Genomic DNA, 114,760 nt, shown 5'->3' with positions numbered 1-114,760 from the left:
TACCTTATATTACCCAGTACTTTTTAGGTAAGCACTGTAAGTACACGTATTGTAAAATAGAGGGTTACAATTTATTTTAAGGTGTCATTGTTACAGTGTAATTATATATTTAAGAGTAATATTAAACAATTACATATACTTACTTTAGAGTTAGGGTAGGATTAGGATTTGGTTGAGGGTTGCATGTAATTATGCATAATTTACTGTTATTACTATGGTAAGTAAATGTAACATATGTAACAAGGAAATAAAAAAAAAAAGTGTAACCAAAGTGTAATCAAAAAATAAAAAACTACAAAAAATCTCAAAAGCACATTAAATTACAAAAACTTTAACTAAAAGTTAAATGAAGACAAAACATTTTTAAAATAAAAGTTGATTCAAAATATTAATCCATGCTTTAAATAATACTAAAATAATACTGTTTAACATGATCTGCCACCTTTATTTCTTAACCCTTATATCATTGATTATTACTAAATTTTATTAATATTTCTTGTTTAAGTCCAGGGGAATATTAGAGCTCAAGCCCCTCCATAACATTGCACATTTGTTTACCTTATCTCTTTAGATATATTTAGTTAAAAATAAACATGCTCAATATTAAAAATATAGTATTTGTCCTTGATTTACCTTTGATGTGCAACAGAGAATGTGAACAGTGAGCACAAACTGGAGGGCAGCAGTTGTAAGGGCACATTTCATCTGTTATTAAGAGCCTTTTTCGGGTTACATCAAGGTCAGACACCAGTGCTGTTCCCACAGGGTCACTTTTGAGTCATGGGAAACCAAACACACTGACACACACAACCTTTGCTGAAAAAACAAACAAACAAAAAAACAAAACAAAAAACAAGAATAAATACATGCATACATAATTTTGTTTAAACCCGTAAGACTTTCATTCATCTTTGAAACATAAATGAAGATATTTTAAATTAAATTAGTCCAAATTTTCTGAAGGGACTTGATCGCTGTATATGATGAACAGATTGAATTTAGGCTTTTATTCACATATAAACATTGACCTGTGAAACAGAAGCTCAGCTGTAGACCTACTTGCTTGATGTGTAAGAATAAACCTCATTGGTTCTCGCGGAAGCTCAAACGTGCTGCGTAACACGAGAATGAACCTCATTGGTTCTTGCGGAAGCTCAAACGTGCTGCGTAACACGAGAATGAACCTCATTGGTTCTTGCTGAAGCTCAAACGTGCTGCGTAACACGAGAATGAACCTCATTGGTTCTTGCTGAAGCTCAAACGTGCTGCGTAACACGAGAATGAACCTCATTAGTTCTTGCTGAAGCTCAAACGTGCTGCGTAACACGAGAATGAACCTCATTGGTTCTTGAGGAAGCTCAAACGTGCTGCGTAACACGAGAATGAACCTCATTGGTTCTTGAAGAAGCTCAAATGTGCTGCGTAACACGAGAATGAACCTCATTGGTTCTTGCGGAAGCTCAAACGTGATGTGAAACACGAGAATGAACCTCATTGGTTCTTGAGGAAGCTCAAACGTGCTGCGTAACACGAGAATGAACCTCATTGGTTCTTTCTGAAGCTCAAACGTGCTGCGTAACATGAGAATAAACCTCATTGGTTCTTACAGGAGCTCAAACGTGCTGCGTAACACGAGAATGAACCTCATTGGTTCTTGCGGAAGCTCAAACGTGCTGCGAAACATGAGAATGAACCTCATTGGTTCTCGAAGAAGCTCAAACGTGCTGCGTAACACGAGAATGAACCTCATTGGTTCTTTCTGAAGCTCAAACGTGCTGCGTAACATGAGAATGAACCTCATTGGTTCTTGAGGAAGCTCAAACGTGCTGCGTAACACGAGAATGAACCTCATTGGTTCTTGCTGAAGCTCAAACGTGCTGCGTAACACGAGAATGAACCTCATTGGTTCTTGCAGAAGCTCAAACATGCTGCGTAACACGAGAATGAACCTCATTGGTTCTCGAAGAAGCTCAAACGTGCTGCGTAACACGAGAATGAACCTCATTGGTTCTTTCTGAAGCTCAAACGTGATGTGAAACACGAGAATGAACCTCATTGGTTCTCGAAGAAGCTCAAACATGCTGCGTAACACGAGAATGAACCTCATTGGTTCTCGAAGAAGCTCAAACATGCTGCGTAACACGAGAATGAACCTCATTGGTTCTTGCGGAAGCTCAAACGTGCTGCGTAACACGAGAATGAACCTCATTGGTTCTCGAAGAAGCTCAAACATGCTGCGTAACACGAGAATGAACCTCACTGGTTCTCGAAGAAGCTCAAACGTGCTGCGTAACACGAGAATGAACCTCATTGGTTCTCGCAGAAGCTCAAACATGCTGCGTAACTCGAGAATGAACCTCATTGGTTCTTGCGGAAGCTCAAACGTGCTGCGTAACACGAGAATGAACCTCATTGGTTCTTGCGGAAGCTCAAACGTGCTGTGTAACACGAGAATGAACCTCATTGGTTCTTGCGGAAGCTCAAACGTGCTGCGTAACACGAGAATGAACCTCATTGGTTCTTGCGGAAGCTCAAACGTGCTGCGTAACACGAGAATGAACCTCATTGGTTCTTGCGGAAGCTCAAACGTGCTGCGTAACACGAGAATGAACCTCATTGGTTTTTGAAGAAGCTCAAATGTGCTGCGTAACATGAGAATGAACCTCATTGGTTCTTGCTGAAGCTCAAACGTGCTGCGTAACATGAGAATGAACCTCATTGGTTCTCGAAGAAGCTCAAACATGCTGCGTAACACGAGAATGAACCTCATTGGTTCTTGCGGAAGCTCAAACATGCTGCGTAACACGAGAATGAACCTCATTGGTTCTTGCTGAAGCTCAAACGTGCTGCGTAACATGAGAATGAACCTCATTGGTTCTTGCGGAAGCTCAAACGTGCTGCGTAACACGAGAATGAACCTCATTGGTTCTTGCGGAAGCTCAAACGTGCTGCGTAACACGAGAATGAACCTCACTGGTTCTCGAAGAAGCTCAAATGTGCTGCGTAACACGAGAATGAACCTCATTGGTTCTTGCTGAAGCTCAAACGTGCTGCGTAACATGAGAATGAACCTCATTGGTTCTCGAAGAAGCTCAAATGTGCTGCGTAACACGAGAATGAACCTCATTGGTTCTTGCGGAAGCTCAAACGTGCTGCGTAACACGAGAATGAACCTCATTGGTTCTTGCGGAAGCTCAAACGTGCTGCGTAACACGAGAATGAACCTCATTGGTTCTTGCTGAAGCTCAAACGTGCTGCGTAACATGAGAATGAACCTCATTGGTTCTTGCGGAAGCTCAAACGTTCTGCGTAACACGAGAATGAACCTCATTGGTTCTTGCGGAAGCTCAAACGTGCTGCGTAACACGAGAATGAACCTCATTGGTTCTCGCGGAAGCTCAAACGTGCTGCGTAACACGAGAATGAACCTCATTGGTTCTTGCGGAAGCTCAAACGTGCTGCGTAACACGAGAATGAACCTCATTGGTTCTTGCGGAAGCTCAAACGTGCTGCGAAACACGAGAATGAACCTCATTGGTTCTTGCGGAAGCTCAAACGTGCTGCGTAACACGAGAATGAACTTCATTGGTTCTTGCGGAAGCTCAAACTTGCTGCGTAACACGAGAATGAACCTCATTGGTTCTCGCGGAAGCTCAAACGTGCTGCTTAACACGAGAATGAACCTCATTGGTTCTTGCGGAAGCTCAAACGTGCTGCGTAACACGAGAATGAACCTCATTGGTTCTTGCTGAAGCTCAAACGTGCTGCGTAACACGAGAATGAACCTCATTGGTTCTTGCTGAAGCTCAAACGTGCTGCGTAACATGAGAATGAACCTCATTGGTTCTCGCGGAAGCTCAAACTTGCTGCGTAACACGAGAATGAACCTCATTGGTTCTCGCGGAAGCTCAAACGAGCTGCGTAACACGAGAATGAACCTCATTGGTTCTTGCTGAAGCTCAAACGTGCTGCGTAACATGAGAATGAACCTCATTGGTTCTTGAGGAAGCTCAAACGTGCTGCGTAACACGAGAATGAACCTCATTGGTTCTTGCTGAAGCTCAAACGTGCTGCGTAACACGAGAATGAACCTCATTGGTTCTTGCAGAAGCTCAAACATGCTGCGTAACACGAGAATGAACCTCATTGGTTCTCGAAGAAGCTCAAACGTGCTGCGTAACACGAGAATGAACCTCATTGGTTCTTGCGGAAGCTCAAACGTGCTGCGAAACACGAGAATGAACCTCATTGGTTCTTGCGGAAGCTCAAACGTGCTGCGTAACACGAGAATGAACTTCATTGGTTCTTGCGGAAGCTCAAACTTGCTGCGTAACACGAGAATGAACCTCATTGGTTCTCGCGGAAGCTCAAACGTGCTGCTTAACACGAGAATGAACCTCATTGGTTCTTGCGGAAGCTCAAACGTGCTGCGTAACACGAGAATGAACCTCATTGGTTCTTGCTGAAGCTCAAACGTGCTGCGTAACACGAGAATGAACCTCATTGGTTCTTGCTGAAGCTCAAACGTGCTGCGTAACATGAGAATGAACCTCATTGGTTCTCGCGGAAGCTCAAACTTGCTGCGTAACACGAGAATGAACCTCATTGGTTCTCGCGGAAGCTCAAACGAGCTGCGTAACACGAGAATGAACCTCATTGGTTCTTGCTGAAGCTCAAACGTGCTGCGTAACATGAGAATGAACCTCATTGGTTCTTGAGGAAGCTCAAACGTGCTGCGTAACACGAGAATGAACCTCATTGGTTCTTGCTGAAGCTCAAACGTGCTGCGTAACACGAGAATGAACCTCATTGGTTCTTGCAGAAGCTCAAACATGCTGCGTAACACGAGAATGAACCTCATTGGTTCTCGAAGAAGCTCAAACGTGCTGCGTAACACGAGAATGAACCTCATTGGTTCTTTCTGAAGCTCAAACGTGATGTGAAACACGAGAATGAACCTCATTGGTTCTCGAAGAAGCTCAAACATGCTGCGTAACACGAGAATGAACCTCATTGGTTCTCGAAGAAGCTCAAACATGCTGCGTAACACGAGAATGAACCTCATTGGTTCTTGCGGAAGCTCAAACGTGCTGCGTAACACGAGAATGAACCTCATTGGTTCTCGAAGAAGCTCAAACATGCTGCGTAACACGAGAATGAACCTCACTGGTTCTCGAAGAAGCTCAAACGTGCTGCGTAACACGAGAATGAACCTCATTGGTTCTTGCGGAAGCTCAAACGTGCTGCGTAACTCGAGAATGAACCTCATTGGTTCTTGCGGAAGCTCAAACGTGCTGCGTAACACGAGAATGAACCTCATTGGTTCTTGCGGAAGCTCAAACGTGCTGTGTAACACGAGAATGAACCTCATTGGTTCTTGCGGAAGCTCAAACGTGCTGCGTAACACGAGAATGAACCTCATTGGTTCTTGCGGAAGCTCAAACGTGCTGCGTAACACGAGAATGAACCTCATTGGTTCTTGCGGAAGCTCAAACGTGCTGCGTAACACGAGAATGAACCTCATTGGTTCTTGCGGAAGCTCAAACGTGCTGCGTAACACGAGAATGAACCTCATTGGTTCTTGCGGAAGCTCAAACGTGCTGCGTAACACGAGAATGAACCTCATTGGTTCTTGCGGAAGCTCAAACGTGCTGCGTAACACGAGAATGAACCTCATTGGTTCTTGAAGAAGCTCAAATGTGCTGCGTAACATGAGAATGAACCTCATTGGTTCTTGCAGAAGCTCAAACGTGCTGCGTAACATGAGAATGAACCTCATTGGTTCTCGAAGAAGCTCAAACATGCTGCGTAACACGAGAATGAACCTCATTGGTTCTTGCGGAAGCTCAAACGTGCTGCGTAACACGAGAATGAACCTCATTGGTTCTTGCGGAAGCTCAAACGTGCTGTGTAACACGAGAATGAACCTCATTGATTCTTGCGGAAGCTCAAACGTGCTGCGTAACACGAGAATGAACCTCATTGGTTCTTGCGGAAGCTCAAACGTGCTGCGTAACACGAGAATGAACCTCACTGGTTCTCGAAGAAGCTCAAATGTGCTGCGTAACACGAGAATGAACCTCATTGGTTCTTGCTGAAGCTCAAACGTGCTGCGTAACATGAGAATGAACCTCATTGGTTCTCGAAGAAGCTCAAATGTGCTGCGTAACACGAGAATGAACCTCATTGGTTCTTGCGGAAGCTCAAACGTGCTGCGTAACACGAGAATGAACCTCATTGGTTCTTGCGGAAGCTCAAACGTGCTGCGTAACACGAGAATGAACCTCATTGGTTCTTGCTGAAGCTCAAACGTGCTGCGTAACATGAGAATGAACCTCATTGGTTCTTGCGGAAGCTCAAACGTGCTGCGTAACACGAGAATGAACCTCATTGGTTCTTGCGGAAGCTCAAACGTGCTGCGTAACACGAGAATGAACCTCATTGGTTCTCGCGGAAGCTCAAACGTGCTGCGTAACACGAGAATGAACCTCATTGGTTCTTGCGGAAGCTCAAACGTGCTGCGTAACACGAGAATGAACCTCATTGGTTCTTGCGGAAGCTCAAACGTGCTGCGAAACACGAGAATGAACCTCATTGGTTCTTGCGGAAGCTCAAACGTGCTGCGTAACACGAGAATGAACTTCATTGGTTCTTGCGGAAGCTCAAACTTGCTGCGTAACACGAGAATGAACCTCATTGGTTCTCGCGGAAGCTCAAACGTGCTGCGTAACACGAGAATGAACCTCATTGGTTCTTGCGGAAGCTCAAACGTGCTGCGTAACACGAGAATGAACCTCATTGGTTCTCGCGGAAGCTCAAACGTGCTGCGTAACACGAGAATGAACCTCATTGGTTCTTGCTGAAGCTCAAACGTGCTGCGTAACATGAGAATGAACCTCATTGGTTCTCGCGGAAGCTCAAACTTGCTGCGTAACATGAGAATGAACCTCATTGGTTCTCGCGGAAGCTCAAACGAGCTGCGTAACACGAGAATGAACCTCATTGGTTCTTGCTGAAGCTCAAACGTGCTGCGTAACATGAGAATGAACCTCATTGGTTCTCGCGGAAGCTCAAACTTGCTGCGTAACACGAGAATGAACCTCATTGGTTCTCGCGGAAGCTCAAACGAGCTGCGTAACACGAGAATGAACCTCATTGGTTCTTGCTGAAGCTCAAACGTGCTGCGTAACATGAGAATGAACCTCATTGGTTCTTGCGGAAGCTCAAACGTGCTGCGTAACACGAGAATGAACCTCATTGGTTCTCGCGGAAGCTCAAACGTGCTGCGTAACACGAGAATGAACCTCATTGGTTCTCGCGGAAGCTCAAACGTGCTGCGTAACACGAGAATGAACCTCATTGGTTCTCGCGGAAGCTCAAACGTGCTGCGTAACACGAGAATGAACCTCATTGGTTCTCGCGGAAGCTCAAACGTGCTGCGTAACACGAGAATGAACCTCATTGGTTCTTGCGGAAGCTCAAACGTGCTGCGTAACGAGAATGAACCTCATTGGTTCTTGCGGAAGCTCAAACGTGCTGCGAAACACGAGAATGAACCTCATTGGTTCTTGCGGAAGCTGAAACGTGCTGCGAAACACGAGAATGAACCTCATTGGTTCTTGCGGAAGCTCAAACGTGCTGCGTAACATGAGAATGAACCTCATTGGTTCTTGCGGAAGCTCAAACGTGCTGCGAAACACGAGAATGAACCTCATTGGTTCTTGCGGAAGCTCAAACGTGCTGCGTAACACGAGAATGAACCTCATTGGTTCTTGCGGAAGCTCAAACTTGCTGCGTAACACGAGAATGAACCTCATTGGTTCTTGCGGAAGCTCAAACGTGCTGCGTAACACGAGAATGAACCTCATTGGTTCTTGCGGAAGCTCAAACGTGCTGCGTAACACGAGAATGAACCTCATTGGTTCTTGCAGAAGCTCAAACGTGCTGCGTAACATGAGAATGAACCTCATTGGTTCTTGCGGAAGCTCAAACGTGCTGCGAAACACGAGAATGAACCTCATTGTTTCTCGCACGTCAGGTGAACTTGCTTGAGCTTCTAATCACCACAGTCCATTGGACTAAACCGCTCAATTCATATGGATTAGTTTTACAATCTCTTTATGAACTTTTTGAAGCGTCAAAGTGTAGTTGCGTGGACTGGCAATGGAGGGACAGAAACCTCTCGTATTACGTAAAGTTGGCTTGATGTTGGACGTTCACAAATTTAGGAACCGTCTCTGAAGTTAGATACGACATTGGTATACACGTTTCTAACTTCAATAGCATTTAACGAGAATGACTTACAGTCACAAAACCAACTGTAAAGTGTTCATGTAGGTGTCAGCTATAATGCACATTGCACACCTTTTAGATTTTTGATATTTTTTTTAAATAATTGTCAAATCATGTGTAAAATGGCTGTTTATTTCACTATAAAATGGGCTCAAACACAAAATAATTTAAAGCACAATAGCATTTGAGGAGAATGACTTACCCTATTCATACAGCAAACTGTAAAGTGTTCATGTAGGTGTCTGGTGTCAGCTATAATGCACATTGCACACCTTTTAGCTTTCTGATATATATTAAAGTAAACTGTCAAATCATGACTGTAAGCCATTCTCTTTAAATGTTATTAAGCTTCAATTATGGTAGGCTATATTTTGTGTATAAGTCTTTTGGTATAGTGAAATAAATAAATATTTTTTTACACATGATTTGACTGTATATTTTAATAAATATCAAAAATCTAAAGTGTGTATCACACCTGACACCTACAGGAATACTTTACAGTTGGTTTTATGACTGTAAGTCATCCTCTTCATATGCTATTTAAGTTAGAAACGTGTTTACCGATGTCGTTTACCTTAAGACACGGACCCTAAAGGATGAACGAAACTATCACCGGTTTGTAAACGACAGAATGACATTTTTGAGTGAACTAACCATTTAATGTGCTTAATTTAACCCTTTATTTAATTATGTTATCAACTAGGGTGATAAGCGGGGCACAACCTAACACGGGGCTAGTGGTAACACACATGGTTTGTAACTTTCCACACATGCCACAAGATGAAACTTAGTGTATTTAGGCTACTAGTTGCCATATCAACACTATAGAGAGAGAAACTGCGCCAAAATTAATTAAATCTTTGGAAGATATCACTGAAGATTTATTTAACCATAGCAAAAGTAAATTTCTTATTGAAGTTAATTTTTCATCTCTGCTTTAAAATTAGACACTGCGTTACAATAAACCACTATTAGAACTAAGCTATTCTATTATGAATTCTATCGAGGAACCATGAGAAAAAGGTGAATAAAGACTAAGTTCAGAAATTATTAATTATTATGTTTTGAACTGCTGTATAGTTGTGTTAGCAAAATGAGTTTATTTTTAATTATTAAAAAAATGCCATTATTTTATATGAAAAAGTTAATAATTGTAATTCATTGACAAAATATTTTAGTTTATCATGCATAGATTTTTTTTATTAGATCAGATAACATTTTAAGCTGTCATATGGTCATGTTACAATGTGTCTCTCACATGTTACAATGTGCCCCACCTATGGGGCATGTTGTCACATTTCACTTTCATTCTTTCAAGGTATATCAAGAAAATAAAGTGTATACTGTATTTTTGAAACAAAACCACAAATTGTACTGAACATGTGGGAAATGAATGTGGGAAAAACTAAATTCTCTGAACCCCAAGTGAATTTACACAAACTCAGAAAGTCAAAAAGTGTTAGGTTGTGCGCCGCTCTCCCCTACTCCAAATGTTGCTAAATTTGGATCTACTAATCTTTCTTATCTGTAATGCTAACAGTCACGGGGAGTGAAAAACAGAGAGGAGTTATAAAGGAGAGCTCTGTTATAAGACGTGTCAGCTTGTATTTAGCCTGCCCTGTTGCATTATGGAGGTTTCTTTCATTCTGTGTATCCTCACTGCCGTGTTCTTGGGTCCAGCAGATGGACATGTGGTGGCTAATTTCTGGGATTCACCAGATTGCATCAAGTTCTTCTACAAGGAAAAAGTTCCAGAGCTGGGAGCTTCCCGGCCAAATGTTGTCCGTTTATGTCAGCGCTTTCTAAACACATATCACTTCACCACACTTTACGACACATACTACCGTATAGCTGTCTATTCTGCATACATCTTTCAGCCAAGTAATGGTGGAGGCAGAGAGACACGCTGGTTTGTAGAGCCACAGGTGAGTAACATCTATTATTCTAGTGCATAGTGCATAAAAACATATTTTTACATTGCAAATGTAAGCAATTTTCAACATTTTTTAAAGTAATTTTAAGTTGTAATTTAAGTTGAAATGACTTCAACATCCTAGTTGATTGTACTTAAAAATTTAAGGCAGCAACTTTTTTTTTACAGTGACTTGAACCTGGGTTACTTTATATATATATATATATATATATATATATATATAAATATAAATGTCAGATCACATCTTTTTTTTATTGTAAAAAAATACTACAATATAATGAAGTAATTACAATATTTGTTGTCCAAAATATGTTTGTTTTTTTAAACAAGTTATTGTTTAAATTCTGTTTTACTCTTTAAATTTAGCTGAAAAGTAATAAAATGCGGTTTAATGGCAGGTTTCACTGACGACTTCTCATTATATATCTCATTATTGGGGCATGTTGTCACAAAAGATTGAGTTTAGTGAGCTGAGTGCTTTTCCTGTACACACTAATGGTAAAAATGTTCAATAGCATGTGCTTATACAGAAACTGATTTTAAAATATAATAAATGTAATTTAATAAAAATACTAAAATAATAAAGCAAAAGAAAATATTAAAATATAATAAAATATTACCCTGGGAAATATTTACTGGAGTTTTTTGATTTAAAATTAATAATCAATAACTTTTATACTTGAATATTTGTGTAATTTTGGCGTTTCATTAAGCCATCAAAACGATGATGTTTTACTAGTTGGTGAATCCCACATGGTCAAGTGAAATGGAAGATGGATATAAGCTGTCACAGCAGAACCCCGACATCTATCTGGGAGAGAAACAAGCTTTAAATGAAGACTACACAAACTCTGGATTTGACCGTGGTCACCTAAATCCCAACGGACATCATGCAGGTATAACCACTAATGAACATTTAATATTATTACATTTATTGCCAATCTTAAACGTTACTCTTTGATATACATAATATAATATTTATTAAAAAACGCTTTTCCTTGACGAAAACATCCTAAAATCAAAAGTTGATGAATTTGTTTTCAATTTTTTCTTTCTTTTCTCTCTCTTTTATCGTACCTGCTTCCTGTTAGTTCCAAGTCGCAATGCCACCTTTACCCTGACCAATGTGGTGCCTCAAAACCCAACGCTGAACCAGAACGCTTGGAACAAACATGAGTCTAAACTGACCACCTTGTTTAATGCAAACTGTCATCAGGCTTATGTGCTGGTTGGTGCCATCCCTTCTTCTAACAACTGGATCATCAAAAACAATGTCAAACGGGTGAACATCCCAGAGTACATCTGGAACGCTTACTGCTGCGTCGATCAAAACGGCCGCCCCATCCTAAGCGGTGCTGCGACTGCCCTCAACACAGAGCAGAATGTTGTTGTGGAACGCAGCCTAGATGAGATGGTCAACTTCCTTCAGTCATTCTCTGATGCACCAGTGAATGAGCTGTTCAGCGGCCAATGCAGAGCTTAGATTAACACTTACAAATAAACTTTAGCAAGAAAGGCTTAATTCTGTATTTTCAAATCACATCAACATTACGCACCATTCAGTATCTTTTAAAATAATATGTATGATTAATTCTCTTGCATAAGAAAGGAAAGTACACCAATACAAAATGCTTTGCCATATTGACAGTTTTTTAATTGTAGTACATACATGTAGTTTTTGGTATATATGTATATGTTGTGTTTTTAACATGCATGTTCAGGATATAAAACCTTAGCCCACTTACCCAATAGCCATTCAGAATATTTCAATTATATGTATAAGTTTGTGCCTTATACTGATATCAATCAATTGCTCATCTACACACTTCACTACACACAATTCATTCAAATGAGAGACATGAATACAATAATGTCCATGAAACTCCAGATAAGCATATATCATCTTGTATACTTAATCTAACCCCTCAATTGTATTAAAACTGAGACGTTCTTATGCGTACTGGCTCATAGGATGGTCATTCCACTCAGGGAGATGAGAGATCTTCTCTTCTGTGCTGGGCTGGATGGGCCAACCCCACGCTTTGAAGAAGGGGGACAAGTTCATGTTGACCACCTTGGAGAAGGTCTCAGCATACAGATTCATCTTGCCTGCATTGTCATTTGGCACTCCACTCATAGTATGGTAGGCAGTAAAAACTTTCTTAAAAGCATCCCAGCCAAATTTTTCCTGAAGCTTGAAAAAAAACAAAAAAAAAACAAACAAACAAAGATGATGGAAGATTGAACACAAAAAAGGGTATAAATATGTATATTTTTATATTTACATAATTATATTTTTATAATAATTACATAAACAATTACAATTACATTTTTATATTTATTTATTCTGCACAAGGTTTTATTGTTTTGTTTTTAAAAATCAACCTTAAAATAATGAATTATTACTTCTAGGTAATAGTGAGCACAAATAATCCATTATTGCTTTAATCTCTTTAAAAAATTACAATACTGGCAATGATGAAGTAACCAAAAATGTACATTATCAAACAATGTTTTAAAACACATGCATTTAACTGATTAAACAAACTGTTAAAACATTATACACAGTCTGTTCTTACCTGGATGTAAGTCTCGAGCGCCGTCCACATGCTCCAGCTTTTTAAATCCTTTCCGCCACTGTGATACATCTTGGCACGAGCCTGACGGTTTTCTAGAGTGATGGCTGGATGAGCATTAGCGCTACTCATTTGCAGAACTTCCTCATGTATGTACAAGGACCACAGGTTGCAGGTGCACTCAGTGGTGTGTGGAGGGAACTCCCAAACTTCACACTGCTGGTTATGACCCAACTCATGAATGGCTCCCCAAAGACCACTTTTATAGGCTTCCTTTACGTTTATTAGTGCTGGGGCAGAGATGGTTTGCATCATGATGGGATATCCAGCATGCATGAAACCTGAGGGGTGAAAGGTGGAAAGTGTTATTGTTAAGATTGTGAGAATATAATTAGCAATAATGGCATGATTCTGTTGTAATAGTGATGTTTTTTTCATCCCAGCAATAGTACCACTGACCGTGAGAGATCTGAACATCTGCAACAAACCGCTCCTTGCGGGGCAACTTGGCAGGCCTTGCTGCCAGGTCAGTTATGCTTCTCATTATGGTATCCCAGAATGTGGCCACCTCATCAGGGCAGTCCAGATTCCTTATAAATTCTGATTCTAATGTGATGATGATGTTCTCAAACTCAAGTTCTGCCCAGGGGGCAGGTGCCGAACGGATCCCGCTCACCCAGTCAGCTACACTAGTCTTTCCTGAGGGACAGAACAAGTTTTATCATGTTCCTTGAATGTTCTGAATAGAAATCTTACTGTGATGCTCACTGGATATTAATTCAGAATTCTTACCAGATTTGAAGTATGGAGCCTGCACTGAGACCTGAACGACAATGTCCACCCCATCCACTTTGCTCTGGGGAGGTGCTATTAGGTAGATGAGCCCTCCCCACAAATTCCTGACCTGGACCATTTCTGTGTTCAAAGGGAATCGCTCATGGACCACAGGAGCCCGTTTCAGGATGTTTGCTTCACCAATGTTATCTGTCTGGCAACCAAGCTGCACCTACATAGAGTATCTCATCATGTTAATAACATGCTCTCCAAGCCCTATGTGTAATATGGTTGTATCTAGAATGACAAGTATAGCTATTACATACAGCACTATTCCTTGATTGGAAACATGTATAGAGTAGACTTTATTGATTACCTGCCAATTTTTCCCAATGATCTCTGGAGGTACTGATATGTTCGTCTTCATACCAGGAGAAAGATATAAGCCTGTGCTTATCCATTCTTCACAACCTGAAACAAGTAATTGTATAGTGCTTAAAATAGTCAAACTAAATAACTAAGGAATAACATTTTTCCTCCTGCATTTGGCAAGAAACCTTTCATACCTGCAGTGTTAGCACTGATCCGAACTCTTGCATTAGACACAGTGGGCAAGTTGGGTCTGTCCTTGATGATGTATGGAAGTAGGGCATCAGGATTAGGTGACACTTTGTATATCTCAGATCCAATGTGGAGCATCAGGTGGTCTTTAGCACATTCGACAGGACAATTACTACACACCTGTGGAACACCTACCTCCTTCACTATGTCACTAAGAATTGTTACTACTGAGGTGTAGGCGGCACTGTCATGAGAACACATACGAAGGTAACTGGCACAGTCACTGCCCAGCTGCTTCAAGCAGCCCTGTTCATGAGCAGTCAATTCTTTCCCCAGGCTTACATGTTCAGCAAACCGCTGCAGCATTCTACGAAAGTGGTACCCCTCTCTACAACTATGCTCTATATCTAGGGCCTTATATAACCCTTCATCCAAGGTATTGCCTAAGAGACACAATCCCATCTTGGTAAGAATATGATTTCCTGGGTATTCGGTCATCACATTGCAGCCACAGTGGGTCTGAGCCCAATACCAGGCATGACCCCCAATCAGAAGTCCTCCACCTTCAGCAACAAATTCTTGGATCTCTGCACATTGGGCATCACTGTAGGAAGTGCAGACGTAGACACTTAGATCTTCTCTGAAGCCGGTCAACTGGCAATCTAAACCTGATTTGCTCAGTACCCCATGGGCTGCTTTGAGGCTGGGTAGGATCCCAATAACACCCTTCCGACCCTCATCAAGCCACTTGATAGCATTGATCATGAATGTGGACAGAGAGTCCTGGCCCAGGTAGCCTTCATGGGATGCCAGAATTACTCGACCTTGTCCATAATAAGCACCAGCAATGAATGCTTTTCCAGCAGGAGTGACTGCAATGGGGAATGCTAATGGTCCATGCACCATCACTTCAGATGCTATAGCCCCTCCTTGGGTGTCAAACTCAGACACACCTTGTAGCAGGAACTCTAGATCATCTTTGAAGTCTTTGCCTATTCTGAAAAAAGACAAGACAAATAGTGAATGGTTTTTTAAAGAATGGGTAAAAAGCAAAAATGTGTGCTGAACTTACGATACAGAAAGCCAACTAGAAGGGATGTTTCTTGGGACAGGAAAGTTGCCAACTTCTCCTGGGAGTTCAGAGAAATAAATTCCTGCAACACTGCACACCTTGTTTCCTGGAAAATTCTTTAAAGTGTTTTCTTGTGGATGGTCATAAGACCAACTCCATGCTTGGCCAGCAATGATCAAACCACCTCCAGCTTTGAGGAAAGCAACCAGATCCTTTGCACAGGTCTCAACACTGTAAGCATCTGTGATATATATAGCTAATTCATTACGGAAGTCTCCTAACTCGGTCTTGATAGGGCAGTAGTTCAAGTTTTCAGCTACTGAACGTAAACTCCTCTGAATTCCTACAATGCCGGCATCACCAGTACACGGCATAAGCCACATTAAAGCATTCTTGATGAGGCCAGGAAAGCGTGTTAGGTATCCCTCATGTCCAAACACCACTATACGTCCCTGACCGTAAAGAGATGCAGCCATCAACACCTGACCTCTTGGATTAATGGCAAGTGGAAAGGCATGTTCACCTATTAGTACAAGATCACTGGGCACTGCTTTTCCTTGGAAATCAAGCTCCTGCAGCCCATACATGAGACTGTAGTAGTCCTCTTCGTGTGCCATGGTGAATTAGTTCTGTTTTAGTAAGCCAATTCAAATCACACACAGGTTTAAAGGGTCTGAACACTGGGTTTGTTCAACCAGGGCTTGTGCATGCAGAAATATAACCGATTGGTTTTCAGTCCTACACAAAGACAGAAAAAAAAAAAAAATCAAGTTTCATATATTTAGAAACAAATAGAAATGTAATTTTGTACATGTTTTTTTTTAATGAATTACATTAAATATACAGTAGTATACACAAATCTACAAATCCACGACGTCCTCACAACCTTGTCATAAATATAACCGTTATATGGGCTATATACAACGTTAAATATATATATAAACGCCGTATATAATTATTATTATTGTTATTATTATTATTAAGGAGGTTGGGTGTTCGTAAAAACAACAATAAAAAAATCTTCAAACTTACAGTACCAAGTCTGCGACTGCACAGGGCCTCATGCTAAAGTGACAGTTGATGACGTAAAGCCAATTAAAAGTTCCTATTTTTGCCCTTCGAAATATTATAATAGTTAACAGACATGGCTACAAGTGAGACTGTGTATCGTGATTCTGTACTATTCTGCTGAAAGTTGAAAATGTATTATGCAGTAACGTAGTGTGACAGTGATTTGTGCATACATGTCAGTCACCCTTTTTTATATTCTTTGGTCCGTCAGCGCGGAAGTTCATAGAGAGCTTATTCAGTCCATTTTAAATTCTGATTTTGTCCGTCTCTCAAATGGGTTAAATCATAGATATATTGCCTATGAAGTTCAAGTAAATGCGCTAGAAAATCCGCGCTCATTCAAGGATGTGCATTTATTGCATGGACGGAGAAAGCGCCGACACCTGCAGGATTTCATCTGATGGTAGGCTACATAAGCATATTATAATCTGTTCCGTGAGAGCAGAACGAACGAGCCTTAAGCCTGTTTTATACTTCTGCGTCGAACTGCCGCCGTAGCTACGTCGTAGGCTTTGTGTAGCGCGCGTACCCTACGGCGTACCCTGACGTGCACCTCTCCAAAAATGTAACAACGCGTCAATTCTACGCGGACACAAGTGCGGTGATTGGTCTGCCAGAACCCCTCCCTCGGGGTTTCACATGCTCCCTAGGTGCGCGTCAACGCGGACAACGACACAGAAGTATAAATTAAAACCAACACGTTGCCTACGGCATATAGGCTCCGGCGTAGGTCCGACGCAGAAGTATAATGAGGCCTTTAATTGACGTTTTTAAATCTGAAAACTCCAAAAAGCAACGAAATTGTCAGACATCCTCCATTAGTGCATGTTCACAGGGCGAAGCAATGGGTGTATTAAATTGTATGAAATAATCCCGAAAAAAAAGCACAAAACACTGCAGAGGTGATTTGGCATTTTAACATGGGGGAGATACAGATTTGACTCACTTTTGACACCAGCCTCAAGCGGCCAGTCAACGAATTGCAGTTTAACTCACTTCCGTGTTGGTTTCAAGAGAGAGACGGGGAGGTTGCCGCTTGGTTCGCAACAATACGCAACATTTCCCGCTCGGTCAAAACCACGCCCATAGCGGTAACGCCCATCAACGTACAAATGTGGGGAGGCGTCTTGACACCACACGACAGTCAATTCATACTCTTTTCCAAAGAGAAATTGTGCCTTATATTTTGTCTCACTTGATCAATTTTGTTTCTTGATAACATGTTGTAGGCTATGTTATAATTCTTAGAAAAAAAAAAAAAAAAAAAAACACCACCCCACAGTCATGTTGCAAAAGTGGATCTGCACCTTTAGGCTAACCTAAGCTCTTGTTTACAAAAGTTTGGGCTTATAATCACATCTTTGTGTAGATGAGAGGTTGTGATAGTTTTGTAAAGGTTTTGCTGGCAGTTAAATGGGTGATTTATTTAACAAACTGATATTTAACATAAATATATGTGCTGTTAATCGATGACGTCACTTACACTGAGCTAAAATTGTCTGAAACTAGTTCAAATGCGTTTTGATATTTCACGGTAAAGAAATATTGATAAATGTTTTGTTATTTTAGCAGCGACAAAATAACCCCTGGGAAAGCTCCACGATTTCAACAATTCTTAAGGTGAGGGAAAAAATTACTTCAGTAGGTAATCTTCACATTTGTACGTGAATACTTAACGAAATATGCAGTTCCGAAAATTAAATTAACAAAATGTAGGTCTATTGTCACAATATTAACAAATTGTTGCTAACTGCTGCGTCCCTGCGGCGCATCTGAAGCGCTCGGACTGGTCTAGCCTACGGAGGATTGTTCTTGTCGCCTGGCAACTGTGACAGCTGCCGATGACGAGCGGGAAAAATGCTGGACTTTTTTATATTCAATTGGGTTTTATATTCAAACAGGGCTAAACCGAAAATACATGACCTGGCAGCGCCGGGGCTGAAACATCCTCACCATGTCCTCAAGTAAAATATAAAACATAAAAATGACAATAGCCAATTCTGGCTCCATAGCTGTTTACTCAATTATATCTTATGAATGATGAATTATCAGGATGGGAGCTGTCCTCTCGCACCGTTGCTTGGCGCTAGGAGCGGTGATCACAAACACCTGGCTGCGCAATTAGGAAATCCTACGAAGGCTACATGGTGCGTCCTTTGAAGGATGCATAGGCTGCATCCTTGAAGTCTGCGTCCTCCGAAGGATGCAGCCTTCACATTGGGACACAGCTAGTGTGTCATATAAAGGACACTTATAAAATGTGCAGAGCTGTGGGTCCCCATGCAGGACCAGGATTGAGAACCACTTATCTAAAGAGTTACTTTTCAGTTATCTGGTTAAATATCCATAATTAGCTCGCTAAATAAATACCAAATGTACAGAAGATTGGTAATTTAGCAATAGCATAGACCTACATTTGAACTATTTGAATTTTAAATCATTGTGTTTCTTACTGTAACTTCTCTCCTCCTGCAGTCCAGCTGTTCTCGTCTGTGAATGGCGATGCAGTGCGCACTAGTGAGTGTGAATGGAGCTCGGTTGGAGCTGGCTGATGGTCGAGCTCTTATGTTTGGTCGAGGCCCTGAATCCAGAATTTCAGACAAGAAGTGCTCAAGGCATCAGGTTGGGTTTTCTTATCACACCCAGCCTATTTATACAAACGGTTGAACACGTCACGTTTGTGTCTGCTCCAGTAGCGGAGATAGCGTGGGTGGGTGGGTGGATGAGTGAGGCCGCCCCAGGGCGCGATATTTTTTTCCCCAGGATGGTAGGGGAAGACTCATGAATATTAATTAGGAAAGTCATCCCTGATTGGTCTTAACCCCAGTGACGGGTAGGTTTAGGGCGGGGTTAGGGGTAGATCATCAGACCTCCAGTGGCAGGTAGGTTTAGGGGTGGGGTTAGGGGTAGGTCATCAGGCCAATCAGGGATGACTTCCCTAATTAATATTCATGAGTCTTCCCCTACCATCCTGGGGAAAAAAATATCGCCCCCAGGGCCCCTCAAACGCCGCCGATCTTGCTTCACTGGACAGGAACAGTGTTCTTCTTGATACTATCAATCTGTCTGTGTTTAAACAGCAGGCATGCAGACATGTTCTCTCGTGTCTTGCGCTTAAAGAATGCTATAAGCGCTAGACACGAGAGAACATGTCTGCATGCCCGCTGTTTTGTCTTAAATGGTTGAGAAAGAAAAACAGTAAGCCTATGTCTATTGAATCAGTGCACTGACAGCATATACTTGCTGCTACCATTAATGTTGATCAAAGAACAAAAGAAAAAGAAAATCACTCACTGAACTTTTCTAACTTTAATTAGCTTAATATTTTATTTGCCTGTTGTTCGGTGACTGCTCCAACTGTCACCGAAGTCTGAGTCTGTGCATGTGACCTTGAGATGCGTTCCCTGTCAAACATAATTTATCCTTATTTTCGTAATAATATTGTATTTATGCTTTAGAAACACTGTTATATTTTTCTGTGTGTTTTTGAAGAAACAGGCAAGAGAGCTAGGAAAAAACCAATATTAAAGAATACATTACTAAAGCTAAAAAGTTAGTTAATTAAAGGAGTGTATAAATTCATAAAAGAAACATTTATTTTTATATTAGTGGGAAATTTACATTTTTCATTTCTGTGGTACAGACATTTTCAAAAACTTTCAACCCATATTTTTTATTTTATCTTTTATATTTTTTTATTGTTAGTTATTTTATGTCATAAAATCAAATGAAATATCCCATAAAAACTTGGCTCTTTTTTCTCAGGCAACAAAACGACCTCACAGCCCAGAGAAGGTCATTTCTGATGAAGATGAACAGACCTCATCTGAGGAAAAGCTTAAGCAGTTACAAGCATTTGCTGAGAGAGAGAGTGATAAAAACCTGGACTCACCAACTATTAAACCCAGCGCTCCGTCTTCCACTTGCTCTCAGAGTCACTGGCAACAAATCGGCAGCCTTATGCTGTTCACTGCAGCAGGGGTTCCAGAAAGCTCCAAAGTAAGGCATGAACTTTCACATAGTGTTTATTCAGCATATAGTATTTATTCAGCACACATTGTTTAACCATCAAAACCATTATGCTTCTATATAATGTTTCATGCTGTTTTGTGTGGTTCAGGTCGCAGGTTTTGACATTGACGGCTGCATTATCACTACAAAGTCTGGGAAAGTATTTCCCACAAGTCCAGATGACTGGAAGTGAGTCTGGTTGAAGAACTTGCTATACCCTGCAGCTGTTTGTTGTCTCTCACTTGATGATGTTTTACTCTTGTTTAGGATTCTTTTCCCAGAGATTCAGCCCAGACTGACCAGTCTGTTGAAGAAGGGATACAAGGTGCTTCTTAATCCACTATCACTTGTTGATGTTGTCAGTATAAGATAATGTTTCATAATGGAAGTTAGAGCATCAATAAATGTCCAATTGGTTTTACTTTGCTTTGCTCTGTTTAGGTGGTATTTTTCACCAATCAGATGGGAATATCTCGAGGAAAACTCAGGCCGGAGGTGTTCAAGTCCAAAGCTGAGGATATTCTACAGACACTTTAGTTGCCCATTCAGGTTAATGACACGCTCACTACATACACTACTGTTCAGAAGTCTGGCGTCTGTAAGATTATTACCAGCAGCCATATCACCCTGTAGCCCAAGACTGGTTGCCCACTGAAGATAAGCAGGGCTGAGCCTGGTCAGTACCTGGATGGGAGACCTCCTGTGAAAACTAGGTTGCTGTGTTAGTGTTAGCCTGCAGGGGGCGCTCACCCTGTGGTCTGTGTGGGTCCTAACACCTCTGTATAGTGATGGGGACACTACATTGTCAAAAAGCACAGAAAAAGCGCTATATAAATGTAACAAATTATTTTAGTGTTTATGAAAGAAATCTCATGCTTACCAAAATCTCGAGCTGCCAACATTGTAAACTCCGAACCCGTGCATGAGATAGCCTATTCAAAGCAACGCAATTTCTCCATACGTATAACGAAATTTAAATTACAATGGTCATTTTTGTGCTTTTTGATTAGGCCTATTTATTATGTGCAACATTTAAACTAATATTCAGAATATATTCAGATAAAGTTACTTCTACCGTTTGTTTTTCTGATTAACTTTTATTAGCCTGCAAAACAAAATAAAATGGGCCTAGGCTAGGCTACTTGATTATTAGGGGCCAAGCACCGAAGGTGCGGAGGCACCTATTGTATCTGTTCCCGTTCTTATTATTCTTCTTCTTCTGCCATGGGAGTCTATGGCAGCCCATATAACCGATTGCGGGAAAGTTATGAAATTTGGCACACTGATAAAGGACAGTCTGAAAAGTCACCATAGCAAATTTGGTGTCTTTAAACCAATCCCTCTAGCGCCACCAACTGTCCAAAGTTTCACTCATGTTTATGCTAATGCTTTTGAACCGTAAGGCCTATCAACAAAATTCTTTTGTCCACTTATTCCCAGCTCAAGATGATTCGATTGCACCCTATGACGTCATTTTCCGTCATGGAAATTTTTCCGCCATTTTGAATTTTCCGAAATACCTACTTTTACGAAAGTCCTCCTAGGCCGTTGCTCCGATCGTCACGAAAATTGAACCAGATCATCTCCAGACCATGCCGACAATAAGTTATGGAATTCAAGTTGATTCGCCAAACTGTTTTCGATAAAACCACGAACAAATTTTACGTAGCGCTTGTGAAAACAGATGTAAGGCCGTATCTCCGCAACGGTTTATCGTATTCAGACCATAGACTGCAAAAAATATGGACAAAGCATCTGTGACGTCACCCATAGACTTTCTGAAGAACGGTTTTGAAGCCGTTTATGGGGGGTATGGGCGGCACCATCTTGGAAAATCTTGGGAAATCATAACCCCGCCCACCTTCTGACGCAGCGCGCGTCACTCAGCTCGCTCTGCTACTCCGGTTATCTCCGTGTATATTTTAGACAACGAAATATGTTATAAAACACCATACTAACTCTTTTCGTTTTCATTTAAAGAAATCTTAAACATTATAGCCACACAAATGTGGTTCAGGCAACGCGTATTGATTATATTCACTGCACATAACGTTTGCCTATTTATAAAAAAACAAAATATAAAACACAAACCTGCCTCTTTTCGTTTTAAATATAATATAAAAATATTAAACATTTTAATATGGTCCAGGCAATATGTGCATTTGTACTAAACAACAGATTTTGCAGTAAACAACATTACAGATCATCTTCGTTGTATTAAAATTTAAAATGACAAAACTCAACCCAGTCTCTTTTTGTTAAATTTCAGTTTTATCAATATTAGTCATTATAAAAGTATAAGTAAAAGGTATAAGAAGCTATACAAATAAAGCAAACAATTCAGTCAAACATACAAAGTCAGCGCTCTAGTCTAACCATACAACGGTAAAGTTAAATAGCTTATAAAGTTATGAAACTTCACTTAGCCCTCAGCAAAAACGATTGCCCAGGGAACAAATTATAGATTCACGAGACCAAAAATCACCCGTTAGATATACACAAGACGAATTATATCTCATGTTTAACCACTACAGAGACGCCAGAGAAAGCGGCAAACGTCAGAACGACTAGCCAAGGAAAGGCTGTTCCCGGCGGGGTACATGAGCGTCGACCGCCCGGTCATCGCTGGATCTCACAACTGGATAAAATTTTCATAAATCTTTAAATAAACCACAGATTTGAGCTTTAAACAACTACATTCTCGCCTGAAAAACTCTTAAAACTACATTTCATGATACAGAAACAGTAGTATTATATTTCAACTGTGTTAAAAAAATGGCGCTTCTTATGTTGTCATTCTCCTTGGCGCAGCCTAAGCTGTCAATCAAGCTGTCAATCAAAGTTAACCACGCCCTTATTTGTCATACATTTTATATCTAAATACGATCTAAACTAACGAGTTAGAAAAAAATTCACAGCCCTCATGGTTGTCAGGCACTCGGAACCTATCAAAAAATACAATAAAAGTCCATGGGACCAACCTGTAAAAACATGAATTTATGCTGTGAAAATTGACATTTTAACATGGGGGCTATGGACATTTGCTACCTTTTGGGACCTTCCCCTAGCGGATTTTCGATGTATTGCAGTTTTTTGCACTTCCGGGTAGGCTTCATTTTTCAGATTAGAATGTTGCTGCTTGATTCCATAGACATCATATAGGTAGACGCCCTATCGACCACTACTGCCTATTGGCACGGACGAGCCGTGGGGCCGCCATCTTAAACCGGTCAACCGCTCCGCTCAGTGTAATCTGTTTGGCAGGTGTCAGCACATTTAATTAATCATATCTCACTGAATACCGAACCGATTTTCACGCGGGTTTTTTTGCTGCAAAGGTCATACATGTAGCTATGATACAGGACACATTGCATATTTTATTCACAAAATACAATCAATAGTACGGTAATGTTAAATGTTAAATCTAACTTGTGAAAAGTAATCCCCGAGCGATGGTCCGCCGATTTGAGCAGGAATATGCTGCACAGTGCTCTGGCGTCTACTGCTGCTATGAAACGCAAATAGGAGTATGACCGGTTTAAGATGGTGGCCGCATTTCTTGCGCCCAGCGGCCAATAGGGCGTCTAGCTATATATGATGTCTATGCTTGATTCAGAACAAACTTGGTACTTGTACTCACAAGCATGACCTGAGGCTACGTGCTGCGTTCCGGCGCAGCGCCACCTACTGGTCCGGAGATATGAAAAATTGCTATTTTTGCTTATAACTTCTGAACAGTTTGTCCAAAAATCATAAAATTGGTCTTGTTAGATTCAGGGCAACATGCCGATTCGACTGATATCCAATTTGACCATATCGGCCATTTTGACTGTCGGCCATTTTGAATTTTGTGCTAAAAGGCTGTATTTTAAGAACGCATGAACGGATTATTACGAAACTTGGTATGGGTCACCAGCACGATGTCCTGAAGGAGCCTGAGAAGTTTTGAAACAGCGCCACCTAGTGGTGAATTTTTTTCCAAATGCTTATAACTTTGGGTGTGGTCGACTTATTTTCACGACACTCATCTCATTAGACTCCTGAATCGTTGCCGAGTCCTACGATACCAAACATGCTAGGTTTCGCCTTACGGTTTGTGTAGCGTTGTGATTTAGCGCTTAAAAAACATTTGGCTATATCTTCAAAACCGCTAGTCCGATCGAGAAGAAACCACCATCATAAGTTTGGAAACATAGGTTGATAGCTGAAATTAAATGCCCAAATGTGAAAATATTGATGTTTAGGGGTAGTAAATATCAATCAAAGTCATGTGTCAGTCATTTTTTATGTTTTTTTTTTTCATATAAATGTCTATAACTCCGAAGCAAATTGAGATATTTTCACCAAAACCGACACATATGTATGGGCTCACTCTGAGGACACATACAAAAAATGGTGGGACTGAGCCTCTTGGTGGCACTATAATAGAACACAACATGAAATTCCCATTGACTTCAATACAGTTTTGTGAAATAAAATGCTATACTAAACAAATGCATTGGTGTAATATTACAAAACTCAGAATGTGCCATCAGCACCATCCCTTGAAGGTACCCAAAATATTTTGAGACAGCACCACCTAGTGGTCAAAAGTAATAACAAAATTTCAAAAAAGGCTAATAACTTTTGAATAAATTGGCCTATTGAAATGACCAAGATACCAAGTTTACCTTATTTGGCCGAACTTCCTGTCCGCCATCTTGATTTTCATTCAAAACCTACTTTTTCAAACGGATTTCGTGTTGATTGACGAAACCGTTTTCGTATACCGCAGCAGCAAAGTTGAGGCATGATGCCAAAAGGACTATTCAGGCTTTATCTCTGCAATGCCTTGACATATTGACACCAAACTTTGTATGTCTCATTGTCACTTCACTCTGACCACATCACATCAGTTTTGTGACTGCGCCACCTATTGGTCAAAAGTGATAATCCATTAAATTATATTTTTAATTACTGTTTATATGATTTTTCAGCCATTTGGCCTAAAATCCTCTTTAAATGTCTTTAATTGCTGATTGCTGCAGTTGATCTGACACTTTCAGCAATGTTGGCATGTCGTCTTATTCTGCTTGGCCTCGGTAATTGCTGCTTGCAGCCATATTTATTATTATTATTATTAAATTGGATGGACTATCTCTGCTATTCTGTATTAACAGGATAGTTCATTTTATTCTTCTGCAGAACAAATTGTATAAAAACGAATAGCATACGAATAATATATATATTTTAAATATATAAAGATCAAGAAATCCAGATTTTTTTTAACAAAATTACGAAAATAAGGATAAATTATGTTTGACAGGGTACGCATCTCAAGGTCACATGCACAGACTCATGTTGCAGTTGGAGCAGTCACCGAACAACAGGCAAATAAAGTATTAAGCTAATTAAAGTTAGAAAAGTTCAGTGAGTGATTTTCTTTTGTTCTTTGATCAACATTAATGGTAGCAGCGAGTATATGCTGTCAGTGCACTGATTCAATTCATAGGCTTACTGTTTTTCTTTCTCAACCATTTAAGACAAAACAGCGGGCATGCAGACATGTTCTCTCGTGTCTTGCGCTTAAAGAATGCATTCTTTAAGCGCAAGACACGAGAGAACATGTCTGCATGCCCGCTGTTTAAACACAGATTGATAGTATAAAGAAGAACACCTTTCCTGTCCAGTGACGCAAGATCAGCAGCATTTGAGGGGCCCTGGGGTATGACGAGCGGATAATGCCTTTTCTAAGTCTACCCTGAAGAAGGCGAAGGAGCAGTCTACCCTTTCGTCGCCGTCAGTCCGTGTCTATTTTTGAATGGGATTGATAGAGACGTCAGACGACAGACCGGCGGCGACGTCACGGCGGCGTCACAGTAGTAACGTATACCTTACGGCGACGTGGCGACGGCGTACGTGAGAAATGTATAAAAAATCATAACGTCTGAACCAGGCACGTCGCCTAGCCTGATACACACGCCGTCCCTCAGTACGTCGCCTAATAAGACGCCTGATACACACGCCGTCCCTCAGTACGTCGCCTAATAAGACGCCTGATACACACGTCGTCCCTCAGTACGTCGCCTAATAAGACGCCTGATACACACGTCGTCCCTCAGTACGTCGCCTAATAAGACGCCTGATACACACGTCGTCCCAATCTAATGTTATTTTTCCGATGTTGATAACGAAAAGTGAATAGCATGAGCAAGATTGGATTTGCAATAGGCTATATCGGGAGACATGATTTTTGTTTTGTTTTGTAGGAAGCTTTTCTTTAAAGTGAATTTTTGTTTAATATTAAAGCCTCTTAATTTTAAATTTGTCATCACCCAATTGCTTAGATTTAATAAAAAAAGAAGTGAACATTCCATAAACAGGCTCTAACTTGTTGGTCTTTCTACAGCAGTGTTTCAATAAATGGTCTATCTTTTCTAGACAGAAAAGTTAACAACAAAGTAATAAAAATCTTTTATTTGCAAAATCTATCCCTGCCTCCAGATACAAATGGTCCCCCTTGTATGAAAATATTAATTGGAATAGAGCACGGAGTAACCCACAAACATTTTTAATTACAAACAAATTAAAAGAAATATAATTTATTACCCCTGTAACAAGATTATCTCTAAATTTATAGCCTACCGTAGACGAAAAATGCAGCTTTTGCTTTATGGAAACGGAAACGTTAGACCATTTATTCTATAATTGCTCACATAGCTCTTCTCTGTGGAATGATATAGCCTACGTTTCATTAATGGCAACAACAATGTTTCAACAACTTGGCTCAAACATAGCCTACATTTATCTAATTTTGATATCTTCTTTTACTTTTCTGACTCAAATTTCTCTGTACAATATATAGTCGACTTAATCATTTTGCTTGGAAAATTCTTTATTCTTAAATCGAAGTTTATGAAAAACTACGGTGACGCATTGCTGCCACATAGGCTACATATAATTTTTTCCACTCAATTATGTCGTAATAACGAGATCTTATGTCGTTTTAACGACATATTTTTCTCCTAATAACGAGATCTTATTTCATTAAAACGACACATTTTCTTGGCCTTATAAGGACGTGTGTAGTCATGTACAAAATATGCCTTTATCCACATAAAATTGATAGCCAATCATGTCTTTATCATACGTTCAAAAAGCTGAAGAAATAGCAGCCCCCAACGGACATTCATGTTAAAAGATCAAATTCTGTACACACCTTATTAATAGCAGATGAGCCCAGAATACGAACATTGTGTTAATTCATAGACTATAAAAAATAGGTTTAATTGTATATTAGGCTAAGCATAAAGAAAAAGCTTAATATGTGGCTTAATAGGCTACTTCAGTGATAAAGATCAAATGCTGTACACACCTTATTAATAAACCATACTATCCTACAGAAAAGCAGATGAGCCCAGAATATGAACGCAATGCATTTAATTATGCGTTAAGCGTTTTCCGATAGAAACCCTTTATTATAAAGAAAATAAAGGTGGCTCTTAACGTTTCTTTCTATGGGAGGATGGCATTGCGGTGCACAGCAAATCCTTTAAATGGTATTCAATGCAAAACAAAAATGAAAAATAAAAGTAGCCAATAAAATAAACAAATTATTGTGGGATTAATTAGCCCACAAACAATATTTATTTTAAAGACTAAACGAATTTGTTTAAAGAAAAAAAAACATCATTGGGCGTTTATCTGTAGAGTGTTTCAGCCGCCCTTTTCAATCTGGCGCAATAAAATGCAACATAATTTGATTTGTTAAACATGAAGGACTTATCAGTCTGGCATGGCCGCTCGCTCTAACGTTAACCTAGATAAATGTTCGCTATTATTAAGCGCATATCCGAGTGTTTGTGCGGAGTGTGGAGCGAGCACTGCATGGCACACATGGACGCGCCGGTGCCATCACTCGCATTTTCCTATCAACAGTGGAAACAACTCCATTTCTGGTCATACAGAAAAGAATAATACATCAGTCGCAACTTTATTTGTGTAAACTCTCAACAACAAGAAAACGTTGTGCTTTTGTAAAATAAAATAAAACGAACGCGCTTTCATGATCTCTGTGAATTGGAGCGCATCTAAAAAAAGGAACCGAAAAACAGTTAGCCTCACAGACATGAGAAATATAACTATCTATATAAAGTTTATAAATAAAATAAAAATGTCCACCAACGAAAAAAAATCCAATCGAAAGCAAATACGGTAGGCTGCCATCTGATTATGTGATCCTGTCCGTATGAAAGGCGCATTTATTAGCCTACTTTTGCCGGTGCTTTGCGGCAAGTTTTATGCGCTTGAGCGCGGAATAGCCATATATACACCCAGGATTGAATATAAACGTGCGATTAGTCCTAATTGCTTAAATAAATTACTACTAGTCTAGAAAAATCCTTAAGTCTATGGCAACTCTAATCAATAGCCTACATTTAATATTTGACATGAATTAGTATTTTATCCAGCTCTTTACATTAAATTAGTTGAGTTAGCATAATTAGTTCATGAACAAATAAAATAATAAAATAAAGTTTAAATTATACCGGTAACATTTCTATATAGCATTGCTTATTCCACCACACAAAGGACTGTTTATAAGGTGACAATCCGTTATACATGTGAAGATTGTATATGGCTGTATCTTGAAGATTTTTGTATTGTATCTTCTGTTATAAAGATGAAGATTGACATTTCGTTAATTAAACAAAATAAGAACACAATGTTGTAAAAAATAAACAACTTAGGCTATGTTCTGTTAGATGTGTTTTGACTACTTTTTGTTTAATTATCTCTATGTAAAGAACATATAGCCTAACAAAAATAAATCTTAGGCTATATATAATTAATATATTATATAAAAAAAACTTATAGGCCTATATAAAATATATTTTTAAAAAGGGCCTCATTGATTCATTTTGCCTGATTGGGGGCTGTTACTATTTGCATAAGCTTTTTGAACGTAGAAGTGTGAAAAAGGATAGGCTGTCAATTTTATGTGGATTATAAAGGCAAAAAAAAAGATGTCGTGACATCTCGTTTTAACTACATAAGATCACGTTATTACGAGAAAAGATGACGTTAAAACGACATAAGATCTCGTTCAGGGCCGGCGCTAGCCATTTGGGTGCCCTAAGCACAAATGCTTGGTGGTGCCCCCCCCCCACCCCCCACCCACCAAGGGAATAACAACCATTCAGAATTTCTTAGTTAGGTTCTCTTTACTTTCAAAATAACTGCTGCAAATAAATAATTTTACATTAACAATGGCACCAAACATGAAAAGAAATAAATAATATAAAGGTTAAAATTATAAATACCAAATACCACCACAATTACTAAAAACACAGATTTGGAACTGAACAATGTAAACACAGAAAGTTAAAAGTGCAAAGGTCAGGCACAATATAATAATTCTGTACATAATTTGACAACTCTGTGAATATGAAAATATACAAACACTGAGATTGTGTTTTTTTTTTTTTTCTTCTAACTGCAGTTTCAAAGTTTAAAAAAAATAAATATATATTTTAGCCATGCAGGGCTAAAGCCCCGGATCTTTTGCACTACTATAGCGACGCCCCTGGACATGCATAGGCGTAATTTGCGGGTAGGACCACTTTTGAAACATCTCGCGGCACGAATGTACCAATACAAACAAACAAAACATCTCCAGTTAACGCAGCAGAGCCTTCATTTAATTCGTTTTTTAAATAAGAGTCGATTTAGCGCTGAAATGTGTTGTTTTTTTAAATCAACTGATCAAAGTGCTCGTTGCCGAGCGATCAGTGGCGCGGATACTATGTTTGTTTCTGGCTCGCGCACAGCCTTCACTCAGACGCGCGTTTCAATCCGTTGTGGAGAGACTCTCTATTCGCTCCGGTACAATTAGAAAACAAAAAGCACAAAAAGTGTCCCTGCCTGATATACAACCACTAAAAAACATAATCGGTTTTGATGAGAAAAAAAAAAAAAAAAACTATATGAGTGCGGATTAGAACTCAGAACCTCTGACACGCTTGGCAAAATTTCTACCACTGGACCACTTAAAAACGCACATAGTTTTCGTCGGATCAACATATAATAGGCCTCATTGAACGACCACTTAAACCCAATATTAAAGGGATAGTTCACTTTGAAATTAATTTTTGATATGTTTTAGCTTACCTCAAGGGCATCCAAGATGTAGGTGTCTTTGTTTCCGCAGTAGTTTCAATTTTGATATTTTTAGGTCAAACCGTTCTTGTCTGTCAGTCATATAATGCAGGTCTATGGTCACTGTCTCAAAACACAAGCACAGAGTCCAAATTAAAACAATTCCCCATCGTCCAAATGAAACAATTCCCCATCATAAGTACACATTGATGGCCTAAGACACGAAACGAGCGGTTTGTGTGAGAAAACGAACAGTATTTATATAGTTTTTAGCTCTTGAAAACAGCACACGTCCAAATGGTCTGACGGCGCGGGCGAGTATAGATGTATACATAGATGTCGCCTTGGCTACGGTTTCGTTCCAATGAACTGCAGTAGCGAAGGCGACATCTAGTGTATACATCTATACCCGCATAGATATATACACTAGATGTCGCTTTGCTACGGTTTCGTTCCAATGAACTGCAGTAGCCAAGGCGACATCTATGTATACATCTATACTCGCCCGCGCCGTCAGACCATTTGGACGTGTGCTGTTTTCAAGAGCTAAAAACTATATAAATACTGTTCGTTTTCTCACACAAACCGCTCGTTTCGTGTCTTAGGCCATCAATGTGTACTTATGATGGGGAATTGTTTCATTTGGACGATGGGGAATTGTTTTAATTTGGACTCTGTGCTTGTGTTTTGAGACAGTGACCACAGACCTGCATTATATGACTGACAGACAAGAACGGTTTGACCTAAAAAATATCAAAATTGAAACTACTGCGGAAAAAAAGACACCTACATCTTGGATGCCCTTGAGGTAAGCTAAAACATATCAAAAATGAATTTCAAAGTGAACTATCCCTTTAACATGCTTTAGACATATTTTATTTGTTATTTATACTAGTACCCTATTGTGATGATTTTTCACGACCCAGATTTTTTGGTGCCCCCCCAAGCACTTGGTGCCCTACGCGCAGTGCGTGATGTGCGTGTGCGGAGCGCCGGCCCTGATCTCGTTATTACAACATAATTGAGGGGAAACAATAATATGTATGTGGCAGCAGCTATGCGTCACCGTAGTTCTGCTCTTGATGTAAAGTGTAACAATTATCGTCAGTTATCCTCTTGCGCCCTCTGTTGGCATTTGTACATAATATACATATTTTCATTGTTTATACATTTCTTCGTGTATTTTAATAGTGTTGTTAAATAAAATAAAATATTTATTACTTTTAATACCCTACTTTATTTGAACCAATTATATTGCCTCATTTGTAATTATGTATTTAAGTCATACTAAAGGCTATTTTTCACTTCAGATCTATCTTTATGACCAAAAAAATATATAGCCTAAATAAATAGTCGACACTGACAGCCCTAGTCTTGAACATTTGACCATGAACCTACATTGTTTTGCATTTTGTGACTAAACGACTATTTCCCTGTCTTATATTTTTTCATTGTTGATTTCTTGAAAATAATAGGCTATTAAAATACTTTCTTGTCACCTTCTCCTGTAAACAATATCGTGAATAGTTTCATTTTGTGTATTCGCCCATTATGGTCAACTGTGTAAATTAAAATTATTACCACCTTCAAAAGTAAAAAGTCAGACTGACACATTCCAGAATATTATGTTAATAGATTACAATTAATGAATTTATCTGTTCAACTTTAAAGTTGTTGTTAATAATTGTGCAAAAAGTTGTGACTTTGATGGTGTATAATTTGCATAGCCCTCATATCCAGTAGAAAGTGAGTGAATTATATATAAAAAAAAAAACCTATGTTCGTAAACCATTCAGAGATGACATTAATGACATACACAACTTTGTATACAATACAAAATTTGTATCAATGATATTTTCAATGTCACCAGAATACAAGAAAAGAATGATTGATTAGAAAGATAACAAAGGAAAGATAAGAAAAGCTAGGGGGGGAAATAGATATTATTTTATTGTGATGCGACGTTGGAGTCATGCTGTGGTGAGACGTTGGTGTCACGCGTCTGTGATGCGACGTGCTGTGGTGAGACGTTGGAGTCACGCGTTGGTTTCACCCGTCTGTGGTGCGGCGTACCCCTTCTGTCACGTAAAAGTACACTACTGTAGACTTCGGTAAGTTATCCGTGGCATTATCCACTCGCCATACTGGGGCGCCCGCACCCAAGCACCCAAGCACCCACGCACCCACACACCCACGCTATCTCCGCTACTGGTGTCACATGATCCTTCAGAAATCATTCTAATATGCTGTTGCTGCTCAAGAAACTTTTTATTTAAACTTATTATTATCAATGCTGAAAAATTTTGTGGAAACCGTGATACAGTTTTTCAGGAATAAAAAAAGTAAAAAACAACAACAACAAAAAAACACCATTTATTTGGAATAGAAATATTTTTTAACATTATAAATGTCTTTACAATTTGATCAATTGTTGCATCCTTGCTGAATACAATTTATTACCTTACTTACCCCGAACCTTTGAATGGCAACATAAGCAAGTTTGAAAATTGAGTGTAGTAGATGTATTTCTCTTAACTTATTTACGAATGTGAACACGTCGTTTCCACAGCCCCTGGTATTTACAGAAAGCCTGTTATCGGAATGTGGGAACATCTGTGTGAGAAGGTGAATCACTATTGTGGTTATTTGTAATTGTCTATTACAGGAATTACATTTTAAAGTATCATTTGCTTTACATTACGTACAAGCAGCAAGTTTAGTCCCAGTAGGCATATTAAGCCATATGTATATTAAGACACTGTTGTGTTTTGCAGGCGAATGGTGGAGTGACAATAGATGTGTCACAGAGCTTCTATGTTGGAGGTGAGCTAAATCAAGTACATTCAAGTCTAAGGCCCTGTTTACACCTGGTACTAAGATGCGTTTTGGTCGATCGGATCACAAGTGGATGCTAAATAGAGGTGTAAACGGGGTCTAAAACGTTTTGAGCTTGTCCACTTTCGACCACTTCCAGAGGTAGTCGAAAACACATTCGACTGGATTGCTTTCATTGTGTAAAACCTCATGTGGTCAAATTTGTTCGAACACCCAACAATCAATAGCCGTCATTTCAACGTCTCGGTTAAATATAGACCCGATATAGTCCAGCTATGTGTTACCCACTTTTAGCCCAAATAACATTTAATCTGGATAAATGTATTTTTTTCCAAAATAACTTGTGAGATGTATGATATTCCATCACGTAAGCAAAGTCAACTGTGAATACAAGTTGTTTGGTTTGCTTTATTTTACTTGTTATATGTGTAGGCTGTGCGTAGCCACGATTTAGCACGTATTCAGACCCGGCTATTGTAGCCCACTTTTAGTCAAAACTGATTAATTGTAGTTTTTTGCCAGGCAGTGCATGAAATGGTTGATATTCCATCATGTTCGCAGTGGTAATGATATCTACAAGGTTCAATGTGTCATTTATGCGGTCTGCTTTAGCCCACCTGGCGAAATCAAGGCAATCTGGTCTACGTACGGCTTTGCTATAGCCCTGATTCAGACCAGCGATATAGTATAAGAATATTAGTCTTAAAAATGTTTTCGCTCACACAGCTTAATGTTTGCTGTCACACATAAACATAACATTCATACACAATCTATCATTTCAAATTAAATCAAATGCAATTGCATTTCTCAACCGCTAGATGGCACAATCGAAACACTATTGAGACATGACTACTGGGACAACTGGCATTGCACGACTAGATCACTTTAGCCAGATCTCGCGATAAACATTTCCGCCATTTTCAATTTTATTTTACACAAGGCAGCTGTCGGAGAGCAACGGGCGAGCGACACTCTGTAAACCTTCAAATTTCTACTTCGATCTTGTAAGTATGCGTGTTATTTTTGTTATGTTCATTGTTTAAATTAGTTAGTTGTTATAATGTGTAGAAACATACTCGGTTACCTAATGTAACCTTGGTTCTCTCTAGAATAGGGAATGAGTATTGCGTAAGTTGCTTACGCTACGGGAAAGTTCTCTTTTCTCGAGATATGAAGCCAAAAATGATCCTTAATTTTGTATTTTTGTCAACGCAGTGCAGCAGCAGCACACAGACCTAGAGCGGGCTGACTAGCGCACTCATTGGCTGCCCTGCGGCAACTGCAGCAGCAAACCACTGAGCCTGGCGTGACGTCACGCCCAATGAGAGGATGCGCGCGCCCTCACACGTCATAGCCCGCCAGAGAGGGGGTGGCTAGGGTATAAAACAGGGGCTCAGAGGCTGCTCAAGCTGGTTTTCTTTGACTGAAGCGAAATGAGCTCGTGGCGCGAGCATGGCGGGTTACGCAATACTCGTTCCCTCTTCTAGAGAGAACCGAGGTTACATTAGGTAACCGAGTACGTTCTCTTACGAGAGGTTCTCTCGTATTGCGTAAGTTGCTTACGCTACGGGAACCCAATTGTCAATGCCGTGCGCGCCAAGCATCCATTTACATGAGTCCCAGGGGAAACCCGGGGAACACAATGAATGGGAAGTGAACGGCCAGCAACACTAGCCAGCACAAGTACATAATCACACCATAGGGGAAACAGAGCGGCGTTGCCGGTCTATATACATAACACAACCCTTACAGTGCAGCTCAACCAGGAGAGCTCAGTCACATGATAGTAGTCTGCACATTAATTTCTGGGCAGAGCATACACACAGCTTAGACTGAAAAAAGTTTAGCCTGCAAGGCGGGAACTTCCAGGTTGTAAAACCTTACAAATGTAGACCGCGAGGCCCAGCCTGCCGCCGTACAAATGTCATTAATAGAAATTCCGCTGGCCCAAGCCCACGATGAGGCCATGCCTCTGGTGGAATGAGCCCTGATGCCCAACGGGCAATGCAGGTTTTAAGACGCGTAAGCAGCTGCAATAGCGTCCACTATCCATCTGGACAGGCTGTGTTTCGAGGCGGCGAGACCTTTAGTTCACCCACCGAACGAAACAAAGAGCTGCTCCGAGCGCCTGACAGCGGCGGAGCACGTGATGTAAATTCTCAGTGCTCTAACAGGGCAGAGGAGGTTACTATCGACCTCGCTGCCGGATGTCGGCAAAGCTGAGAGAGAAATGACTTGCGCTCTGAAAGGGGTGCCGATCGCCTTGGGGACATAGCCATGCCTCGGTTTAAGGATGACTTTAGAGTCATTTGGTCCGAACTCGAGCCACGCTGCGTTAACAGATAATGCAGTAAGTCACCCACATGTTTGACTGATGACAAGGCTATCAGAAAAACGGTTTTGAGCGTGAGATATTTAAGATCCACAGTCTCTAAAGGTTCAAAGGGATGAGCTTTCAGGGCCTCTAGGACCAGGGAAAGATCCCAAATAGGAACCGAAGGGGGCCTCGGGGGATTCATCCTTTTGGCTCCCCTGAGGAAGCGGATGATGAACTTGTTCCTTCCCAATGTCTGGCTGCGCGCTGACTCAGCGAACGCTGCAATGGCCGCAACATATACTTTGAGCGTGGAAGGGGACCTGCCCATGTCCAACAGCTCTTGAAGGAAGCAAAGCACCCAAGAGACCCCACAAGTTTGTGGGTCTAACTCTTTCTCGATACACCACCTGTTAAACACAGACCATTTAGACGCGTAGAGCCGCCTCGTAGAGTCTGGTTCACCCAGCGCGGGGCTATGAGGAACACTGAGTGGCGCGTCTCCCTGATCCTCCTGATGACCTGTGGCAGCAGTGAGATCGGGGGAAAGGCATACAGCAGGCCGCTGGGCCAAGTGCGGGCCAGCACATCCTCACTCTTGGAAAAGAACTTTGGGCAGTGAGCATTGTCTTCTGACACAAAGAGGTTGACATTCGCTCTGCCGAAACGGCGCCACAGTAACTGGACTGTCTGGGGATGCAAAGACCATTCTCCCGGGGGAACGTTGTCTCTGGACAGTCTGTCCGGACCATCATTCAGGCGACAGGGCACGTGCGCGGCTCTCAGCGAGCGCAGTGAGTGCTGGGCCCAAATGAGGAGGTGTCCGACTGGGGCACAGAGAGTTTTGGATCTGACACCACCCTGACGGTTCACGTAGGACACCACTGACATGTTGTCTGTGCGGACTAGTACATGGTGGCCTTGTAAATACGGGAGGAAGTGCATGAGCGCATTCTCGACCGCCAACATCTCTAAACACAACATGACATCATGACTTTGCGTAAACATACACGCCACTTTCAAGTCAAAAGTGACGTGTTATTTATACGCATTTTGAGCTATTCGCGTGTATGTTCACGCCGAAACGAACAGTCATCTTCCGCGTGTATGTCTACACCGTTAAATGTTCGAGCGAAACGGAGCAAAATGAATGTGAAATAATCATGTTGGTCCCCTTTGGAAAACATGTCGATGTCACGGTTTAACAGCCTCAGACGTGAATCTTACACGTACCATTATCCCCGGACATTTGCTAATCCTACCATCTAATCATAACAATTTCTTAAAACTACGTAGGTTACAATTACAAAGAAAAACAACAGACAGACAAATATAATCACAATAATTTATTTAATAAGAAAATGTCAAAATCGGTACCGAAAGTTGTTCACGTGACGATGTGTCACAGTCCTCTCTGGCAGTGGTTTTGTATGAGGTAACAGAGCAGAATTTAAGTTATTAATTCAAATCTATCATGAAAATGTTAATCCGTCTTCGGTTCGGTTCGCTCTGACGGCTGCGCGGCAGTGGTGCGCGCTTCTTTTCAAATGTGAATGACGCAATCTGTGACGAAGCAGGCGAGGCGAGAGCCAATGAGCGTTTGATATTACTGCCGTAACCATAGTAACCTGTTGTAACGCTTCTTGAGGGCGCAATTTTTGAATTTGAATTCATAACAAGCGCGGAGTTTGACGTTTACGGTCAAGATGACGATTACTGGATAAAGGGCTGAGTTTGGATCTTTTTCTGGTAAATATGGATTCTGAAGGTTTGGATTACATCAAGCTAATAAAATTGGTGTATTTTGTGAATCGATGTTGTGTTGTAAGGTTAATTATTGTGATTATACTCGTCTGTCTGTTGTTTTTCTTTATAATCGTTGCCTAGGTAGTTTTAAGAAATGGTTATGGTTAGGTTTAGGGGTAGGATTCGTGGCTCAAACTATATTTTAATGCCATATTGTTCATAAAAATGCCATTTTCCTATATCTGTCCATTACGTTTTATAATTTTAATATTGTCCATAAAATGGGTATGTTTAGGTGTGGGAGTAGAGTTAAGGGATCTTACATTTATAATCTATGGAATTAACCCCAGTGACGGATAGGTTTAGGGATGGAGTTGGGGTAGGTCATATTTATAATGTAACGTTAAGTCAACGGCGTTGATAAACACGCTGAAAAGCGATTATGCGTGTTGATAGCACGCCAAAAATGGAAATCGAATTGGCGTGTCATACATACGCCATTTCATGAGATCAGTCTGCTAGACAGTTTATGTGAAGGCGTTTCTCCTGGTCTAACCAGTGGCCATAGACCGGTCTGCCCTCGAACACAGCTCCCCAACCTAGGTTGGAAGCGTCTGTCGAGACGATTTTCCGGCGTGAGACAACACCCATCGTCACTCCCGACTGGTACCATTCGGCCGCTAACCAGTGCTGCAGGGCTGAAACGCAGATTGAAACGCAGGGCTGAAACGCAGATGTTGATTAACAAACCGTCGGCAACCCAGGCTCGGTGAGGCACTCGCGCTTTCAGCCAGCGTTGAAGCGGGCGCATGCGCAGTAAGCCTAGCTGGAGCACTGCTGCAGCTGATGCCATATGTCCCAGCATTATCTGAAAAGACTTCAGCGGAACCTGACTGCCTGCCTGGAAGGACGTGGTGAGATGTCGAATACGGCGCGAGCCCTGTGTCGACAATCTGGCCGTCATAGCCACCGAGTCCAGTTCTATTCCCAGAAAAGAAATTGACTGCCAGGGCATTAATGAGATCTTGGTCCAGTTGACCGAGAGACCCAGGTTTTCCAGGTGGCTGAGAAGCACTGTCCTGTGAGATATAAGCTCCATCTCTGACTGCGCTAGAATCAGCCAGTCGTCCAAATACCCTGACCTCTCAGGGGAGCGAGGGCTGCGTCCATGCACTTCGTGAATGTACGGGGTGCTAAAGACAGACCGAACGGAAGGACGGTGTACTGATATACCCGACCGTCGAAGGCGAATCTCGAGAATGGCCTGTGACGGGGTATTATCTGAATCTGAAAGTACGCGTCTTTCAGATCTAGAGAAATAAACCAGTCCCTCAGGCGAATTTGCGCGAGGATTTGCCTGGTTGTGAGCATTTTGAACGAACATCTCATGAGAGCTCTGTTCAAATATCTCAGATCTAAGATAGGTCTGAGAGCTCCGTCCTCCTTGGGAACGAGAAAATAATGGCTGTAAAAGCCTGACTCGCTCTGAGACGGGTGCACCAGCTCTATTGCTCCCTTGCACAGCAGCTTTGCTATTTCTGCGCGAATTAGGTGAGCATCTTCCACATTCACTCTCGTCTCGGTCCGCGCTCGAAAGCGCGGAGGCCGGCGAGCGAACTGTAGCGAATAACCAAACTTTATTATGTTCAGCATCCATTCTGACATGCCCGGGATTGCTTCCCATGCTTTTGCACGCATAGCTAGGGGTTGAATGGCCTCTGGGTCCCGATTGGCGCATTGCGCGGGATCAGGGACCTGTATCAGAGGTACCGGCGCGGCGAGCGTGCTCACGGTGCTCGTGAAAGGGGGCTCGCTGAGAGCGGTGACTGGCCGGACAGCCCTCTTTGACTCGGTCGCTTGGGACGGAGAACATTTTGCGTTGAGAAACCCGTGACGTGGGGGCGGCAATGGGGGAGAAGTGTTTATTAGTAAGCGTGAGTGCTCTTGAGCGGGCACAGGACTTACATTTACGACACTTTATGTGAGTGGGCTCTGTAAGAGACACAGGGGGAATCGTGCTTGTGTGTAGGGGTGAACACTGGGACGTGGGCACATTTTCTACACTCAAAACACCATCGGCGCGAGCCGGATAACCAGATATTGTACTCTTTCTGAGATTTCTCTGGGTCGCCGTGAAAACGGCATTTATGTGCAGGTGAGCGAGTTGTGTAACTGACTCATTGGCTGCGGTGTACACTACTGCAGTAGCTTTTACTAAGGGGACTGACAGAGCTGGTCGTTTTAACGGTGGTCCGGCCGCAGCGGGACTCAGCCATCTTTTCCTCCTCGCGGTTGCTAGGAGGACTTCGTCGGCTCAGGCTTCAGCACAATCTTCTGCTGGGGTCCCCGGGGGGGAGGCGGTCTGTGACGGCTGAATGAGCGCGACCTAGGGCAGCCGCCCTGTCGCCGCTGTGAAGGCTGAGGCTGAGACGAGCGCTGTGTAGAGCTTCGTGCAGGAGGCTGAGCATGAGAGCGGCCTGCAGCTGAGCTCGAACGGCGGGGCAGGAAGAGATTCATGGCCTGCGATGCCTTCTGTACCTCCAAAAAACTATCTACAATCCCACTAACTGCCGGGCCGAAGAGGCCAGAGGGGGAGAGCGGGGCGTTGAGAAAAATGGACCGCTCAGCTTCACCCATGTCGGCGAGCATCAGCCAAAGATGTCGTTCGGTGACTGTGAGAGAGGCCATACATCTCCCGATGGCTTGGGCCGTGGATTTAGTGGCGCGAAGGGAAAGGTCCGTCGCGCTGCGTAAATCCGTCAAGACTGTCTTGTCCGAGCCTTTCTCATCCATTTTGCGGAGGAGATCTGCTTGGAGGATTTGGAGTACAGCCATCGAGTGCAGGGCGGAAGCAGCTTGTCCGGCGGCAGAGAAGGCGCGGCCGACGAGAGCTGACGTAGTCCTGCAGGCTTTGGACGGGAGGGCAGACTTTGAGCGCCATCTCACGGATGGCGGGCAAAGGTGCGCTGCGACCGCCTCTTCCACTGGGGGAATCTGCGAATAGCCCTTCTCAGCGGCTCCGTCCACTTGGGAGAGAGTCGACGAGGCGGCAGAGCGAAGTCTTGCGGAGAATGGAGCGTTCCAGGACTTCGAGAGCTTGGTGTGGAGCTCCGGCAGGAAGGGTGCTGGCCTAGAAGCAGGCGCTTGGCGGCGGCTAGGTAGAAAGCACCCGTCGAGCCTGTTAGGCGCGGGCTCTTTAGGTGGGGACCAATCGAGGCCCAGTTGCTCGACAGCCTTAGTAAGGAGGCGGAGAAGTTCGGCATCCACACTGGAGCGGGCCCGGCCAGACTCCTGGGCCAGAGAGGAGGCGGAGCGGAGAGATCCGGACCACTCTTCACTGTCCGAAGTCAGGAGAAATCAGCTTGAGCAGCCTCTGAGCCCCTGTTTTATACCCTAGCCACCCCCTCTCGGCGGGCTATGACGTGTGACGTCACGCCATGCTCAGGTGTTGGCTGCTGCAGTTGCCGCAGGGCAGCCAATGAGCGCGCTAGTCAGCCCGCTCTAGGTCTGCGGGCTGCTGCTGCACTGCGTTGACAAAAATACAAAATTAAGGATCATTTTTGGCTTCATATCTCGAGAAAAGAGAACTTTTCCGTAGCGTAAGCAACTTACGCAATACGAGAGAACCTCTCGTAAGAGAACCGTGACATTTTAACATTACCATTGCAGAGTACTATTTTTCTCCAACAAGTTAACGTTACCTGCATGTGTTATTGCAACTGTGCCCTTAATCTGAAATGTATCTAAATTCAAGGTGGTAAGCATGAAACTATGAAACTTCATCATTACTATTTTTTATTATTATTAAAGATACCAATATATTTTTGTTTTTAGATTAGAGTAAGAAACAATAGTTTTTGATTTAATGCAAATTTTCAAAGTACTTTATATAAAACTTAACAGCAACATGAAAAGAAATTATAAAAAAATATTTTTTCCTTTCCAATTAATAAAAGGTAGTGGCAAACAGTAAAGTCATTAAACTTGATTTAAAAGAATTAAAAGATGCAGCATACATTCAGTTTTCAGTGAATGTGTTTCAGATATATGGTGCATAAAAACTGAATGCTGCTTCTCCATTTTTGTTTTGACTTTGGGGATATAAAAGTAGCTGGCTACTGTCCCAGATGACCTGAGAGGTCTGCTCTGGATGGTTCATAATGCATCAGAAGATTAGAAATTTACTTTGGCCTTAAAACGTTAATTAATTTAATAACCAGCTGTAGTATTTTGATATTCTTTGACAGACAGATAGCGAGTGTAAAAACCTCAGAACTGGAGTGATGTAATCCACTTTATTTGATTTAAAGACACTGTTTATTGCAAATTATCCAGCAATCAGTCAACAAAGTACAGCAATTGAATATACAGAACACTTGTCAATGACTACCATTAAATGTCTTGTTACCAACATTCTTCAAAATATATATATTTTTTTGTGTGTGTTCAACAGAAGAAAGCCATACAGGTTTGGAACCAAGTGAAAGTGAGTAAATGATTACATGATTTTTTTTTTTTTTTAAAGTGAACTACCCCTATAAGTATCTTTTTATGTTCATTAGAGTTAGATGAGTAAGTGATAAAGAATGATTTATTGGGATAGTTCACTTTGAAATTAAATTTTGGTATGTTTTAACTTACCTTAAGGGCATCCAAGATGTAGGTGTCTTTGTTTCTGCAGTAGTTTCAATTTTGATATTTTTAGGTCAAACTGTTCTTGTCTGTCAGTCATATATATATATATATATATATATATATATAATTAGTGCGTCACCATTATGCAGGCGAAAATGTTCAGTTATTGACATTAATTTATTAATAATATTGATATAAATTATTGTCTATATTGATATAAATTATATAGTCTCAGTCTATATTCGGTTAACTCTATATTGGCCAGCTCTAGTGTGCATCCAAGCAAAAGTGAATGACTGTAATTAGTTAAAAATGATTGTCAACAATGCTTTTCTTGAGCAATAATTTTTTTCTTTTTCTCATTTGGCAGACGCAGTGATGACCAACTTTCCTTCAGCGACTGAATGGGAAATAAAAAATGCAATTTCTGGTCATTTTAAAGGAACACTTCGACTTTTTGGGAGTTTAGCTTATTCACAGTATCCCCCAGAGTTAGATAAGTCCATACATACCTTTTTCATTTCTGTGCGTTCTGTAAGTGTTATTTGACGCACCCACCGCTAGCCTAGCTTAGCACAAAGACTGGATGTAAATGGATAAGGTAGCATACTAATCCCAATAAGTGTCAAAATAATGCAAACATTTTCCTATTTACATGTTGTGATCTGTATAGTCACAGCGTGTACAAATAACAAGGCTATATGAGACAGAGACCATTTTTAATCGTATAAATACTGGGAACTATATTCTCACTAGGCGTAGGAGCAGAGCTACTTGGGCGGAGTGGCTACTTGGGCGGAGTGATTAGCGCAGCACACAAGACGCCCTGTTGATGGTTCCGTAAACAAAGTAGCCACTCCGCCCAAGTAGCTGTGCTCCTACGCCCAGTGAGAATATAGTTCCCAGTATTTATACGATTAAAAATGCTCTCTGTCTCATATAGCCTTGTTATTTGTACACGCTGTGACTATACAGATCACAACATGTAAATAGGAAAATGTTTGCATTATTTTGTCACTTATTGGGATTAGTATGTTACCTTATCCATTTACATCCAGTCTTTGTGCTAAGCTAGGCTAGCGGCGGGTGCGTCAAATAACACTTACAGAACGCACAGATATGAAAAAGGTATGTATGGACTTATCTAACTCTGGGGGATACTGTGAATAAGCTAAAGTCCCAAAAAGTCGGAGTGTTCCTTTAAACAAGCACCAGGGAGAGCAGGGGGTGGTGGTTATGGATATAAAGCTAACAATTAATTCTTAAAAATTTTAGTATCTTAAGTTGTTTTACATATTTTCCAATATTTTATTTGTTCATTTTTATGTTTGAATGTTGTCTAAGTTGTTAATATAATTGTTCTAAATAAATCCTTTATATTCAATTAGTTTGGATGGATTTTCATTTATGAGAACTTGTTATATTTGAGTGAAAAGAATCCTTATGCCTCATTTTGTTGTCTATTGCATGTATATGTAGTGTAATTGATGACTAGTCTATTCTTGGGCTATGGTTAGACATCTATTAGATTTTCACTGACAGCCCAAAATCAGCCTTGTTTTAGCCTAGACCCATATTGCCTGTCTATTAAACGTATGTAGTCATTTAATAGCTGTCTAATTGATGACTAGTCTATTCTTGGGGGGCTATGGTTAGACGTCTATTAGACCTATATATATATAGTCATTCAATAGCGGTCTAATTGTCTTTTCTTGGGCTATGGTTAGACGTCTATTAGACGTATATATGTAGTCATTCAATAGCTGTCTATGGGCTATGTTTAGACGTCTATTAGATTTTCACTGACAGCCCAAAATTAGCTTCGTTTTAGCCTAGACGTCTGGGCTGTGTTTTGACGGCTATTAGACACAAAATTGCTTGCTGGGCAGCCACAAAAGACTTCCTACTATCCGCATACTGACCTAATGTGTAAATGCTATGGGAAGCGCACTAGCTAGACAGCCTGAAGACCCAAGTTTGGTTTGAAGACTAAACACATACCAAGTCCAATGTCCTCTCACCATTCCTGATTTCTACCTTTCGGCACGCCAATTACTCTGACTGCAGATACCCACATTTGAAATAAAGTGCATCCAAAAACATTGTTTTAAATTTTTTATTTTATGTATTTTATTTCCTGCACATAGTGCAATTTGACCCAGATTTACATGCTCAGTAATGGTTTTCCCTCATTTACAGATGCAGCAGGACGTCCTGCTAAGAAAGACTTCTCCTGCAGTAACAGACTGGTAATGATGTTAACTGCAGTCTTCGTTACTCATAAGCAGATTGAATTTGTTACTGTTACTAAGAGTTGCTGCATTTTATAATAAATTATATTAATGTAAATGTAAATCACGTGTAATAGCTTTTCTCTGGTTTGGCCACAAGAGGGCATGGTAGTGTTTTTCTTGCTCCATTTTAGTATAACAAAAAAGGGAAACTTTTTTGTTATATAACTTTACAATGTTGTGGGCTTTTGACAAAATGCAGCTTTACAGGTTTGTATCCCTTATCTCTTGTGACCTCAGTTTGCCCTCAACATTGGTCTTCAGTTTCACACCCCAGAGGAATACTTCTTGGGCTGGAAACTCACTCAGTTCAGCTTGCCAGAGTTTGACACTGTAACGATTGGTCTTTTTGAATGTTTTTATTTCACTTAACTTTTTGTGTTATTTATGTATTGTGTTATTTACATGTATGGTTATTAATGTTGGGTACTTCACACTGCCATTCAAAAATTTGGGGTCAGTAAGATCATTATTATTATGTTTTTTTTTTAAAGAAACAAGTACTTTAATTCAGTAAAGATGGATTCAAATTATCAAAATTGGCACTAAATACATTTATAATGTTACAAAAAAATATATATTTCAAATAAATGCTGTTCTTTTCATTCATCGAAGAATAAAAAAAAAAAGTCTCATGGTTTCCACAAAAATATTAAGCAGCACAACTGTTTTCATTATTAATAATAAGAAATGTTTCTTGAGCAGCAAATCAGCTTTAGAATGATTTCCGAAGGATCATGTGACACTGACGAGTAATGATGCTGAAAATTCAGCTTTGCATAACAGGAATAAATTACATTTTAAAATATAGTGGATATGGAAATATGGAAAACTAAATGACTTTAAATTGTAATAATATTTCACAATATTACTGTTTTAGTGTTATTTTTGATAAAATAAATGCAGCCTTGGTGAGCATAAGAGACTTCTTTCAAAAATATTTTAAAATCTTACTGGCCCAAACTTGTTGGACATTACTGTACTAAACATCTGTAATAATGTTTTGTGTTTTTGTATCATTGTCCAGAGGAAATTAGACTCCAAAATGTGTCTTTACGATCCTCCTGATACATCCCTCACATCTACCAAACAGGAAGTCATTGTAGCAGTGGGATTCCCTGGATGTGAGCCTTTTTTCAGTGTTTGTTTTATCCTCTTACTCCTTGACCAATTTGTATGATATAACCCTTGTTTTTTGGGGGGGATTTTTTTTGCAGCGGGCAAATCCACATTCTTCCAGACACACATCATTCCAAAGGGCTATGCATATGTGAACAGGGTGAGTTGTTACATTGCTAACACAACAGAGAACCGAGAACCCAGAGACAAGAAGTAGATCTCAAGAGCAGGATCAAGCAAATTTGGTTCAGAAGATTTGGAGGATTGAAAAGTGTATAATATCTTGTTTTTACTGCCTTTGAATGCTGTGACATCTGCACATGAACTCTAGGACATGCTTGGCTCCTGGCAGCAGTGTGTGTCAGCCTGTGAACGCGCTCTAAAGGAAGGCCAGAGCGTAGCGGTGGATAACACTAACCCTGACCCCGAGTCGAGAAAAAGGTGCCTATCTCTGTTTCCAAAGCAGATGCTTATTTATCTTTGTCTTTTCAACTGAAATGGCACCATCAATGATTTTCTCCACAGATATGTAGACGTCAGTCAAAGCGCTGGAGTCCCCTGCAGGTGTTTCAACTTCTCAACCAGTCTGGAACAAGCAAAGCATAACAACAGGGTATCTGTCTTTACTGTAGTTTTTTACATTAAAGTGAAATCAAAATTAACAATAGGCCTACTTATTTATTATTGCAGTATTTACCGGTATTATAAATTATTTGTCATTAATATTATTTTTTAATTAATGTGAAAATTCACTTCTCTTCTCTGATGATGTGATAACTGGCGCTAGGGCGGGACAACCTGTTACTCACATGAGATCAACCAATAGCAAACCACAACCATCTAATCAATTCCCCATGGACAAAATCAAGTCCCGCCCAACATTTTTATTTTATTTTTTTCTCATTGGAGAAGCCCTTTCACTCTGTTTGAACTGTTTCAACTTCTGTTTCATGGTGACTTTAAATATAAAATTCTGTAAAAAAAAAATTATACCATTTTACTAACTGTAAACATGCAAAAAGTCCAGAAATGCACTGTCAGTCACTGATTTACATCATCTTGTTTTTTTTTGTTTTTTTGCTGTAGTTTCGTGAGATGATTCCTTCTGCCACAAAGCATGTTCATGTCAATGACATGGTGTTTCACAGCTACAAGTAAGTGAACCGCAGCAAGCTGAGCTTATTCCACAGTACCAGATCATTTTGCCAGGAAATCACACCTTTGAACGAGCTTCTTTATCTTTTATCCTTATTTACTAATTTATTACTAAGCAGATTGGTTTCCGACTTTTTCTTGTTCTCTGTAGGGAAAAATTTGTGGCACCCAGTTTGTCTGAGGGCTTCTCTGAAATCCTGCAGATTCGTTTTGTGCCTAGTTTCAGTGACAAAAGACCAGAGTTCTTCTTCAGGCAGTTCTCTGAGGGCTGAGTCTGACGTTTGAGCGAAAAATTAAGAAAAAAAACAAACAAAACAAAGGCTGAACAACCCAACTTAGCAGAAGAAAAATTAATTGAAATTTCAGAACATGATTGATAATACAATGCTAATTTAAATATTGTGTTAAATTGTCGTCTTCTCTCATTTTTACACTTGTCTTTCACTGTCTTTAATTTGTTACTTTTTAAATGTTGTTTGGTAAATTTACCCATAGCTGCTAAAATCTACCTGCTTGTAGGTTAGTATTTTAAAGACACTTTTAGATTTTTTAGTTTAAAGACAAGTTAATAGTTTAAAGGGATAGTTCACTTTGAAATAAAATTTTAATTTCGAGAACGAACATCCTGGTGTGTGACGTGTGCGCAGACTGATGCATAGATATATACACTAGATGTCGCCTTGGCAACGGCAGTTCATTGGAACGAATGTCTTTAATGCGACATCTAGTGTATATATCTATGCACCATGCGTACACATCACACAGCAGGAAGCGCCCGCGCCCTCAGATCACTTGGACGTGGCTGTGTTATAAGAGGTAAAAACGATATAAATACTGTTCGTTTTCTCACACAAATCGCTCGTTTCGTGTCTTAGGCCATCAATGTGTACTTACGATGGGGAATTGTTTAATTTGGACGAAGGGGAATTGTTTTAATTTGGACTCTGTGCATGCTCTTTGAGACAGTAACCATAGACCTGCATTATATGACTGACAGACAAGAACGGTTTGACCTAAAAATATCAAAATTGAAACTACTGCGGAAAAAAAGACACCTACATCTTGGATGCCCTTGCGGTAAGCTAAAACATACCAAAATTTAATTTCAAAGTGAACTATCCCTTTAACCCTCTTGCAACGTTTCTTAAACTTTGTTGAGTAATTATGGCTCAACAGCATCAGAAATGAGTTAGCATCAAGTTGAGTGAAGTTTGAAAACAGACAGAAACTATATAGGGGTGTAGGACTTTACAAAATTTTAATTGATGTATGCATTCAATTTTATCATGTCCTCAGTGCACAGTAATCAAATTCTGCAAGAAATATAAACCATGAAATGACAAAAACCTCAAAATATTTTTAATTATGTTATTGACTAGGCTAAACTGCCTCTAATCATACATATAAATCATGTGAAAATATAAGTCTTTTTCTTTAAATTTTCTTCAATTACTGCGTCCCTGAAGTTATCTTCCACCCTGTTAGTATGTACTTTTCTGCCTTCCAAATCTGACTGCAATTTCATTGAGACCATTTTCAAGAAATGACATAATTTATTTTTCCCGCTGGAATTCAACTGTACAAACTGAGGAAAGCTTCAACTCTCACTCCTAAATTTATTTTTAGTTTTTGAAATGTTATCCTGCTTGTCCCACCCTTAAAGTTCCACCCTGTTAGGCTATGTTATTATTGATAATGTTTGTCCTATCAAAAATTGTTTAAAACAAATCTGATATAGTCAAGTTCTGTTCATCTGTAGAAGGTTAGCTAGCTAAATGTTAATCACTCAAAGAGCTATGACTAACTTAGCTCAGAATTTTCCACCCTGTTAGATTCCACCCTGTTAGGTCTATAAACCTAACAGGGTGGAATGTGAAACTAACAGGGTGGAAATTCTAATATAATTTTGTATATGTTTGTTAATCTAGTTAATTCAAATTAATTATAGTATCTTTATTTTTAATAAAACATAAATAAATAAAAATGTAATTTATTATGTCTGTCTTCTCTAATTTGTAAATATTTCTCTAGCCATCTGAAGAGAGAATTGTTTTGCCACCATGATTGATTGTGATAAGGAACCACATAGTCATTTTTTGTGTCCCTCCCCCAAAGGAAATTTGGATTTTTATTTTATTTTATTGAAACAGTATTATATAGGTGCAGTTCCACTGTAAAAAATATTTTTGCAATTTAGTTATTTCAACTTATTTTTGTGAGTAGAGATAACTAGATTGTCCAGACAACAAAAAATTGTAAGTTTTCTTGTCCTCAACTAGACTGAAAGTTGAATGAACGACTTAAATTGTTATTTTAACTCAAAAATGTATGTTTAAACAACTGCACTAGATTTTCTGTTGAATTAACAAGTATAATTGTTATTTTAACTTATAAATGTAAGTTGAAACAACTGCACTAAATTTTCTGCTGGTTTTACTTCAATTATACTCTAGTGCTTTATTAGAAGTAAATTTGTAAACTAAACTTAGTAAACTAAACTTAATTTATCTATATATCTTGCTGTCTGGTAGACTGCATGAAAACCTAAACTTCAATTTTATTAGTGTGTACATTAAAAACATTACACTGTAAACCCCAATGTTGTCGTTAATAAAGAAATCAAGTTGTCATAACTTAACATTACTTACAAGTTTTTGCATCAAAAATTAAACATTTGATTTTAATGTACTCATCTGGCAGCAAAAATCTTTCAGATTAAGATTTTAAGTGTTATGCACTCAAAATGTCAAGTAATTTAAATGATTCCCTATGTGTCTGTTTAATATGATTGTGCCTGAAATTCTGCCTTGACAACACGCTGATTGGTCGATGCACAAGGCAGTAGTTTTTTTGTTAATCGTGAATTTGCTGATGCAGGCAGCAGGCCAGAGGCACTGACACTGCATAAAAACAGTAATTTCGGGGTTAAAACGGAGCCGGCCCGTCCATCACGTAGCCTACGGACATTTCAGGCTTCGCATTTGGAACTGAATCACACAAGACCATAGACAGTATATAAACACAAGACTGACGCAGGCTGTAAATGGAATCTTTTTTTGAACCGACTCTCGAGCCTCTCCTCCCCCTCCCCCGCTGACTCGCTGCAGTTCTTGCGCGCGCAGCCGCAGAGAGCGTCCGGTATTTTCTGAGAAAACGTATGGTAAGTGTGAATTCATAAAACTATTTTAAATAACATGTTTGCCAGAACATAACGTCAACATTTGTTCAATGTTCTAACGTTTTTATTTTTACTGTATTTTCTAGACCGACATTGTTTTCGAGCCGTTAATTCCCGCTCCTGCTCCATTCAAATCTTGCGCGCTGATAACGTCCGGTATTTTCTGTGAGATTTACATCAGACGAAGGTAAGTTTGAATTCATAAAATCATTGTAAATAACATGTTTACCATAAAACAACGGCAAAGTTTTTCAATGCCATATTTTATCTGAACCGTATTTTATAGCCCACTGCCTTCGTTACTGCGTACGCTGACATCGTCCAGTGTTTTCAGACGTTTAGCCTATATCAGACGAGGGTAAGTGCAAATTCATGAAACCTTTTTAAATAGAGTATTTACCAAAACATAAGATTTGGTGTTGATTTAAATTGAGTGTGTTTATGTTGTAAAATAAGTCTAGCTATCTTAGTTAGTCTAACTTAGTTAGGTAGTAGGTACGTTAACTGCTAACTGATGTTACTTAACTTAGCATCTGCAACTGTAACTACACACATTTCTAAGTTAGTCATTAGTTAAATATTCACGTTTATTAATTAATTAACTGTTAATTAATTGGCTAGTGTGCTTGAGTTGTTAACGTATTCTCCTTTGACAAATTAGTAGACACTTTCTTCTCAACTGTCCTCAGAGGCTTCAGAAACAGCACTGAAGGAAGCTGACTTTTGATTGATGTGAGGCAGACAAGGCCGAAAAGGTTTTAGCTATGTACTTAAAAATATATCATATTTGTTAAAGTGCAGTGTATCACTCCATTTGTTTGTTTTAATGTTCTAGTAAGTGTAGAAATCTACCATGTACTTAGTTTTATTATGATGTAATGTACTGTGCAAGTTATATATATGATTGTTTTCAGGCCAGTTGGTAAATGCTGCCATTCTTCTCAAATACTGCTGCTCTTCAAAGAACAGAGTCATTCATCAGGTAACACACACAAAAATAGTTTTTGTTTGAATACCATTTAGTTTCCCAAGTTATCTTGTATTTTATTTAGTTAATGAAACGGCAAGAAAGCACTTTGACTTGCTTTATTTCCATTCTTGTTGCTGTCCAACTAACAAAATTGCTTTGTATTGTTACATTTTTATTATTATATCACTCTAACCTGTTATTTACAATTATGAGCACAGATTAATTAAATTACACTAAAAAATTGTCTAGCAGTTTTTATTCATGGTCAGATTCAATCCATCATGGATGGATTTGAGCACATAGACGATTCACTGATTTTTTTACTTCCTTGTGTTCAAGCTTCAGTCAAGTTGATTAAAAGCTGCTTGTTCACCAACCGGACCAAACAGGATTTTTTCTTTTACCTCAGTTTCATCTCAGTTGCAGAGCTCTACCAGATATAGGTAAGTCTTCACCACAATCTTTGAATTAAAAAAAAGTTACTGTCAAATTGAATCGTTATGGGTGATATAAATAGCAAGTAATACGTCTGTGGTTTGAAATGTCACGGTTTTCATTATTACTATTATGTGTTTGGATTTTGCCTCGCGCCATTTCAATGCGCTTTTGTTCATGTTTTAAGAAATCTTGATAATAGGGTGAATTATTCACAATGTTGTCACAAATTTAAAGGGGTCATATAATGTCATTTTTGCACAAGCTAATATGAGTCTTTTTTTCTTTCTTTTTTACCTCAGTCACTTCAATTCAACTCAGTTGCAGAGCGCCAGATATACGTAAGTTTTGACCACAATCTTTGAATTACAAAAGTAAATGTCATATTGAATCGAAATGGGTGATGTACAATTAATACGTCTGTGGTTTGAATGTTTTCATTATTTCTATTCGTAGTTTGGATCTTGCGCCATGTCATCACGCTTTGTTCATGTTTTAAGAAATCTTGATAATAGGGTGAATTAGTCATGATATTGTCACAAATTTAAGATTATTGAGTGTATTTCAAATCAGAGTGTTTTGCACATAGAAGATTCGCTCATTGTATTTCCTCGTGTTGACTCACAGGTTCCGTCAAGTTGACTAAAAGCTTGTTCACCAACCGGATTTATTACCTCAGTCACTACATAAGTTGCAGAGCACCAGATACAGGTGAGTTTTCACTGCAATCTTTGGCAATCATTAAAATTAACTATCAATTTGAATTGATGTGTGTAAAATAAGTAACTTATTATATCTGTACTTATAAATGTTACTGTTTTTATTGATATTGGAAATGGTTGTGGCGCTCTCGCGAACTCATTTTGAGGCCCACACAGAAGAAAAAGAATAGTTGAAAAAAGTATTTTTTCTTTTCTTTTTTTTACGAAGTATTCTCGTTGCTTGATAAACTTAAGGTTGAGCCACTGTAGTCACTTGGACTATTGTAACAATGTTTTTACAATTTATTCTGGGCTGGCAGATATCGATTACCCAGCAGTCTATGAAGGAGTGAGCCAGTTCTCAGATTTCATCAAAAATATCTTAATTTGTGTTCCGAAGATGAACGAAAGTCTTACAGGGTTGGAACAACACCTTTAATGCTTTTCATAGTTTCGTTTTGAAAGGAATGTTGTGAACAGGATGTTTCATGTGTTGGTATGTTGTGGGAGTGGCATTTTAGAGTGTTTAGTTTAATTGATGAATTTGTTGAAGCTTGAGAGCATAAATAATTGGTAACTTAGTTGATATTAAAATGGCATTTAAGCCAATTCATAGGTCTTTAATGTGTTAAACAATGTTTAAACGGTATCTTTTGGAACAAAGGATGTTTCTATATTGAATGCTGTGGGTTGATCTTGTTTAATGTAACAGATTAATCCACAAGACATGCATTGAGACAGGTGTAAAACACCTTTTCACAAGGTTGTTTTCTGCAATTTCATTGCAGTTCATTGCAAAAAAAAATTGAATTGTATATAACACCTGATGTACTTGTTACATCATAAGAAGAATGGCATCTACGCTAATGTTAGTCTTTTTGTTTATTCCAAGGTTTACTGAAGTCAGCCGGATCCGGGCCGTATCCAGATCAGGTGGTGGACCTGCGCCTGGACACGTCCACAACGCATCCCTGAAGTGCCAGCCTCATCAGCCCTGTGAAGGCCTCATCGACACTACAGCCATCAGCACTGATCCTCAACAAACTCGTCTCCATACCGGCGTGACTCCGACTTCCAGTCAGATGAAACTGGATAATATTCTGAATGTTCTGATCCAATCTGACTTCTGACCTGTAATGCTGCCTGAATCATAATCATACACTGTTCGTTCTTTGCCCAGAGGTGAACTGAGTGACTGAGCCTGGGTTCTCCCAAGGGTTTTTTTCTCCATTCTGTCACCTGATGGAGTTTTGGTTCCTTGCCACTGTTGCCTTGGCTTTTGGCTTGCTTAGTTAGGGACATTTAATATTCAACAATATTATTGATTTGCCTTACTTAAGGTGAAAGATGACGCAATTTTCTCCTAGAAACAAACTTTGTTGTATTATTTTCATGTTATCACTGTGCTGCTTTGATACAATCTGTATTGTAAAAAGTGCTATATAAATAAAGGTGACTTAACTAATTAACTTATTGTAAATTGTATCAGTGATCGTCAATTTTACATATTTTTTTTAAATCAAATGTATTTTACAAATTAATGTTCTAGTAGTAATTCATTATTTGGTACTGCTGCAGTTTTTAAAACACCACTTTAGTTGGCTGAACTTATTGGGTGTAGTTTAGAAAACTAATCTTTAGTTTGCTGAACTTATTGGGTGTAGTTTAGAAAACTAATCTTTAGTTTGCTGAACTTATTGGGTGTAGTTTAGAAAACTTAACTTTAGTTGACTGAACTTATTGGGTGTAGTTTAGAAAACTAATCTTTAATTTGCTGAACTTATTGGATGTAGTTTAGAAAACTTAGCTTTAGTTGACTGAACTTAAATTCAAAGTTTACTTAACTAAATTAAATCAGTTCATTGTACTTTATAACTTGTCAGGTAAACTTATCCAAATTTGTCAGGTACACTTTTATAAATAAGTTAGTAAAACTCAAAAAAATCCATGCAAAAAGATAACAAAAAATAATGAGTTAAGTCAACAAAAGATTTTTTTACAGTGGCAAACCATCCAGGACAATGACAAAAAGCTCATCCACTGAACCTTTTATCACTGGTATTCCACCCTTTTATATTCCGTTCCACCCTGTTATGCTCCTTTCCACCCTGTTAGACAAGTCATTTTAAATAATAATTTGACCGCACTGTTAAAAGTTTGGTATACTTTTGTCTTATTTTGTGAGGCGAGGAGCACGAACGGAATATATATGTTTTTTTTTATTATTATTTACCATACTATTTGCAAAAATGGGCACAAAATGTACCTGTTTTTAATAATCAAGACATATACTATTCATCAAAAATTGTTTTGTTTGTTTCAAGAAGAAACTAAATTATAAGATGGCATAAGGGACATATACTACCCAAGAAAAGTTCATGTTTAACATTTACATTATTAACATGTTGTGATAACTATGTACTGTATATGTCCCCAACAGGGTGGAATATTTTCATGGACAGTGTCTGAACAATCTACCCATAAATATTATTATTTGAGTCCCTGAGCTTGACCAATATGTATTCCTTATAGTTAAACATGCCACTATTTTGGTAGAATGCTAAAAACATGAAAATCGTGTACTTTTTTTTCCAACACTTATGAAGCCAAAATGTCACCGCATACCAGGAATGACCCACCTGCTTCCTGTTAGTTCCAAGTCGCAATGCCACCTTTTCCCTGACCAATGTGGTGCCTCAAAACCCAACGCTGAACCAGAACGCTTGGAACAAACATGAGTCTAAACTGACCACCTTGTTTAATGCAAACTGTCATCAGGCTTATGTGCTGGTTGGTGCCATCCCTTCTTCTAACAACTGGATCATCAAAAACAGTGTCAAACGGGTGAACATCCCAGAGTACATCTGGAACGCTTACTGCTGCGTCGATCAAAACGGCCGCCCCATCCTAAGCGGTGCTGCGACTGCCCTCAACACAGAGCAGAATGTTGTTGTGGAACGCAGCCTAGATGAGATGGTCAACTTCCTTCAGTCATTCTCTGATGCACCAGTGAATGAGCTGTTCAGCGGCCAATGCAGAGCTTAGATTAACACTTACAAATAAACTTTAGCAATAAGGCTTAATTCTGTATTTTCAAATCACATCAACATTACGCACCATTCAGTATCTTTTAAAATAATATGTATGATTAATTCTCTTGCATAAGAAAGGAAAGTACACCAATACAAAATGCTTTGCCATACTGACAGTTTTTTAATTGTAGTACATACATGTAGTTTTTGGTATTTATGTATATGTTGTGTTTTTAACATGCATGTTCAGGTTATAAAACCTTAGCCCACTTACCCAATAGCCATTCAGAATATTTCAATTATATGTATAAGTTTGTGCCTTATACTGATATCAATCAATTGCTCATCTACACACTTCACTACACACAATTCATTCAAATGAGAGACATGAATACAATAATGTCCATGAAACTCCAGATAAGCATATATCATCTTGTATACTTAATCTAACCCCTCAATTGTATTAAAACTGAGACGTTCTTATGCGTACTGGCTCATAGGATGGTCATTCCACTCAGGGAGATGAGAGATCTTCTCTTCTGTGCTGGGCTGGATGGGCCAACCCCACGCTTTGAAGAAGGGGGACAAATTCATGTTGACCACCTTGGAGAAGGTCTCAGCATACAGATTCATCTTGCCTGCATTGTCATTTGGCACTCCACTCATAGTATGGTAGGCAGTAAAAACTTTCTTAAAAGCATCCCAGCCAAATTTTTCCTGAAGCTTAAAAAAAAAAAAAACACACAGAAAGATGACGGAAGATTGCACACAAAAATGGGTATAAATATATATATTTTTATATTTATATAATTATATTTTTATAATAATTACATAAACAATTACAATTACATTTTTATATTTATTTATTCTGCATAAGGTTTTGTTGTTTTGTTTTTAAAAATTAACCTTAAAAGAATGAATTATTACTTCTAGGAAATAGTGAGCACAAATAATCCATTATTGCTTTAATCTCTCTTTAAAAAATTACAATACTGGCAATGATGATGTAACCAAAAATGTACTTTATCAAACAATGTTTTAAAACACATGCATTTAACTGATTAAACAAACTGTTAAAACATTCACCTTTTTGGACCCAACTCTCACAGGACTTATCATATTTGTTGGACACTGATATTTCTTTGACCCCACATAGTTTTTTTTGAACGATTTTAGGGACCTTACTTTATCCATTCGACAAAGATATTTACTGTTAACCGCTTTCACAGCAGCAAAAAAAAAAGTTAGTTAACCGCTGGAATCCTCCTCACGCAATGGACAGAAGAACATGGATGGTATCTTGGCTGGACATTATATCAATGGAACTCTCAACCTCTCGTATGCATGGATCCAATGTTAAGACTGTGAATTTATGGCATGCTGCTTTTGATATTGTGTCAACTTTTTTAACATCTATGTAATTTATTTATTTATTTTCTATTATTTATTTTTTCTCTTTTTATTTTATTATTATAATTTTTATTATATTTTATTTTTATGATTGTTTTTTGGGTCTACATTAGAGGGCTGCATTGGGATTGAGTCCCGCCGGGTCACGCGGGACCCAACGCAAATCTCGCGGGAGCGGGCGGTTTGAACTTTGCTGCGGGCGGGAATGGGCGGCTAAAAAAAACACTGCGGGATCGGGAGGTAGCCTTGCAACATGATGGAGATGTCAATAATGGCGCTTTTCCACTATACAGTACCAGCTCGCCTCGGCTCGGCTCGGCTCGGCTCGGCTCGACTCGCCTTTGTCAGGGAAACGAAACAAACAACCCCATGAATCTCTTTAATAATAGCAATACAAATATGAGTTTTTTCCTGCGGGACGGGAGAAGACACAAAATCAATGCATCTCTATTATTGTGCGGGAATAAATTCTCAGAGTTTTGCGGGTGCGGGCGGGAGTGGACATACATATTGCGGGAGCGGGCGGGAGTGAAACACATGCGTTGCGGGAGCGGGCGGTAATGGTCAGAAATTCGGCGGGCGCGGGCGGGAGCGGGATGATGAAACCAGTCCCGCGCAGGGCTCTAGTCTACATTCTATGTTTGTATTTGATTTGTATTCTTCTTGAAGTCTACCAGGGGTCGGGTGGGATGGGTTGGGTTCTAGATTTTGCGTTGTATTTTTGTTTTTCTTGATGTTAAAAAAGAAAACTTAATAAACAGTTGTTAACAAAAAAACATTATACACGGTCTGTTCTTACCTGCATGTAAGTCTCGAGTGCCGTCCACATGCTCCAGCTTTTTAAATCCTTTCCGCCACTGTGATACATCTTGGCACGAGCCTGACGGTTTTCTAGAGTGATGGCTGGATGAGCATTAGCGCTACTCATTTGCAGAACTTCCTCATGTATGTACAAGGACCACAGGTTGCAGGTGCACTCAGTGGTGTGTGGAGGGAACTCCCAAACTCCACGCTGCTGGTTATGACCCAACTCATGAATGGCTCCCCAAAGACCACTTTTATAGGCTTCCTTTACGTTTATTAGTGCTGGGGCAGAGTTGGTTTGCATCATGATGGGATATCCAGCATGCATGAAACCTGAATGGGTGAAAGGGGGAACGTGTTATTGTCAGGATTGTGAGAATATAATAGGTAATAATGTCATGATTCTGTTGTAATAGTGATGTTTTTTTTCATCCCAGCAATAGTACCACTGACCGTGAGAGATCTGAACATCTGCAACAAACCGCTCCTTGCGGGGCAACTTGGCAGGCCTTGCTGCCAGGTCAGTTATGCTTCTCATTATGGTATCCCAGAATGTGGCCACCTCATCAGGGCAGTCCAGATTCCTTATAAATTCTGATTCTAATGTGATGATGATGTTCTCAAACTCAAGTTCTGCCCAGGGGGCAGGTGCCGAACGGATCCCGCTCACCCAGTCAGCTACACTAGTCTCTCCTGAGGGACAGAACAAGTTTTATCATGTACCTTTAAATGTTCTGAATAGAAACCTCATTGTGATGCTCACTGAATATTAATTCAGAGTTCTTACCAGATTTAAAGTATGGAGCCTGCACTGAGACCTGCACGACAATTTCCACCCCATCCACTTTGCTCTGGGGGGGTGCTATTAGGTAGATGAGCCCTCCCCACAAATTCCAGACCTGGACCATTTCTGTGTCCAAAGGGAATCGCTCATGGACCACAGGAGCCCGTTTCAGGATGTTTGCTCCACCAATGTTATCTGTCTGGCAACCAAGCTGCACCTACAGAGAGTATCTCATCATGTTAATAACATGCTCTCCAAGCCCTATGTGCAATAAGGTTGTATCTAGAATGACAAGTATAGCTATTACATACAGCACTATTCCTTGATTGGAAACATGTATAGAGTAGACTTTATTGATTACCTGCCAATTTTTCCCAACGATCTCTGGAGGTACTGATATGTACGTCTTCATACCAGGAGAAAGATATAAGCCTGTGCTTATCCATTCTTCACAACCTGAAACAAGAAATTTTATAGTGCTTAAAATAGTCAAACTTAAACAAGGAATAAAATTTTTCCTCCTGCATTTGGCAAGAAATCTTTCATACCCGCAGTGTTAGCACTGATCCGAACTCTTGCATTAGACACAGTGGGCAAGTTGGGTCTGTCCTTGATGATGTATGGAAGTAGGGCATCAGGATTAGGTGACACTTTGTATATCTCAGATCCAATGTGGAGCATCAGGTGGTCTTTAGCACATTCGACAGGACAATTACTGCACACCTGTGGAACACCTACCTCCTTCACTATGTCACTAAGAATTGCTACTACTGAGGTGTAGGCGGCACTGTCATGAGAACACATACGAAGGTAACTGGCACAGTCACTGCCCAACTGCTTCAAGCAGCCCTGTTCATGAGCAGTCAATTCTTTCCCCAGGCTTACATGTTCAGCAAACCGCTGCAGCATGCTACGAAAGTGGTACCCCTCTCTACAACTATGCTCAATATCTAGGGACTTATATAACCCTCCACCCAAGGTATTGCCTAAGAGACACAATCCCATCTTGTTGAGAATATGATTTCCTGGGTATTCGGTCATCACATTGCAGCCACAGTGGGTCTGAGCCCAATACCAGGCATGACCCCCAATCAGAAGTCCTCCACCTTCAGCAACAAATTCTTGGATCTCTGCACATTGGGCATCACTGTAGGAAGTGCAGACGTAGACACTTAGATCTTCTCTGAAGCCAGTCAACTGGCAATCTAAACCTGATTTGCTCAGTACCACGTGGGCTTCTTTGAGGCTGGGTAGGATCCCAATAACACCCTTCCGACCCTCATCAAGCCACTTGATAGCATTGGTCATGAATGTGGACAGAGAGTCCCGGCCCAGGTAGCCTTCATGGGATGCCAGAATTACTCGACCTTGTCCGTAATAAGCACCAGCAATGAATGCTTTTCCATCAGGGGTGACAGCAATGGGGAATGCTAATGGTCCATGCACCATCACTTCAGATGCTATAGCCCCTCCTTGGGTGTCAAACTCGGACACACCTTGTAGTAGGAACTCTAGATCATCTTTGAAGTCTTTGCCTATTCTGAAAAAAAGACAAGACAAATAGTGAATGGTTTTTTAAAGAATGGTTAAAAAGCAAAAATGTGTGCTGAACTTACGATACAGAAAGCCAACTAGAAGGGATGTTTCTTGGAACAGGAAAGTTGCCAACTTCTCCTGGGAGTTCAGAGAAATAAATTCCTGCAACACTGCACACCTTGTTTCCTGAAAAGTTCTTTAAAGTGTTTTCTTGTGGATGATCATGAGACCAACTCCATGCTTGGCCAGCAATGATCAAACCACCTCCAGCTTTGAGGAAAGCAACCAGATCCTTTGCACAGGTCTCGACACTGTAAGCATCTGTGATATATATAGCTAATTCATTACGGAAGTCTCCTAGCTCGGTCTTGATAGGGCAGTAGTTCAAGTTTTCAGCTACTGAACGTAAACTCCCCTGAATTCCTACAATGCCGGCATCACCAGTACATGGCATAAGCCACATTAAAGCATTCTCTATGAGGCCAGGAAAGCGTGTTAGGTATTCCTCATGTCCCAACACCACTATACGTCCCTGACCATAATGAGATGCAGCCATCAGCACCTGACCTCTTGGATTCATGGCAAGTGGAAAGGCATGTTCACCTATTAGTACAAGATCACTGGGCACTGCTTTTCCTTGGAAATCAAGCTCCTGCAGCCCAGACATGAGAGTGTAGTAGTCCTCTTCGCGTGCCATGGTGAATTAGTTCTGTTTTAGTAAGTCAATTCAAATCACACACAGTTTTACTGCGTTTGTTCAACCAGAGCTTGTGCATGCAGGAAAATGATACCGATTGGTTTTCAGTCCTACACAAAGACAAAAAAAAATCATTTGTCATATATTTAGAAACAAATAGAAATGTAATTTTGTGCATGTTTTTTTTTTTTAATGAATTACATTTAAACGTACACTGTAATTTTTTTCGCCGCTTGGGGTCGCTAACCTCTTACAATAACAAAGGCGTAGTTTGATGACGCAACACTTGCTAAGAATTATGGATCTTGTCGTCAACGTCAAGCCGACCAATCTAATAATGTTTATGGATGAGTGAATACATCGATGTTTTTATCATGACTGTAATATGAAGCAGGTCGGCATTGCTAAGAGACAGCTATCAGCTCCACACGCGACGCGAGTCCCGCGGATATAAAAGGAATATGGACATTTCATTCTACCGAACTACACGCAAGTGCAGAATTACAACTCACAGGCCAGTTTATTAGACAAATTAAACTTGTGAGGTAACGCAGCACTGTTTCACTTTGTCTAACATTACACTATCACACTAAACTGCATTTAAATGTGTTGAAATGTATGTTATTCTATGTTAGTTTGTCTGTATGAGACTAGCAGTAAGCTAGATCAACATTAGAATAACATACAGATCATATTCTAACATTTTATCATTGTAACTATATAACATTGATTAGTTTTATGTAAATGTGCTCACCTGTTTAAAAAAGTACATGTAGGAGCGGTCGAAGTCTCGGAAACTCGAAAACACCACGCTGATATTGATTCTTGTTTTAGTTCTCCTTTTTTATCCAAAGTCTGCTTGCCATGGTCCATTATGTTTGAACGAAACAACAACAGCGTGCAGATAGACATTCCGAACTAATGTTGTCCATGTCTGTCGCCTTGGTTACTATCAGAGGGCTCTGGTTGCTATGGCAGTACAAGCGGAAACCAGGGATAACGCGGATATGACACCATTGACGGCGACAAAACGGAAATAAAGAAACGTGTCTTCGAATTAAATTACAAATTTCTCCTGGTTTGAAAGATGTTGGAAACATTTGGGATAATGTAAGTACACAACTAAAAAAAATATATATAACATAGATATAGTGATTTTTGCTATTTTTAAAGCAAAAGTTACATATTGTACCTTTAATATACAGTAGTATACACAAATCTGAAATAAACACACAATTGAAACTTTACTTCCCAACCAATCCCAATTGTGACTACAGATGTAAAAATTGCAACTTGATATTGAATATGCACACTCTCACCTTTATCTGTAGATACAAACCAGCTCAAATGACTTTCCTTCTTAGCTTTGTGTAGCCTAACTACTGTGGGAATGTTTGGCTCACCGGGAGCACACCCAAGGTGCATGCCCATAAATACACCTTTTTCATTTTATTTGTTTATCTAGAAACCACCATCAACCACTCCCTACAGCATTTGTAGTTTGTATCCTGTATGAGACGAGTAGCTTCGTACAGAGCTCCCCAAATGGGGAGAAAAAACAAGATATCATGGCCACTTATTCATTTGTGTCCTTGTTGTTTTAGGTAAAGGCTGGAATACACAACACAACTTTTGTCCAGATTTTTGCCCAGATTTACAGTCAAGAGGAATCAACACTAGTTGTCGAAAGTCAAAGCCAGTCTGCAGATTTTGAGCAGTAATAATTGACAAATTTCACAAAAAAAAAAAAAACTAAGCGTATGATGGGCACAGACTCTGATTTTTAGCTTCAGACTATGAAATATTCTATGTTTATATGTATGCATATGTCATGTGTGGGGGTTCCATGGTTGTAAGAAAAAAAACACTTGCCACTTTAAAATAAACTGTTGGTACTGCATTGTGCAGAGTAAATAAACTATGTTTATCAAGCCATAATTATTAGCAGGATATCCTATCTCATGATAATACTTATGTAAACTGAAGATTTATCATCTAACAGGCGTAAACAAACTGAATAGACTCATACTATTCTTTTGTCGGTGCACTTTGTATTGTTTTTCAGGTACTACACAAACAAAGTTTTAAATCCCCCTTTCAACACAAATACTAGAAAAACAGACAGGCTACTTTTAATTGTTATCTTATTTTCTTCTTATACAAGTCTTATTTTTTAAATGAAATATAGCAGTATTTATTATAAATGTTTTATCTGTGCACATGATTTTTCTTCTTCTCTGATGACGCGTTTACTGGCGCGAGGGCGATACAACCTGTCACTAACTCAACTGAGATCACACAGCAATAGCAAAACATACATCCAGCGATTTTATAAATTCCAGATGATCTATCTATCTATCTATCTATCTATCTATCTATCTATCTATCTATCTATCTATCTATCTATCTATCTATCTATCTATCTATCTATCTATCTATCTATCTATCTATCTATCTATCTATCTATCTATCTATCTATCTATCTATCTTTTGTAGTTTCCCACTGGTTGTGAGCAATTAGAACCAAGAACAAAGCACATTCTATCATTAACTGCTTTTAAAAAACATTCAATACAGTTTGTTTTAGTGGGCTATACAATAAAATACGTGTGATAATGTTCTGAGAAAAATACAAAATTGGTTAATGAAAGCAGTGGCCAACACCATGTCACCACACTGTTATAGTAGTAACTTTACCTACATTACAGTTTTTCTCAGTCGCTTTGGTGCATTTCTCACATCACTATTTACATTTGCACAACAGTTAGTTCAACCTCCACAACATTTAGTCATTTGTGCACATCATAGTAGCAGTTTCTCATTCCTTCCAACAAATTGCAAATGCTTTTGGACATGCATCAATTGCTTTCATACAACTCTCTGCTGTTTTATAACATTATCATTGGCTTATGTCATGTCAGCCAAAATTAACTATACTTGTGAATGCTTAATAGTCATTCCATATAAAACTAATAGTCCTCATTTCATTGCTTGAGTCATTACATACAAAAATGTTGAACTAGTTGTCAAAATCTGTCAAGCAAATTTTACACATTTTTCTAAATCTTTTTTTTTTCCTGAAATACTTTCCTCGCTGCATTGCCAGAGATGATATTCACTGTGATGTCGATGAAATTATGAGGCCAGACAGAGAGGAACGTCTGGATGTGCAAGAATGATTATAGTACTATGTATGTTGTATGTTCAGTTCCAATATGTACTGCAATATTGTTTACAGTTGTGCACAGCTCTACCCAAAGGGAGTTTATGTTTGTTGTAAATAAGGGTGTATTTTTTATTTTGCACAATGCTGTGAACAAATTAGAATGGCAAAGAGCATATGCAGTAAAAATGTGAAACATACATATTCAGTGTCTTGTACTCAGTTACCTCACTAAATACAGTAATGTGTAACTTTACTGTATTTTTCAAATGGCTGTGCAAATAGTATGTAGTGCTGTCTTGAGCATTTTCAGGTAGTGTCACCAAGATCTGACTTTTTTGCATTGGAAAACATTTACAGACTAAACTGTCATAATGAAAACATGACAAAGCCATTTGACTATCTTGTTCATAAACAATGGTGTCGGGACTTTTCGTCTTGATGACACTGACACTTTCATTGACATGAATACTTGCTTTTGAGGAATGAGCTATCCATTTTGAGCAAGTGACACGCTAGGTTTTTCAGTTTGTACTAACTGTTTTGAGAACTGCATTAACTGTTGTGCAAATGTAAATAGTGATGTGAGAAATGCACCAAAGCGACTGAGAAAAACTGTAACTGTTGTGCCAGAAACTATAGATGACTAACTGCGACTCCCAATGACATGGGAACCAAACTGCGGGCGCCGTTGTTCCACATCGGAAATATTTACGAACCGGACCCGTTAAGTATGTACAACAAATGAATCGCAAGAAACGTTAAAGTTTTAGACAACAGGTAAGTGCTATTTGGATTTTGTCTTGTGTAACGTTAGCCTATTTAGTAAAATGTTGGTGGCCTGATTGAAATATAAGCTTGAGAAACTGTCTAGGTTCACACAGACTGCACAGTTTTTAAAGTTATTTTGAGCCTATTTGAACCCCTCTGGTGTCAAAGTCCGACTAAGATAATTGTTTTTACACATGAAACATTAAAAGACGTATTAAAAAGTTACGGCATGTAGCTAATGGGTCACTTTTCAGTTAACGTTATCTAGTTAAATATTAATAATTAGCTCGCTAAATAAATACCAAATGTACAGAAGATTGGTAATTTAGCATAGGCCTACATTTAGATTATTTGAATCTTAAATCATTGTATTTCTTACTGTAACTTCTTTCCTCCTGCAGTCCAGCTGTTCTCGTCTGTGAATGGCGATGCAGTGCGCACTAGTGAGTGTGAATGGAGCTCGGGTGGAGCTGGCTGATGGTCGAGCTCTTATGTTTGGTCGAGGCCCTGAATCCAGAATTTCAGACAAGAAGTGCTCGAGGCATCAGGGTGGGTTTTCTCATCACACCCAGCCTAGTTATACAAAAAGTTGAACGCGTCACGTTTGTGTCTGCTCATAAAGAATAACGTGGTGCTTCTCTTTTTGACAGTCAAACTTGTGGCCAACTATGTCAAACAGGAAGTTCTGGTTACGCAGGTAACAAAACACACACACCCAAAAAACAAAACAAAAAAAACAGCATGTTACAATTTACTAAGAGAATACATTTTATGAAACCAATTATTTTTTTAATACTTAAATCTCTAGGAAAGCATAAGTGAGTATCCATTCTGTTTTTCTACAGCTCGGGCCCAACCCATCTTCCCTGGACGGTCAGTCTTTGGGTCGTGGCGAGTCTCGATGTCTGACATCTGGTTGCACACTGTACTTGGTTGATCAGTCCCACCCGTTCACTGTGGAATTTGTTGGAAATTCAAACGAAAAGTCTTCCTCTCCTCAGAAGAATAGAAATGTAGCAGATGAAAGCAGAGATGAACAGAAAAGCTCAAATTATCCCAAAAGGAGCATCCAGGATTTCTTTTCTAAATCTTCAAAAAAGGTATCAAGATAATCCATGTTTTTAAAAAATATTTGTAAAGAAAAATGGAAAAAAAATTCAATGTAAAATATAGCTGCGAGCAGCGATTACGGGCCCAAGCCGGTGGCACCGCAACCCCGGTGCCTTTAGTTACCTAAAGGCACCGGGGTGGCGGTACCGCCGGCTTGGGCCCTCCATCGCTGCTCGCAGCTATATTTATATATATATATATATATATATATATATATATATATATATATATATATATATATATATATATATACATACATACATACATACATACATACATACACACACATACATATATATGTGTATATATATATATATATATATATTATTGTTCAAAAGTTTGGGGTCAGTAAGATTTTTAATGTTTTTAGGAGAAGTCTCTTCTGCTCACCAAGGCTGCATTTATTGATTAAAAATACAAACAAAAACAGTAATATTGTGAAATATTATTCCAATTTAAAACAGCTGTTTTCAATTTTTAAATATTTTACATAGTAATTCATTTCTGTGATCAAAGTTGAGTTTTCAGCATCATTACTCCAGTCTTCAGTGTCACATGATCCTTCAGAAATCATACTAATATGATGATTGATGCTCAATAAATATTCATTATTATTTTCAATGTTGAAAACAGTTGTGTACAGATTTTTTTTTTTCAAAATGCTTTGATGAATGTAAAGTTCAAAAGAACAGCATATATTTCAAATATATATATTTTTAACATTATAAATGTCTTTACTGTAACTGTTGATCAGTTTAACTCATCCTTCATAAATAAAAGTACTGATTTATTTTATTTATTTCCCCCAAAAATAAAATTTTAATTATTACTAACCCAAAACTTTTGAGCGGTAGTGTTTAACGTTACAAAAGCTTTAGATTTCAGATAAATGCTGTTCTTTTGAACTTTCTATTCATCAAAGACTGTACACAACTGTTTTCGACATTTAAAATAATAATGAATGTTTCTTGAGTATCAATCATCATATTAGAATAATTTCTGAAGGATCATGTGACAGTGACGACTGGAGTAATGATGCTGAAAACTCAGCTTTGATCACAGGAATAAATAACAGCTGCTTTCTATTTTAATATATTTTAAACTGTTTTAAATTGGAATAATATTTTACAATATTACTGTTTTTGTTTGTATTTTTAACCAAATAAATGCAGCCTTGGTGAGCAGAAGAAACTTCTCTGTTATGTGCGCGCCACAGACTGCACGCACGTCCGCTTAGAGTTCCGCCTTTTGCCTTCCGTCAATATTACGTTATTAGAAAAATATTTTTTTAGAGAATCGATTTTTTGACATTTGTGAATCGATTCAGAATCGTCCACGTCCGCATCGCGATGCATCTAAGAATAATTTTTTTCTCCCACCCCTAGATTTCATACAACAGGTTAATAAACAGTTACAATTAAGTCACTTACATTTTAGATGCAATGTTGACTGTTTTTGTTCTGTTTCAGCAGCGAAAATAGTTAAACAAAGATCACGGCAGAACCATCACGCATCACGTGTTTTCTCATAACTGAACGATTCAGCATTTTTAACGAATCGGTTGACTCAAAGATTGAATGATCAATCCATAAACATCTGTCTTAATCATGATCGACTCATTCGAACGAATCGTTTGAACGAATGAAGCAATGACTCGCTTATTAAGATGGATGCCTGGCGACACCTAATGGCGGTTTAGTGTTGTTTAAAAGCATCATTCTTTCCCACATGTGTGTGATTTGTGTGTGCAACATTATCATTATTTTTCTTTCACTATTATATTAGCGATTTAAAAGCACCCACTCGTGTCACACGTCGATTAACCGGTGGGAAAATATCCTCAGACACATACCTAATAAATGTATATTTAAATACAATATTGGCCTACCTGGTAAAAAGTTTTATATACTATTTTGATGTCCTTTTGGACACAAGAGGGCAGTATAGCCCTATGTTTGCTTTTTTGTTGAACCACATAGCACTAAATAGCCTGTTTTAACTTTTTCATTCTTCTTGAATTGCAAAAACAGAATAAAATGGGTTTAGTTGTGATATTTGTATTCTTTTATATAGAAATAAATGGTATATAATTACATTTTTAGAAGATTTTTAGTGTTTCCTTTTTGGACATTACTTTAATCCCTCGCCATAGCAAAACCGTTTGAGATATTTATTATCCATTCACAATTTAGCATATTTAATGTAGTTTCATCATGTTGAAAAAGTTTGGTACAAATGAAATAAATAGTTTAAGAGGAGTGGCTAAAAATTCAGAGGCTGATTTTGCAAAAAAATTCACATTCAGACCAAAATATCTGACTTCCTGATGGCCAGAGCTATTGAATGTAAATTAGAAAGTTGTCCGGCTTGATGAAAACAATATACAAACTGTTTTTTCTTTACTGTAGTTAAAACTAACCCCCCCACTTTTGTCAAAAGCATGTTGAAAGTGACACACTTCCTGCTGCCAGTTGGTGGCGCTATAACTTTGACTCACAATAGCTACATCCATCTGATCGGCCTCTTACCACGAACACACTGCTGAAGTTTCATCAAGATCAGTTAATGTATGCAGAAGTTATTCCACTTCCGTGTTTCTCTTTTCTCGCCATAAATTCGATTCCTCGCCACAGCCAAACCGTTCGAGATATCAAAAATCCGTCCGCAATTTAGCATCCTCAAAGTCTTGACTACATGCACACCGAGTTTGAAGGGGACACGGTGAATTTTCTAGGAGGAGTATTTCACATTCCACAGCAAGGGTTTTCCAAACAACCCATAATAGCCAACTTCCTGTTGGGCTGGCGTAAAACTTGACCGGGGTAAAGTTGTTCGGCCCGATGAGATCTATATGTGTACCGAGTTTCATATTAATTCATGCGAGCGTGTTTGATATATGGATCAAGTTTTAGAACCCCGTTCAAGGGGGCGCTGTTGAGCCCCCCAGCCACGCCCGGGTACCAGCTTCAGCCCGGCCCTGATGGCCGTGGGTTCTGACCTGTGTGCAAAGTTTCAAGAGTTTTTGAGCACGTTAAGGACCCCAAAAGCCCCTGAAACCTTGATTAACAATATAAAAGCAATAGTCAAATCCCCCCCTCCCCTCACACACACACAGACACAGAGAGAGGGAGAGAAAATTCGTCAGAAAATCCACATTCAAACCAAAATATCTCTCTTCCTGTTGGTCGGAGATGGTTCATGTAAATTAGAAAGTTGTCCGTCTTGATGAGAACAATACACATACCAAGTTTTGTTGCTGTTGATAAAACTAACCCCCCCACTTTTGACTAAAGGTGGCGCTACTGAGCCATTTCACCACGCCCGTTTCTGAAACTTTGCACATGTCTACGGGCTAATAAATGTGATGTGTCTGTTGAGTTTCATGCAATTTCAAGTATGTTAAGAGTCTCAAAAGCATCAAAAAATAATATTAAAGTTTGATGCGTTGCCACGGCAACAGTATCTAAGATATCAATAATCCTTTCACAGGTCTACATCTGCCGTGTGTCTACATTGTACACATAAAGTTTGAAGCAAATCGGGTAAAAATAAGACACTGATTTCAAAGCATTTTGAAAGTGATGTACTTCCTGCTGCCTGTTGGTGGTGCTATAACTTTGACTCACAATAGTCACATCAGTGCGATCGGCCTCTTACAACGAACACACTGCTGAAGTTTCATCAAGATCAGTTAATGTATGCAGAAGTTATAACACACTTCCTGTTTCATTTTTTCGCCATAAATTTGTTTCCTCGCCACGGCCAAACCGTTCGAGATATCAAAAATCCGTCCGCAATTTAGCATCCTCAATGTCTTGACTTCATGCACACCGAGTTTGGAGGCGAATCGACGAATTCCCTAGGAGGAGTACATTAAATTCCACAGCATGCGTTTCCAAACAACGCTAAATAGCCAACTTCCTGTTTGGCTGGCGTAAAACTTAGAGCACGAAAGTTGTTCGGCCCTATGAGATCTATATGTGTACCGAGTTTCATATTATTACATGCAAGCGTGTCTGATTTATGGACAAGTGTTCGGATCCCGTTCCAGGGGGCGCTGTCGAGGCCCCCTGCCACGCCCGGGTACCAGCTTCAGCCCGGCCCTGATGGCCGCGGGTTCGGACCTGTGTGCAAAATTTCAAGAGTTTTCGAGCATGTTAAGGGTCCCAAAAGTGCCCGAAAGGTTGACAAAATAATAATAATATTAATAATAAATATAGCTGCGAGCAGCGATTACGGGCCCAAGCCGGTGGCACCGCAACCCCGGTGCCTTTAGGGTGGCGGTGCCGCCGGCTTTGGCCCTTTATCACATACATATATATATTTATTTATTTATTCATTCATTCATTCATTTTTTTTATTTTTTTATTATTATTATTTTTTTATTCAGATTTTATGATACACTCAAAATATTCCACAACAAATCCTTTAAATTTAATGTAAAAGTAAAAATGAAAGTAAGCAGTGTTGGGCTCACGTAACCCTCATCAGAATCAAAATGTTTCAACATTTGCGATGTATTTGGATGCTAAACTATTCTTTATTATAGGCTTTGTTCTTCACTCGTGTTCCAATATTGATGGAAAAAATCATCCTCTTCACATGCGCAAAAATTTGCTTGGAAACATCACAGTGGAGCGAGCGGTGCTTACTGTGAATGTACGAATTGTACTACTGACTATTTAGAGCAGTGTAATTTTTATATGTTAGGTTGACTATTTTATTATTATATTTTATTAAGGCTATAATGAACAGGCTGCGATGTCAAGATTGTAATGCTGGAGTGTGTGTGTGTGTGTGTGTTCATGTTTTTCTATCCCGGTGGGGACTTTAACCTGAATGCACACAGACTCATGGGGACTCGTGTCACAGTGGGGACCTAAATAGAGGTCCCCATGGGTAAACAAGATTATAAATCATACAGAATGAGTTTTTTTGGAAATGTAAAAATGCAGAAAGTTTTATGGGATAGGTAGGTTTAGGGGTAGGGTTAGTGTGAGGAGATAGAATATACAGTTTGTACAGTATAAAAACCATTAAGTCCATGGAGAGTACCCACAAAGATAGTAAACCGTGTGTGTGTGTGTGTGTGTGTGTGTGTGTGTGTGTGTGTGTGTGTGTGTGGCGTGGGCGCGATTGAACAGTAGACACATAAAAACATACTCCATCATTATACAGGACGACATTCAAACTGCAAAGTGTTAACTTATATTTGTGTACAGTTGCAATAAAACACAAAATTGTGCTTTTGTAAAATAATTTCAAGCAATCCACCCCCCGAAAGGTGCTAATTTTAAAATGAAACTAAAATGCTCATGGCTGCACGGGCATTCATAACGGTGCACGTCCACGGCGAGGAACGAGCAGAACAGAGTGAACGTTTTTCAGTTAATTCCTACTTCCATAGGAATTCATTTGAAACGCTCGCTCAACCAATATAAATGTCAGTGCGGACGAACATATTTTACTTTAGTTTTTAAGTTAGCGATTAAAAAGCCCCCAGCGGTGTCACACGTCAGTTAACCGGTGGTAAAATATTCTCACCGTCACATACCTAGTATATTTATATATAGATATAATAGGCCCAGGGCTTGACATTAACACCCGCCAACCCGCCAAATGCGGGTGGATTTTGCTCGTGGCGGGTAACACAGTCACTCCAACTAGCCACTTTGGCGGGTTGAATAATTGTAGTCATTTCAAAAGGCATCTGAAAATAAGTGTGACACTACGACACTACAACTCCCATAGGGCTGTCAACGAATATTCTAAATTCGAATATATATTCAAATAGTTTAAAAAAAAAACAGAATTTCGAAGGTGAAAATTAATATTCGAATGTGGAAAAACGCCCGCGGTAGCAGAGGCGCGGCTGTCTGCTTTGCGAGTGGGCGCGCTGCCTGAGGGGTCATTTTATTTAACGTTAAACAGAAACATTAGTGAAGTGTAGGCTACTGTACTGACTGAATAGATATTGCATGAATAAGGTAGGTTAGATACAGCAGTTTCATGCACTGCAGGCTTCCACTGGTTTGATTATTTACCGTTTCATGTCAAGGAAAAGTTCCATGTTTACCACAGCACAGCTCGCTCGGAGCATTCAATGTCAATTATTTATACTGTAAAACTTCAATCAATGTTAATAATATTTGTTTCAATCACTGTATGAAGCCTGCTATATAAGAGTCGCGACCTTAAATTGCTTGCATAAAACTATTGATCAGCTCTCAACATTCGCTTATTGTTGTTCATTTTTAAACTGTTATGCACAGAGCGCGTGACGCCTCATTCGCACCGCAAGACCTCCAGACGCGCGTAAACGCGTCTTTACACTCGCGCCAGATGCTCTATTCGCGTTTGGTGTTGAGGGTGAGGGCGAGAGAGAGAAAGAGTGCCTGCGAGCGAGAGTGAGTGAGGTCTGCGGTCTTATTAGTTGATTTACTTGTTTTCGTGTAGGTAATACGTTGTCAAATATGTTTAAACTTAAATAAACTACCTATACAAGTAGTTATGTCTCTTTGTATTAATTTGTCCTGTTATTGACTTAATGCGCGTCATTGACAAAATGCGCAACCAGATGTTCGAATAGTTCGAATAGGCCTATAAGCTATGTTTTTTTTTTTAGAGGGAATATTCAAAGGTCATTTTTGAGCAATTTTCACAGCCCTAATGAGTATTGTCGCTAGTGACCGACAGCAAAGAACCTGCTGGAGTTATGTCGTATGCCGGTGGAGCAATGTGGCTACATAATACACAATACATGGTTTTATTTAAAAAAAGGAGCTTTACACACAACCTTATCAGAGCTAATTATAATGACCTGTATTGTTATATATTTATGTAGTCTTGATTTTGGTGTATACAGTGGTTTTACATTTAAAAGGGTTGTAAATCTAGTTCAAGTACATTTTAGCACGCCATGGTCAACTTTTATCAGGTAATTTCACAACAACAAAAATGTGGCTAGTAAAAATGCTGTGTGGCTAGTAACTTTGGAAAACCACTAGCCACATTGGCTAGTGAGCAAAAAAGTTAATGTCAAGCCCTGAATAGGCCTACCTGATTTTGAACACAAGAGGGCAGTATAGCACTATGTTTGACTTTATTTATGTATTGTTTAGACTAAACAACCATTCTGGCAGTTTTTAAACTTAAAATTCATTCTTAAATTGAAAAAAAATAATAAAATGTTTAGTTGTGATGTTTGTATACTTTTATATAGAAATAAATGGTATATAATTACATTTTTAGAAAATTTGAGGCTTTTAGTTTTTCCTTTTTGGACATTACTTTAATCCTTCGCCATAGCAAAACCGTTTGAGATATTTATTATCCGTTCACAATTTAGCATATTTAATGTATTTTCATCATGTTGAAAAAGTTTGGTGGGAATTAAATAAATAGTTTAAGAGGAGTGGCTAAAAATTCATAGGCTGATTTTGCAAAAAAATCCACATTCAGACCAAAATATCTGACTTCCTTTTGCTCTGAGCTAATGAATGTAAATTAGAAAGTTGTCCGGCTTGATGAGAACAATATAAAAACATTTTTTTTTTACTGTATTTAAAACTAACCCCCCCACTTTTGTCAAAAGCATGTTGAAAGTGACACACTTCCTGCTGCCAGTTGGTGGCGCTATAACTTTGACTCACAATAGTCACATCCATCTGATCGGCCTCTTACCACGAACACACTGCTGAAGTTTCATCAAGATCAGTTGATGTATGCAGAAGTTATAACACTTCGTGTCTCTCTTTTCTCGCCATAAATTCGTTTCCTCACCACGGCCAAACCGTTCAAGATATCAAAAATCCGTCCGCAATTTAGCATCCTCAATGTCTTTACTTCATGCTGACTGAGTTTGGAGGTGATTGAATGAATTCTCTAGGAGGAGTACATCACATTCCACAGCAAGCGTTTTCCAAACAACCCATAATAGCTGACTTCCTGTTGGGCTGGCGTGAAACTTGTCAGAGGGAAAGTTGTTCGGCCCGACGAAATCTATATGTGTACCGAGTTTCATATTATTTCATGCAAGCGTGTTTGATATATGGACCAAGTTTTCAGACCCTGTTCAAGAGGGCGCTGTTGAGCCCCCCTGCCACGCCCGTTTCTGAAACTTTTCACATGTCTACTGGCTAATAAGTGTTATGTGTCTGTCGAGTTTCATCCAATTTCAAGCATGTTAAGAGTCTCAAACGCATCCGAAAAGAATATTAAAACTTGATGCGTTGCCACGGCAACAGTATCTAAGATATCAATAATCCTTTCACAGGTCTACATCTGCCCTGTGTTTACATTATACACATAAAGTTTGAAGCAAATCGGGTGAAATTAAGAGGGTAACTTCAAAGCATTTTGAAAGTGACACACTTCCTGCTGCCAGTTGGTGGCGCTATAACTTTGACTCACAATAGTCACATCCATGTGATCGGCCTCTTACAACGAACACACTGCTGAAGTTTCATCAAGATCAGTTAATGTATGCAGAAGTTATAACACACTTCCTGTGTCCCATTATTCGCCATAAATTCGTTTCCTCGCCACGGCCAAACCGTTCGAGATATCAAAAATCCGTTCGCAAGAATTCATCCTCAATGTCTTGACTTTATTCTCACCGAGTTTGGTGGCGATCGGATGAAATCCCTAGGAGGAGTATTTCACATTCCATTGTATGCGTTTTCCAAACAACGTATAATAACCGACTTCCTGTTGGGCTTTTGTAAAACTTAGAGCACGAAAGTTGTTCGGCCCGATGAGATCTATATGTGTACTGAGTTTCATATTATTACATGCAAGCGTGTTTGATTTATGGACCAAGTTTTCGGACCCCATTCCAGGGGGCGCTGTCGAGCCCCCCTGCCACGCCCCAGTACCAGCTTCAGCCCGGCCCTGATGGCCGCAGGTTCTGACGTGTGTGCAAAATTTCAAGAGTTTTTGAGCATGTTAAGGGCCCCAAAAGTGGCAAAAAGGCAAAAAAAAAAATAATGAAGAAAAAAAAGAAAAAAAAAAAATATAGCTGCGAGCAGCGATTACGGGCCCAAGCCGGTGGCACCGCAACCCCGGTGCCTTTAGGGTGGCGGTGCCGCCGGCTTTGGCCCTTTATCGCTGCTCGCAGCTATATATATATATATATATATATATATATATATACACTGCTCAAAAAAATTAAGGGAACACTTTTTAATCAGAGAATAGCATCAAGTCAGTTAAACTCCTGGGATATTGATCTGGTCAGTTAAGTAACAGAGGGGGTTGGTAATCAGTTTCAGCAGCTTTAGTGTTAATGACAATAACAGCAGGTGCACTAGATGGGCAACAGTGAGACAACCCCCAAAACAGGAATGGTTTTACAGGTGGAGGCCACTGACATTTTTTCCCTACTCATCTTTTCAGACTGTTTTTCACCAGTTTTGCATTTGGCTAGGGTCAGTGTCACTACTGGTAGCATGAGGCGATACCTGGACCCTACAGAGGTTGCACAGGCAGTCCAGCTCCTTCAGGATGGCTTATCAATACGTGCCATTGCCAGAAGGTTTGCTGTGTCTCCCAGCACAGTCTCAAGAGCATGGAGGAGATTCCAGGAAGACAGACAGCTACTCTAGGAGAGCTGGACAAGGCCGTAGAAGGTCCTTAACCCATCAGCAGGACCGGTATCTGCTCCTATGTGCGAGGAGGAACATGATGAGCACTGCCAGAACCCTACAAAATGACCTCCAGCAGGCCACTGGTGTGAATGTCTCTGACCAAACAATCAGAAACAGACTTCATGAGGGTGGCCTGAGGGCCCGACGTCTTCTAGTGGGCCCTGTGCTCACTGCCCAGCACCAGGGAGCTCGATTGGCATTTCCCATTGAACACCAGAATTGGCAGGTCCGCTACTGGTGCCCTGTGGTTTTCACAAATGAGAGCAGGTTCACCCTGAGCACATGACAGACAGGAAAGGGTCTGGAGAAGCCGTGGAGAATGTTATGCTGCCTGTAACATCGTTCAGCATGACCGGTTTGGTGGTGGGTCAGTGATGGTCTGGGGTGGCATATCCATGGAGGGACGCACAGACCTCTGCAGGCTAGACAATGGAACCCTGACTGCCATTAGGTATCGGGATGAAATCCTTGGATCCATTGTCAGACCCTGTGCTGGTGCAGTGGGTCCTGGGTTCCTCCTGGTGCACAACAATGCCCGGCCTCATGTGGCGAGAGCATGCAGGCAGTTGCTGGAGGATGAAGGAATGATACCATGGAAGGGCCACCACGCTCACCTGACCTACATCCAATAGAACACCTCTGGGACATTGTGTTTCAGTCCATCTGACATCACCTGGTTGCACCTCAGACTGTCCAGGAGCTTTGTGATGCGCTGGTCCAGATCTGGGAGGAAATACCCCAGGACACCATCCGTCGTCTCAGTAGGAGCATGCCCCAACGTTGTTAGGCATGCATACAAGCACGTGGGGGCCATACAAACTACTGAGAACCATTTTGAGTTGCTGCAATGAAATTTCAGCAAAATTGACAAGCCTGCTGCATCATTTTTTCACTTAGATTTCCGGGGTGTCTTTGAATTCAATCCTCTGTAGGTTGATTATTTTCATTTCCATCAAACAATGTGGCATCCTTTCGTTCGTAACACATTACCCAGTCTATATTAGTATAGATATCCAGCATGATATTTTTCCCCATTGAGATCTGATGTGTTTTCAAAGTGTTCCTTTAATTTTTTTGAGCAGTGTATATATACACATACATATATATATTTATTTATTTATTCATTCATTCATTCATTTTTTTTATTTTTTTATTATTATTATTTTTTTATTCAGATTTTATGATACACTCAAAATATTCCACAACAAATCCTTTAAATTTAATGTAAAAGTAAAAATGAAAGTAAGCAGTGTTGGGCTCACGTAACCCTCATCAGAATCAAAATGTTTCAACATTTGCGATGTATTTGGATGCTAAACTATTCTTTATTATAGGCTTTGTTCTTCACTCGTGTTCCAATATTGATGGAAAAAATCATCCTCTTCACATGCGCAAAAATTTGCTTGGAAACATCACAGTGGAGCGAGCGGTGCTTACTGTGAATGTACGAATTGTACTACTGACTATTTAGAGCAGTGTAATTTTTATATGTTAGGTTGACTATTTTATTATTATATTTTATTAAGGCTATAATGAACAGGCTGCGATGTCAAGATTGTAATGCTGGAGTGTGTGTGTGTGTGTGTGTTCATGTTTTTCTATCCCGGTGGGGACTTTAACCTGAATGCACACAGACTCATGGGGACTCGTGTCACAGTGGGGACCTAAATAGAGGTCCCCATGGGTAAACAAGATTATAAATCATACAGAATGAGTTTTTTTGGAAATGTAAAAATGCAGAAAGTTTTATGGGATAGGTAGGTTTAGGGGTAGGGTTAGTGTGAGGAGATAGAATATACAGTTTGTACAGTATAAAAACCATTAAGTCCATGGAGAGTACCCACAAAGATAGTAAACCGTGTGTGTGTGTGTGTGGCGTGGGCGCGATTGAACAGTAGACACATAAAAACATACTCCATCATTATACAGGACGACATTCAAACTGCAAAGTGTTAACTTATATTTGTGTACAGTTGCAATAAAACACAAAATTGTGCTTTTGTAAAATAATTTCAAGCAATCCACCCCCCGAAAGGCGCTAATTTTAAAATGAAACTAAAATGCTCATGGCTGCACGGGCATTCATAACGGTGCACGTCCACGGCGAGGAACGAGCAGAACAGAGTGAACGTTTTTCAGTTAATTCCTACTTCCATAGGAATTCATTTGAAACGCTCGCTCAACCAATATAAATGTCAGTGCGGACGAACATATTTTACTTTAGTTTTTAAGTTAGCGATTAAAAAGCCCCCAGCGGTGTCACACGTCAGTTAACCGGTGGTAAAATATTCTAACCATCACATACCTAGTATATTTATATATAGATATAATAGGCCTACCTGATTTTGAACACAAGAGGGCAGTATAGCACTATGTTTGACTTTATTTATGTATTGTTTAGACTAAACAACCATTCTGGCAGTTTTTAAACTTAAAATTCATTCTTAAATTGAAAAAAAAGAATAAAATGTTTAGTTGTGATGTTTGTATACTTTTATATAGAAATAAATGGTATATAATTACATTTTTAGAAAATTTGAGGCTTTTAGTTTTTCCTTTTTGGACATTACTTTAATCCCTCGCCATAGCAAAACCGTTTGAGATATTTATAATCCGTTCACAATTTAGCATATTTAATGTATTTTCATCATGTTGAAAAAGTTTGGTGGGAATAAAATAAATAGTTTAAGAGGAGTGGCTAAAAATTCATAGGCTGATTTTGCAAAAAAATCCACATTCAGACCAAAATATCTGACTTCCTTTTGCTCTGAGCTAATGAATGTAAATTAGAAAGTTGTCCGGCTTGATGAGAACAATATAAATTTTTTTTTTTTTACTGTATTTAAAACTAACCCCCCCACTTTTGTCAAAAGCATGTTGAAAGTGACACACTTCCTGCTGCCAGTTGGTGGCGCTATAACTTTGACTCACAATAGTCACATCCATCTGATCGGCCTCATACCACGAACACACTGCTGAAGTTTCATCAAGATCAGTTGATGTATGCAGAAGTTATAACACTTCGTGTCTCTCTTTTCTCGCCATAAATTCGTTTCCTCACCACGGCCAAACCGTTCAAGATATCAAAAATCCGTCCGCAATTTAGCATCCTCAATGTCTTTACTTCATGCTGACTGAGTTTGGAGGTGATTGAATGAATTCTCTAGGAGGAGTACATCACATTCCACAGCAAGCGTTTTCCAAACAACCCATAATAGCTGACTTCCTGTTGGGCTGGCGTGAAACTTGTCAGAAGGAAAGTTGTTCGGCCCGACGAAATCTATATGTGTACCGAGTTTCATATTACTTCATGCAAGCGTTTTTGATATATGGACCAAGTTTTCAGACCCTGTTCAAGAGGGCGCTGTTGAGCCCCCCTGCCACGCCCGTTTCTGAAACTTTTCACATGTCTACTGGCTAATACGTGTTATGTGTCTGTCGAGTTTCATCCAATTTCAAGCATGTTAAGAGTCTCAAACGCATCCGAAAAGAATATTAAAACTTGATGCGTTGCCACGGCAACAGTATCTAAGATATCAATAATCCTTTCACAGGTCTACATCTGCCCTGTGTTTACATTATACACATAAAGTTTGAAGCAAATCGGGTAAAATTAAGAGGGTGACTTCAAAGCATTTTGAAAGTGACACACTTCCTGCTGCCAGTTGGTGGCGCTATAACTTTGACTCACAATAGTCACATCCATGTGATCGGCCTGTTACAACGAACACACTGCTGAAGTTTCATCAAGATCAGTTAATGTATGCAGAAGTTATAACACACTTCCTGTGTCCCATTATTCGCCATAAATTCGTTTCCTCGCCACGACCAAACCGTTCGAGATATCAAAAATCCGTTCGCAAGAATTCATCCTCAATGTCTTGACTTTATTCTCACCGAGTTTGGTGGCGATCGGATGAAATCCCTAGGAGGAGTATTTCACATTCCATTGTATGCGTTTTCCAAACAACGTATAATAACCGACTTCCTGTTGGGCTTTTGTAAAACTTAGAGCACGAAAGTTGTTCGGCCCGATGAGATCTATATGTGTACTGAGTTTCATATTATTACATGCAAGCGTGTTTGATTTATGGACCAAGTTTTCGGACCCCATTCCAGGGGGCGCTGTCGAGCCCCCCTGCCACGCCCCAGTACCAGCTTCAGCCCGGCCCTGATGGCCGCAGGTTCTGACGTGTGTGCAAAATTTCAAGAGTTTTTGAGCATGTTAAGGGCCCCAAAAGTGGCAAAAAGGCAAAAAAAAAAATAATGAAGAAAAAAAAGAAAAAAAAAAAAAGAATCCTTACGGAAACAATAGGGCCTTCGCCCTTTCAGGGCTTGGGCCCTAATAATCCTTACGGAAACAATAGGGCCTTCGCCCTTTCAGGGCTTGGGCCCTAAATATAGCTGCGAGCAGCGATTACGGGCCCAAGCCGGTGGCACCGCAACCCCGGTGCCTTTAGTTACCTAAAGGCACCGGGGTGGCGGTACCGCCGGCTTTGGCCCTTCATCACTGCTCGCAGCTATATTTATATATATATATATAAAAGACCAAAAATATTACTTGACTTACCTTATTCTGATTTTATGATACACTCAAAATATTCCACAACAAATCCTTTAAATTTAATGTAAAAATAAAAATGAAAGAAAGCAGTGTTGGGCTCACGTAACCCTCTTGTTTCAACATTTGCGATGTATTTGGATGCTAAACTATTCTTTATTATAGGCTTTGTTCTTCACTCATGTTCCAATATCGATGGAAAAAATCATCCTCTTCACAAGCGCAAAAATGTGCTTGGAAACATCACAGTGGAGCGGTGCTTACTGTGAATGTATGAATTGTACTACTGACTATTTAGAGCAGTGTAATTTTTATATGTTAGGTTGACTATTTTATTATTATATTTTATGAAGGCTATAATGGACAGGCTGCGATGTCAAGATTACAATGCTGGAGTGTGTGTGTGTGTGTGTGTGTGTGTGTGTGTGTGTGTGTGTGTGTGTGTGTGTGTGTGTGTTCATGTTTTTCTATCCCGGTGGGGACTTCAACCTGAATGCACACCGACTCATGGGGACTCGTGTCACAGTGGGGACCTAAATAGAGGTCCCCATGGGTAAACAAGCTTATAAATCATACAGAATGAGTTTTTTTTGGAAATGTAAAAATGCAGAAAGTTTTCTGTGATAGGTAGGTTTAGGGCTAGGGTTAGTGTGAGGAGATAGAATATACAGTTTGTACAGTATAAAACCATTAAGTCTATGGAGAGTCCCAACAAAGATAGTAAACCGTGTGTGTGTGTGTGTGTGTGTGTGGCGTGGGTGCGATTGAAAAAAAAAAAAACATACTCCGTCTTTATACAGGACGACATTCAAACTGCAAAGTGTTAACTTATATTTGTGTACAGTCGCAATAAAACACAACATTGTGCTTTTGTAAAATAATTTCAAGCAATCCTCCCCCCAAAAGGTGCTAATTTTAAAATTAAACTAAAATGCTCATATTAGCGATTTAAAACGGTGCGCATCCACGGTGAGGAACGAGCAGAACAGAGTGAACGTTTTTCAGTTAATTCCTACTTCTATAGGAATTCATTTGATACGCTCGCTCAACCACTATCAATGTCAGTGCGGACTAACATATTTTACTTTCGTTTTTAAGTTGGCAATTCAAAAGCCCCCAGCGGTGTTACACGTCGATTAACCGGTGGGAAAATATCCTCAGACACATACCTAATAAATGTATATTTAAATACAATATTGGCCTACCTGGTAAAAAGTTTTATATACTATTTTGATGTCCTTTTGGACACAAGAGGGCAGTATAGCCCTATGTTTGCTTTTTTGTTTAACCAAATAGCACTAAATAGACTGTTTTTAACTTTTTCATTCTTCTTGAATTGCAAAAACAGAATAAAATGGGTTTAGTTGTGATATTTGTATACTTTTATATAGAAATAAATGGTATATAATTACATTTTTAGAAGATTTTTAGTGTTTCATTTTTGGACATTACTTTAATCCCTCGCCATAGCAAAACCGTTTAAGATATTTATTATCCATTCACAATTTAGCATATTTAATGTATTTTCATCATGTTGAAAAAGTTTGGTGGGAATAAAATAAATAGTGTAAGAGGAGTGGCTAAAAATTCAGAGGCTGATTTAGCAAAAAAAAATCCACATTCAGACCAAAATATCTGACTTCCTGATGGCTGGAGCTAATGAATGTAAATTAGAAAGTTGTCCGGCTTGATGAGAACAATATACAAACAATTTTATTTTCTACTGTAGTTAAAACTAACCCCCCCACTTTTGTCAAAAGCATGTTGAAAGTGACACACTTCCTGCTGCCAGTTGGTGGCGCTATAACTTTGACTCACAATAGCTACATCCATCTGATCGGCCTCTTACCACGAACACACTGCTGAAGTTTCATCAAGATCAGTTAATGTATGCAGAAGTTATTCCACTTCGTGTTTCTCTTTTCTCGCCATAAATTCGATTCCTCGCCACGGCCAAACCGTTCGAGATATCAAAAATCCGTCCGCAATTTAGCATCCTCAAAGTCTTGACTACATGCTGACTGAGTTTGGAGGTGATTGAATGAATTCTCTAGGAGGAGTACATCACATTCCACAGCAAGCGTTTTCCAAACAACCCATAATAGCCGACTTCCTGTTGGGCTGGCGTGAAACTTGACAGAGGGAAAGTTGTTCGGCCCGATGACATCTATATGTGTACCGAGTTTCATATTAATTCATGCAAGCGTGTTTGATATATGGACCATGTTTTCAGACCCCGTTCAAGGGGGCGCTGTTGAGCCCCCCTGCCACGCCCGTTTCTGAAACTTTTCACATGTCTACTGGCTAATAAGTGTTATGTGTCTGTCGAGTTTCATCCAATTTCAAGCATGCTAAGAGTCTCAAACGCATCCGAAAAGAACATTAAAGTTTGATGCGTTGCCACGGCAACAGTATCTAAGATATCAATAATCCTTTCACAGGTCTACATCTGCCGTGTATCTACATTATACACATAAAGTTTGAAGCAAATCGGGTAAAACTAAGAGGGTGATTTCAAAGCATTTTGAAAGTGACAAACTTCCTGCTGCCAGTTGGTGGCGCTATAACTTTGACTCACAATAATTACATCCATCTGATCGGCCTTTTACCACGAACACATTGCTGAAGTTTCATCAAGATCAGTTAATGTATGCAGAAGTTATAACACACTTCCTGTGTCCCATTATTCGCCATAAATTCGTTTCCTCGCCACGGCCAAACCGTTCGAGATATAAAAAATCCGTTCGCAATTTAGCATCCTCAATGTCTTGACTTCATTCACACCGAGTTTGGTGGCGATCGGATGAATTCCCTAGGAGGAGTATTTCACATTCCATTGTATGCGTTTTCCAAACAACGTATAATAACCGACTTCCTGTTGGGCTGGCGTAAAACTTAGAGCACGAAAGTTGTTCGGCCCGATGAGATCTATATGTGTACCGAGTTTCATATTATTACATGCAAGCGTGTTTGATTTATGGACCAAGTTTTCCGACATAATTCCAGGGGGCGCTGTCGAGCCGCCGTGCCACGCCCGGGTACCAGCTTCAGTCCGGCCCTGATGGCCGCGGGTTCTGACGTGTGTGCAGAATTTCAAGAGTTTTTGAGCATGTTAAGGGCCCCAAAAGTGCCCGAGAAGTAGAAAAAAAAAATAATAATAATAATAATAATAAACAATAATCCTACCGAAAACAATAGGGCCTTCGCCCCTTTCAGGGCTTGGGCCCTAATAATAATAATCCTACCGAAAACAATAGGGCCTTCGCCCTTTCAGGGCTTGGGCCCTAATAAATGAACACTTTTATTCAACTAGAATGCATCAGATTGGTCAAAAGGGACAGTAAAGACATGTAAAATGTTACAAAAGATTTCTATTTCAAATGAATGAAAAAAAATATATATATATCAGCATATTATTTTCCATCTCTCAGTATGATTTTTTTAAAAGGTTAGCTACAACAAATTGCATTGTTGGGATTAAAAGGACCGTGTTTCAAAAAGCCAATAAATTATTATTATTATTATTATTATTTCTTTCTGTTTTTGGATTTTTTTTGGACAGTCATCCTCCCAAATTGCTCTTGTAAACACAGTTCTGCACATTTCTTCGTCAACAGTATTTTTGCTGCATTTTAATAAGTTAAATATATTTTGATAATAATAGATCAACTTTATCTAACATAGTTTTACAGAAGGAAATATAAATGTTGGCACATGGCAATTCTGTATCACAATTAAATAGCTATAATGCATTTCCTCATTCTGAATTTAATGTAGATGTCATCAATTGTATTACTGCAGTTATTTATTTTTTTGGAAGTGTTTATAATAATATTGTATTTATGCTTTAGAAACACTGTTATATTTAGGGCCCGAGCACCGATGGTGTGAGGACCCTCTTGGAATTGCTCTGTTTATTATTATTATTATTCTTCTCCGAATTTAATCGCATTTTTGAGGGACTAAACATGCTCGAAAACTCACGAAACTTTGCACACGCATCAGAACTGGCGAAAATTTACATCTGATATAGGTTTCAGAATTGGGCGGGGCAAAATGGCTCGATAGCGCCACCTATAAAAGTTCAACGGAGTGCGCCTCCCGCTATGTTCCACGTACGTGTACGAAATTCGGTACATACATGTAAGGACCTAATACCTACAAAAAAGTATCTTGGAGCGTAGCCCTAAACACAACAGGAAGTCAGCCATTTTCAACTTCCTCTCAGATTTTTGTGCAGTTTTTGCCATTTTCATGCCTCGTACTTTAACGAACTCCTCCTACAGTTTTAATCTGATCATCTTCAAATTTGGTGAGTGTAATCTTAAGGCCTTTGCGATGTTAAATTGCGAAGATCTTGAGTTTTCGTCGAAGGGCGGGTCCTCGGCGGCCTGACAAATTTTGATGTTTCGCCATGAAACAGGAAGTTGCTGTAACTCAGGCACAGAATGTCCAATCTGCCCCAGACTTCACACGTTTGATAAGAGTCATGGCCTGAACACATCTACATGAGAATATTCAGTTATAGTAATATCGCCACCTACTGGTAGCAGGAAGTGTCATGTTTAACACGTTGATGCCGTTCTAGCAACATGTTAAAAATGCCATTGACTTCTAAACATGCTAGAAACATGTTAAAACATGCTAGCAAAACTTAGCTGAGTGCTAAAGCATGCTAATTCAATGAAACAGGATGTTGTTGTTACTCAAGAAGGCAATGTCCAATCTGCCCCAAACTTCACACTTTTGATAAGCGTTCTGTCCTGAACACATGACCATGCTCATATTCAGTTACAGTCATAGCGCCACCTGCTGGCAACAGGAAGTGACATGTTAAACACTGTTGTGGACTCCTGATAACATATAAAAAAGTGCCAGCAAGTGCTAAACATGCTAACAACATACTAGAAACATGTTAGCAAACACTTAGCTAAGTGCTAAAGCATGCTATTGCTGCAAATAAATAGGAAGTTGCTGTAACTAAGGCATGGAATGTCCAATCTGCCCCAAACTTCACACGTTTGATAAGCGTTCTGTCCTGAACACATGACTATGCTCATATTCAGTTATAGTCATAGCGCCACCTGCTGACAACAGGAAGTGACATGTTTAACACTCTTGTGGACTCCTGATAACATATAAAAAAGTGCCAGCAAGTGCTAAACATGCTAACAACATACTAGAAACATGCTAAAACATGCTAGCAAACACTTAGCTAAGTGCTAAAGCATGCTATTACTGCAATTAAATAGAAATTTGTTGTAACTCAGGCACAGAATGTCCAATCTGCCCCAGACTTCACACGTTTGATAAGAGTCATGGCCTGAACACATCTACATGAGAATATTCAGTTATAGTAATAGCGCCACCTACTGGTAGCAGGAAGTGTCATGTTTAACACGTTGATGCCGTTCTAGCAACATGTTAAAAATGCCATTGACTTCTAAACATGCTAGAAACATGTTAAAACATGCTAGCAATACTTAGCTAATTCAATGAAACAGGATGTTGTTGTTACTCAAGAAGGCAATGTCCAATCTGCGCCAAACTTCACACTTTTGATAAGCGTTCTGTCCTGAACACATGACCATGCTCATTCAGTTACAGTCATAGCACCGCCTGCTGGCAACAGGAAGTGATATGTTAAACACTGTTGTGGACTCCTGATAACATATAAAAAAGTGCCAGCAAGTGCTAAACATGCTAACAACATACTAGAAACATATTAGCAAACACTTAGCTAAGTGCTAAAGCATGCTATTGCTGCAATTAAATATGAATTTGCTGTAACACAGGCATGGAATGTCCAATCTGCCCCAAACTTAATATGTAACATGCAAGAAACATGCTAGCAACACATAGCTAAGTTCTAAAGCATGCTAGAAATGCTAAAGGAAGTTGTTGTAACTTAGGCATACAATGTCCAATCTACCCCAAACTTCACACGTTTGATAAGCGTTCTGTCCTGAACACATGACTATGCTCATATTCAGTTATAGTCATAGCGCCACCTGCTGACAACAGGAAGTGACATGTTTAACACTCTTGTGGACTCCTGATAACATATAAAAAAGTGCCAGCAAGTGCTAAACATGCTAACAACATACTAGAAACATGCTAAAACATGCTAGCAAACACTTAGCTAAGTGCTAAAGCATGCTATTACTGCAATTAAATAGAAATTTGTTGTAACTCAGGCACAGAATGTCCAATCTGCCCCAGACTTCACACGTTTGATAAGAGTCATGGCCTGAACACATCTACATGAGAATATTCAGTTATAGTAATAGCGCCACCTACTGGTAGCAGGAAGTGTCATGTTTAACACGTTGATGCCATTCTAGCAACATGTTAAAAATGCCATTGACTTCTAAACATGCTAGAAACATGTTAAAACATGCTAGCAATACTTAGCTAATTCAATGAAACAGGATGTTGTTGTTACTCAAGAAGGCAATGTCCAATCTGCGCCAAACTTCACACTTTTGATAAGCGTTCTGTCCTGAACACATGACCATGCTCATTCAGTTACAGTCATAGCACCGCCTGCTGGCAACAGGAAGTGATATGTTAAACACTGTTGTGGACTCCTGATAACATATAAAAAAGTGCCAGCAAGTGCTAAACATGCTAACAACATACTAGAAACATATTAGCAAACACTTAGCTAAGTGCTAAAGCATGCTATTGCTGCAATTAAATATGAATTTGCTGTAACACAGGCATGGAATGTCCAATCTGCCCCAAACTTAATATGTAACATGCAAGAAACATGCTAGCAACACATAGCTAAGTTCTAAAGCATGCTAGAAATGCTAAAGGAAGTTGTTGTAACTTAGGCATACAATGTCCAATCTACCCCAAACTTCACACGTTTGATAATAGTTATCTCCTGAACACAAGTCCATGCTCATATTCAGATATAGTCATAGCGCCGCCTGCTGGCAACAGGAAGTGACGTTTAACACTATTCTGGACTCCTAATAACATATAAAAAAGTGTCACCAACTGTTAAACATGTTAGCAACATACTAGAAACATGCAATCAAATACTTAGCTAAGTGTTAAAGCATCCTATTACTGCAATTAAATATGAATTTGCTGTAACTCAGGCATTCAATGTCCAATCTACCCCAAAATTAATATGTAATATGCTAGAAACATCATAAAACATGCTAGAAATGCTAAAGGAAGTTGTTGTAACTCAAGCATACAATGTCCAATCTGCCCCAAACTCCACATGTTTGATAAAAGTCCTGCACTGAACACATCTACATAGCGATATTCAGATATAGACATAGCCCCACCTACTGGCAACAGAAACTGACATGGTTAACACAGTAATGCAGTACTAACCACATAACTATTGTGTACTAAGCATGCTAAAAACATACTAAACATGCTAGCAACTACTATATATACCTCCTTAAATGCACATTGTCCAACCATGCTCTGTCTTCCTAAAGCCACCGGCGGCGGCACGGGTGCGAGGGCCCTTTCATCGCTGCTTGCAGCTTTAATTTTCTGTGTGTTTTTGAAGAAACATGCAAGAAACAGTGAGCTAGGAAAAAAACAATATTTAAGAATACATTAATAAAGATAAAGGGTTAGTTAATTCAAGTCTGGAGTGTATAAATTCATAAAAGAAACATTTATTTTATATTAGTGGGAAATTGATATTTTTCATTTATGTGGTACAGAGATTTTCAAACACTTTCAACCCATTTTTTTCTTTAAAATTATTATTATTATTAGAGTTATTTTATGTCATAAAATCAAATGAAATATCCCATAAAACCTTGGCTCTTTTTTCTCAGGCAACAAAACGACCTCGCAGCCCAGAGAAGGACGTCCCTCGCATGAAACGAGGGCGTGACGATGAGGATGATGAAGATGAACAGACCTCATCTGAGAAAAAGCTTAAGCAGTTACAAGCATTTGCTGAGAGAGAGAGTGATAAAAACCTGGACTCACCAACTATCAAACCCAGCGCTCCGTCTTCCACTTGCTCTCAGAGTCACTGGCAACAAATCGGCAGCCTTATGCTGTTCACTGCAGCAGGGGTTCCAGAAAGCTCCAAAGTAAGACATGAACTTTCACATAGAGTTTATTCAGCACATAGTGTTTATTCAGCACATAGTGTTTATTCAGCATGTAGTGTTTATTCAGCATGTAGTGTTTATTCAGCATGTAGTGTTTATTCAGCATGTAGTGTTTATTCAGCATGTAGTGTTTATTCAGCATGTAGTGTTTGTTCAGCACATAGTGTTTATTCAGCATGTAGTGTTTGTTCAGCATATCGTGTTTATTCAGCACACAGTGTTTAACCATGAAAACCATTATGCTCCTATAATGTTTCATGCTGTTTTGTGTGGTTCAGGTCGCAGGTTTTGACATTGACGGCTGCATTATCACTACAAAGTCTGGGAAAGTATTTCCCACAAGTCCAGATGACTGGAAGTAAGTCTAGTTGAAGAACTTGCTATACCCTGCAGCTGTTTGTTGTCTCTCACTTGATGATGTTTTACTCTTGTTTAGGATTCTTTTCCCAGAGATTCAGCCCAGACTGGCCAGTCTGTTGAAGAAAGGATATAAGGTGCTTCTTAATCCACTATCACTTGTTGATGTTGTCAGTATAAGATAATGTTTCATAACGGAAGTTAGAGCATCAATAAATGTCCAGTTGGTTTTACTTTGCTTTGCTCTGTTTAGGTGGTATTTTTCACCAATCAGATGGGAATATCTCGAGGAAAACTCAGACCGGAGGTGTTCAAGTCCAAAGCTGAGGATATTCTACAGACACTTCAGTTGCCCATTCAGGTTAATGACACGCTCACTACATACACTACTGTTCAGAAGTCTGGGGTCTATAAGATTATTACCAGCAGCCATATCACCCTGTAGCCCAAGACTTGGTGCCCACTGAAGATAAGCAAGGCTGAGCCTGGTCAGTACCTGGATGGGAGACCTCCTGTGAAAACTAGATTGCTGTGTTAGTGAGGCCAGCAGGGGGCGCTTACCCTGTTGTCTGTGTGGGTCCTAATGCCCCCGGTATAGTGATGGGGACACTATACTGTCAAAAAGCACCGTCCTTCGGATGAGACGTTAAACCGAGGTCTTGACTCTCTGGTCAAGAAACTCAAATGAGATCACAGCAATAGCAAAACATACATCCAGCGATTCAATGTTGAAAAAGTTGTGGAAGTTTTGTGGAAACAGTTTTCGTGATAGTTTTTTCAGGAATAAAAAAAGTAAGAAAAAAAAAAAAACATTTATTTGGAACAGAAATATTTTGTAACATTATAAATGCCTTTACAATTTGATCAATTATTGCATCCTTGCTGAATAAAATTATTAATTTATTACCTTATTGACCCCGAACCTTTGAATGGCAGCATAAGCAAGTTTGAAAATTGAGTGTAGTAGATGTATTTCTCTTAACTTATTTACGAATGTGAATACGTTGTCTTTTTTCAGGTGTTTGTTTCCACAGCCCCTGGTATTTACAGAAAGCCTGTTATCGGAATGTGGGAACATCTGTGTGAGAAGGTGAATCACTATTGTGGTTATTTGTAATTGTCTATTACATGAATTGCATTTTAAAGTGTCATTTGCTTTACATTACATACAAGCAGCAAGTTCAGTCCCAGTAGGCTATGTGTATTAAGACACTGTTGTGTTTTGCAGGCGAATGGTGGAGTGACAATAGATGTGTCTCAGAGCTTCTATGTAGGAGGTGAGCTAAATCAAGTTCATTCAAGTCTAAGGCCCTGTTTACACCTCCTGGTATTAAGTTTTGGTAGATCGGATCACAAGTGGATGGCGCTAAATAGAGGTGTAAACGGGGTCTAAAACGTTTTGAGCTTGTCCATTTTCGACCACTTCCAGAGGTAGTCGAAAACGCATTTGACTGGATTGCTTTCATTGTGTAAACACTCATGTGGTCAAATGTGTTTGAACAGCCACAAAAGACTTCCTTCTCTCCGCATACTGACCTAACACGTAAACACTATGGGAAGCGTGCTAGCTAGACAGGCTGAAGACCCAAGTTTGGTTTGAAGACTATAATCATACCAAGCCCAATGTCTTCTCACCATTCCTGATTTCTAACATGCACTCACCGTGTTCGGCGTGATCTTCCGGCTGTCAGAGCAGAAACATAAGCTGCTGCTCTCCGTATGTTTTTCGTTTTCAAAGGTCCCGCTACCTTTCGGCACGCCAATTACTCTGACTGCAGAGACCCACACTTGAAATAAAGTGCAACCAAAAACATTGTTTTAAATTTTTTTATTTTATGTATTTTATTTCCTTTCTCTATTTTATAATGACCCAATAACATTTCAGATTTACATGCTCAGTAATGGTTTCCCCTCATTTACAGATGCAGCAGGACGTCCTGCTAACTGGGCCCCAGGGAAAAAGAAGAAAGACTTCTCCTGCAGTGACAGACTGGTAATGGTGTTAACTGCAGTCTTCATTACTCATAAGCAGATTGATGTTAATGTTACTAAGAGTTACTGCATTTTATAATAAATTATATTAATGTAAATGTAAATCACGTGTAATAGGTTTTCTCTGGTTTGGCCACAAGAGGGCATGGTAGTGTTTTTCTTGCTCCATTTTAGTATAACAAAAAAGGGAAAATTTACAATGTTGTGGGCTTTTGACATAATACAGCTTTACAGGTTTTAATCCCTTATCTCTTGTGCCCTCAGTTTGCCCTCAACATTGGTCTTCAGTTTCACACCCCAGAGGAATACTTCTTGGGCTGGAAACCCGCTCAGTTCAGCTTGCCAGAGTTTGACCCTGTAAACGATTGGTCTTTTTGAATGTTTTTATTTCACTTACATGTTTTCCACAGTCTATTGTGTTATTTATGTATTGTGTTATTTACATGTATGGTTATTAATGGTTTGTACCTTAGTTGGGTACTTCACACTGCAATTCAAAAGTTTTGGGTCAGTAAGATTTTTTTTTTTTTAAGAAACAAATACTTTAATTCAGTAAAGCTGGATTCAATTTATCAAAATTGGCACTAAATACATTTATAATGTCACAAAAAATATATATTTCAAATAAATGCTGTTTTTTCATCAAAGAATCCTAAAAAAAAATGTCTCATGGTTTCTACGAAAATATTAAGCAGTTTTCATTATTAATAATAAGAAATGTTTCTTGAGTAGCAAATCAGCATTAGAATGATTTCTGAAGGATCATGTGACACTGACGGGTAATGATGCTGAAAATTCAGCTTTGCATAACAGGAATAAATTACATTTTAAAATATAGTCAAATGGAAAGCTAAATTACTTTAAATTGTAATAATATTTCACAATATTACTGTTTTAGTGTTATTTTTGATCAAATAAATGCAGCCTTGGTGAGCATAAGAGACTTCTTTCAAAAATATTAAAAACTCTTACTGGCCCAAACTTTTTGGACATTACTGTACTAAACATCTGTAATAATGTTTTGTGTTTTTGTATCATTGTCCAGAGGAAATTAGACTCCAAAATGCGTCTTTACGATCCTCCTGATACATCCCTCACATCTACCAAACAGGAAGTCATTGTAGCAGTGGGATTCCCTGGATGTGAGCCTTTTTTCAGTGTTTGTTTTATCCTCTTACTCCTTACAGGTGACCAATTTTTATGATATAACCCTTGTTTTTTGGGGGATTTTTTTTTTGCAGCGGGCAAATCCACATTCTTCCAGACACACATCATTCCAAAGGGCTATGCATATGTGAACAGGGTGAGTTGTTACATTGCTAATAATACAGAGAACCCAGAGAGAATAAGTAGATCTCAAGAGCAGGATCAAGCAAATTTGGTTCAGAAGATTTGGAGGATCTTGTTTTAACTGCCACTGAATGCTGTGACATCTGCACATGAACTCTAGGACATGCTTGGCTCCTGGCAGCAGTGTGTGTCAGCCTGTGAACGCGCTCTAAAGGAAGGCCAGAGCGTAGCGGTGGATAACACTAACCCTGACCCCGAGTCGAGAAAAAGGTGCCTATCTCTGTTTCCAAAGCAGATGCTTATTTATCTTTGTCTTTTAAACTGAAATGGCACCATCATTGATTTTCTCCACAGATATGTAGATGTCAGTCAAAGCGCTGGAGTCCCCTGCAGGTGTTTCAACTTCTCAACCAGTCTGGAACAAGCAAAGCATAACAACAGGGTATCTGTCTTTACTGTAGTTTTTAGCGCAATTTTCCACCGGACAAAATTGCGATTGTTAACTCATGATTTCTGTTCTGTCTGTGCGCACCAATCTTGCACTTCTATCTACTCCTCAACCAGACCACCTAGAGACTTCGGGTTTTCGGCATTATGTTAAGGAAGGTCTAATCTCGGGAACGCAAAAAAAAAATTCAGGAAAAGATTTACTATCTCTTAGTGTTGTGATCCCATGACGTCAGAAAATAGCGCTAAAACACTCACTGAGTTTTTATTACTTGTTTACATTAAAGTTACCATGAAATCAAAATTAACAACACTTATTTATAATTGCAGTATTTACCGGTATTATAAATTATTTATCATCATTATTATAATTTTTTTTTTTTAATTAATGTGAAAATTCACTTCTCTTCTCTGATGATGTGATTACTGGCGCGAGGGCGGAACAACCTGTTACTCACATGAGATCAACCAATAGCAAACCACAACCATCTAATCAATTACCCATGGACAAAATCAAGTTTTTCTAATTGGAAAAGCCCTTTCACTCAGATATATACGCCACCATAGGGAAGAAAATAGTTACTGCATTTTATAATAAAAGAATCTCAACTACTGTTTCATGGTGACTTTATATATAAAATTCTGTAAAAAAAATTATACCATTTTACTAACTGTAAACAAAATGCAAAGTCAGTCACTGATAGATGTTATCTTGTTTTTTGTTTTACTTTTTTGCTGTAGTTTCGTGAGATGATTCCTTCTGCCACAAAGCATGTTCATGTCAATGACATGGTGTTTCACAGCTACAAGTGAGTGAACCGCAGCAAGCTGAGCTTATTCCACAGTACCAGATCATATTGCCAGGAAATCACACCTTTGAACAAGTTTCTTTATCTTTTATCTTTATTTACAAATTTATTACTAAGCAGATTGGTTTCTGACTTTTTCTTCTTCTCTGTAGGAAAAAATTTGTGGCACCCAGTTTGTCTGAGGGCTTCTCTGAAATCCTGCAGATTCATTTTGTGCCTAGTTTCAGTGACAAAAGATCAGAGTTCCTCTTCAGGCAGTTCTCTGAGGGCTGAGTCTGACGTTTGAGCGAAAAATGAAGAAAAAAACAAAAACAAAGGCTGACCAACCCAACTTAGCAGAAGAAAAATTCATTGAAAATTCGGAACATGATTGATAATACAATGCTAATTTAAATATTGTGTTAAATCGTTGTCTTCTCTCATTTTTACACTTGTCTTTCACTGTCAGTGTCTTTAATTTGTAACTTTTTAAATGTTGTTTGGTAAATTTACCCATAGCTGCTAAAATCAACCTGCTGTTATAAAGACACTACTAATAAAAGTGTCTTGAAAAAAAAAAAAAAAAAAAAAATATTGAGGAAAGAATTGCTTGTTTCAGTTTGATCAAAAACAATTAACTTGCTTCAATATTTTCCAGTGTTTGGGCATGATTAAATTTTTGGGGTTTTTTCTTGTCTGTAAAACAAGACTTTATTTATAGTCAAGTCAAGTCAAGTTTATTTATATTGCGCTTTTCACAACACAGGCTGTATCAAAGCAGCTTCACAGCAATAAATTAGAACAATACATCAATGTTTGTTTCTAGTGGAACGTCTACGTTTGGTAATGCTGATCAATAGTATCGTTGATTGATTAATTAAATTAAATATCCCCATTATAGCTGAGATTGTTTTCTAAATCTCAGAAAGCTTATATTCTAAATGTTGTGTTTGTGCGCTATAAATCTCTGCAGTCCCAGCTTAAGGCTGGTCCACACAAAAAGACTTTTAAAATATTACCAGATTTTCAAAATGTAAGAGACCACAAACATGTTGATTAAAAAAAACCCATAGATTTAAAAGTTTTGTTCCTATAGTGTGAGAAAAGCCAAGATGTGATGACGGACAAGCAAAAATCACAATAATAGGTTTAGAAGTAGTCGTGTTATGCTTCCGTGCTTTGTGATTGCCACAAAAAGTGTGGCAATAGAATATGCCCTTATCAGTTTAACCCTAAGAACCCTTTAACCCTTAGAATGATTTCTGAAGGATCATAAGACACCAAAGACTGGAGTACTTGCTGATGAAAATTCAGCTTTGCATCACAAAAATAAATAACATTTTAAAATATATTAAAAAAGAGAACCATTATTTTAAATTGTAACAATATTTCATAATATTACTGTTTTTTTGTTTTTTTTTAACTGCAGGCTTGATGAGCATAAGAGACTTCTTTCAAAAACATTAAAAATAGTAATGTTTCCAAACTTTTGACTGGTACTGTATATATATATATATATATATATATATATATATATATATATATATATATATATATATATATATATATATATATATATATATATATCGAACAAATCAGGATTCGTTTGATTACCTGTGGTAACAACGCATAGAGCGGGCGGCTGGGCCAGTTGTGGGCCAGCGCGTCCCTGTTCTTTGTAAAAAATATTGGGCAATGAGTGTTGTCTAACGACGCGAAGAGGTCGATTTCTGCTCTGCCGAAGGTGTCCCATAGTAATTGGACTACCTGAGGGTGAAGGGACCATTCTCCCGGGGGAACGTTGTCCCTGGACAGCATGTCTGGACTCACGTTCAGACAGCCTGGCACATGCGCCGCTCTCAGCGAGCGCAGGTTGTGCTGAGACCACACGAGGAGGCGTTCTGCCAATGTGTGAAGATTCCGTGATCTGAGACCGCCCTGGCGGTTTATGTAAGACACCACCGACATGTTGTCCGTGCGGACTAAGACATGGTAGCCCTTTAAGAGGGGAAGAAAATACCCCAAAGCGTTCTCGACCGCTTTCATCTCCAGAAAGTTTATGTGTAAGCACTTCTCTTGGCCTGACCATAGGCCAAAAGTCGGCCTGCCCTAGTAGAGGGCGCCCCAACCTGAGTTGGAGCTATTTGTCGAGATTACTTTCAGTTTCAAGACCGCTCCCAAATCCACACCTGACTGATACCAGTCGGTCACTTCCAGGGCTCCAGAGCTGTAACACAGTTCTGGGTTACATTGAGGCGCGCATGCCCGGAGGCCCATGCCCGACGTGGGATGCGCGTCTTCAGCCAGTGCTGGTGAGGGCGCATGTAAAGCAAGCCCAGCCGAAGCACTGCTGAGGCCGAGGCCATAAGGCCTAGCATCCTCTGAAAACTTTTGAGAGGAGTGATATTGCCGACCTTGAACGACTCCGTCAGGCGCTGTATTCGCAGAGCGCGCTGTGACGTAAGCCGTGCTGTCATTGACACGGAGTCTAAATCTGTTCCCAGAAAAAAGATTTTCTGGCTGGGAGACAGCGAACTCATGGTCCAATTGACTTTGAGACCCAAGCCTTCTAGATGGCTGAGTAGTAAAGCCTTGTGCATTATCAGTTCCGCCTCTGACTGCGCTAGAATTAGCCAGTCGTCCAAATAGTTCAGTACTCGCATCCCCCGTTGTCTCAGGGGGGTGAGCGCCACGTCCATGCACTTCGTAAATGTACGGGGTGCTAAAGACAGACCGAACGGAAGGACGGTGTACTGATAGGTCTGGCCCTCCAAGGCGAATCGCAAGAAAGGCCTGTGACGGGGCGTTATTTGAATCTGAAAATAAGCATCCTTTAGATCCACTGAAATAAACCAGTCCCTCGGGCGAATTTGCGCAAGGATTTGTCTGGTCGTGAGCATTCTGAACGGTCTCTTCATAAGGGCTTTGTTAAAACGCCTGAGATCCAGGATGGGTCTGAGACCGCTATCCTTTTTGGGTACTAGGAAGTACCGGCTGTAGAAGCCCGACTCGCTCTGTGTCAGAGGGATGGTTTCTATGGCCCCTTTTTTCAGCAGTTTCGCTATCTTGGCGCGAAGTAGATGAGCTACTTCGCCTTTCACCGTAGTTTCGACCCTGGCTCGAAAGCACGAGGGTCTGCGAGCGAACTGCAGCGAATAACCTCACTTTATAATGTTCAGCACTCATTCTGACACGTCCGGGATCATTTCCCATATTTTTGCATGTAAGGCTAGGGGAAGAATGGTATCTGGGCTCTGGTCGCTGTGTGACAGGGACCCAGAGACGCGATTGAGCTGATACACTGACACTGTGCTTACAGTGCTTATATGGGGCGGTGCGCTGAGAATAGCAGCTGGCCGATTCACACATGAATTTGCGCAAGGATTTGTCTGGTCGTGAGCATTCTGAACGGTATCTTCATAAGGGCTTTGTTAAAACGCCTGAGATCCAGGATGGGTCTGAGACCGCTATCCTTTTTGGGTACTAGGAAGTACCGGCTGTAGAAGCCCGACTCGCTCTGTGTCAGAGGGATGGTTTCTATGGCCCCTTTTTTCAGCAGTTTCGCTATCTTGGCGCGAAGTAGATGAGCTACTTCGCCTTTCACCGTAGTTTCGACCCTGGCTCGAAAGCACGGGGGTCTGCGAGCGAACTGCAGCGAATAACCTCACTTTATAATGTTCAGCACTCATTCTGACACGTCCGGGATCATTTCCCATATTTTTGCATGTAAGGCTAGGGGAAGAATGGTATCTGGGCTCTGGTCGCTGTGTGACAGGGACCCAGAGACGCGATTGAGCTGATACACTGACGCTGTGCTTACAGTGCTTATATGGGGCGGTGCGCTGAGAATAGCAGCTGGCCGATTCACACATAACACTCCTGTCATGGGGACTGGGCAGTGTTTCATTGAAAGGAGCCCTATATGTATGTGACACAAGGTGTGTGGTGTTTGTTAGTAAGTGCGAGCGCTGAGAAGCGGGCACACTTCTTACACTTAAAACACATTTGGTGTTTATTAATGGGAGCTCTAAGTGAGTGTGTGTCACTGAGAGGCCAGTGTTTATGAGTAGGGGTGAGCACTGAACAGCGGGCACATTTCCTACATATGAAACACACGCGGCCTGAGCCAATTTTATTGATGTGGGCCGTGAATGAGTGTGTGTCACTGAACGGGCGGTGCTTGTGTGTAGGGGTGAGCACTGGGAAGTGGGCACAATTGCTACATTTATAACACCTTCGGCGTGAGCCGGACAGACAGATAGAATGCTCTTTTTGAGATTTATCTGGGTCGCCGTAAAAACGGCGTTTGGGTACAGGTGAGCGGGTTGTATAACGGGCTCGTTGGCTGTAAAATACACTCCTCCAGTCACCTCTGTTGTGGGAACTGCGAGAGCAAAACGTGCTGTTTTCGATGGTGTTCCGGCCGCAGTGGGACTCAACCATCGTCGTCTTCTCATAGTGGTCAGGAAGACTTGGAGGGCTCAGGTTTCAGCGCAATCTTGGGCCTGGGTCCCCGGGGGGGAGGCGGCCTGTGGCGACTTGAAGAGCGCGAGCGCTGATGAGAGTCCCTGAGCTGGCGGTGGAGGCGGCGGGAGCGCTGTGTTCCGGCCTGGCGGCTGCTTTTTTGAGCAACCTGTCGCGGAACTGGAGCGCCTGGGGATGAAGTGTAGCATGGCCTGCGACGTCTTCTGCAGCTCTGAGTAGCGCTCGGCAAAGCCTTTAACAGCCGGGCCGAGGAGACTGGATGGAGACACGTGCGCGTCGAGGAAGGTAGCTCTGTCGGATTCCTTCTTGTCGGACAGCGTTAGCCACAAGTGTCTCTCAGTGACGGTAAGAGACGCCATGTTCCTCCCAATGGCCTGTGCAGTGGACTTGGTGGCTCGTAGAGCTAAGTCTGCGGCGCTTCTGAGATCCGTGAAGCTTTCAGGATCTGGGCCCACCTCGTCCATAGAACGGAGAAGGTTGGCCTGATAAATTTGAAGCACAGCCATGGAGTACCCGTAGGCGCAACCGATGAGGGCCGAAGTAGTCCGGCAGGCTTTGGAGGGCAGCCGCCCTGGGAAAGCGCGTGGTCCGCGTGGTTTCGTCCCAGGCAGGAAACGCACGGGATGTGGTGGTCCCCGTCGCTGAGAGGGGCTCGGCACGAGCCGCATTTGGAAACACGAGGCATTTGAAACAACTCCTAGGCTCTTTTAGGAAGAAAAGCACGCAAGTGTCGCAATGGTGAACACACACGTGAGCGAGTATAGAAAAGGATATGAGCACCGGATGGCGCAGCAGGAACGGCGGCGAGAAGACGGCCGGCTTCCTAGTTCTGCGATGCAGATGGCTCGTCCTGCTGCAGTGCCTTTTCAACGGCGCAGGCTTCTTCCGGAGATCCAGCGATGTGTACACTTCGCTGAAGAGATGAAAAATCAAAAAGCATCCTGTCTGGACTGGGCTTATATAGACATAAGCCACGCCCATTTTGGCGGGCCGTGACGATTGAGGGCTTACGTCACGAGCAGTCTCTCGATAGGTTGCAGCAGTTGCCACAGAGCGACCAATAGGCGCGCGAGCTGCCTCGCCTAGGTCTGCTCTGTGCAGCAAATATGTTTTAAATTAATACAAATTAAGGATAATTTTTGGCTTCAGTATTCTCGAGAAAAGGGATTTTCCCGTAGCGTAAGCTAGCTTACGCAACACGAGAGTACTCTCGTAAGAGAACTGGAGGGTGAGTGTAACAGGCCAGTAAGAGCTGCGCGTGTAAACCACACTCCCCCGGCTTCTAGAGGCGCTCTAGAGGGGAGTAGGACTGGTTACACTAAGTACATTTGCATGTTAAGACTGATTTTATAAATATGAATGTTGGCTTGGATTTTAGTGTACATGCACTCATAGTACACGTTTTATAAATGAGGCCTATGGTGCACACTGACTTCATCATGTTTCCTTTTCATAACTTGTGTTATACTACCATGAGGTTTATTGTGTCTAATGACTTAATGGCTGAAAATCTTTTGTCATTTTCCAGTAGTTGCATTTTTATTTAGACTATGATTTTCCTTGTACAGCATCATTGCCCCCTTATATAATTATATGACCGCATAGTTGCCATATAATTACCACAAAAAGAAAGCACGATAACAGTTGAATGATCACAATGAGATCTAATGACACTATAAAATCCTCATAAACAATGCCATGACTGAACCCAAAGGGCCCTTATGATTTTTCAAATGCCACAATCAGCCCATCCATAAAGCCATACAGGAAAATTCCTACAAAACCATAAAGCTCCTCAGACATGACAGTGTTAAGATGCTGTAAGGCATAGTGATGTTTATATCTAATGTACATTACATGTCTTATTAGCTCTCTCACAGGATCTCATGAAATATATTGCAGCTTTCAATGACATCAAACATGACTTGTCAAGTGGAAGTTGGTGAAACACTTCATGATTAAAAAAAGGTTAAAAAAGATAAAAATCCTTAACTGATATTTCAGACATACAGTAAATCATAATATGTTAATATGTACATACGTGCTAGTTAATAAATAGGAACACTACTGTATATATATATATATATATATATATATATATATATATATATATAATATACAGTATATATACAGTATATATATATATATATATATATATATATATATATATATATATATATATATATATATATATATATATATATATATATATATATATATATATAGTGTTCCTATTCTCTACTGAGTAATATATAACTATTGTTGCTACATTTTTTATTTTGCAAGTTTGGAGCTTCATAATTGTGCTCGTTTTCACAACAAAATTAAATCACCTGAAACCAAATATTTAAAATAATTACTTCATTCCATATGTTTGCATGCAACGCACTGATAAAACGCACTGACCAAAGATACATTTTGCATGTCTGGAAACATGTAAAATCTGTACTTACAGAATCCAGGTTTGGCATGAACATTATGGAGTTGTGTGTTTTTTTATATTTATTAGGAAAAAACTTGCACATCTTAGTCGGTAGTAAAGTTTCTGGATCAGTGTGACACGGTTGAAGTGATTCATCATAAAACTGACCTTCAATGTTGTTGCTACACCTAAAGATAAGCAGGAAATCAATGGTTGAAATAATTTCTGAGGAGATTTTAATAATACGCTTTCATTTTGTTAAAGTTTTATGACCTTGTAGCTTCAATACGGCCATTTGAGTAGTAGAATGGCTTTGTTTCACTGTATTCATCAAACACACCCCATCTCAGATGAGCCCATTCATGAACCAAGACCCTTCCTGCAAACAAACAAACAAACATTCTTGTTAATACAACAAACAGATTACTGCATTAACCTGGATGAATGTTGAAGGATAACAAATTACATTCACCTCTTGACCCATAAGACTTAATGAGTGTGTCGTCTCTGAGAAAGTTTGGGATGAAATGAATGTACTGACCCTCAGCTCCACATTCAATAAACTGATGAGTATAGGGCTCATCACCATATGCTGGTTTAGCATTATCAGTTATTATTTTTGCCTGCATTTCACATAGAAATTGCATCAGCAGTATGTTAATGAAATGATTGAATTGATTAATATTTGACACGAAATAAAAATGGCTCTGGTAAACTCCTTACTATTCCAGTGGGAATAGCTTCTTTGAAATAGACCTTTTTATCCAATGCTTGATGAAGATGAAACGACCCTTCAGTGACCATGTCCTGTCAGAAGGAAAAATGAGAAGAACTCAAAATGTGTGTACAGTATTTATAAAAAGTAATCATACATTAGTTTGTTCATTCAAATACTGTTAATGAAACTTGATTATATATTTCTAAATTTTTCTTTAAAAACTGCAAAAAATATTATCTTTCACTAAAGGCACTAAAACCATGAATGCATTTTTTGTTAAATAGACAAAAAACTATATTCACCTTGATTTCATCAATGAACGTGTTATCCTGTGGTACTTTTGAACTGATTGCAATGGTAATGTCAAAATTTCCATCTAGTTTGATTCCAGTGGAGGTGGATGACAGCAACATCCATAATAAGACAAACACCGTTCTTGAGTCCATAGCTGTAGAGTTTTAATGAACAGCAACTCCTGGAACCCCATTTTGAACAATTTCACAAATGATCTTAACGCTGATCAGAGATAAGTGGGTGTGTGCTTCAATGTCATGCAGGGGTGTGACTATTCAGATGATTCAGATTCACTTTATTAGCCATTTGCAGTGTGAAACCACATTGGAAAAAAATGTACAAGGAGCTCAAATTGCAAAGTCAACACATAAGATGACACAAGACACAACATAAAAAACAGACAAGCAAATGCCACATAAAGTCTTAAAAGTAAAATGCTGTAGGGTGAAGTCAGGTAAAGTGGGACACTTTATGGTAAATTGCATTTTAAACAACCTAAATCAGTTAGAATGTATTAAAATGGTATGTGTTTTGTTTAAATAGATTGTAATGAAGGCCACTATGGTGAAATTTTTCCAATTTATGTATTTATTAACAAACTGTTCATTTTTAAACACCATCTGACACCCTCTTCAGCAAACTGGAAGCAATCAGGTTGAGTGGGACACTTTGTTAGGGAAAGTGGGACACTATTTTATGGTTAAAATGAACATGAGAAATACAACCCCAATTCCAATAAAGTTGGGACGTTGTGTAAAACGTAAATAAAACCAGAATACATAAATGTGTGGTGTATTATGAAGTGCAAAATACAACAACGGAGACCTTCAAATGAATTAATACTTGGAAGGATTTTTTAAAAATGCATTTGTGGAACTAATGCAATAATTTTAACATTGTAAACTTCACTCTACATTCAATGAATGGAACTGTCATTAAGCCTACATCTTTTTACCACCTTTTAACAACTTCAGTGAACACATCCGAGAAAGATGAAGTCATCTGGAGGTGAGGGTGGCGCAGTTGTGAGTGTGGATGCATGGTGGGCTGAATTCAGGATAATAAGGTTGATAATTCTGTCACTTATGATGTAACAATAAAACGTTTGCTTTTACATACATTTATACTGTCTGTGTATTAGAGATTAATAACAATGAGCATCTAACTGTTTAAAATATTTGTGAAAATTAGATTCACAGCACTGTCCCACTCAACCTGAAATGCACTGTCCCACTCAACCTAACACTGTCAGGTTGAGTGGGACAGTGCTGTGAATCTAATTTTCACAAATATTTTAAACAGTTAGATGCTCATTGTTATTACAGTTTTTTTCGATTGCTAAAGGACAGTGAGCACAACTGGAGCTACATGTGCAAAACTCTAACTACAGTCTGCACTACCAACAGTCACCTGAGCTAAACAGTTCACATCACCTGCAAAACTCACTCCAAGCAACACAACTCTTAACACATGGCTCAAAACAGGCTCAGTGCAGCCAAACACTATGCACAACCCTCACTGAGATAACACACACTGTCACTCAGAACACACTGAGAGTAAAAACACTAGCATCAAACACCAATACAGAAAATACAAACGTTTCATCTTTACAGTTTGAACAATTTCAGTGACTTCATACAAAGTAATATTTTCTTCAAAGAAAAGAGTGACATTTTTTCACATGATTTATTTAATTTTTTAGAACATAACAATTCTTTAAGGTAAATGAAAATTAGCAGTTTGCTTCAATAGTCTGTAGTAATTTACGGAATTACAGTAATGAAAAAAAAAAGTAGAAACTAAAAGTACATACGAACATGTAATGTAATGTAATATAATGTAATGTAATGTTATTCGAACAAATAATTGAGGGGCTAATCCTGCCTCTCTCTAGCATCAGGCCACAGGTTTTCATCAGCATCACATCTAATATTCTCTCTTGCCATGCACCTGGGGAAGAACCTTCTGGAGTGCCTTATCCATCCCTGGCAGTCGTGTCCTCACATCCGGCACGCATGGCTTCCAAAAGAGACCTTTGGTCATGTGGGTGGTGACCAAACACTTTCCACCTCCACCCATACAGAAAAACAATATATTGAAATATATATATGTGGCATATATTCCAAATACATTGAAATATATTTGCATTGTTGGTCACTTATATTTATCATTTTGAAATATATTCTGAAATATAACAAAAAAATATGATGTTACAGTAAGTGTGAAATATATTTACATATATTTAACTGAAATATATTTATTGGGCCAATTTCGAATATTTGCATATATTCCAAAACTATATTTCAAATATATTTATTTTGTGTATGGGAGCCTTTCAGCTGAGATTGCAATCAGCAGTGTTTGAAAGGCACAAGGCTGAAATCTATTCTGTTTTGAATGTGTGGTTCACAGTTTTGACAGCAGTGTGTTAGCATTTGAACAAAGTGCTGTAAATCCACAGTGTTGTGCAGGTTGTGGTTAAAGTCATGGGATAAGTGTGTAGAGTTTTGAAAACTGTGTTCAAGCAATGAAAAACAAACTAGAGTTTGGTCCACATGAACTGCTGCTGTGCAGACTGTAGTTAGAGTTTTGCACATGTGACTCCAGTTGTGCCCACTGTCGTTTAGCAATCGAAAAAAACTGTAATCTCTAATACACAGACAGTGTAAATGTATGTAAAAGCAAAAGTTTTATTGTTACATAATAAGTGACAGAATTATCAACCTTATTATTCTAAATAGATTTACACTTGCCGGGTGGCTTACCATGAGGTCCCAGGAGTCAAGCAATTTGAAAGATAACAACTGGACCACATCTGTGATGTCACACCAATCACAACCTTTATTTCATATCCAATAGACATTCAGCTACAACACAGTAACAATTGTTGTGATTGGCTTACAAAATTAACCCAGTACAGTACCCAAAAGCTTAAGTGTCCCACTCAACCTGATGTCCCACTCTACCTGAATTCACCCTACATTAAAAGTCTATACAAAAAAATTTAAGAGCCTAGTTTAAAGTGCTTTGTTTAAAGTGATCACAGCTTGGGGAAAGAAACTATTTAAATGGCGATCAGTGGAACATTTGACAGAGCGATACCTTCTCCCTGAGGGAAGCATTTCAAAAAAGGCCCTTGCAGGATGGCCTGAGGCATCATTAGCAAGTTGTAGAGCTCTTTTCAATAGTCTAGCTTTATATGTGGCCTCCAGGAACGGCAAAGTGCAGCCAATGGTCCTGCTGGCTGAGCGACTTTGTTCAAAGCCCTCTTCTCTTTCAGAGTGAGATTACCAAACCACACATTAATACTACTGGTTAGGACACTCTCAATTACACAAAAATAAAAGTTCAAAAGAATCTTAGTATTTTGAGTAAACTCTCGAAGCCTACGTAAAAAGAAGAGGCGCTGTCTCGCATTCTTAGCAATGTTAGTCGTATTTGAGCTCCAATTCAAATCGTGAGAAAGAGTCACACCCAAAAATTTACATTTCTCAACAATCTGCACATCAGAGTCATGGATAGTAATAGGCAACTGATTCCTGTTGTGACAAAAATCAATAACAAGTTCACGCGTTTTTGAAGTGTTCAAAAGCAAGTTATTTTCTCTACTCCATTGAACAACATTCTCCACCTCCTCTCGATAAGGAGATTCATCATTTGAACTAATCAGCCCAATGATAGTTGTATCATCGGCATATTTGATTATCACATTATTATCATGAGATGCTACAAGGTCATGAGTATACAATGTGAACAAGAGGGGACTCAAAATACACCCCTGCGGTGAACCAGTGCTAATATACAGCTCATCAGAAATGCAACCATTCATTTTGACCCTTTGTGGTCGACAAGTCAAAAAGTTAAAAATCCATTTACAAATGGCATCATCAAGTCCAAGACATTTCAGTTTGTGGATGAGCTTTGTGGGGACCATTGAATTAAAAGCTGAACTGTAGTCTAAAAATAGCATTCTAGCATATGATTTATGTACATCAAGATGCTTGTAAAAAGAGTTCAAAGCAAGGGAGATGGCGTCCTCAACACTTCTGTTTTTCCTGTATGCAAATTGAAGCGGATCTACAGACACAGGGATTTGATCTCTAATAAAGTTCAACACCAACCGCTCAAAACTTTTCATCAAAACAGATGTCAGGGCCACTGGCCGATAATCATTCAAATACGTCACAGGTGTCTTCTTGGGCACTGGAATTATGATTGATCTTTTAAAGCTGACTGGAACACGGCACTTCCTAAGTGACATGTTGAAAAGATCTGTCAGAACAGGAGCAAGTTGCTCGGAGCACAGTTTAAGAACGCGGGGAGGAATACAGTCCGGTCCAGGGGCCTTCCTAACCTTCGTCCTAGACAAGACCCTCTGGACATCCTCCTGAGTGATGGTAAAGCTCTGCTCATTACAAGCTGTGAGAACAATAGGTTCAGCATTTTCAATTTCAAAACGACAATAAAACTCATTTAATTCGTTCGGCAAAAATGGGTCAACATTAGTGATAATGGATCTTCCTTTAGGTTTCCAAGCGGTGATAGAATTTAACCCTTGCCACATACGTCGTGGATCCCCCTCCATGAAATATCCCTCTAACTTAGCTCCATAGGCTTGTTTAGCGGCTTTAATGGACCGCTCCAGAGAATATCTGGACAGCTTATACGCAGCAGCGTTACCAGATTTAAAAGCCATGGCCCGCTGTTGTATTTTCCTATTTACTTCCGCATTATACCACGGGTTCTGACTAGCGTGCCGTTTTATTACCTTTTTTGGAACACAGCAATCGATACAATAGTCAATATACCCAGTCACTGCATCACAATACTCATCCAAGTTTTCTGAATGGAACACAGACCAATCAGTAGCATCAAAACATCCTTGTAGTTTCACTTCACTTTCCTTCGTCCAGCACTGAATGATGCATGATGAAGGTTTTGATCGTTTACTCCTCTGTGTATATGTAGGAAGAAGTAACACAGAGGAGTGATCTGATTTTCCAAAAGCTGGTCTAAGGCTAGATTGGTAAGCAGATTTAACGTTACTGTAGCAGTGATCCATACGGTGACCGGGAGGGGACATGTTCGGTTCACTTATTTTTTTCGTGGCCACAACATATAAACTCGTGGGAACGTGATATTAAGTCGTGGGAACGTCATAATATCTCGTGGGAACGTCATATTAAGTCGTGGCCACGAGATCATTTTGTTGAGGTAACGACATCATTATGTCGTGGCCACGCGATGCAAAGTCGTGGCCTCGAGATCATATGTTGAGGGAACGATACATTTTTCTCGTGGCCACGAGATCATTTTGTTGAGGTAACGACATCATTATGTCGTGGCCACGCGTTGAGGGAGCCACAGCGGCCAATACTGTAACCGTACCATAGACTGGGCTACAGCAGAGATGGAGATGACAGAAGAAATAACATTTTACTTTAAATTAGGAATGTCATATAAAGATATAGTGCGGTCTTTGGCATTAAGACATGGGTACGTTATAAGTGAAAGACACATGAAGCGCATTCTTAGACTTTGTCGCACGCATATTTAGGGACCGTCTCAAAATTACATGCGACATTGGCATAAACATTTCTAACTTCAATAGCATTTGAAGACAACGACTTACAGTCATAAAACCAACTGTACACTGTTCACCCAGGTCTCATGTATGATGCACACCTTTTAGATTTTTATGACAACAAACTGCTAAATCATATGCAAATATTGTAGGCATATTTCACTACTGCCACATACCTGACACCTAGATGAACAATGTACAGTTGGTTTTATGACTGTAAGTCATTGTCTTCAAATGCTATTGACCTTTAAATGTGGTCATATTCTGTATATGATCCCACACAGTAGTGAAATACATAGCATTATTTGCATATGATTTAGCAGTTTACTGTCATACATATCAAAAATATTAAAGGTGTGCATCATACATGAGACCTATATGAACAATGTACAGTTGGTTTTATGACTGTAAGTCACTGTCTTCAAATGCTATTGAGCTTTAAATATTGTCATATTCTGTATATGATCCCATACAGTAGTGAAATTCATAGCAATATTTGCATATGATTTAGCAGTTTATTGTCATAAATATCAAAAATATTAAAGGTGTGCATCATACATGAGACCTATATGAACAATATACAGTTGGTTTTATGACTAAGTCATTGTCTTCAAATGATATTGAGCTTTAAATATTGTCATATTTTGTGTATGATCCCATACAGTATGTGAAATAGGCCTACAATATTTGCATATGATTTAGCAGTTTATTGTAATAAATATTAAAAATCTAAAAGGTGTGCATCATACATGAGACCTGGGTGAACAATGTACAATTGGCTTTATGACTGTAAGTCATTGTCTTCAAATGCTATTGAAGTTAGAAACGTTTATGCCAATGTCGCATGTAATTTTGAGACGGTCCCTAAATATGCGTGCGACAAAAAAAAGTCTAAGAATGCGCTTATATTTATAACGTACCCATGTCTTAATGCCAAAGACCGCACTATATCTTTATATGACATTCCTAATTTAAAGTAAAATGTTATTTCTTCTGTCATCTCCATCTCTGCTGTAGCCCAGTCTATGGTACGGTTACAGTATTGGCCGCTGTGGCTCCCTCAACGCGTGGCCACGACATAATGATGTCGTTACCTCAACAAAATGATCTCGTGGCCACGAGAAAAATATATCGTTCCCTCAACATATGATCTCGAGGCCACGACTTTGCATCGCGTGGCCACGACATAATGATGTCGTTACCTCAACAAAATGATCTCGTGGCCACGACTTAATATGACGTTCCCACGAGATATTATGACGTTCCCACGACTTAATATCACGTTCCCACGAGTTTATATGTTGTGGCCACGACAAAAATAAGTGAACCGAACATGTCCCCCCCCGGTCACCGTAGATCCAGGATGTGTGCTCCTCTAGTTGGATGTTTAACATGCTGATAGTAGTTGGGAGAGGCAGTTTTATTCTGCCAACATCATGGCCCATTTAAAACATAAGATGGATATACTGTTGTAATATAGTAATTTACCAATAGGTGTCACTGTTGTACTTGCCATCCAGTGTGTCACTACAGTTCTGTTATTCTTCTTCGTTGTTTCTTCCTTCTCAGTTGGATATAATAAAAAGCCATGTGAAACTTCAATAGGTTATGGGCCCAGATCTTCGCTAAAGCAAAGAAGAGGTAGTTTTACACAGTTTTTTGTGTGTGTGAAATAGACAGTGTTGTGGAACTCACAATGGAGGATAAGCTGTTTATTGAAAAGCTGAGTGGGCCAGAGAACTGGGCAACGTGGAAATTTCAAATGGAGCATTTGATGAAAGCTAAAGGACTCTGGGGCATGGTAATGGAGACTGACAACTTGGCAGAAGGAGCAAATGCACAGGTGAGAGCAGAATTCGAAAAACGGAAGGAAAAAGCGTTTTCTGTGTTAGTGCTAAATGTGAGTACGCCTCAGTTGTATCTGATAACAAGCTGTAAGACCCCTAAGGAAGCGTGGGACACGCTAAAAGGACATTTTGAGAGAGATACTCTTGCAAACAAGCTGTTTCTGAAGAAAAAATACTTCAGATGTGAAATGAAGGAAGGAAAAAGCATAACTGAACATTTGAAACGAATGAAAGAGTTAACTGACCAGCTAGGGGCAATAGGTGCAGTGATTGAAGAAGAAGACCAGATTGTTACACTGCTGGGTAGCTTGCCACCAAGCTATGCTACAATTGTCACTGCACTGGAAACTAAGTTGGACAGTTTAACGCTGCAGTTTGTTCAGCAAGCATTAATAAATGAAGAACAAAAACGAATGTCTGCTGATGGTAACTATAGCGGTGCTATGTCCAGTGGTGCTTTGTCCGGTGGCTCGTCAGCAATGTCAACACAAGTTCGCAATGATATGCAGGCTAACTCCAAGGCAGTGAGAACTGACAAACCTGGCTCGTGGAGATGTTACAAGTGTGGGAAAGAAGGACATATCAAGCGTGACTGTCCAAGTAAGAAAAAATACACTAAAACTCACAAAGCTAAAAGTGTAACATTTGATCATGATGAAGACTCGTCTGAAAGTGCCTTCATCGCCAGAGAGGCAAATCAGGATAAGTTAACACAAGTTGAGTGGTTGATCGACTCTGGAGCCTCAAAGCACATGACATGTCATGAAGAAATTCTCCAAGACTACCAGCAATTTGCAAAAACACAGTCTGTGAAACTTGGTGATGGCAGAGTGGTCGATGCTCTAGGATTTGGTAATGTTAAACTGAGAATGACATTAAAAATCAGTGATGTAAAAAATGTCACAATGTTTGATGTGCTGTATGTTCCCAAGTTATCAGGGAATCTCTTCTCAGTGGGAGCTGCTGTCAAAAAAGGAAATACGGTGAAGTTCAAGAAGTCTCGCTGTTACATCTGTGATAAAAATGGAAATCTCAGAGGAATGGGAACACAAAGATCTGATGGATTGTATCAGCTTGATGTCGAGGAAAGTTTGCCCGCCTGTCACAGTGCGTCAATAGCAACCAGCTTGTGGCATCAGCGACTGGGTCACACCACTAAGTTGAAGGAACTAAAAAAACTGGTGAATGGAGTGGACTTTCCTGAAGAGAAAGAAGTTTCTTTCTGTGAAGCATGTGTGGAAGGCAAGTTGTCTAGGAAGCCACATAAGCCAGTGGGAGAAATCCGTTCCAAACGTAAGCTACAGTTGGTTCATAGTGACGTCTGTGGTCCCATGCAGACTGAATCTATTGGTGGATCAAAGTACTTTGTGACTTTTATTGATGACTTTTCAAGGTGTTGCAAAGTATACTTCATGAAACAGAAAAGTGAAGTTCTTTCCAAATTCAAGGAATTTGAGAAAATATTATCCAACGAGTGCGGACAGAAAATAGCAAGACTAAGAACGGATAATGGTGGGGAATACACATCCAAAGAATTCCAAGAATACTTGAAGGCTCAAGGTATCCACCATGAGACAACTGTACCACACACACCTCAGCAGAATGGTGTTGCTGAAAGAAAAAACAGGACATTAATTGAAGCAGCGAGAACCATGCTCTCTCACGCTAAACTACCAAAGTCGTATTGGGCAGAGGCTGTAGCAACCGCAGCTTACATACAGAACAGACTCCCCACATCTGTTCTGAAACAAGTGACGCCCTACCAGAGATGGTGCGACAAACAGCCAAATGTGAGTCACATGAAAGTGTTTGGATGCGTAGCTTATGCACATGTCCCAGACACAGAAAGAAGAAAACTGGACAAGAAGGCTGTGAAGCTTCGTTTCGTGGGATATGCCAACAATGCCAAGGGCTATCGCTTGTACGACGAAGAAAAAAAGAGGATTCTTATTCGTCGGGATGTGGTCTTCAATGAGTCAGACTTTGACTTGAAACAAGAAGTGGACATTTCTTGTTCGGAGAACGAAGTTGTCATGAACACTGACGAGAGAACACCAATTGATGCTACTGTCGATGAAACTGCAAGAGAAGGTGTCAGAATCAGAAAACCACCTAAGAGATATGGTTATGATGAGTTTGCCGACCTAGTGACTGTTGATCATTATGCTAGTGTTTGTTGTGTTGCAGAACCAAGCACACTGAAAGAGGCAATGATGAGTCCTAATGCAAAGGAATGGCAGGATGCAGCTGATTTAGAATATGAATCACTGCTTGAAAATAAGACGTGGGATTTAATGGAATTACCAAAGGATCGGAAGGCCATAGGATCGAGATGGGTGTTTAAAGTTAAGCATCATAGTGACGGACAAGTGGAGAGATACAAGTGCAGACTTGTCGCTAAGGGTTACTCACAGAAGTATGGTGCAGACTACGATGAAACTTTTTCACCCGTTGTACGTTTTAGCTCAATTCGTACATTGCTGTCCTTCGCAGTCCAGAATAACATGCATGTGCATCAGATGGATGTGGTAACAGCATTTCTAAATGGACACCTGGATGAGGAGATATATATGGAGCAACCAGAGGGATACATCAGACCAGGGGAGGAAAATTTGGTGTGCAAGCTGAAGAAGTCAATATATGGACTGAAGCAGTCTCCTCGCTGCTGGAGCAAAACTTTCACAGAGTTCATGAAGAACATTGGCTTCAAACAGAGCACATCAGACCCATGTGTGTTTGTGAGATCTCGACAGGAGCTGGAGATATTAGCTGTGTATGTTGATGATCTAATTCTGATCACAGAGTCGATGGAAAGCATGGAAGAGCTGAAACTCGCTCTTAAGAAGCGCTACAAGATGAAGGACATGAGAGAACTGTCCTACATCTTGGGAATCTCAGTCATCCAAGACAAAGAAAAAAACAGTCTGTTCCTTCATCAGAAGCATTACATTGAAGCCATTCTTCAAAAGTATAGTATGCATGATGCAAATCCTGTTGCAACTCCAGCTGATGCAAATGTAAAGCTAAAAAAGGATGATGGTGTCAGCAAGCCTGTGAACCCAAGTACTTATCAGTCAATGGTAGGTAGCCTACTGTATGCTGCAATGGCCACACGACCTGACATAGCACAAGCTGTGAGCGTTGTGTCAAAGTTTAATGCCAATCCAAATGTTTCACACCTGACTGCAGTGAAGAGAATTCTACGGTACTTGAAGGGAACACTGAGTCTCGCTCTCAAGTATGAGCGGTCTGAATCTGGAACTTTGGTCGGTTTCTCAGATGCTGACTGGGCTGGAGACCAGGACGATCGTCGCTCTACAACTGGTAATGTGTTCTTACTGGGTGGAGGAGCTGTGAGTTGGCTCAGCAAGAAACAGTCAACTGTGGCTCTTTCAACAGCGGAGGCTGAGTATGTTGCACTTAGCCAAGCAGCTCAGGAATGTGTCTGGCTAAGACGACTTCTGAGTGATCTTGGAATGGATGCAACTCCTGTGGTGATCCTGGAGGACAACCAAGGAGCCATTGCAATCGCAAAGAATCCAGTTGATCATTCAAGAACCAAGCACATTGACATTCGCTACCATTACATTCGTGAATGTGTGCAGAATGGACAAATACAACTGAAATTTTGTCCCACAGATGACATGAAGGCAGATATCTTTACCAAGCCATTGGTGAGACAGAAGTTTGAGTATTTTAGGAGTGAGATTGGACTTTGTTTCATTTAACTTTGTTTAGTCTGATCTTAAATGGACTAGACTGTTAACTGTGTTACAGTGAGAGAAAAGAGAAAAAAAGGGACTACAAAACATATATTTTTTGTTTGTTTTGTTAATATCATTTACTAAGAAATGGCAGACCCATTGTTAAATTAAGTGGGAGTGTTGTAATATAGTAATTTACCAATAGGTGTCACTGTTGTACTTGCCATCCAGTGTGTCACTACAGTTCTGTTATTCTTCTTCGTTGTTTCTTCCTTCTCAGTTGGATATAATAAAAAGCCATGTGAAACTTCAATATATACTTCATATATTAAATTTGCTCTCAAGGCTGGTACATTTGTAAAATGTTGGCTGACTCTTAATTAGTTTACTTGGTGCAATATAATGTTGTAGTGCATTGATATTGTAGGGAAATTTACAGTTAAATGGATAGTTCACTTTGAAATTAAATTTTGGTATGTTTTAGCTTACCTCAAGGGCATCCAAGATGTAGGTGTCTTTGTTTCCACAGTAGTTTCAATTTTGATATTTTTAGGTCAAACCGTTCTTGTCTGTCAATCATATAATGCAGGTCTATGGTCACCACCTCAAAGAGCATGCACAGAGAAGTCCAAATTAAACAATTCCCCATCGTTTGATGACACATTGATGGCCTAAGACACGAAACAAGTGGTTTGTGTGAGAAAACGAACAGTATTTATATCGTTTTTACCTCTTAAACAGGTAAACAGAAGCTCAAGCATGTTTGCTTGACGTGCAAGAACCAGTGAGGTTCATTCTCGTGTGTTATCCAGCACGTTTGAACTTCCACAGGAACCAATGAGGTTTGAATCGAAGAATAATACATTAAGTTGAAAAGTCTGCATGTGTTGGTGAATGACAGTCTACCTTTAATGAATGATCCAGGTTGTATAATGTTATAGTCCAGTTTTGTAACGGGAGAAAATGTGAAATGGGGAAAAAAGTGAGCGAAAAGAGAGAGAAAATGATATCTGAAAACTTGATCTTGGAGCTGTTTACAGTGTTGCAGTCTAGCAGCCAGGAGCCACCATATTGGATCACGCACAGAGTCTGTTTTCAAAAGGAGAGGCTTCATATAAACAGAAACTTAACTGAGTCTTACTGACAGTCTGGGAAGAGAGGTTCTGCAAAAATGTCAAATAATATGGAAAAATAAAGTGTTTTTTGAGCATTCAAGCATGACAACAGTCTAGTAGAGCCCAAAAACAAGTTCACTTTGAAAAATAGCATAATAGGTCGCCATTTAAAATTCAAAGAATGAATTAAAAATGTGCTTTAAATCATCATGATGAAAGTTTAATACAAGCCTTTTATTGTACAGACATTTTTTTGTTCATTTGTATTTAAAGGTGCTCACATTTCAGAGTAAGATAAATCAACTGAGAATCAACTATAAATGAGAATTCTAAATGAGATAGCAATACATGTACTTGCAAAAAATATTCAGAAAGTTAGAAAGTCTGTTTGATAGAGATGATTATTGTAAGAAATGTTCTAAAGTTGCTGGATGTACATAGTTATGTTAAATTTACACATAAGGATTGATTTGATTGTGTGCATCAGATTCGAAGGCGTTTTCTGCATCTTACTGCCCATGTAGTGACAGCAACAACAAAGCATATGACCATAGTTACCACACACAAAGAAATGACAAGAACTGTCAAATTCATGCCTGGGTTTGATATTCCTTGGGGTTTGGGATCAGGGAGGATCTTTGAAGCTTGAGCAATGTTGGAGATTTCAGATTTCGCATTTTCTTTGTCTTCAGACTGAACTGCAAAGAACATGGTGGTGCCATTTTGGATTATGAAACTGAAATTGAATGAATGCTGTTCAACTGATCCAGCCTCGTGCGGTGAGACGGCAGTTGTGTTGACTGCATGGCCATTGCTGAAGCTTTCTCAAAGCATTTGAAGGTCATAGCTCCACCTGATCTCATAGAATTTCACTTAAAGGAAAAGAAATATGCAACGAAGACAATCAAATTTACATTATTTCATGATCTAAATTTGAAACTACTATTTTATGTTGTCAGTGAAGATGTTAAAGAAATAAAAAAACCTTGTATTTTAAGGCGAGACACTACTGGTGAATAGGTAACATTTTTAACTAGCAGATATCACCATGAAACTTTCCCAGTTGATTACCTACATTAAGATGAGAAAAAAATGTATTACAAGTTTTCTGTAATTGAATGTTTAAATATGCAAATTAGGCTATATCTAATTAAATATGCGCTAATTTGTATATATTTTAAAAAACGAAATCTGACTATTGGATAAAGCCAGTTTAAAAATATTTTTTTTCATTGTGTTCACATATTAGAGGGGGAAAAAATTACAGAGGGATTTATGGATATCTACTTTTGTTATCCTGTAAATCAGAATATACTGTCAATAGAAAAATAAAAAAATATATTTTCGCCATGTTTTTTGGAATAAAATGTTATATAAATCAGGCTAGGAATAATATATTTACAAATCCCTCTGTAAATGTCCTCATAATATAACTAGGTACAAGACTGGAAAGATTGGTGTATATCAGTGCTACTGAAGTGGAGATTTCGGACTTGGAGTATGAGAGAAAAGTAATTTTGATTTAGTAATAAAGATTTATCATCAGCCAATGAGATTGCGCATTCAGCCCTTTTACTTTCGCGATTGGTTGCTGATAAAAAGGAAATGACCATATTTGGATCCGACAGCATTGTACAGTGAAGAGAGAGCTTTCCACAGAGAGCAGAAAGAGATCGCGGATCGGCGGGATGATTTACAACGACAACTTTTGTTGAATTTACGCGAAATCTACAGACGCAAACAGACAAAGTGTAATAAAATAAAGATCTAAATGTGTATTTCGGACTTTTTTTTCACCACAGTCTGAAAGAAGACATGTTATTGAAAACAAATATCCAAAAATCTCAAAATTGACCAGTAAAAAAAAAACAATGTTTTTGCCTGCCGTGTCTCGCCTTAAATTCTGGTATAGTAATTGTGTGCTTTACCAGTCCCTTGGTCGAGGTCCTCACCAGGAGCCGTCCAGCTGAGAAGCACAGAGTTGTCCTGGATCTCAGCACTCAGATCTGTGATTTTGTTAGGTGGGAAGTTTGGTGGAGTTGAGCCTGTAAACGTCACCTCAAAACTCTCTCCAGTGGCTGTTCTGGTAAAGCTTCCGACCTCAAGTGATTCCTCATAAACTGGAGGCTTTGGAGGGTTCAGCTCTACCACACCTGAAATTCGAGGAACATCATGAAAAAAATTAGTTGAGGAAAATTGAGAAAAGTTTGAACAGTTTCCTTTAGGAGTCTCAATCTCGCGGTTTACCGTTTACCACATTTCCAGGTACGTATGGGGCACCACCCCTTTTTTGG

General features: G+C 39.6%; 4 protein-coding genes and 1 pseudogene across 5 annotated transcripts; 3 read left to right on the top strand and 2 right to left on the bottom strand.

Moving 5' to 3' along the window:
- Window positions 1-9,830: 9,830 nt before the first annotated feature.
- Window positions 9,831-12,423, top strand: LOC308693418 (endonuclease domain-containing 1 protein). Its single transcript, XM_081370302.1, has 3 exons — window positions 9,831-10,217; window positions 10,965-11,121; window positions 11,317-12,423. Exons 1-3 carry the CDS (start codon window positions 9,921-9,923, stop codon window positions 11,706-11,708), a joined length of 846 nt encoding a protein of 281 aa, XP_081226428.1. The 5' UTR covers window positions 9,831-9,920; the 3' UTR covers window positions 11,709-12,423.
- LOC308693416 (TRPM8 channel-associated factor homolog) lies at window positions 11,856-18,909 on the bottom strand. The gene is made up of 8 exons (XM_081370300.1): window positions 18,733-18,909; window positions 15,209-15,946; window positions 14,142-15,133; window positions 13,952-14,046; window positions 13,594-13,807; window positions 13,261-13,500; window positions 12,805-13,142; window positions 11,856-12,419 (listed from the first exon to the last, which is right to left on the bottom strand). Exons 2-8 carry the CDS (start codon window positions 15,823-15,825, stop codon window positions 12,177-12,179), a joined length of 2,739 nt encoding a protein of 912 aa, XP_081226426.1. The 5' UTR covers window positions 15,826-15,946; window positions 18,733-18,909; the 3' UTR covers window positions 11,856-12,176.
- On the top strand, window positions 18,776-46,794 carry LOC308693205 (bifunctional polynucleotide phosphatase/kinase-like; annotated as a pseudogene). Its single transcript has 15 exons — window positions 18,776-18,901; window positions 20,045-20,278; window positions 20,400-20,479; window positions 20,558-20,615; window positions 20,732-20,839; window positions 32,984-33,052; window positions 33,202-33,250; window positions 44,157-44,206; window positions 44,489-44,581; window positions 45,276-45,372; window positions 45,466-45,527; window positions 45,699-45,808; window positions 45,893-45,980; window positions 46,454-46,521; window positions 46,674-46,794. The product of its transcript is annotated as a bifunctional polynucleotide phosphatase/kinase-like (transcript).
- An 8,197-nt stretch (window positions 46,795-54,991) lies between these two features.
- LOC308693415 (TRPM8 channel-associated factor homolog) lies at window positions 54,992-64,698 on the bottom strand. Its single transcript, XM_081370299.1, has 8 exons — window positions 64,383-64,698; window positions 59,453-60,179; window positions 58,385-59,376; window positions 58,198-58,292; window positions 57,840-58,053; window positions 57,506-57,745; window positions 57,048-57,385; window positions 54,992-55,561 (listed from the first exon to the last, which is right to left on the bottom strand). Exons 2-8 carry the CDS (start codon window positions 60,067-60,069, stop codon window positions 55,319-55,321), a joined length of 2,739 nt encoding a protein of 912 aa, XP_081226425.1. The 5' UTR covers window positions 60,070-60,179; window positions 64,383-64,698; the 3' UTR covers window positions 54,992-55,318.
- pnkp (polynucleotide kinase 3'-phosphatase) lies at window positions 63,926-92,949 on the top strand. The gene is made up of 18 exons (XM_081370301.1): window positions 63,926-64,012; window positions 64,405-64,552; window positions 64,654-64,700; window positions 64,849-65,103; window positions 87,139-87,402; window positions 87,702-87,781; window positions 87,860-87,917; window positions 88,034-88,141; window positions 88,799-88,870; window positions 89,009-89,057; window positions 89,703-89,773; window positions 90,037-90,129; window positions 90,818-90,914; window positions 91,014-91,075; window positions 91,223-91,332; window positions 91,417-91,504; window positions 92,251-92,318; window positions 92,471-92,949. The coding sequence occupies exons 2-18, from the start codon at window positions 64,426-64,428 to the stop codon at window positions 92,589-92,591; spliced, it is 1,770 nt and encodes a 589-aa protein (XP_081226427.1). The 5' UTR covers window positions 63,926-64,012; window positions 64,405-64,425; the 3' UTR covers window positions 92,592-92,949.
- The last annotated feature ends 21,811 nt before the right edge of the window (window positions 92,950-114,760 follow it).

Source organism: Scardinius erythrophthalmus (assembly GCF_964197995.2).
Source record: "Scardinius erythrophthalmus genome assembly, chromosome: 7".
Classification (NCBI taxonomy): domain Eukaryota; kingdom Metazoa; phylum Chordata; class Actinopteri; order Cypriniformes; family Leuciscidae; genus Scardinius; species Scardinius erythrophthalmus.
The sequence above is the reverse complement of the archived record's forward strand: the minus strand, read 5'-3'. Positions and strand labels throughout refer to the sequence as shown.

Bases quoted from the DNA above. Each gene is read 5' to 3' on its own strand.
- pnkp (XM_081370301.1), top strand. From the start codon at position 64,426: ATGGCGATGCAGTGCGCACTAGTGAGTGTGAATGGAGCTCGGGTGGAG. The intron at 64,553-64,653 runs GTGGGTTTTCTC...TCTTTTTGACAG, and splicing joins GAAGTGCTCGAGGCATCAGG to TCAAACTTGTGGCCAACTAT. The intron at 89,058-89,702 runs GTGAGCTAAATC...CCTCATTTACAG, and splicing joins TCAGAGCTTCTATGTAGGAG to ATGCAGCAGGACGTCCTGCT.
- LOC308693415 (XM_081370299.1), bottom strand. From the start codon at position 60,069: ATGGCACGCGAAGAGGACTACTACACTCTCATGTCTGGGCTGCAGGAG. The intron at 57,746-57,839 runs GTAAGAACTCTG...TCTGTCCCTCAG, and splicing joins GGCTCCATACTTTAAATCTG to GAGAGACTAGTGTAGCTGAC. The intron at 57,386-57,505 runs GTCAGTGGTACT...TCACCCATTCAG, and splicing joins AGATGTTCAGATCTCTCACG to GTTTCATGCATGCTGGATAT.
- LOC308693418 (XM_081370302.1), top strand. From the start codon at position 9,921: ATGGAGGTTTCTTTCATTCTGTGTATCCTCACTGCCGTGTTCTTGGGT. The intron at 10,218-10,964 runs GTGAGTAACATC...ATGTTTTACTAG, and splicing joins GCTGGTTTGTAGAGCCACAG to TTGGTGAATCCCACATGGTC. The intron at 11,122-11,316 runs GTATAACCACTA...GCTTCCTGTTAG, and splicing joins TCCCAACGGACATCATGCAG to TTCCAAGTCGCAATGCCACC.
- LOC308693416 (XM_081370300.1), bottom strand. From the start codon at position 15,825: ATGGCACACGAAGAGGACTACTACAGTCTCATGTATGGGCTGCAGGAG. The intron at 14,047-14,141 runs GTATGAAAGGTT...TACTTGTTTCAG, and splicing joins GATCAGTGCTAACACTGCAG to GTTGTGAAGAATGGATAAGC. The intron at 13,808-13,951 runs GTAATCAATAAA...TACTCTATGTAG, and splicing joins TCATTGGGAAAAATTGGCAG to GTGCAGCTTGGTTGCCAGAC.